Genomic DNA, 144,179 nt, shown 5'->3' on the forward strand with positions numbered 1-144,179 from the left:
TCATTCCTCTGAACAGTTGATGTTGAGATGTGTCTGTTACTTGAACTCTGTGAAGCATTTATTTGGGCTGCAGTTTCTGAGGCTGGTAACTCTAATGAACTTATCATCTGCAGCAGAGGTAACTCTGGGTCTTCCTTTCCTGTAGCGGTCCTCATGAGAGCCAGTTTCATCAAAACGCTGGATGTCTTTTGCGACTGGACTTGAAACTTTCAAAGTTCTTGACATTTTCTGAATTGACTGACCTTCGTGTCTTAAAGTAATGATGGACTGTTGTTTCTCTTTACCTATTTGAGCTGTTCTTGCCATAATATGGACTTGGTCTTTTACCAAATAGGGCTATATTCTGTATAGAAACCCTACCTTGTCTTAAAACAACTGTTTGGCTCAAACGCAATGAGAAAGAAAGAAATTCTCCAAATGAATTTTTAACAAGGCACCCCTGTTAATTGAAATGCATTACAGGTGACTATCTCATGAAGCTGGTTGAGAGAATGCCAAGAGTGTGCAGAGCTGTCATTAAAGCAAAGAGTGGCTACTTTTGAAGAATCTTAATTTTAAAACTCACCTTCTGGCTGTGTAAGGGCTTTTTGACCAAGAAGGAGAGTGATGGAGTGCTGTATCAGATGACCTGGCCTCCACAATCACCCAACCTCAACTCAATTGAGATGGTTTGGGGTGAGTTGGACTGCAGAGTGAAGGAAAAGCAGCCAACAAGTGCTCAGCAAATGTGTGAACTCCTTCAAGACTGATGGAAAAGCATTCCAGGTGAAGCTGGTTGAGAGAATGCCAATAGTCTGCAATGCTGTCAAGGCAAAGGGTGGCTAATTTAAACAATCTAAAATATATTTTGATTTGTTTAACACTTTTCTTTTGGTTACTACATGATTCCATATGTGTTATTTCATAGTTTTAATTTTTTGAAAAAAGTTAAAATAAAGAAAAACCCTGTGATGAGTAGGTGTGTCCAAACTTCTGACTGGTACTGTATATAAAACATACTGTATATTATTTATACTGTAATAGTCAATTGCTTAAAGGTGAGGGTGCTTTCAAAGTCCAATGTATTTCATAAAAGAAGAACTGGACACAGAAATGGATATAGACGAGAGAGAGAGAGAGAGAGAGAAGCAACGCATATTTTATGCTGTGATTCTGACGAACACTCCTAGCAAGTACATTGAACTAATGGCGAGACGGCTGTGGGCGACTGAACTTGATAAACAGGTGAACAAACAAACATAAAGCACAGGAATGGCTCTAACTCTTTCCCCTGTGAAACCTCATGCTTTCTGTTCATTGTTTTTATTATAGTTATTATATTCATGTGTAAAGCACATTGTATTATTATTACAGAGTGAGCATTGTCACATATTTGTACATGCAATGGATTCATCATTTGATTTATCAGACAACAGGTTGTGGGATCCTCTATTTAACCTTCAGTCCATCTACTGTTGTACTTCATAGTGTAATGTCCACAGCTTCGTGTTGGACTTAGCATTGTGGTGGAGGGTATTGTCGGGTTCTGAGTCTTGATGGTTATGAAGACACAGAGAACAAACGACAAACACTTGAATCCAATTCTAGGTTTTATTTACTACCGGTCGGTAAGAGTAGTACACACGTAGCATACCAACTTTGTCATACAGGGGAGTCTCCTTTGTTTTAAACCCATGGAATGCATACAATAGTAATCATAATAGCACATTACAAAATAAACTAAATGCATAATGATATCCCTTGGCCGAGATGTTCTAATAACATGAAGTCATGAACCAGACAATGACCTGCCCTCTAGTCAATAAGAAAACAAAGAGGGTAGCATGTTTCATGATTGCCACCCATGTTACAGAGAGGCACAGATGGTGAAACATATATATCTGCCCGGCTATAGTTGTTAATATCCATCAGTATTTACAGTACCACCATACTTTGACCATTCCCATCATGTGGAGGTGGTATACTCTTTTCAATCAATAGGTGTCAGCAGTGAGTCACCCACACAGGGGCAGCAGAGAGGCTGATCAATCACATTTGTTTGTGGGTGGCTGAGCTGAACTGAATAGCACAGCAGCCACCTGCTCAGACTGCAGCCCTGGCTCCTTAGGAAGTGGCTGCAGTGTGCAGTGTGTTGCCCCCTGCAAGATGAGATCACCTGAGTTCCACAGGTCCCAGCACTGCAGAGCGGCCTGGCCCACACAGAGGCAGCGACGCTAGGGTCAAGGGCAGGGCCCTGCCACTGCACTCCCCAAACTACTTCCTGAATGTGGATCCCCCTTCCACCACCCCCCACACTACCTCTGCGCAGCCACAGTTCCTCTTGTTTTCATCCTCTGGATGAAGCCAACACATGATGTCGAAGTCCTGTTCAGAATATTTATAGGAAAGAGCTATAAAGAGTAATTGAGATATTACATGGCAAGCAACACTACTGACACCTGAACGAAGAAACATCAAGTTCTATTAAAGAAATACCAGGAAAACTCATATTTGTAATAAAGGGATTAAGCGTTGAAGATGAAAATATGACAAGTACCTTGATAGCCTACTTTTATCCTGCACAGTATAATCTGGTACTGAACTGAAGGCTGCAGTGTTTGAACAGGAATACTACTCAGACTGCAGCAGACACCTGGAGCCACGCCAGAAAGAGGGAGAGGGCGGGGGGGGGGGGGGGGGGGGAAAGTGAGAACGAGAGATCAAGAGATTGAAAGAGCTGAGCGCCAAGATCAACAGCAGGAATTCCGTTTGACAGTTTCTAAGTGGTGTTGTCCTTCTGATCACCTCAAATAAAAAGGCCAGCAGATGACTTGAGCTACAAAGACACTCACAGATCGAGAAAGGTCCAGAGTAGACCGAATTAGAAGGATTCAAAGGATTCAACACTGAGCTGCATGGACTGCATGTTCATATCCATTTCATCAGAGCATGATTGAAATAGCTTGGGAATACCAGCAATAGTGAATCCTCTTATCAGATTTGAAGGCATTAATCATATTTGGCGCATGCTTATGTAATTGTGAATACAACAAGTCATTGCTCTGTAACATGTAGCTATTTAGGCCTGTGTTGGTTGGTTGGTTTCTGCCATAAGCCTGTTGTGTTGAACAGCATGGATAATGCTGTTATCACACATCCATAAAACCATAAAGAGCTGCATCTCTGAAGTAACCATTCATAGTCACTGGGAGTATACTTCTCCTCCACATCACCTTTGACCAGTGGAGACCTTCTGGCAGGATCACCAATTGCAATTAGGAACTCTCCAATGAGACGTCTCTCTTAAACACAGCCAAATTGCCTTCAGTCATAAAAAAAGACGTGCATTTTACATTCATACAACAAACAAACACACACAAAAAATGCACATGCACACTCACACACACACACACACAAATTATAATACCTATTCACTTCCATACTATGCACACTACAACTATTCCCCATCATGAAAGGTGACCCTCCTGGCATGGAGCCAACAGGTGCATTACAAAGCCCTCATACATGAATGATGACAGCGTCTTCTAGTTACACAGGTAAACATCCTCTCATATGTGTCACCTGCTTTGACCTCTGGAACTCCTCACATGCCACTTGTGCCAGTGAAACTGTGTAGCTTGTACAGAAGAACAATACCAACTCGTATCTAGGCGTGACGTCACAGCGACGCTAATGAAGATGGAGTGGAGGACACAGTACCAGAGTCCCTGACTACGGCCCTGCCTCCGCTACACATGACCCTTGGCCTTATGGTGTGAGACCAAGAGCAGCTATCTGAAGGAGTGTGTTCTGGGATGGGTTGCCTGTTGCAGATAAGGTCTGACTCTCGTACCACACACTCATACCATGCAGAGGAGAGGTGACATGACATAAATGTGGAGATTACTGGGCTAGCGCATAGGGATACATGTGCACGTGTGCACACAAAATGAGTAAACTAGTCCATGTAAATGTAATGAAACCAAAACATAAACCGATACATATTCTGTATTCTGTGTACACACATCCCCCCCACAAACCCCTCGCAATTTACATTACAGAGATTGCTTTCACGTTTTATAGACCATGAACTAATTTCTCCAGGGTTATTTATTTGTCCCTAACCAAGTCCCCAGGGACACAGGGAGAATGAGAGGGCATGTCATCAACCATCCAGCTGATTCTGCAAATGTATGGAAAGCACCATAATAGATAGATATGTAATGGTGTGCCCATATTGTGGCCGTTTATGACATATCAAACATATTTGGTTTACAATAACATAATTGCAGGATTATAAACGAAACAATGCATTATCAGATTCAGAAAATCCTTTCAGTCACACCAAATGTATTTAAATACAGAGACACAAACATTTACAATGCGAAGTTGGTTCTTACATAAACATTGTATAACACGGGGCACGCCTCATATATGGTGCATTTTGTCACGGAAACACACACACACAGATCCCAGTTTATCTGGCCCCTGTGACAGATTTAGGCATTTGTGCCATCTCCTTCAGACTAACATTTTCCTGTTGCAGAAAAACAGATTTCACTGAATAGACTCCAGTGTGTTCCATATTAGGTAGAGAAAAACCTGGGAGGTGACATTGGATCTGCTTACAAGATCACAATTAATCTCTGAACAGAACAGAATGTAGTGAACATAGTGAAACCATAGTTTCTGATGCTTCTGCTTTCATTTACAGTATGTCACCAACACAAAGTGTCTAACAGAACAATATTAGAAACAACAGGCAGCATTCCATTTATGTTCACGAGGAAATGATCTCATGTTCTCTCCAGGAAGAGGAAATTTCACTAGACCTTTGACCGTCAGTCAAAGAGAGAGCGAGGTGACTTGGGGTAGAGAGATAGAGATGCTGTTACATCTTCACTGGTTCTTCAAATCCTCCTCAGCCTAAGTTTCCATCCTCCCCTTGCCCTGTGGCTCAAGTGGGACAGAGACAGAGACAGGTGGCATGTGGGAGAAAGAAGAGCAGCCAAACATAAGAAATCAGGCTATCAGATACTACCATCCTCACTACCAACGCAATTAGACCTGAGAATCTAGTAAGCTGCATAAGTGACATAAGCGGTCGCTTAGGGACCCGGATCGCTAGGGGGCCTCAATTTACTAGTCAGGATCTCAACTTACTGTTGAGAGTTAGAATAGTAGAATACACAATGTGCAAGTTCGAAATTTGGTTGTGCATCAGTCATTTTTCTCTTGTTATGTCAATCACTGACAGTCACTTAATAATCCATGTCAGCGAACAATAATCATGGCCGAATACCGACTAGGCACGCAGGGCACGTGCTCAGGTGTCCTGACCACTACGGGTCTCCCATTGATTTTGTTAGTCACTCTCACTCAGATACTGTATCATGGCATAAGTCATGGCAAAATGTGTCGAGGGCCAACCAAATCTCACTTAGGGCCCACTAAATGCTAGAGCTAGCCCTGCTCATGACATTAACCCCCCCCCAACTCCGTGATCATCATTGTAGCTTGTCATAAAATAACATCCACAATATATATATATATTTTTTTAAGTAATAGAGCTTGGTGTGGCATAACGTGAAGATTGAAGAGAGCATAGAAATATAAGACAATGTGTTGAAGTTGGCACTCCCTTTTTACTAAACTGTCCCCACCAGGAAAAGTAGATCATGGAGTCTGTGCTATGTATACTTTCAGCTCTCTGAAACGGAATGCATGTCATTTCCATCTGCTATGTATGATTTTCCATCTACGAAATGATTCCTACACTACAGAGAAGTACAATTATGTGCTTATTGCAAATGCGATGTATGTGTGGACTACAATGCAGCGGCAATGCAAGACCAAGGGAGTGACGCATTGCAGGTACAAACACACCAATCAGAGATCGCTATTTCATCCATCTACGTCTTGTGCCGCGCAAGGCATATCACTGACTAGCAGAAAGTATACATGCGCAGCTGGCCAGTCCATCTTCTAAAGCAACTTTTATGTTTAAATATGGCATATAAATTCATGTCGGTGAAATATTAACAGAGTTTAGGTAATTTTACAATTCATTTTACAATTAATCTCAATAAATGTGTGTTTGTGCTAATTTAGTAAATTACGAGAAAGGAAGTTGGCGGAGGGATCGCAAATGGGGGTGGAGTTAAAGTACAACGGTTAAAGGCGCGTCAAACTGTCTGCTAGTGCATTCCGTGAGATTGCAACATTAAGGTGCGTCTATATCTCCTTGCTAAGCGTCGTAATAAACCTGCTGCTACTATATCGCAATGGTAAGTGAACCGAATTCATTTTTTCCCCCTCGCTATATGGTTCAGCAGTTGTGGTCCTTCCGTTTTTTTCTCTCGACAAAAGTAGTTAGTTGCTTGACGTTACTGGGGCTTGACAGCCATGCTGTCTGACTAGGCGAACCTGCGTTCTGGCGCAGAAATTTTGCTGGCCGTCGTCGTGAGTTGGATACTTTAGCATTAGTTCATGTCTTGTAGGAAGTTTAGTATAATAACTTAGTTAACTAGTGACTGTAAAATGTTGGTAACTTGTTACATTAGTTAACGTTATATAGAAAGCAGCTGACGCTGACTAACGTTAATAAGCGAGACGTTACTGTACGTAGCCGGGTAGCTAAGATTACCGCCAATTTGCGGTTGGCTAGGAACATTCAATAGCTGGCTTGCTAACTACTTGATGTTAGAGTAGGTCACGTTAGCCAGCTAGCTACATGGCTTAACGTTACTGTTCTGTCTTGGCTAGTGTCTAGCCAACAAATTGGTAATCTCTAGTTTAAAGAGCATTCTCGAGTTTCCTGAAATTTGCTTCCGGTAGTTGCCGTGTGTGTAATGTTAGCTGACGTTAAGTATTTGTGTTGGCTAATTTGACTCGCTAACGTTAAAGCTAAAACTGCTAGGGTAGGTTCACTAGCTACTGTAGTTAACGTTGGCTAACTCTACTGTAGATGGTCAGTTGATGATGGATTCAGAGTTAATGTTTAAGTTAATGCAAGCCAGTTGCCACCATTAGTCGGTTAGATACTTGACATATGTTAAGTGGTGGCTCATCTGTTATAATTATTATAACCTCTATCCCCCCCAGGCTGATCAGCTGACAGAGGAGCAGATTGCCGGTAAGACCGCATTGCACTCGTCTGTCCCCTACCCTGGAACGTGGCCCACTGTGGATCCCCCCCACCTACTCGGCATTGGATTTATGTTTTTGCCTTTTAAGGCTTGCATCGGGACAAGCTGGTCATAAAACGATAATGAATGGGCAGGCATTCTAGCCTCGGGTCTAAAGGACTCCCTCATGGGAAGCAACACAACATGCATTTTTATGATTTCCATGTCATAAATGATCAAATCTTAACGTGATCATCTGGTCCCACCTCTTGCTCAACTGCTGTTTGCAGCCTTTGGCCTGGGTGTGTCCTCTCCTTGTTGGATGGAATTCTGCTAGCTAGTTCATGGCAGGAAGGCTGGCAAGCAAAGTGAGACTATGTTCAATTGGAATCTTGCGTCTGTAACATGACCCAGTGTATGCAAAACCTTTTCTACAGTAAAAAACAACTAACTCATGGAGAAGTTGGCAAGTTCACATGGTTTTCCCCCTCCAGGACTGGTCAGTTAACACAAGTTGACTTGACATCTTTTTGTATTTTCTTTCATTAGTCTGCTGTTAGTCCCAACATATTTTGCATGTCAGCAGTCAAGTTTTCAAGATGTAAGATTTTCAAAAAGCAGCGTCACTTGCCACCATGTGTTTTGCATCATGATGTAGGAAATGACACTTTGTTTCTGGAGAACTTGGCTAATGCCACTCCCAGCATGTTTTGTATATCAACAGGGGACTGGGCTACATATCTTTTAGATTTATATTTACCTTTTCACTGCTGACTGTTGCGCTCTTTCAGTGGTGTAAGCTTTCCATGTGTAAAGTCTACTTCTGACGGGTTGCTGACAACATGCATCGAACCTAGTGTGTGTAGTTTGAATATTGTAATTGTAGGACAGTATCCCCTGAGTGTTGTACAGAGGATTTCAAACTTTGCGCTAAAACAGAGCTAGACTATGGCCTAGATGGCTGACCCATGTTTTCAACGTAGTCTACTGCATATGCCATTTCGTGTTTGGCATTTTTCTAGATTTGGTTTTACTGGGTCGCCTGCGCACTGGACAGACCGCAATATCTTGTGAACATGCTCCGGAGAATCTTGGGTGGGGGACTGCCTCAGGGACGTTTTATTTAATGAAATGGGATTTTTGTGCATGAAGGTGACTAGTGTCTTATTAGGCATTTAAATGCGACTTCTCTATGGGAATTGTCTTTCTGGGCTGGACTTTAGTTAAACTGCAATACTGACGCTGTCCTCTGGGAATTTGAATGTGTTTTTCCAGACTGGAGACCTTTCCCCTTTTTTTCAAAGGGCGTCTTCACTAGTTGTAGGTTTGTATTTTTTTTGGTGCCCATCTGTTAGGGCTTTGGTAAAGTGGAGGCAATTGATGCGTTGTCATGGTTATTTTTGTTTGTCCCCTGTGAGGGTTTCCTGGCACTGGCAGGTCTATTTATTACAGTACTCCTGCAACAAAGGAAGTTCCTCTTTATACCGAAGGATCCTCAACTGCAGGCCTAATTGTAGTTTTCACTATGCTGACAAGCTGTTGCAAGCCATGACTAATTGCAGACTTTGCACAGCAAGACCCCTGGCTATCACGATGGACTGCTTGTTATTCATTCTGTTCTAAGTCGGAAACTCTTTCTAGAGCTCCCACTTGTTCCCAGATGTCTTGAAATCAGTTTTATAGCAGGCTAGAGTTTAGGGTGGGGTATATTGTTAGAGAATTTCACAGGCAATAGTTATTTCATTGTATGACACCTTTTTTTGAACTAGCCTTTCTGGGTTTCCTGTATCTGAGGAGTCACTTCCTCTGTTGGCAGTTCAAAAGGAAGGCCTCAGTTTCTGTTTATCTCTCTGCAGAGTTCAAAGAGGCTTTCTCGCTCTTTGACAAGGATGGCGATGGCACCATCACCACCAAAGAGCTGGGCACTGTTATGCGCTCTCTGGGCCAAAACCCCACAGAGGCTGAGCTGCAGGACATGATCAACGAGGTGGACGCTGATGGTGAGAAGCCAGCTCTTTCACAACTTCCTGTTAAGACTAGACATGTGCAGTCACTGAAGAGATGTCCTTAACATGTTTCTTCTCCCTCCCAGGTAATGGAACGATAGACTTCCCAGAGTTCCTGACCATGATGGCGAGGAAGATGAAGGACACAGACAGTGAGGAGGAGATCAGAGAAGCATTCCGTGTCTTTGACAAGGTAACACGCATCTGCATTCATCATGACAAGGTGTTTGGGTGTGGGGAAGTGCTCTCTAACGAACGTGTGCTCTGCTCTAGGATGGGAACGGTTACATCAGTGCTGCTGAGCTGCGCCACGTGATGACAAACCTTGGGGAGAAGCTGACTGATGAAGAAGTTGATGAGATGATTAGAGAAGCAGACATTGATGGTGATGGCCAGGTCAACTACGAAGGTTGGTACAAAATATTATTTAACTTTTCCTTAATTTAGATTTTCTTTATGTATTTGGATGGTGTCAAACTAACATTGGCTTTTTATCATTTGCAGAGTTCGTACAAATGATGACGGCGAAGTGAAGGCCTTGTACAGATATTTCTTATATAAATAACTTGCCTTTTTTTCTTTGTAATTTATCTGTAAAATCTTAATAGCCCTCCCTGCTGTCCAAAGGAACTGCATGTAAACTGCATAGGCTCTGAGTCCCCATGTCCCTTTCTTTTGCTGTCATCGTGTTTTGGAGTGACAGCACGGTTGTAATAAGGAATGCCCGTCGCAGCCCCAGGGATTGGCCAGAGCTTAGAACGTCACGTCTGCTCAGCTCCAGATGCGTGGTGACGGTGGAGACCTGTCAGCTGGTTGTCACTTGGCAACACTGAATGGAAACCGTGTAGAGGAGTCAACACTGCATGGACTACGGACAAAGTATAGGAAATCTCTCAGCATTGCACTACTGCAAAAAATGACTGGTGTATCTTCTAGATACTCGTACAAACTCTTTTTGTATCTGCTGTTCTATACCAGAAAACAACTTTGTTTTAATCTTACTATGCTTTTTAATGTTTTACTCACTTTTCTTTTATGGCCTTTGGTCGTGCTTCAACTAATTCATTCCAAGTTGTATATTTTTGTTTTCCAATAAAATTTACAATTTACCCAGATTTGAAAATGGTCTTTTCTCAGCTGTAATAGTTAAGTTAAATTTGTCTACGAAAAATTCTCATTTTGCAAAGAAACAGACATGAAAGCTGTTTACTAATGTGCCCATGTAAGGTCCCTGAGCAGTGAAAATGAGCATCAGCCAATGCCTTAACATTCAGCTCTAATTCCTATTGTCCTTAAAATAAAAGGACTGAATGGGATCAAAAGCTTCTATTTTTAATTGTACTCCATTAGGTTAACACTAATGTCTAGCCCCTTTGCTAAATAGATGCATCGTGTGATGTTGGCTCAGTGCCAGGCAGAAGCTGACTGCCTCATCTTATTTGGCACGAGCTTTGCCTGGATAATGCTTCATGTCGAAACGCCAAGGCAATAAAATGAACTGCAAGTTCATTTTAGGTTAAACGATGAGTTTGTTTGCAGATACACTAAGTGTTTTAAAGATGAAATAAAGCTCATTGTGTAACTCACCCATGCTTCCTGAGCCTCTACCCCTGCCACTGCATAGTGACATGCTAGCTACTAGTCAATCAAAGTACTGTTCAGGGCATGGTAAAGCAGCATGGTAATAGGATTGCAATAACATGTACACCTTGAGGCTATGCTGCGCAGCACAAGCTTTGGCATCACAGCTATTTCCTCTCTGTCAAGTAACTACCATTATGCACAGTTAGAATTTGTGTGTTGGGGGGGATTAGGGGCTGAGGTACGAATATGATTAAACTTTTGTCTCTTGTTACAGGTTTGATTCTGGGATTTGAGATTAATCATTGGATTGCGTGGGTCCCTTTTTTAGCATGTTGCTTAGGCTGCGTGTACACCGCCCAATTCTGATATTTTGCCCAGTTATTGAAAAAAAAGCTGATCCTGATTAGTCAAAATACCAATTAGTGGAAAAAGATCAGAATTGGGCTGCCTGTGTAAACACAGCCTCAGTGTCACATGACATGAGACTCCCTTGACAAGTAGTTTAAACATGAATTCCTGGCTCCTTTGAATCGTATGTTCCATGTAGCCTAACACTGAGGCAGAAGTAGAATATTCTGCTCCCACAGAAATCTTAGCAGGCTGTCTAGATGATCTTTAGCTCTTAGATCTTTAGCTCTGGTTTATACTTACTCACTCAGCTGTATACTCAACTTTATACTCACTCAGCTGTATGTGATCTGAGAAGGGAGTTTGGGACTAGGCCACTAGAGACAGGTGCTTATAATAAAGGGGTCTTACACAAGTTATTCAACAGGGCCATAACCCTCTGAGAAGACGTGTCTAATAACTATTAACTTTAGGGTTTTCATACATGTGTCTATGTGACCGCCCAAATTTGTTGGGAAGAAGTGTGTTATGCATCTATATAATAGCTATTCTCATTCTCAAGGATACCCATTCACACTTATTTAAAGATCCCGATGAGTCTACAACTAACCTACCAAACAGTAGCATATAAAGATGACTGTCGCACTATAATGCCACTAGAAAACCAGTTATGACACATTTGGGACACATTATTAACTGTTCGTGCAGTAGGCCTGTGTGACGTCACAAAGGATTCAATGTCATAGTGACTATGGCAATTTTGATTTGTGTCATAGTCAACATCCTAAACTTCAACCTGGGTCACACAGCGTCAGCTTGTCTGATAGAGGGAGAAGCTGTAACGGGATCTCTGTTGGACAAACAGCAGACGGTGAAGTGCGTACACACAGCAGTGGGAAAACACAAAGTTGGTGACATATCCCGCAATGATGCATCACGCAGGGCAGATGAGAGGGTAAGCGTAAGACTATTCAGTGTTATTTCCATCTTTGTATAGATACTGTATTGGGTGATAAAAAAAATGGTTTGTTGAGAGCAGAAATATGCTGTGAAATGAGATCATCTTTGCCCGCAGGAGGAGTTGGTAGTCATAGGATATTATGGCTGTTGATACACTGAAGTTAGATTCAGTCTCTTGGCAAAGAAATACATGAGCTAAAATGCAGTCATTAAAATGCAGAAATGAATGAAGTCTGTATTATTTGGTCACATAGACTTCAAAATACAGTCCGTGAACAAGCCGTTCTTCTGTTTGGCCTTTTCTTCCATCTACAGGGCAATGAGAAAGGAGAGGTGTGACAGATGCGGCTGGTGGATGGGTACCTTGAAAGTAGGTGTTTTTAGTGAGGGAAAAACAACTAGCAGTTGGTTTCAGTAACACATATTCACACCGTCATTTCAGAAAATGTCCTTAATACTGTATATCTACAGTAATAGTGGAATGATAGTGTTTCACAATATATTTTCCCTCAAAAAATTATTGGGTCCCACACAAAATTGCATTTAAATGGTGCAGCCTTCTAATTGGTCAACAAGACGGACCAGCTCTTGTTGTCAAATTGACTGGGGCCAGCAAATCTCTTGTTGTCAAATTGACTGGGGCCAGCAAATCTCTTGTTGTCAAATTGACTGGGGCCAGCAAATCTCTTGTCAAATTGACTGGGGCCAGCAAATCTCTTGTTGTCATATTGACTGGGGCCAGCAAATCTCTTGTTGTCAAATTGACTGGGGCCAGCAAATCTCTTGTTGTCAAATTGACTGGGGCCAGCAAATCTCTTGTCAAATTGACTGGGGCCAGCAAATCTCTTGTCAAATTGACTGGGGCCAGCAAATCTCTTGTTGTCAAATTGACTGGGGCCAGCAAATCTCTTGTCAAATTGACTGGGGCCAGCAAATCTCTTGTCAAATTGACTGGGGCCAGCAAATCTCTTGTTGTCAAATTGACTGGGGCCAGCAAATCTCTTGTCAAATTGACTGGGGCCAGCAAATCTCTTGTTGTCATATTGACTGGGGCCAGCAAATCTCTTGTTGTCAAATTGACTGGGGCCAGCAAATCTCTTGTTGTCAAATTGACTGGGGCCAGCAAATCTCTTGTTGTCAAATTGACTGGGGCCAGCAAATCTCTTGTCAAATTGACTGGGGCCAGCAAATCTCTTGTTGTCAAATTGACTGGGGCCAGCAAATCTCTTGTCAAATTGACTGGGGCCAGCAAATCTCTTGTTGTCATATTGACTGGGGCCAGCAAATCTCTTGTTGTCAAATTGACTGGGGCCAGCAAATCTCTTGTTGTCAAATTGACTGGGGCCAGCAAATCTCTTGTCAAATTGACTGGGGCCAGCAAATCTCTTGTTGTCATATTGACTGGGGCCAGCAAATCTCTTGTTGTCATATTGACTGGGGCCAGCAAATCTCTTGTTGTCATATTGACTGGGGCCAGCAAATCTCTTGTTGTCATATTGACTGGGGCCAGCAAATATCTTGTTTTCAAATTGACTGGGGCCAGCAAATCTCTTGTTGTCAATTCAACAACGGACAAAACAAGATATTTGCTGGCCCCAGTCAATTTGACAACAAGAGACGGTTTGTTGTTGAATTGTTACAAGTAGTACCTTTACTACAATTCTACAATTTTATAACATTTGTATATCTCCTTTTCCTTTCATCGCCATTCCCCCAGGAAACACCCATCCCTGGGAGTGACCACATCCGGGACTTCATTGAGGAGGCTGGCATGAACCCGGTCCGTAGGACATATGGCTTTAAGAGTACGAGGAGAGTCGCCCAGATGTAGATGCATAAGGGGGACCTGCTGCTACTGGGAGCCTAAAGCTTCACTGAATCCACCCAGGAGGCCCTCCAACGTCAGGGCTCCTACTCCTTTAAGAACTGCCCCCGGCCAAACAACTACACCCTGGGCAATCCGCAACAAGGTGGGGAGAGAATGTCAAGAGGAGGGAGACAAAAGGGAGGGGCGTGGGGGGAGAGGAGAAGGGGTTGTTATCAGCAGTAATTTATCTTCTAATAACACAGTTTTATTTGAAATTATAACCTGAGAGTTTGTCCAGGAAATTGACCTTTCACCATGCCACTACAATGTAACCGAGAAACCAGTGCCCAAGATACCCTGCAAGTAAACACTTGCATAATCTATCATTCAAATGTCGACACTGTCAAATCTGAGTCACTGCAAGCAGACTGCCTCTGATTCATCTCCTTGATATTTGAATCATCCCTAGATATCTTTTTCCTGTGATCTTTCATTTCTTCAAAAGATGTACAAACAACAACCTGACCTCTCCATTCCAGTACCACACAACAGGTCTGGCCCACTGAGGTATAATAAGAACTAGAGACTGCCTCCAAGATGGCCGACCTTTGTTTTCAACGTAATCTACTCACGTTTGCATGCGCCATTTTGTGGTTGCTGCCGTTTTTTCTTACTGGGAATACTACGTCTGCGCACTAGTGCCCAGTGTGCACTGGACAGACAAAAGTATTGCGTGAACATGATCCGGGAACTCTGGCAGAGCACCTGGACAGCTAAACAAGCTAACCATCACTTCCCCTGGCTAGCTGGGGTCATGACCTCAGAGCATGAATATAAAATGTCAATATCTTCGACTGTCAGTGATGGAAGATTTTTTTCATTTGAATAATTCAATGGATGTTTTGTGCACAAAGGTGAATAAATAAAGTATTTTATTAGGAATGTTCAAATTTCAGTTATCTATGGGGCCATCAATGGGAATTGTCTTTCTCAGCCGGGGTTTAGTAAAACTGCAGTACCGAAGCAATACTACATGTGCAGTCAAAAGCGTGCTTCCAGACCGGAACCCTAGCCCCTTGGTCTCTATCTATGCCAGTGGAGGCTGGTAGGAGGAGCTATAGGAGGACGGGCTCATTGTAATGGTTTGAATGGAATACGTGGAACAGTCAAACGTGTGGTTTCCATGTGTGATGTGCTTGATAGCATTCCATTTATTCCATTCGAGCCATTACAATGAACCCTTCCCCCTATAGCTTCTCCCACCAGCCTCCACTGATCTATGCCCTCTTCTCTACAGCGCCTCATCTCCTCTCTCACCACTCCTCTCCTTGCAGACACGTGATGTTTCGTTCGGCAGTGCAGAGTGCCAACTATCTGCCTGTGAATATCTAGTCTCCACTGGCTAAGACCAAGGCCCTTACATCGCCAACAAAGACTGCAGGCTCACGTGTTTCAGTCACTTTGGTTATGACACCCATCACAGAGTCTGTTCTCCGACCGCATTTGATTCATACTACGGCACTGTGTCGATTGATGATTCAAGTTCGGTTGCGCTGTGTGTGCTGCAGCAAGTGCATCCGTACTTGATAGATATTTCAGCAGTGTTGGCAGCTGTCTCGTGTTGACAGAGAAGGAAATGTGTATAGAAATCTCAAGGGTGTCATGACTATGTAGTAGGGAGCTTTTTTCACTGTTAGTGGCGTGTCAGGGCTAGTCCAAGTTTACTGTCAAAGGTTAAAGAGCTCAACAAATCCTGTGGCGATTGTATTTGTGGCCACAGCCATTCAGACAGCTGCCTAGTTGATGAATTGAAGCAGGTACGCCATATACCAGTGGGTCAAGGGTCACAGAGTCATAATGTTTTACACTGAGAATAGTCAGCCAGAGAGTCCCTATCAAACTCGTTCAAATAGGCAACAGAGGATTTCTCTTGGATCCCTCTTGGATTCCTCTACAGGCTAAGAATGTGAAATAGATTTTCACATATCCCCAGAGAAATATCCCCAGGGCTTAAAGTGTTGCAAACCCAACAAAGAGGGCGATTGTTTTTAAAATTCTGATTTGACTTAGTTTCTCCGTACTCTGACCAAAATGTGCCCCAGATTTGCACTCAGAACAAACCATTTTTGGAGCCTTTATTTCCACGGCATTAACTCAATAGCCCAGCTGGGATTATCCAAATCAAATCATTATTGCTTGGCCGTGGCCTCTGAAGTTTTGTGGTTGAGGATAATAGCTTGGAGGATCTGCACTACGTACACGCGGTACATCCATGGAAATAGAGGTGGTCGAGGACCTTCGCTGCAGCACACCCGTGATTAACAAAAGGTCAAAGGTTCAGCAGACATTTGCGGCATGGGCCAGTTATCTGTGCCAACGCCGGGAGAATGTGGCACTCGCTCTAGCAGCAGCGAAAAGTAGGCCAGGCGCCTTACACAGAGGCAGATCATCAGGGCAGATCATCAGGACAGCTCGTCGCGGGAAGGCGAGAGTGCTTCGGTCCCCCGCGTCCTTTCTAAAATCTCCTGTGAAATACACCTGCATTAACACCTCCGCCGCGGATCAGCTCCCCTGCGAGCTGATGGGCAGGTGGTGGATATCAAGTGTATTTGCCCAGCGTGAATCAAATGGCACGTAATGATAGCTATAGCTAGCTAGTCTGAGCCTCCCAGCTCAGGGACAGAGAAAGGCTCCTCCTAGAAGCTCATTTTCTTTTCTTCTCTCGTTCCTTGTGCTATGAATCACCCTATCAGGAGGGCTAGGGATGGATGGATTACCGGCTCAGCTTGGTCAGCGACATACAAATGTCCAGTAGCGGGAAGGGTAGGAGAGGCTGTGTGCTATTTTCTGCTTATGGTCAACAGTATGTGTGGGCAGCGGGGGAAAAGGATAGCTGGAAGCCATTGAAATAAATGTTTTGAACCTCATGTAATTAATATACTGTATATGCAGTGGTTCAAGTGTAAATACTCATACAATTGGAACTGCCTCAATGATCCAACTTCACCGTGTTTTGGCATTGAATGCTTATATAAACCTGATTTCGTGCCAGTAAATAATCTTCAAGACAACCATTCAACTTTGGTCTCTCTGAGCAGTTTTATTTGCCTTTGTGTGCGAGTTAGCCTACTATAAGTAATGAATCAAATGGTTCCTGTTTGTGTTCAGAGAGGGGGCCCTTGGTCCTGGACACACAAACACGCACACACACACTCCTAAACATCATGTCATTTCGGATGGTTAATTGAGCCCCTTATAAAAATCTAAACAGAAACCGTAATTTTTGCAGCTGGTATGTTGTGAGCTATTCTCTCTCCCACAGTCATGATCAGTGAAGATCTAGCTAGCTGTGTTCTAGTGAGTGTGTGTCTTGTTCGACAGAGGACATCAGGACCACGGACCTATGAGCCTTCCTGGCAGATGGGTCACCACATACCATTATCAAATACTTTTGTTTTGTCTAGACACTTTAGAGACACTAACCAGGGAAACCAAAGGATATTAATCTGCATTGCAATGCTGGTTAACTAAGGGCTGGATTCATGGCCAACCCAAGAACGAATCAGTTGGATGGGCGTTTGATTTCCATGTTTTTTTCACAGGACCGCCTACATTTTTTTACTGGGTTTTATAGTAAAGACAGTCATTTAATTGTAAAATGTAATTGTAAAAATGTATTACCTTTTAATGTGGCATGAATACAACCAGTCATGGTGTTTTCATCTGATTGTCAAACAAATCACTTAAAAAAGTAGGCTACCTTCAAACGTTTGTCCAAAATAATTCCAGCATCCTAACAGTGCACTGTGCACCCACCAACTTTCATTCACTAAAGCTTAACGTGTGCGAAGTTCGGTAGCCGATGTCTACACCCCTTCTTTGGGGATTGGTCTACAGTAGTACTCCTAGGAGGAGTGGGAACATTAAGCGTTTGTTGTCATTCGACGAGAGACGACTAGTTTCATGCACATTTTTTTCACTTGAGAAATACTGCACCAAACATGTTAGTTAGATTAGCACGACTAAGACCTCGGCAAAAACGTGAAAATGAATGACAGATTTTGAGGAAGTGTTTCTGGCTTTTGATGTTGCTACGGTGGCTCTAGAGGGACAAAACAGTAGTATTGCCACTTTTTTTCTCATGTTTCAAGTAAAGGTCTTTAGAGAGTATGCAAGCACAGACACTCGCTTTGCCTAGCCGAGTTCTGCTAGGAGCAAATCAAACCTATGTATGTGGACGCCTTTAGCAAGTGGCCGAGACTATCTTCTGAGCATGCGAAACAGCGACCCTCTGTCATAGTATATGAAATCTATCTGATGCCGTCTTGCCAAAAAAAGAGTATGATATGCCATACTATTTTTGGCCAGACAGCATGAGATACATGAGCTACACATATGGAGACAGAGGGGCGCTGTTTCGCTCGCTCAGATGCTTTATCTGAGATGTATGCGTCTTTCTGTCTGCACGCGTCTCGGTCAAATAAATGATCAATATTTAAATATTTTATTTGGACGGGCAAGGAGGTACGGTAGGGAGGGCCAGGCCCCTTAAGGCCCGCCCCAGCTGGATTCAATCCGTAGCGCCGAAGATCAGCGTTACAGCCTGATTGCGTTCGCAGAGACTGCAGTCACGGTAAACGCCGAGTACGTCGGCTCAATCGAAAATCACCTTCAAATTTCAACTGCGCTACAACGTTGATCTTCAGCGCTACGGATTGAATCCAGCCCTAAGTCCTTCTGCATACCCCACTCGCTCTCTCACTCTCTCTCTGCTGGCAGCCTGTCCTGCAGGCTGCTTTGCTTCCACAGTATCTGCTCTGCTATGCACTCGTGAGTGGGGGGGGGGGGGGGGGGTGCAGTTCAGTCATCCATCACCTGCACATACAGTAGCTTAGTGCGGCTTGCTGCACATTCAACATTAGAAGAGCAGCCAGTGTCACACACTAAAAAGGGCTATTCTTACTGTCCATGAGCAAAACAAACACACGGGATAATGTGGACACAGGTTACACTGGCATAGACCTTGATAGGAATCAGACCTGTGGAGAGTAGGCCAAGTAATTGTTGGGGTTTATACAACAGATCGTTTTTCGGTCCTGGATGCTGATTGGCTGAAACCACATTTTCATTATACTCTTGATTGTGGGAATGGGCGGAGAGAAAATCCTCTTCTCTCTGTGCAGCTATGAGAGAAAAAAACAGCAAGGGCATCTTTTGAGACATCACTCTGTAGAGACATCACTCACTAGTTCCATTTCCTTGTATTGATATCAGTTCACAATGTCTGTATTCTCACAATCACCGCAAATATATCCCTAATGTCACTATCTCAGCACATCAGTTTAAACCTCCCGACACCTCACTTACTTGTCTTCAACTAGTGACACATACAAGTGGCTCAAGTGGTTCAAGAGCAGGGCACTTATTTCCGTTGTCATTATTTAGGGGGCAAAGGAGCACACTTTGAGGCTGACAGAAAGACATGCCTATTAACATGGGCCACAAGCCTGGTACCGTAAGTACTATGTGGTATCTGAGTATTTGCGGTGGGTGCATCATTGCTCTAGGCTGTGGTCAGGGGACACTATAGCCACTTGTAACCTAGTGGTTAGAGAAGCGGGCAAGCAACCCGGAGGGAGAAAATGGAGAAAATCTGGTGCAGAGTGAGCTGGCAACGGGAGGGTTCCTGCCGTTATCCCAGATACATTCGCCTGGTGTTGTGCCCTTAAGCAAGACACCTAACCCCCTACAATTCCTCCAGGGGCACTGCACCGTTGCTGACCAATTGCTTCCAGTCCCTTGGGGTGTGGGGTGTGAGCACAAAGACACATTCTCATCTCTGTCAATAAAGTAGGCTAGATCTTATCTTATAATCCTTCATGGTCAGTGGTCACCATAACAACACTCTGATCTGTAACCTATGGCCCCATAGTGACAATTTAGCACAGCCCTTCTCTCACGTCCTGCATCAATGAAAGACGTGGGTTAGGCTGACACTCTCTCCCTCTCGCTCCTTGTCTCTTTCTATCTAGCCCCCAATTATACAACTCCCAGTTGGGGAGTTTCAGCGATGAGACAAGATCGTAATATCACGAAATGAAACAACTTCCTACGACAACGCGGAGGAGTCCGTTTTGGGGGCTGGGCTGCCCTACAATGGCGTTAAAATGTGTCTCCTATCTGTCCACTGTGTCTGCATTGTGACCAGAATTCCTAGTCTATCCCTGTATGCACATTTATTTGACAGATATTCTTTTAAAATAGTATTTAATTATTTATTTTCTAAAAACAACATTGATGCCACAAGTCAATGGTGTCACACGTTAATGATTTTAGAAGGCAAATTATTTCACTGTCCAGATAAAATCAAAATCAAATCAAACTTTATTTGTCACATGCGCACAAGTGTAGACCTTACCGTGAAATACTTACTTACGAGCCCGTAACCATCAGTGCAGTTCAAGAAGAGTTTTAAAAATATATACCAAATAAACTAAAGTAAAAAATTATAAAAACTAACAACAATAACATAACAATAACGAGGCTATATACAGGGGGTACCGGTACCGAGTCGGTGTGCGGGGGTATAGGTTTGATGTAATTTGTACATGTAGGTGGAGGTGATGTGACTATGCATAGATGATAAACAGTAAGTAGCAGCAGTGTACAAAACAAATGTCTACACTTGTAAGACACCCAGACACAATGGGTTCCTGACTACCTCTTGAAGTGATCAGGAAGATCTGATCACAGTCAGATCACAATGTGTCTTTTGATTGTCTACACCTGTCTAAAAATGTGGGCACAATCAGAATGTGGACAAGATCAGGACAAAATATGTATGCTAGAACCAGATATAAATGGGGCTAGTGAGAAAAGGATAACATCTGATTGACCCAGGTTATACCTTCTCTCCAAAAAAGCAAAATAAATTAAATCTTAGAAAAGGCAGTGGGCTACATTTTATTACAAGAAAATGTGGTTCTATTGTCTATTAATTACTTTACATTTTATGATATTGAAAAGCAAAGGGAAAGAGATAAGCTTGTTTAATTGATCACCTTCTAAACTCCATGTAAAATCCTCTTCAGGGTGGTGACAGATGGGTCAGCTGCAGCCCAGGTTTATTGTGGGATGAAATCACTCACTTTCATTAGAAATTATCTGGTGTCAACAAGGCCATCTAGGCAGAACAGGCAACTCAAACACTACCTATTGCATTTCTGGGACCTTTTGATTTCCGGAATAGCTCAAATAATTCAGGAGAATATTGGGAAGGACCAAGCCATGATAGTGGATATTTTGAAAGCCCTCTTATCCTTATAATTGGCAGCTTTGAACAGGAAGTGGTCCGGCATCAAACCGAGTGGGTCAAATGTTTTTGACTATTTGTGTTTTCCAATATTTGCTGTCAGGACATTTGTCCTGAATTGGCTTATACCAGATCTGGAGAGACAACAACAAGTATCATTAGTCACTCCAATCCACCTCACTCTCAAGGTTGATGACCCCATAGCACCAAACGAGCACACACAAACTTTGTTTATTGACAATGCATTGAACCAAGATGGCCGCCCGACCTAAACTTGCTTTTTTAGGGTGAAAGAGGTTGAGGAGTCAAGGGTCAGGGCTGTACAGCAGATCTCCTATGTGGAGGAAATGTTGCTGCAAATGTTTTACGTCAATCAAGTGATCTGGATACACTCATTGTGAAGAAGGTGGATTTTGTAGCATTTATAGCCACAGTTATTAATTGTACTGCACAAGTGTCCAAGAAGCTGGACATCATTGTGTCTGCAGACTAAAAGTTTTGGGGGCTCTAAGACGGTAGAAGCACTGCAAGGACTACTGTCACCAGAAAATGTCCCGCCCTCATAGGATCCTTCTGCGCCTGTGTAGGGACCTGATTAGAATTTTAGATTTTAACAGAAAAACAAGTTGATTTTGCTTAGTTTAACTTTACTGTAACTTTGGAGTGCTGTTCACTTATGTCCTCTCCGGCAGGGTCATATCCACTCCCATCGCCCCGACACCACTGTGTTGACAGATGGCTAAAGAATTCAGAAGGCAGCATGACACCAAGGCGGGCGACCAGGTATCTTTTTACCATGTCATTAACAGCTGTGATAGGCCGACATTACAGCTCTATTAAATGACCTATAAAAGTTTAATACGTTTGAATAGGCTGTTTTAGTGAAACAAGGGGTCATTGTTTATCCTGTAATGGTGATGGCATGATGTTTGACACATGGATGAGGACTGCGGCTGTTTAAGGGCGATCAGGTGAGTCGGACTGGTGAAATGCCAACTGGGGGCAAGGTTGGTGATTGCTCTGCTGCTGTAACTCATTTACACTAACTGGCTAACCTCAAACATTATCAAGAAGAATGAGTTACAATTGGAAATCTGCCTCTTCAATGGCTGCCGCCTTTTATGTGTCAACATCGTTATAGAATGCATTGTTAGGTCGACCGGGTCCTTTGCTGATCATTAAAGGGATATAACTACGTAGGTTTATATGAAAAACCACACCAATGACCTGCCATAATTGCCCTCCTGGCCTAAAGTTATCACATTGTACTGAAATTCAGGTTGCCACACAGAACCTATTGTTAGCGTCCACTCTATTAACTTCCCTCTGCCCTACAATAACCCTCTGGAGTTTGGCAGTCTCATATGGTTGCTCCCTTTTTGACCGGAATACCACCTCACATACAGTACTGTACAGGGCTAATCATAGAAATAGAATGACTAGAACTGGCAATTTGTTCCATGAACGGTGGAACCGCAGCCACATTGAGTGTACCCTTGAGGGTACAGTCAAATTGCAGTTCAGGGGATCTTTACCTGTTCTAGTAATTCCATTTCTATGGGGCCAAAACTCGTTGCAAGCTTTATATGAAACGATATGAAACGATAGTACAGTTTTCTAAAATGTTGGTATCACAAGCATTATAACGTTTTGTTACCGTGGTAGCGCTATACCGTGCAACAGTACTTTGGGCACTATTATGTTTTCCCCTGCAGTCAGTCCAGTTGTTTCCCACTCAGCGACAACAACCAGATCCATCACACTGTGTGTCAGTGTGTATGTGGGGGGGTGCAGGCAGGCTGTCATAGGGGTGTAACTTGGCCCGGTCACCTGACCCCCCCCCCCCCAGCCCCACAGTGTTCAGGTTGAGTGACCTGGGACCTGGCAGCCCAGCCACCTCGGAGGGTAACGACAGAACCCTTCCCCGGCCACCTGACATCACCATGATACTGCTACACAGCAGACACGGTCACTGGGACCCACCTATACATAGGGGAGAATAAAGAGCTAGGGACAATCAGAGCTATTAAGAGACAATTAAGTCTCTCCTGGGAATTATAGGGCACAAGTCTACAACACACATGGGTACGTCACACAGAAAACACACGTGGAATCAGATCTAAGGCTGGTATTATACTCCAAACGGTCCCCATAGCAAAACGTTACTGGAGCGTGCATAAAGTTACAACCTACAGCATACACAGCATCTCTGAACAGAGCCCTCCTTGTGGTGAAATCACAAAGCGGTTATGGAGTACTTCTAGTTGAGTATAAATTGAGCCTTAGCCACCTCTGAAGCACCAATGCAAATGCCTGATCATATTGGACTGGAGAACGCAGAATAGCTTACTATACAGGGATATACTGGCCGTGTGTACAGTGCCTTCAGAAAGTATTCATACACCTCGACTTATTCCACATTTTTATGTTCTTCAGCCTGAATTAAAAATTGATTAAATATATGTTTTTCTCACCCATCTACACACAATACCCCATAATGACAATGTGAAAATATATTTTTTGAAATGTTAGCAAATTTATTGAAAATTAAATACAGAAATATATGATTTACAAAGTGATTCACACTCCTGAGTCAATACTTTGTAGAAGCACCTGGTGGAAAGCAGACTGAACAGGTTTTCCTCTAGGATTTTGACTGGGCTTAGCTCCATTTTGTTTATTTTTTACCCTGAAAAACTCACCAGTCCTTAAAGATTACAAGCATACCCATAACATGATGCAGCCACCACTATGCTTGAAAATATGGAGAGTGGTACTCGGTAATGTGTTAGATCTATTAGATTTGCCCTGAACATAACACTTTCTATTCAAGACAAAAAGTTAATTGATTTGTATTACTTTAGTGCCTTGTTGCAAACAGGATGCATGTTTTGGAATATTTTTATTCTGTACAGTATTGTGGAGTAACTATAATGTTGTTGATCCATCCTCAGTTTTCTCCTATCACAGCCATTTAACTCTGTAATTGTTTTAAAGTCACCATTGGCCTCATGGTGAAATCCCTGAGCGGTTTCCTTCCTCTCCGGCAACTGAGTTAGGAAGGTCGCCTGTAGACTTCCGCATTCAACAACCCGGTCGCATTCCGCTTCGCTCCACAGGTAGTATCACATTTCACTTCATTTCATTACAGTACAACGGTTTAATTTGTTTGATCTTAGCTAGCTACATAGCCGTCTTTGTATCAAAGATAATTGTGTAGTTTAGAGCGATTTTCTAGGTTAGCTAGCCAGCTATTTTCGTCCTTTTAACGTAACGTAACGTAATCAACACTGCTAGCTAGCCAGCTAGCCACCGAATAGCAGCACTGTAGAATCTATTACATTCAACGGAACAACGGAGCGACTTGATTAGTGTAGTGTTAGCTAGCTACATAATTGTCTTTGCTGTCCTTGTATCTAAGATAACTGTGGAGTCTAGAGTAATTTTCGGTTAGCTAGCCAGCTATTTTCATCCACCGCGCTGCCGTTCTCCTACCTAGTCAATACTGCTAGTCAACACTGCTAACACTGCTAGCTAGCCAACTTCTACCGAATAGCAGCACTGTAGAAACTATTACATTACAACGGAACGATTTGATTAGTGTAGTGTTAGCTAGCTAGTGTTAGCTAGCTACATAGTTGTCTTTGCTGTCCTTGTATCTAAGACAATTGTGTAGTTTAGAGTAATTATCTGGCCAGTTACCGAGGTTACCTAGCCAGCTATCGAGGTTACCTAGCCAGCTACACTTTCAAACAAAGTCAACAACACAGCCACTGCTAGCCAGCCTACTAGGATAGGATAAAGTAATCCTTCTGACCCCCCCTTCTGACCCCCCCCCTAAAAGATTTAGATGCACTGTTGTAAAGTGGCTGTTCCACTGGATGTCATAAGGTGAATGCACCAATTTGTAAGTCGCTCTGGATAAGAGCGTCTGCTAAATGACTTAAATGTAAATGTACTTCAGCAGTACTGTATCATTTTAATCATTTTAGTCAATAAGATTTTTGCAACGTAAGCTTAACTTTCTGAACATTCGAGACGTGTAGTCCACTTGTCATTCCAATCTCCTTTGCATTAGCGTAGCCTCTTCTGTAGCCTGTCAACTATGTGTCTGTCTATCCCTGTTCTCTCCTCTCTGCACAGACCATACAAACGCTTCACACCGCGTGGCCGCGGCCACCCTAACCTGGTGGTCCCAGCGCGCACGACCCACGTGGAGTTCCAGGTCTCCGGTAGCCTCTGGAACTGCCGATCTGCGGTCAACAAGGCAGAGTTCATCTCAGCCTATGCTTCCCTCCAGTCCCTCGACTTCTTGGCACTGACGGAAACATGGATCACCACAGATAACACTGCTACTCCTACTGCTCTCTCTTCGTCTGCCCACGTGTTCTCGCACACCCCGAGAGCTTCTGGTCAGCGGGGTGGTGGCACCGGGATCCTCATCTCTCCCAAGTGGTCATTCTCTCTTTCTCCCCTTACCCATCTGTCTATCGCCTCCTTTGAATTCCATGCTGTCACAGTTACCAGCCCTTTCAAGCTTAACATCCTTATCATTTATCGCCCTCCAGGTTCCCTCGGAGAGTTCATCAATGAGCTTGATGCCTTGATAAGCTCCTTTCCTGAGGACGGCTCACCTCTCACAGTTCTGGGTGACTTTAACCTCCCCATGTCTACCTTTGACTCACTCCTCTCTGCCTCCTTCTTTCCACTCCTCTCCTCTTTTGACCTCACCCTCTCACCTTCCCCCCCTACTCACAAGGCAGGCAATACGCTTGACCTCATCTTTACTAGACGCTGTTCTTCCACTAACCTCATTGCAACTCCCCTCCAAGTCTCCGACTACTACCTTGTATCCTTTTCCCTCTTGCTCTCATCCAACACTTCCCACACTGCCCCTACTCGGATGGTATCGCGCCGTCCCAACCTTCGCTCTCTCTCCCCCGCTACTCTCTCCTCTTCCATCCTATCATCTCTTCCCTCTGCTCAAACCTTCTCCAACCTATCTCCTGATTCTTCCTCCTCAACCCTCCTCTCCTCCCTTTCTGCATCCTTTGACTCTCTATGTCCCCTATCCTCCAGGCCGGCTCGGTCCTCCCCTCCCGCTCCGTGGCTCGACGACTCATTGCGAGCTCACAGAACAGGGCTCCGGGCAGCCGAGCGGAAATGGAGGAAAACTCGCCTCCCTGCGGACCTGGCATCCTTTCACTCCCTCCTCTCTACATTTTCCTCTTCTGTCTCTGCTGCTAAAGCCACTTTCTACCACTCTAAATTCCAAGCATCTGCCTCTAACCCTAGGAAGCTCTTTGCCACCTTCTCCTCCCTCCTGAATCCTCCTCCCCCTCCCCTCCCTCTCTGCAGATGACTTCGTCAACCATTTTGAAAAGAAGGTCGACGACATCCGATCCTCGTTTGCTAAGTCAAACGACACCTCTGTTTCTGCTCACACTGCCCTACCCTGTGCTCTGACCTCTTTCTCCCCTCTCTCTCCAGATGAAATCTCGCGTCTTGTGACGGCCGGCCGCCCAACAACCTGCCCGCTTGACCCTATCCCCTCCTCTCTTCTCCAGACCATTTCCGGAGACCTTCTCCCTTACCTCACCTCGCTCATCAACTCATCCTTGACCGCTGGCTACGTCCCTTCCGTCTTCAAGAGAGCGAGAGTTGCACCCCTTCTGAAAAAACCTACACTCGATCCCTCCGATGTCAACAACTACAGACCAGTATCCCTTCTTTCTTTTCTCTCCAAAACTCTTGAACGTGCCGTCCTTGGCCAGCTCTCCTGCTATCTCTCTCAGAATGACCTTTTTGATCCAAATCAGTCAGGTTTCAAGACTAGTCATTCAACTGAGACTGCTCTTCTCTGTATCACGGAGGCGCTCCGCACTGCTAAAGCTAACTCTCTCTCCTCTGCTCTCATCCTTCTAGACCTATCGGCTGCCTTCGATACTGTGAACCATCAGATCCTCCTCTCCACCCTCTCTGAGTTGGGCATCTCCGGCGCGGCCCACGCTTGGATTGCGTCCTACCTGACAGGTCGCTCCTACCAGGTGGCGTGGCGAGAATCTGTCTCCTCACCACGTGCTCTCACCACTGGTGTCCCCCAGGGCTCTGTTCTAGGCCCTCTCCTATTCTCACTATACACCAAGTCACTTGGCTCTGTCATAACCTCACATGGTCTCTCCTATCATTGCTATTTAGACGACACACAATTAATCTTCTCCTTTCCCCCTTCTGATGACCAGGTGGCGAATCGCATCTCTGCATGTCTGGCAGACATATCAGTGTGGATGACGGATCACCACCTCAAGCTGAACTTCGGCAAGACGGAGCTGCTCTTCCTCCCGGGGAAGGACTGCCCGTTCCATGATCTCGCCATCACGGTTGACAACTCCATTGTGTCCTCCTCCCAGAGCGCTAAGAACCTTGGCGTGATCCTGGACAACACCCTGTCATTCTCAACTAACATCAAGGCGGTGGCCCGTTCCTGTAGGTTCATGCTCTACAACATCCGCAGAGTACGACCCTGCCTCACACAGGAAGCGGCGCAGGTCCTAATCCAGGCACTTGGCATCTCCCGTCTGGATTACTGCAACTCGCTGTTGGCTGGGCTCCCTGCCTGTGCCATTAAACCCCTACAACTCATCCAGAACGCCGCAGCCCGTCTGGTGTTCAACCTTCCCAAGTTCTCTCACGTCACCCCGCTCCTCCGCTCTCTCCACTGGCTTCCAGTTGAAGCTCGCATCCGCTACAAGACCATGGTGCTTGCCTACGGAGCTGTGAGGGGAACGGCACCTCAGTACCTTCAGGCTCTGATCAGGCCCTACACCCAAACAAGGGCACTGCGTTCATCCACCTCTGGCCTGCTCGCCTCCCTACCACTGAGGAAGTACAGTTCCCGCTCAGCCCAGTCAAAACTGTTCGCTGCTCTGGCACCCCAATGGTGGAACAAACTCCCTCACGACACCAGGACAGCGGAGTCAATCACCACCTTCCGGAGACACCTGAAACCCCACCTCTTTAAGGAATACCTAGGATAGGATAAAGCAATCCTTCTGACCCCCCCCCCCCTTTAAAAGATTTAGATGCACTATTGTAAAGTGGCTGTTCCACTGGATGTCATAAGGTGAATGCACCAATTTGTAAGTCGCTCTGGATAAGAGCGTCTGCTAAATGACTTAAATGTAAATGTATCTTTGTGGTGACTGGGTGTATTGATACACCATCTAAAGTGTAATTAATAACTTCACCATGCTCAAAGGGATATCCAATGTCTACTTTTTAATTATTACCCATCTACCAATAGGTGCCCTTCTTTGCAAGGCTTTTGAAAACCTCCCTGGTCTTTGTGGTTGAGTCTGTCTATGAAATTCACTGCTCGACTGAGGGACCTTACAAATAATTGTATGTGTGGCGTTCAGATAAGCAGTATTCGTTCAAAAATCATGTTAAACACTATTCTTGCATACAGAGTGAGTCCATGCAACTTATTATGTGATTTGTTATGCACATTTTTACTCCTGAACATACAGTGCCTTCGGAAAGTATTCAGACCTTTTGACTTTTTCCACATGTTGATATGTTACAGCCCTAATCTAAAATCCATTAAATAAATACAAATCCTCAGCAATCTACACACAATGCCCCCTAACGACAAAGCGAAAACAGGTTTTTAGAATTATTTTTTAAAATTCAAAATATAAAACAGAAATACCTGATTTACCTGAAGTACCTGAAGTATTCAGACCCTTTGCTATGAGACTCGAAATTGAGCTCAGGTGCATCCTGCTCCCATTGGTCATCCTTGAGATGTTTCTACAACTTTATTGGAGTCCAACTGTGGTAAATTAAATTGATTGGAAATAATTTGGAAAGGCACACACCTGTTTATATAAGGTCCCACAGTTGACAGCGCATGTCAGAGCAACAATCTAGCCATGAGGTGGAAGAAATTGTCCGTCGAGCTCCGAGACAGGATTGTGTCGAGGAACAGATCTGGGGAAGGGTACCAAAACATTTCTGCAGCATTGAAGGTCCCCAAGAACACAGTGGCCTCCATTATTCTTAAATGGAAGAAGTTTGGAACCACACCAAGACTCCTAGAACTGGCCGCCCGGCCAAACTGAGCAATCGGGGGAGAAGGGCGTTGGTCAGGGAGGTGACCAAGAACACGATGGTTACTCTGACAGAGCTCTAGAGTTCCTCTGTGGAGATGGGAGAACCTTCCAGAAGGACAACTGTCTCTGCAGCACTCTACCAATCTGGCCTTTATGGTAGAGTGGCCTGACGGAAGCCACTCCTCAGTAAAAGGCGCATGACAGCACACTTGGAGTTTGCCAAAAGGCACCAAAAGAATCTCAGACCATGAGAAACAAGATTCTCTGGTCTGATGAAACCAAGATCAAACTCTTTGGCCTGAATTCCAAGTGTCACGTCTGGAGGAAACCTGATACCACAAACCTGGTACCAGCCTCAGACAGGGAAGAAGGTTCACCTTCCAACAGGACAACAACCCTAAGCACACAGCCAAGACAAGGCAGGAGTCTCTGAATGTCCTTAAGTGGCCTAGCAAATAGCCCGGACTTGAACCTGATCAAACATCTCTGGAGAGATCTGAAAATAGCTGTGCAGCAACGCTCCGCATCCAACCTGTCAGCGCTTGAGAGGATCTGCAGAGAATATTTTTTTTTTAAACTCCCCAAATACAGGCGTGCCAAGCTTGTAGCGTCATACCCAAGAAGACTCGAGGCTGTAATCGCTGCCAAAGGTGCTTCAACAAAGTGCTGAGTCAAGGGTCTGAATACCTAAGTAAATGTGATATCTGTTTTTTTGTTTTAATACATTTGCAAAAACTTCTAAAAACCTGATTTTCTTTGTCATTATGGGGTATTGTGTGTAGATTGATGAGGGGATTTGTATTTTTTTAAATAGATTTTAGAATAAGGCTGTAACCTAACAAAACGTGGAAAAGTAAAGGGGTCTGAATACTTTCTGAAGGCACTGTATTTAGGCTTGCCATAACAAAGGGGTTGAATACTGATTGACTCTAGTCATTTCAGCTTTTCATTTTTTATTACATTTGTAACATTTTCGAAAAACATAATTACACTTTCACATTATGGGGTATTGTGTCTAGGTCAGTGACAATTTAATCCATCCAGGCTGTAACACAACAAAATGTGGGAAAAGTGAATACTTTCTGAAGGCACTGTAAAATGTTTTAGATGTCACGTAGGCTAATTATTCAGTCTGGACTGGCTGGGTGATGAGCAGAACTGCCCTGAGCCCTTCATCAGCTGATGTCATCCTGAGAGGCTTTGCGGCAGGCTGGCCCATTCATTAATCTATCTTCTTTTACCAGCCTTGTCCTGACCGAGCTACATTATAGATCACTTCACATCCGCACGGATTAGGCCAGTGCTTTTTATACCTCTCCATGGGGTCCGCCAGCCATTCCATGCATTTGATCTATTCAAGCTAGCACACATGATTCAACTTGTCAACTAAGTATCAAGCCCTTGACTGGTGAATCAGGTGAACTAGTTCAAGGCTACAACAACATAGTGGGATGTCTGGTGGTCCCCGAGGAGAGATTTGATTTGATTCATCATTCATCTCCCATACACCAGCCCGGCGCAGGTGTCACACACGGGCTAATGAGGGGAAGGACAGGGGGAGTGAGTGGTGGAGGGTAATGGAAGTAGTAGAGACAGGGATTGGAAGAAAATAGTGACAGTGGGTGATCTATCATCAACATAAAATACGGACATGCATGTGGCTTTTGATCATGAGCGAGCGAAGTAGGCCTATATGAAACAGAACGACTTTGATACGTTTTAGTCATAACTCTATCGTGGGGGTTGAAAGGGTTAATAAATTGTGCTTGCAGAGAGGGGACTGGGACGCTTCTTCTCGAAACAGAAATCAACATAGAACACAGAGCCACTGATTACAGCAGCCTATGTTGCCAAACAGACTAGATACCTCTCCGCTTCCCCCGTTACTCAAACACGGGATGGCTGCTAGGCAACCAGGCCACATCACATCAGGTGGAGAAAGAGGAGAGAGAGGGAGGGATAGGGAGTGAGAGATAGAGAGAGACACAGCAATGGCGAGCGAGAGCAGAGAGAAAGGAGAGAGGATACAGAGAGAAAGAGAGAATAGAGGAGAGAGGGGGTAGTGAGAGAGCAGAGAAAGAGAGGGGGTTGTGATTTTCATGGCAGAAACTGCACTGGCAGTATTACATAAGATAGCAGCTCGAGTACCACTGTCCATATTAATGTGGTTCGGCACTGGGAAGTGATGAAGATTAGTCACAAGTGACAAGACAGATGAAGATGCACAATCCCACAGTGATTTAAGTCATTGTTTATGAGGACAAAGAAGGACAAATGATTTTAAAACAACACACACAATGAATCATAATATTAATAATACAGAAATGTACAATGCAAACAAACAGTGATTTGAACATAATGGATTATGTCAGTTACATACACAGGCTGAAGGGTCTCAGTCAATGAGAAGAAAATGTAATGATACTATAGGAATGATCCCTGAGAGTGGATGTATACGGTCTGTATAACAATGTAGTGGGTGTATACAGTCTGTATAACAATGCAGTGGATGTTTACGGTCTGTATAACAGTGTAGTGGGTGTATACGGTCTGTATAACAATGCAGTGGATGTTTACGGTCTGTATAACAGTGTAGTGGGTGTATACAGTCTGTATAACAATGCAGTGGATGTTTACGGTCTGTATAACAGTGTAGTGGGTGTATACGGTCTGTATAACAATGTAGTGGATGTATACGGTCTGTATAACAGTGTAGTGGGTGTATACGGTCTGTATAACAATGTAGTGGGTGTATACGGTCTGTATAACAGTGTAGTGGGTGTATACGGTCTGTATAACAGTGTAGTGGATGTATACGGTCTGTATAACAGTGTAGTGGGTGTATACGGTCTGTATAACAGTGTAGTGGGTGTTTACGGTCTGTATAACAGTGTAGTGGGTGTATACAGTCTGTATAACAGTGTAGTGGGTGTATACGGTCTGTATAACAGTGTAGTGGGTGTATACGGTCTGTATAACAGTGTAGTGGGTGTATACGGTCTGTATAACAGTGTAGTGGGTGTATACGGTCTGTATAACAGTGTCACGAAACACTTGACTTGTCCATGAATGCATGTGAGCGATTATTATGAGTGCATAGACATAGATAAAGAGAGTAGATAAAATGGAGAGGGGGAAGGGAGGAGAGCGAGAGAGAGAGCAAAAAGAGTGAAAAGGGCAAGAGAAGATATATTGCACCAATTTGTACGTGTAAATGATCATACGCATGTGTGTGTGTCTGTGTGTGTATATGTATGTGAGTGTGCAATACAGTAGTACCCTCTGTCTGCTCCTCACAGCTCGCGGGGTATGATGGTGAAGGGCCTGATGGGGCAGGAGGACTCCAGCTCCAGGGCTGTGAGGAAGCAGTCTGGAGCCTGGCTGCTGCCCTGTGACTGCAGGGCCTCCCCCAGGCCGCTCCACGCCTCGTGGGACGTGCTCTGGGCCTGCACCGCATCCCGCAGCACCTTCTCCCCCAGACCCACACGCCCGCACCGCACCAACAACTGGCCCTGAGGAGGGGAAGGCAGGAAACAGGAGGAGGTGAAGTGATGAAAGGTGAGTTTGAATGGGGGATAAGTAATTGAGAGATTACAGAGACAGAGATTTACAGATGTAAGATCTTAATTTGATCACTCTTTTGTTTCATGAAATGCAAACTTGTGGTGTAGTCAAGATTTAAAAAGGTTTCTAAAATGTGTAATTTCCACATAAAAAAATGTCAGACTTGATTTGATCTTATGAATAATGTATCAACCCCTACTAAAAATTTCCATTAATTATAATCCACATAATAATAATTCACATTTCCTGTTGCTGCAGGATTATTTTCCTGCAGTATCAAACTGGTTGAAATTAAGATCCTACATATGTAACTTTGGATCTAGCTTTGGCCATATCTAAACCATAGCTGTGTTCGAATACCATACTAACATACTGTATACTACATACTATTAGTTCATTTTAGTACTGTAAATGGTACAGTATCCTTTCAGTTGAGCGTACTAGCACTTCACCGGTCTACCGGAAGTTGATGCTGTTGCTATGTAACCTCTTGCTAGCTAGTTGGCGTAACAAATTACTAGTTAGACATTTTAGGACTTCGGGTGTGTTCTTAAATTCAATCTGGAGTGCCAGAGTGCGCTGGTAAATTCAGAGTGTTGTCAGATTTTCAGTTTGTAAATTCAAAGCGTTTCGCTCTCAGAGCGCTCTGGCCTAGGAGTAGGGTTGATTTAAGCGTTCTGACCTTATGTAACAGTATAACTTTACGTCGTCCCCTCGCCCCGACACGGGCGCGAACCTGGGACCTTCTGCACACATCAACAACTGACACCCACGAAGCGTCGTTACCCATCGCTCCACAAAAGCCGCGGCCCTTGCAAGGGGCAACACTACTAATAGCTTTCAGAGCAAGTGACGTAACTGATTGAAACGCTACTAGCGCGTACCCGCTAACTAGCTAGCCATTTCACATCCGTTACACTTACAACGGCAGTCAAGCACTCAAGCTAATGTTGGCTAGCTTGCTAGCTACTTCCAGACACAAATGAGAGTGACCACTGACCATTTTACTCGCCCTAGCAGAGCTGGTTAGGTAGTTTCATCTTATCCACACAAACTGTTTTAATTACGCTTTGTTTGGCAACGTTAACTGACACCGGCCATATTCAACCTATGTTGAGCGCTCGTAAATTCATTATTCTGCGCTCTGCCTCTGGTACACTCAGACGAGAGTGCTCTGAAATCGGAGTAGATAGCCAGAGCAAATTTACGAAAGCACCCGAATGTCATTGAGAACGCACAACGACTATACCATTTAGCTAAGCTAAGAATGACGGGAATAATCAAGTCAATAAACGTTGGGTAGTTAGTTAGATAGCCGATAGTTAATATACTGGCAAGTTTGATGTATAAGTAGCCAACTAACGTTAGGTAGCTAGCTAACATACCGGTACATACTGCTGTAATGATATGCTATGTGGTTCGTAAGGACATTGTAACTAACAAATTGTCAGCCAACATAACGTGCAAGGTAACTTATTTGAAAAGTAATTACTTTATTACATTGATCAAACTGTTGTTAACATTTGTCATAATTAGTTAAAGCAATGAATTTGTATCCCCTATCGTTGGCCTTCGGCTGCATATTTTCCACCATTTTCTTCAAATTTGAAAACGATGTGAAGCCACGCCCATTTCCCGAAGAATTTCATTATGGGCCCTAAAGTACGGCAATAGTGTCCTCTGCGTGTATACTTCATATTTTGGCGAATTTAGTACGACATCCGGGAACTTTTGGCATACTAACTATATCCATACTATGACCAATAAGCATACTATATACTCAATTCACGTCACAAACAGTACGGTTAGTGTGGGTAGTACGAGTATTCGAACACGGCTCATGAGAACCCTCTGACACTAGACATAGCATGTCAGAGGGGCACTAAGGGCACATTTGGGTCTTAATGGAACACACACACAAAAACAGGGGAGAGGAAGCCATGTCCAGCTGCCTAAGAGGATGAGATGTTGCCAGTTAAAGCTCCTGTTTGTCCCAACTCTTCATTTGCACTGGCGTGTCAGGTGATTGCAGCCAGAGGCATTTCCAGAAAGGATGGGATGTTCGTGTGATGAGGATGAGGATGACTACTCCCTATGTGTGTCTTTGTGTCGGTGTGTGTGTTTGTGGTTGTGTGAGAGGGCAGTAGTGGTCAGCCCAGCGTGACATGTCTCTTTAAAACTTCTCTCTGTGTGTCTCCAGAGTCCAGCAGCATAACAGGGTATCACGCAACCGACCAACGGCATGAACACACACACACACAGCCTCCAGTGCAGGGCTTGCCTGAGGTCAAACAGCCGAGTCTTGTTATGCAGGCTCTGCTCACAAGCCCCAGATTAATTGGGCTGAAACTCAGAGAGCTGTCTAGGGGCTTTGACGCAACCTCCAATGAGGATGCTCTGCTCCCTCTGTCTCCAAGTTCCTCTCTGCTGTAACTCCATAGTCTCTCACTCCTTTTCCTGCAGTTGTTACTGTATTCTCTCGATGCTACTGACCAGAACTGAAGAAAAGACGGAAGGAGATCTTAGGTGGGGTGCAGAGACATAGTGGAAGATGCAGTATAATCACACGGTGGGTGTATTGCCATTGTTAAGGCACTGGCGTCCTCATCATCTCACACTGCCAGCGGGTCTTTGATCTATTCGTTGCCATTCCACTGCCCTACTGTCACCAGGACTTACACTCTGGGACTTATGGGAAATAACCACCCAAGAGTCGGTTCTGAAGTTTCAATTCTTCCTTTCTTTGAAGTTTCTGGCGCACGCACGCGCACACAGTGAGGCAGTGAGGGTTCACCACTGTATTTCCTCTCCTCGGGGTTTACATGATGCTGCCAAGTCTAATGCTCTTAGGTCAATGGTTCAAGGAAATAAACACCCTATACTGCGCCGTAAACAAGGCAGAGGAAAACAAACCCTGTGTTTAGAGAGAGGAGGGGAGAGAGCAGTAGAGAGAGAGGGAAACAGAGAAAGATTGAGAAAGAGGAGAGAGGAAGAGAGCGAGAGACAGCAGTAGAGAAACTGAGGGACAACCAGACAGAGCGAGAGAGTAAAAGACAGGCAGAGAGGGCCCTGTGCCAGTAGTATGTATCTGAGGCTCATCCCCTTGGTGCCCTGGTGGCCCGGGCCGTGACCCAGCGTGGCGCCTCACACCTGAACCCACTAATCCTATCAGAGATTTGGCGGTGATGTAATCCCTGCCTGCCTGGTTGAGCTGGCGGAGCTGGGCTGAGAGTGAGCTACGATTACTTGGGCCCCGGCCTTGCAATGCCCTATTCCCAAAAAGCCCTATTGCTGGGAGCCTTCGTTATCCCTAGTAGCCCTCTGGTAGCCCTGTCTCTATCACCTCGCTTTATCTCCCCCTCCCTGTCTCTCCGCCTGCCCGCTTGACCCTAGTCTTGCCAGATTCAGGGTGCTCCGGAAAAGGACTAACCTGCTCGTGACCTGACCTGACTCATACACCCAGGGGAGCCAACCGATATGAGACACCTTATGTCAACACTAGACAAGCTGAACCAGCTAATCCAATCACTAAAGTACACGCCCATTCAGCTAACGAGAGAAAGCGGGAGAGAGATGGGGGAGGGGAGGGAGAAAGCGAAATGAAAGAGAAAAAACGTAACAAAGAAAGAGAACGAGAGGGAGGGAGAACGCAGAGAGAGAGAGAGGGAAAAAGACAGACGAAGAAAAAGAGGTGAACACATGCACATAGGCGAACAGGCACAAGCCAGCTCCCCTCCTCCTATCTTTCTCTCTAGCTGGTTATCAGAGGTATTGCTCAATAGAATATATTTCCCTGGTTGCTAGGCAATCCCATAAAGCGCCCGAGAAGGAGCGAAGTGTTATAAATAATGTATTTGCATTATCAAATGAGCTGCCAGCCACCCCCATCCAGAGAGAAGAGAGACCGAGAGAAAGAGAGAGTGGGGGGGGGGCATTGGATCACTGAAACGCAATTCATTCTATGAGATGAAGTGATTGCCCTTGACCGTATATCTGTATGCGTCTCTGTGTGTGTCTGCATCCGTCTGTGAATTATATACGTGTGTCTGTGTGAGTAGAAGAAAGGAGAAAGGGACAGAGAGGAAGAGAGCAGCTGGTTCAGTGAGAAGAGAGGCCTATGTGTAGCTAACTGACACACAGCTAAGCAGCAAGCAGAACAGAGGAGAGAGGAGCAGAGGTGCTGGGATGTGGAGGACGTTGAGAGTTGTGGTGAGAATCATTTAAACAGCAGAGTCAGGAAGAAGGCAGGGCAGGGAAGATCAGCTCCACTGGCTTCCCAACTCAGGCATCACTACCAATCCTAAAATACACCCAACCAACTGGCCCTGGGGATGAGTCACACTACCTACACTGGCTTTCATAATGTATCACACACACAGTTGAAGTCGGAAGTTTACATACACTTAGGTTGGAGTCATTAAAACTCGTTTTTCAACCACTCCACAAATTTCTTGTTAACAAACTATAGTTTTGGCAAGTCGGTTTGGACATCTATTTTGTGCATGACACAAGTAATTTTCCCAACAATTGTTTACAGACAGATTATTTCACTTATAATTCACTGTATCACAATTCCAGTGGGTCAGAAGTTAACATACACTAAGTTGACTGTGATTTGAAACAGCTTGGAAAATTATGTCATGGCTTTAGAAGCTTCTGATAGGCTAATTGGCATTGTTTAAGTCAATTGGAGGTGTACCTGTGGATGCATTTCAAGGCCTACCTTCAAACTCACTGCCTCTTTGCTTGACATCATGGGAAAATCAAAAGAAATCAGCCAAGACCTCAGAATTTTTTGTTGTAGACCTCCACAAGTCTGGTTTATCATTGGGAGCAATTTCCAAATGCCTGAAGGTACCACGTTCATCTGTACAAACAATAGTACGCAAGTATAAACACCATGGGACCACGCAGCCGTCATACCGCTCAGGAAGGAAACGCGTTCTGTCTCCTAGAGATGAACGTACTTTGGTGCGAAAAGTGCAAATAAATCCCATAACAACAGCAAAGGACCTTGTGAAGATGCTAGAGGAAACAGGTACAAAAGTATCTATATCCACAGTAAAACGAGTCCTATATCGACATAACCTGAAAGGCCGCTCAGCAAGGAAGAAGCCACTGCTCCAAAACCACCATAAAAAAGCCAGACTACGGTTTGCAACTGCACATGGGGGCAAAGATCGTACTTTTTGGAGAAATGTCCTCTGGTCTGAGGAAACAAAAATAGAACTGTTTGGCCATAATGACCATCGTTATGTTTGGAGGAAAAAGGGGGATGCTTGCAAGCCGAAGAACACCATACCAACCATGAAACACGGGGGTGGAAGCATCATGTTGTGGGGGTGCTTTGCTGCAGGAGGGACTGGTGCACTCCACAAAATAGATGGCATGATGAGGAAGGAAAATTATGTGGATATATTGAAGTAACATCTCAAGACATCAGTCAGGAAGTTAGAGCTTGGTCGCAAACGGGTCTTCCAAATGGACAATGACCCCAAGCATACTTCCAAAGTTGTGGCAAAATGGCTTAAGGACAACAAAGTCATTGTATAGGAGTGGCCATCACAAAGCTCTGACCTCAATCCTATAAAAACTTGTGGGCAGAACTGAAAAAGCGTATGCGAGCAAGGAGGCCTATAAACCTGACTCGGTTACACCAGCTCTGTCAGGAGAAATGGGCCAAAATTCACACAACTTATTGTGGGAAGCTTGTGGAAGGCTACCCGAAACGTTTGACCCAAATAAACAATTTAAAGGAAATGCTACCAAATACTATTTGAGTGTATGCAAACTTCTGACCAACTGGGAATGTGATGAAAGAAATAAAAGCTGAAATAAATCATTCTCTCTAATATTATTCTGACATTTCATATTCTTAAAATAAAGTGGTGATCCTAAGTGAACCTAAGACAAGGAATTTTTACTTGGATTAAATGTCAGGAATTGTGAAAAACTGGGTTTAAATGTATTTGGCTAAGGTGTATGTAAACTTCTGACTTCAACTGTACATACTTTACACGTCAGTCACACCCACACACACAGACTTTACACATCAGTCACACACCCACATCAACACACACACACCTCATGTTCCTGTGGCTGGTGGTGTGAGAACAGAGTATAGGACTGACAAACAGTATAAAGACCTAGTGAATCTAATAATACTGTATAGGCCCAGTGAATCTAATAATACTGTATAGGCCGAGTGAATCTAATACTACTGTATAGGCCGAGTGAATCTAATAATACTGTATAGGCCGAGTGAATCTAATAATACTGTATAGGCCGAGTGAATCTAATAATACTGTATAGGCCGAGTGAATCTAATAATACTGTATAGGCCGAGTGAATCTAATAATACTGTATAGGCCGAGTGAATCTAATACTACTGTATAGGCCGAGTGAATCTAATACTACTGTATAGGCCGAGTGAATCTAATAATACTGTATAGGCCGAGTGAATCTAATAATAGTGTATAGGCCGAGTGAATCTAAAAATAGCATTGTCTGGATAAGCCTCTCCCTTGGTGTAACCGCTGGTTATGTTGAATATAGGCTACATCATCACGATATAACACTGTTTTATTGGGGATTTGGGGGAGGATATTTTGGGGTAACGCCCAGAAAGATGGAGGGAATGAGCTGTTGCTAGGCAGCGAGCGGAAGAGCGAGCAAGTCTGTAGAACATCCGCTAACGTTGTTGAGCTAGCTGCATTTCTAATTACCGTCGCTCGTTAAACCAAGTTATTATTAGCTTGCTTGTAAACAAAGCTCATAAAACGAGAACAAGACCATGTCAAAATGGCCGCCACGGTTAAGGGATAGGAGGTTAGGATGAACACCAAAACCCTTTTAACAGCAAACTAGTACAGGCAGAGAGACAGCGAATTGAATGGGAATTGTGGGGAACCTACCGCACACACACACATTTAAAAAGGTCCCATCCTAACTGGAGATACTGTCTCTCAGAGGGGAAACTGCAGTATTGGTTCTGAATTGTAATACTTGGATTGGAGCAAGCAGAATTGGCCATACTCCACATAACATGCTGTTCTGCTTACACATACGCACAGAAAAACACATGCAGGCGCACACTCGGACACACACAGCGACACACACAGTGATACAGACACACATCTGTCATAGGAGACAGTGGGCCAGTGCCAGCTGGCTGTGTTTCAGCTCCTCACCCCAGGGATTGGTACTCCCACTTGCCAAATATGGAAGCCAAGAGCACCCCCCCCCCCACACACACACACACACGAGCGAGAGAAAAGTACTGGCCTTATGTGGTCACACTGCGGCCACTGTTTAAGCCAGAGAAGCATTTACGGCTACACAACCAATGTATGGTCACTATGGAGACAGCATGTAGGGTAATGGGAGAGTTGGATCCAGGAGATGAGGGGGGAGAGGGAGATCTGGGACTTTATGATTGGAGCATTTCTTACAGAGTGCTGTGGCTCACAGGACATATTTTCAAGATGGTTATCTGTTATTACTGAGGATAATAGGCCTGTTGATGGGCCCCAGGTCTTTGTGTGTGTGACTCTTACCAGGATAGTGTGTGTGCATGTGTGTGTCTCACCAAAACTGTGGTACCCGTATGTGTGTGTCTCTCTCTCTCTCACCAGGTGCAGCAGTATGCGGTGTCCATTGGGGTGGATGGCCAGGGCTTCATCGTACAAACCCTTGGCCTCGTCCTGGTTCCCTTTGAGCTCGGCCAGCCGGCCCCTTAGCAGCAGCACGGAGTGGGAGTTGGGGAAGAGCACAGCTGCCTCCTGCACACAGAACTGGGCCTCCTTCACACGCCCCTCTGCCATGAACAACTCTCCTATGGGAGAGAGATGGCGGGAGGCGAGAGAGCGACGGAGAGAGAGAGAGAGAGAGAGAGCATCGGTTGAGACAGCTGACAACAGTATGTGCTGATAGTGCCAGGCTAACACGTCACATCACCAACTGCACGGCCACCGTCGTTCGACATGAATGATTCTTGTTTCATTTCTCTTTGTTTTACCAGGTATGTTGATTCAGGACTCATTCTCATTCACAAGGTTGACTTGGGGAATATGTCGAGGAGGAAACGACACATACTGTACCAACATGACATTGGACACATACCCACATAATGGACTGAAAGAAGATTCAGTCATAGGCACAGAGATACAGATGCATATTTACCCTGACAGCCACACAAACAAGACCAGAATGCAGTGCCTGGGAAGTAATGAGGCTCATGCCTAAATAAGGGCATTGCATGCTGTTGCTGTGGCTCAAGACAAACCCCAGGCTGCCCTCAGCACAGACAAGCCCGCAAGCACCACACTGGCCAATTACAGGCTGGATAATGGGCCGGATAGTGGGCCATCCACAGGCCCCTCCCTCAGGCCACCACTGACCAATGGAGGGCAGGACATTGGGATAGAGCTGTCTCTGGGGGAGAGTGGACACCAGAGGGACTGACAGCGTAACCATTAGAAACTCTTGAGGGGAGGCTTGCCTAAAACACTTTCACTTTAGCCTCTGTGTGTGTGTGTGTGTGTGTGTGTGTGTGTGTGTGTGTGTGTGTGTGTGTGTGTGTGTGTGTGTGTGTGTGTGTGTGTGTGTGTGTGTGTGTGTGTGTGTGTCTGTGTGTCTGTGTGTCTGTGTGTCTGTGTGTGTGTGTGTGTGTGTGTGTGTGTGTGTGTGTGTTTGCCAACACCGTATATGCCTTTATGCGGTAGCCAAGTAAAGTGTGTGTGTGAATGTTTGTTTATCTGTTTTTCAAAGTGGGCACAGATGGGAGCTATTTGTGCACGCTATTATGCCCTCAAATAACGCTACTCAGAAAATATAAAACCACTATTCCGGATCCCATTTTCTATAAACAATTGTTCATATTCCTCACCTGGGCTTGACACCATAATGGAGAACACGAATAATATTAACGAATCTCTGTGCCTACATGTGAGATCATGCATAGTGGTTGTGTGTGGCTGTGGCTGTGTGTGTGCGTGTGTGTGTGTCTGTGGAGCCAGGTCATGCTGGGTGGTTGTGTCCTGCCCTGAGGTGAGGAGAAGTACTGTGTGTGTTTGTGCTGCCTGCCTATTGGGCCAATCAAGATGTGAGATTTGAGGCAGGAAATGATGACCCACATGACAGAGGAATGTGACTGGAGAGGGAGGGGAGAGACAAGGGCATGACTGCCCAGCCACACATCCCTGCCTGGGCCTGCTTGTCTGGGAGAGGGGAACACACCCTGGGTCACACACAGGTACATTCACTACACTGGCTCGGTCTGTGCTGGGAGGGAGATATAACAGAAGACTAAAGACTAACTGAGGTACAGTATATGTGTATCTACTGTACATGTGATGTAAAGTTCAGTGGGTTTTGCAGTGAAATTACCCTCAAGGGTCAAATAGAAGACAAATGTCAGATGACGAAAACAACCTTTGCTTAAAATCCAACACAGGGAACTCGACCCCAACTCATCCATCGGTACAGTGATGGCCTTTCTCTCTGCTCAGTTCACAATTATAGGGTAGGATGCACACCCCTGCCCTCTGGCTCCAGTGGAGTGCACTCTCCCTCCCTTCCTATAGCTGGCAGCAGTAGTGTCCACTCCGGTGGTAGAGTCTACACTCCCTCCTGTAGCTAATTTCAGTGGGTAAGAAGCTTGTCCTAGCTGAGTCCAGTGTACACTAGATAGTTATGTACACTCCCTCCCTCCTGTACCTGCTTGCAGCCAGATGCGCTCCAGGGTGGTCCAGATGTAGGTGGGGCCCTGTTTGTGGGCGGAGCTGGCGGCTGACACCTCTGACATGGCCTGCTCCAGGCGAGATAGAGCAATGGACGGACCACTCTGAGAACCTGACCCAGGGACAGTTCATAGTTAGCACACATACAGTATTATACACTATCACACACACAGAGCTTGATCTAGGAACAGTTGATACTTAGTCAGTACACATACACACAGAGCCCAGGCCCCTATCCACAAAGCATCTCAGTCTACACTTGACACTTACATGCGACTTCTGCAGTCAGAATATGAAGATCGCATTTGAAAAGACGCTTTGTGTTCTGATTGTGTTCAGATCTGGCTGACAACTTCACGAGGTGGTCTGGGATGCATTGAGTGCGGATTTCTCCTCAGTCTGGACGCAATCAGGCTACTGAAAGCGCATACAGTGGTCAACGTCATCAGCACGCCTCCCACAAGTCTCCAGAAAACGTGTCTTGGGACCGAGGAACCTTTTCATTATAACATTGGAGGAACTACGTTCCTAGCGTGTGAGGAACGTGTTTGCCGGCCTCATAAACGCTAGCTAGCTAGCTGATATTTAGAAAGGAAGAAAAAAGCAGAGGAAGACACAAAATAAAAAGTTGAGTCAGAGTCTGAAGAGTGAGGACAAAGGGAAGATGGCGGAAGTGGATGCTATGTTTGAATCAAGCAGTGCGTCTAGCAAAGTTGGTGAAGACGAATGTTTTGACTGGACAGTAGTAGTGAAAACTGGAACAAAAAGGGAATTGTCTAAAATTGGAGTGGAGGATACGTGTATGAACGATAATGAATCGCTTGTTGTTGGGATGCGTTTGTTTTTTAGTAAGGATGCAAAAGTGGGAAACCCGTTTGAGGTGTCGAAAATGGTGAAGTATGCACCGGGAAAAGTAGAGTCTGTCAGAGTGACCAGGAGTCTCAAAAGAATCCGAACAAAAGAAGTCTTGTGTTTTGAACTTCGGAGTAGAGCACCCGTCAAAGGAGTCATCTCAGGGGTGACGACAGACGTTCAGGTTGAATACATGAAGGGAATTCCTGGTGTGGATGGGGCCTGGCGTCTGACCCTCTGGGTGAATGGAGAAAAATAAGAAAGTCTGTCTGCCCTGTTGTTTTTTTATAAAGAGCAAAAACCTACGCATGTGAAGCTTTGTTTTGTAAGATACGCTGTGAGAGCTTTCGTCCGCAAGCCATTGCAGTGTAAGAATTGTAAAGGATTTGGCTACGTTTCAAGTGTGTGTAGACAGACAGAGTATAATTGAAGAACAGTGTGTAGAAGGACGACGGTGTTGCAATTGTGCATTGTCATGTCAATTGTCATGATCCCAACTTCCTGGAGTGCCCTTTAAGGGTGAAGGAGATTGAAGTGGCAAAAGTTAGAGCGGTCAATCGAATATCATAATATTATTTTGCCTATTCCACCGTATGTAGAATGCATACCGGCATTTGAATATAGGACGGGAAAAGGGAATCCGGACACACTGTGGACACGGTAGACACATTTAAATGTAGGACGGAATTCCATCAACAGAACTCTATGATCAGAATACTGAAGCTGCGTGAACTGTCAAGTAAAAGGCACACCTCAAAAAATATATATTAGGAATCCTGTTAAAACCTGTTTTTAAGACAAAAACAACTCCCGCTCAGAGTAGATTTGAGGATGATGTTAAGACACTGCCTCTACACAAACTATGAGCCAGGAGTAAAATCAACTCATAAAACTTTATCTCAGCTGGTTATCATGACAGTTTGAGGTACTGCAAAGGAAATATAGTAATTACCCTTGTTGCAAATGATGGGGAATAACCAATCGCGATGAGACATTGCCAGCTGTGAATTCAATTGCATGTTTCAAAAAACCACCTTGAATGTGACTGTACATCAAATATTTCAATGGTAAATCATTTTTGCCTGAAACTATTACTTTGCCACTCATAAGTAATATGTTGGCATCCATATATATATATATATATATATATATATATATATATAGATATATATATATATAGATGGATGGATAGATTTTGCTAATTCTGATGGCTGTTAAAAGCGTAATTTTGACGATATTACTGTTATTTCAACACACTCGTCACTCCCGTTTAACAATTCTGTATCACTTTGGCACAGTAGGCGTCAATGCCTATACGTTGGGCAATTGCAGGCATCTGGGGCTTATGTTAACTTTGATTGTGTTCGAGGAAAATGATTGAAAGATTTAACGTTGTATGCAACGTTGTCAACATTATCGGCAAGTCACTTATCTTATTATTGACGCTTGGCTTTTGCGCTAAAGCGATTTAGAGTTTTTAAACGGGAGTGACGAGAGTGTTGATATAACGGTAATATTGTCAAAATTACGCTTTTAACAACCATCAGAATTGGTAAAAAAAATAAAAAATAAATGCATGCCAACATATTAGGCAATAATTAAGAGTTGGTAAAGTGATCGTGTCAGGCGAAAATTATATCAAATATTTTACCACTGCAACATTTTATGTACAGTCACTGTGGTTGTCTGAAGCGTGACATAGAGTTAGTTCACATCTGGAGATGCCTCGTCGCGATTGGTTATTCCCCATAATTTGCAACAATGTCAACGTTAATGTGTGCCATCGCTATGTTTCCTTAAAACCACGACAGTCTGAGGTACCGCAAAGGAAAGATGGTGATGACGCTCATTGCCTTTGTTGTATTGATGGGGAATAACCTATCGCCAGCTGTCACTTCGATAGTACGCTTCATACAACCACAGTGACTGTAGCCTACATCAAATGTTGCAATGATAAAACGTTTTGATATAATTTTCGCATGACGCGGTCACTTTGCCTACTCTTAATTATTGCCTAATATCAAAGACACTACAAAACTCTGTGCTAATATGTTGGCATGCATAACCGTTTTTTTTTTAACCAATTCTGATAGTCTTTGAAAGCGGAATTTTGACAACATTGCCGTTATATCAAAACACTCGTCACACCCCCGTTCAACATTTCGAAATCGCATTGGCACAGTAGTCATCAATCAAGTCACTTGACAATGATGTTGCATACAGAGTTGTATACAATGTTTGAAAGGCCTATCATTTTCATCGAACACAATCAAAGTTAACATAAACCCAAGATGCTTTCACTTGCCCAATTTATTGTCATGCCCAATGCAGGCATCTTTTTTCTTAACAACGCTCCAGAGGGATACATTGGAATCATGTTGGTAATTACATAATCGATAGAAAAACGTGTTTATTTATTATCCTAGTGGTTATAAGTATTTAGGCATGTCATGTGAAATAGCCCTCGTGAAATAACTGTCAATAGTGCAAGATATAAGGCTTATGGTTGAATATGGGTGTAGATTATTTATGGTTTGATCATATCAAAATGCACAGGAACCACATACTCTATTATCAAGAAATACCTGCTGGTAACTCTTAACTGGTTAGGACATTGCGTGTGGTGTCCAAAAAATCTGTCGACTATAGTGGACTTTTATGACTAAAGAGGCTTCATGCATAGCTTTTATTTTTACCCATAAGAGTAGGAGTAAAATGTCTCTATTCTCAGCACTTACAATTTTCTACTCGGAGACGCTTTGTGGATATGGCCCCAGGTTTTAACAAAATTCTTAGGTTCTTTTTCTGAGATGCTTTGTGGATACGGACCCTGGTCCTGGAACAGTTCATTCTGAATCAATAAACATACACGAAGACCCCTCATTTACAAACAGCAGATCATATTTTGTAAAGATACACTATCCAAATACTGGTCTCTCTTGCTAAATAGATTTGTGTATTATCTCAATGAGACAAACCCGTCTAAACAAAGGTTACATGGACATCAATACACCCAAGAGGCAGTACAAACCAGTCTCACTGTCCTGGAAGTCTGGCAGGGTGAGGTGGAGGCCGCTGGGTTTGCGGTTGAGTGGAAGTGGCTCTGGTAGGTGGATACTGCTGCTGTCATCCCCCTCACTGCAACGCCACATGGCAGTTAATCAATACACAGCAGAATCCTTCCCAGCTCCCACTCAGCAACAGCCATTATAGCCACGCACCCAGTGCAGTAGACAAACACACTCACAAGCACACACATGCATGCACACACCCACACATGAAACACAAACACATTATAGACACAGAGACAGACACCCACATGTAACACACTCATTAACCACATAAACAGAGAGACAGGCAGGCAGGCGGACATATAGACATATACACACACCCATACACACACCTGGTACGTGTGAAGTCATAGCGGCTCTGCCATAGCTGCAGCATGTCTTGGCAGGTCTGGAGTGCAACGCCCGGCCCATACAGAGCCTCCTCCAGCTTCACCTTAGTGAACAGCAGACTGGGTGACAAGGAGCACAAACAGCAACACATCAACACAGCATGCATCAATTAGTACACCATTAGCACTTTACACATCGATACACACATTGGTGTGCTGTACCATTTCCTTGACACATCAGGAAAAAACACCCCCCCCCCACACACACACACACATTGGCTCAATATTGACACAACATTGCTGTGGTTGCTAGGTTAGCACATACTGTTGGCACATCAACTAGGACCTGATGCTACCATCATATAGGATAAGCATGTTTATCACTGTATGTTCATAGAGCTTTGGTGGGAACTGTGTGAGTCTGGAGGGTTACAATATGCTTCAGTGGGAGGCTGAGCTGGGAAAGGAAGAGAGAGGTACAGTATGTGAAGGGACAATACAGAAAGAGGGAGAGAGAAAGAGTCAGGGCCCTTACTCATCTGTGAGAGAGAGAGAGAGAGAGAGAGAGAGAGAGAGAAAGAGGGACTTAAAGCCCCAAAGCGGATGCCTGTCTGTCTGCCTGCTGTCTGTCTCTTCCTGTCTCCCTGCTCCCCCAACTGGAGCCTCTTCAAATGATTCCTCTCTCTGCTCACCTCTTACTGACAGAGAGCTTGGGTTGGGCACTATCCAGATTTTCATACCGTCATACCGTTTCTGTACCATACCAGGGTATACGGTATTACCGGAAGTGCACACAGGGGGCGCTATTGTTTGACTCGCAAAACAAGTTAGGCAACAGGGATCTTGAATCAGGAAGGGATTGAATGTCTCTGCTGTAACCAAGAAGCTTGATCTTGACATCTAGCCACTTAGCTAGCAAGGTAGAAAACCAAATGCATAGCTGGAGTCCTGAGTTGGATATCATTTATTTGACACAGCTTAGATTTCTTATAGTTATACTTAACTCATAGTTAGTTATAAGCAATGGCGTAGCACGCACCCCCGCAGCACCCGCGAGACGGGGTTGCCCCCAACCCAGAATTATACCGTCAGTTTTTGAAAATACTCCGGTATACATCGCCCAAGCCTAAAGATAGCACTGGTGATCAATAGCACAGCCAGACGGCCGGCAGCAGGGGAAAAACACCCGGTGAAATGTGGCTCGTTACCGGTTAACGGGTGGGTGGAAGGGCTGGGGTGATGGAGGGAGGGATGGGGGATGGAGGGGCGAGAGGAGGGGAGAGAGATATGCACAAAGTGTCATCTGACATGAGGATGAAAACTGTTGCTGACAGACGTGGTGTTACGGATACACCTGTCAGCGGGGCCAGTGGGGGCTGAGGGTTTCCTATTAGCTACCGTGCAGAGCAGCGTTTAGTAGAGGAGTGGTGTGCCGTGTGTTAGTGGGCTTCCTACTGTGTGTGTGTGTGTGTGTGTGTGAGTGTGTGTGTATGCAAGCAGGCACACACACACATCTTGTGACATGCCGCAAGATGAATGCAGAATCAAAGCCTGGGATTAATCATTTTCTTTAGAACAAACTGCGAGAGAACACTCTCTCTCTGGCCTCCCTTCCCACAGCCCCCTCAGCTCTTCCGCTTTGTGCTAAAAACGCATTTCAAATTGGAAATGCACGGCTGTTTACTAGCTGATAACAATTTCAAACAGACAGAGATAAAAAAAAAGACGGGAAAAAGAGAGAGATAAAAAGACAGTGGCGTTTCCCAGTTGTCTACTTATAAAGCCACGCCGACCATTTAAGAATGCAACAGGCTATTACTGCATTTTAAGATAAAAGCTCAATAAAAACATCTCAAATATTAGGACAACGTCTACACATTTCAACTGTTTCATCCAATTGCTCTCTGCTATTAAGTATTTACTGTAGCATCATATGGCTCGAAGAGATGTTTGTCTTTGGGGGGGGGGGGGGGGTCTCCTACGCTACCTATGGAAGTGGCGTACGAGACGTGAGAAATGAATCGAGATTTGCGTCTTTACACTACAGGAACGTGTGTGTACGCGGGTATTTTTATCGTAGAGTAAATGCTTTCTATTTGGGGAACAAGAAAGACAGAAAGTGAGAGAGAAAACACGAGGATTCAGTGTGTGCTACAACAAATTGACAGTCTGTGCTGCTGTGGTGCAGAGATCCGATGACTAGCGTCACATGCACATACTGTACATGCATGTCATTGTGCACGTATGCTATTCAAACCAAATCCTCTTCAGCACAAATTCTTCACACATTCCCTCTTTCTCCATAACAACTGATGTTGACTGCTCCCTCCGCCGATATGACCTCTTGGTTGCCGGGGCGATGGGCATTCCTGGCGCAGGGAGGGCTGTGACGGGCTGAGCCTGGCAAAAAGCTCTTAAATGGATCAAAGCAGTCAAATGTCTCTATGGAGAAGGAATGTGTCTGCATATGCATATGAGGGAGAGAAATCACTAGAACATAAGCTTTAGATTATACATATATATACAGTGGGGAGAATAAGTATTTGATACACTGCCGATGTTGCAGGTTTTCCTACTTACAAAGCATGTAGAGGTCTGTCATTTTTATCATAGGTACACTTCAGCTGTGAGAGACGGAATCTAAAACAAAAATCTAGAAAATCACATTGTATGATTTTTAAGTAATTAATTTGCAATTTATTGCATGACATAAGTATTTGATACATCAGAAAAGCAGAACTTAATATTTGGTACAGAAACCTTTGTTTGCAATTACAGAGATCATACGTTTCCTGTAGTTCTTGACCAGGTTTGCACACACTGCAGCAGGGATTTTGGCTCACTCCTCCATACAGACCTTCTCCAGATCCTTCAGGTTTCGGGGCTGTCGCTGGGCAATACGGACTTTCAGCTCCCTCCAAAGATTTTCTATTGGGTTCAGGTCTGGAGACTGGCTAGGCCACTCCAGGACCTTGAGATGCTTCTTACGGAGCCACTCCTTAGTTGCCCTGGCTGTGTGTTTCGGGTCATTGTCATGCTGGAAGATCCAGCCACGACCCATCTTCAATGCTCTTACTGAGGGAAGGAGGTTGTTGGCCAAGATCTCGCGATACATGGCCCCATCCATCCTCCCCTCAATACGGTGCAGTCGTCCTGTTTTGCAGAAAAGCATCGCCAAAGAATGATGTTTCCACCTCCATGCTTCACGGTTGGGATGGTGTTCTTGGGGTTGTACTCATCCTTCTTCTTCCTCCAAACACAGCGAGTGGAGTTTACACCAAAAAGCTCTATTTTTGTCTCATCAGACCACATGACCTTCTCCCATTCCTCCTCTGGATCATCCAGATGGTCATTGGCAAACTTCAGACGGGCCTGGACATGCGCTGGCTTGAGCAGGGGGACCTTGCGTGCGCTGCAGGATTTTAATCCATGACGGCGTAGTGTGTTACTAATGGTTTTCTAAGAGACTGTGGTCCCAGCTCTCTTCAGGCCATTGAACAGGTCCTGCCGTGTAGTTCTGGGCTGATCCCTCACCTTCCTCATGATCATTGATGCCCCACGAGGTGAGATCTCTTCTTCCATTTTCTAATAATTGCACCAACAGTTGTTGCCTTCTCACCAAGCTGCTTGCTTATTGTCCTGTAGCCCATCCCAGCCTTGTGCAGATCTACAATTTTATCCCTGATGTCCTTACACAGCTCTCTGGTCTTGGCCATTGTGGAGAGGTTGGAGTCTGTTTGATTGAGTGTGTGGACAGGTGTCTTTTATACAGGTAACGAGTTCAAACAGGTGCAGTTAATACAGGTAATGAGTGGAGAACAGGAGGGCTTCTTAAAGAAAAACTAACAGGTCTGTGAGAGCCGGAATTCTTACTGGTTGGTAGGTGATCAAATACTTATGCCATGCAGTAAAATGCAAAATAATTACTTAAAAATCATACAATGTGATTTTCTGGATTTTTGTTTTAGATTCCGCCTCTCACAGTTGAAGTGTACCTATGATAAAAAATGACAGACCTCTACATGCTTTGTAAGTAGGAAAACCTGCAAAAAAAAGTTTGGACACACCTACTCATTCAAGGATTTTTCTTTATTTTTACTATTTTCTACATTGGAGAATAATTGTGAAGACATCTAAACTATGAAATAACACATAAGGAATTATGTTGTAACCAAAAAAGTGTTAAACAAATCAAAATATATTTATATTTTAGATTCTTCAAAGTAGCCACCCTGTGCCTTGATGATAGATTTGCACACTCTTGGCATTTTTTCAACCAGCTTCATGAGGAATGCTTTTCCAACAGTCTTGAAGGAGTTCCCACATATGCGGAGCACTTGTTGGCTGCTTTTCCTTCACTCTGCGGTCCAACTCATCCCAAACCATCTCAATTGGGTTGAGGTTCGTGTGATTGTGGAGGCCAGGTCATCTGATGTAGCACTCCATCACTCTCGTTCTTGGTCAAATAGCCCTTACACAGCCTGGAGTTGTGTTTTGCGTCATTGTTCTGCTGGAAAACAAATCACAGTTCCACTAAGCGCAAACCAGATGGGATGGCGTATCGCTAGTGTCACCAGTAAAGCACCCCGACACCATCACACCTCCTCCTCCATGCTTCATGGTGGGAACCACACATGCGGAGATCATCCGTTCACCTACTCTGCATCTCACAAAGACAAGGCTGTTGGAACCAAAAGTCACGAATTTGGACTCATCAGACCAAAGGACAGATTTCCACCGGTCTAATGTACATTGCTCGTGTTTCTTAGCCCAAGCAAGTATCTTCTTATTATTGGTGTCCTTTAGTAGGCCTTTTTCCTTCTGGTAGGCCGTCATTGTAAATAAGAATTTGTTCTTAACTGACTTGCCTAGTTAAATAAAGGTTTAATAAATAAATAAATAAATATTTGTGGTTTCTTTGCAGCAATTCGACCATGAAGGCCCGATTCACGCAGTCTCCTCTGAACAGTTGATGTTGAGATGTGTCTGATACTTGAACTCTGTGAAGCATTTATTTGGGCTGCAATTTCTGAGGCTGGTAACTCTAATGAACTTATCCTCTGCAGCAGAGGTAACTCAGGGTCTTCCTTTTCTGTTGACGGTCCTCACGAGAGCCAGTTTCATCATAGTGCTTGATGGTTTTTGCGACTGCACTTGAAGAAACTTCAAATTTCTTGACATTTTCCGGATTAACTGACCTTCATGTCTTAAAGTAATGATGGACTGTCATTTCTCTTTGCTTATTTGAGTTGTTCTTGCCATAATATGGACTTGGACTTTTACCAAATAGGGCCTTCTTCTGTATACCAACCCTATCTTGTCACAACATAACTGAATGGCTCAAACGCATTAACTGGGTTAATGGCTGGGGGGGAAGTATTGAGTAGCTTGGATGAATAAGGTGCCCAGAGTAAACTGCCTGCTACTCAGGCCCAGAAGCTAAGATATGCATAAATAGTAGATTTGGATAGAAAACACTCTGAAGTTTCTGAAACTGTTTGAATGATGTCTGTGAGTATAACAGAACTCATATGGCAGGCAAAAACCTGAGAAAAAAATCCAACCAGGAAGTGGGAAATCTGAGGTTTGTAGGTTTTTAAGTCTTTGCCTATCCAATATACAGTGTAAAATTTGGTTTGATTGCACTTCCTGAGGCTTCCACTAGATGTCAACAGTCTTTAGAACCTTGTTTCAGGCTTCTACTGTGAAGGGGGAGCGAATAAGAGCTGTTTGAGTCAGGTGTCTGGCAGAATCCCATGAGCTAAGTCAGGCGCGCGGCCGTGAGAGCGAGCTCTGTTCCTTTTCATTTCTAAAGACAAAGGAATTGTCCGGTTGGAATATTATTGAAGATTTATGATAAAAAACATCCTAAAGATTGATTCTATACATCGTTTGACATGTTTCTACGAACTGTAACGCCTTGTGAATTTGGATTTGTGAACTAAGTGTGTGAACAAAAAGGAGGTATTTGGACATAAATGATGGACTTTAATGAACAAAAAAAAATGTATTGTGGAACTGGGATTCCTGGGAGTGCATTCCGATGAAGATCAAAGATAAGTGAATATTTATAATGCTATTTCTGACTTCTGTTGACTCCACAACATGGCGGGTATCTGTATGGCTTGTTTTGGTCTCTGAGCGCTGTACTCAGATTATTCCATGGTGTGCTTTCGCTGTAAAGCTTTTTTGAAATCTGACACAGTGGTTGCATTAAGGAGAAGTATATCTTTAATTCCATGCATAACACTTGTTTTTTCATCAACTAATATGATGAGTATTTCTGTAAATTGATGTGGCTCTCTGCAAAATCACTGGATGTTTTAGAAGCAAAATATTACTGAACATAACACGCCAATGTAAACTGAGATTTTTGGATATAAATATGAACTTTATCGAACAAAACATGACATGAAGTCCTATGAGTGCCATCTGATGAAGATCATCAAAGGTTAGTGATTAATTTTATCTCTATTTCTGCTTTTTGTGACTCCTCTCTTTGGCTGGAAAAATGGCTGTGTTTTTCTGTGACTTGGCGCTGATCTAACATAATGGCATGGTATGCTTTCGTCGTAAAGCCTTTTTCAAATCGGACACTGTTGTGGGATTAACAACAAGTTTATCTTTAAAATGTTGTATAATACTTGTATGTTTGAGGAATTTTAATTATGAGATTTCTGTTGTTTGAATTTGGCACCCTGCACTTTCACTGGCTGTTGTCAAATCGATCCCATTAACGGGATTTCAGCTGTAAGAAGTTTTAAAGAAAGAAATTCCACAAATTAACTTTTAACAAGGCACACCTGTTAATTGAAATGCATTCCAGGTGACTACCTCATGAATCTGGTTGAGAGAATGCCAAGAGTGTGTAAAACTGTTATCAAGGCAAAGGGTGTCTACCTTGAAGAATCTCAAATATAAAATACACTTTTCTGGTTACTACATGACTTTATAGGTTTTATTAAATAGTTTTGATGTCTTCACTATTATTCTACAATGTAGAAAATAGTAAAAATAAATAAAAACCCTGGAATGAGTAGGTGTGTCCAAACTTTTGACTGGTACTGTATATATATATATATTTAGCTACAAATACGATATAAATGCAACAATGTTTGATTCGCTCTGTCCTTCTCTGACTCCATATTTCTTTATTTATCTGTCTCTATATCACATTCCTTTACCGCTATCTATTTTCATTGTACCCCTCTCTTCTTGACACCATAGAGACCAACACTGACCCCAAATGGTCGTGCTGTGAAGAACATGTGGCTTAGATCATTATTGCAGACTCTAGGGTGAGGTGGCACTGCGAAATAATCAAAATAGCACGTGGCTTTCAAATATGCATATTCTTCTTATAGCAAGGCAACACCGTGGCACGGGCCAATTGCATGGTTGACTAATAATGTGTGTCTGTGGTTTATCATTACTGCATAATGTTGTCTGCTTCTCAGAGAGAGAGAGGGAGTACTGCAACTCCAACCTACATGGAAGAGTTGGGGTCAGTGCGGCAGTGTGAAAAGGGTAAGGGTGTGTGAGGGTAGACTCCTCAGCGCAGTGCGGATGCCTGGTCTGGCACATCTAAATAAGGCCTTCAGTGAGTGTGTGTGGCTCTGGTGAGGAGCTCAGACACCCTATCCCCACACAGAGGTCTGGGCCTGAGCCTCCAGAGCACCCGGCTGGGTGACACACACCAGAGTTAGTCTCACACTTGCTCACTCTCTAACTCACACTCTCACTCTCACTCACACTCTAACTCACACACAGATCCATAATACAGGAGAGTGGCGACCTACTTGAAGTTCTCAGGGTGTTGGCTGAGCGCTAGTGTGAGGGTTTCGAGGGCGTGTTGGTGGTGTTTCTGGGCACTAAGCAGAAGGGTCAGTAGGTGGAGGGAGTGCAGGTCATCCCCTCGCAGAGACAGAGCCACCTGCAGGGGATCCATGGCAGCTGCCACCTGCTCACACACACACATACCCACAGTGAATAGGTAGAGGAGAAACCGAAGGACAAGAGACGCAGAAGATCCAAGATGAAGAACCACTATGAGGAGCCGTAATACAGTATATGTGTGTGTGCCAGTGCTGACTGACCTGGCGTACAAGAGCCAGCTGGAGAGACAAGTAGAGAGCAATCTTAGCATCATGGGGATCCATTGCATGGGCTCTTCAGAGGAGAGAGGTCACACTCAATGACAATGCAGAATAACACACAAACTGTAGTGTACGCTAACTATAAAAACAAACACACAGGTTAAGACCAACCTAGATTGACAGAATGGCCTTGTGGTTAGATTGTCCGCCCTGAGATTGGAAGGTTGGGAGTTTGATCCCCGGCTGAGTCATACAAAAGACTGTAAAAATGGGACCAGATGCGTCTCTGCTTGGCACTCAGCATTAAGGAGATAGATGGGGGGTAAGGCCCTGCAATAGACTAGCGTCCTGTCCAGGGGGTGTACTTGTACATCAAGCTGCCTCACGCTACAGAAACAAGAGCTAGGCTCCTGCTCCTATGAGCCGTTCTGAATTGCACAAGCCAAGCCTCGTGGCAAAGGCTATTTACTTAGACGGACAGAGAGAGGTTGGTACGTACTTATGCAGATTTTGCAGTGCTCGTCTGTTGAACCCATCCCGATCAGCTTTCAGAGTGGCTGGAGAGAGATTAGGTACAGATGAACAAATCCATCAGTGGAAAACAAGGCATTTTGGGCGACATTTTCATGGTGGATTATAATGAGGTTTACGGTATTTATCGCAGTTCTGAATTCTGAAAATTTTAGTCGCCCTTTGTGAGTACCAACTCATATTCATTCCTACACAATTCACCTCTGAATGAAATACTGCACAGGCGACGGGGAAGGCCAATTAAGAAAGTATGGATTATCAGGACAAGTGAGTTCAGTGGGTCCTCTCAGTGGCGGATTCCCGGTGAATCGGGACAAGGGCCACCGTTTGTTAGAGGAAAACAATCCTGCCTCGTAGAGCAGCTCATAGTGGTGTCTCTTACCGTCAGAGGCCTGCAGACTGCAGCACAGCCCCACAGTCAGGTACGCACGGGACAGGAACTCTGCAGCCTCCTCTCCCATGGACACCACACTCTGAGACAGGGCCTCAGCCTCCTCCAGCTATCACACACAGATACACGCAACGATAACAGTCCGATGTGCTATGGGTCCCTAGAAGTACAGTGTCTAGTCTGCTGAAGTACTTACTAACCTTGTGAGCTCAACTGTGAGCTCAAGTGTTTAAAGGCATGTTCAGTTGGTTTTCGGATTGTCTTGTTTAGTGAGCTTTTGTGTTTGTATAGTATAGAGCGTTTGTATAGTCTCAAGGGCTGTATCGTGGACATTGTGTGGTTAGTTTAAGGACACTGTAGATTCAGGTGAAGAACAGCGCACTCGAGTCCCCCGGCAAAGAGTGCCAGACTGCAGTCAGTGTGGCTGAGCTGGGACGAGGTAAAAGCGTGTCACTCAGTGTGAGGTATGGGGAGGGGTCGGTGAATTGCCTTTGACACGGTGCCAGCAGAACAGCAGGACATCTGCTTAGACTCTCCCTGACTATCCCCCCTCCCCTTTACTCTCTCTTTCTATCTCTCCCCTCCCTCATCATCCTCCTCCTCATTCTCTATCCCTCTCTTTCTCAGAATACAGACACTATCAACAAAGTTCCATACAATAGAAAGAAAGAGAGCCATTGTGTTATTATGGGATATATCCATTTGAATTGAGTTCCTTTTTGACAGTGTCCATTTTGATTTAAACAAAACATATTTGCCCATGGAAATGGCTAAACATTTAGGAGATAAAGGTGCTCCTTTATTCAAGAGCATGTTGTGTCTCTACCGATGGCGGGCACAACACAAATGACCCAACTCAGATGATGTCAAATTAGGATCTAAGCTACAGTTGACACGTTTTTAGATCATGTTTAATGACATAAATGTTGTTGCTTTTTTAAACTTTTTTTCTCCAAGACATTTTAAAATAGTTTGACAACCCTGCTTGTAAGCTTTTAAATTTTGTCAATCTCAACAGTTTTTTTTTATATTTTCCAGTGATTCATTTAAAAAATATATATTGTTTAATTCTAACATAAGATTATTCAAATATGCATTATTAAATGCTCCAGAGGTAATTTCCTTCGCATGTTTTTCTAGATTTAGAACATAAAACAACATTTAAAAAGCAAACATTATGCTTTAGGTCTAGTAAAGCAAATACTTCAAAAGTTTAAGCATACTGTACATTGTAGAACAGTAAAAAAATATATATCTGAATATTTACAACAACAAAAAAATCTTAAGGGGGTTAACCATCAGTGACGGAATTGACAAGCCACTGACAGAGTTGACAGAAGATACTCAAAACAGACATATTTTTGCCTCTAAAAATACAAGTTCAATACAAACATTTGTAAGATATGGAAAACGATTCATTTTCAAATCTCCAATAAAAACATAACTATTCTAATAGTTCATAACTTTTAGCAGGGAGTGTCTACCAGAGTTGTTGCCAGAGAACTTAATGTTCATTTCTCTACCATAAGCCGCCTTCAACATCGTTTTAGAGAATTTGGTAGTACGTCCAACTGGCCTCACAACAGCAGACCACGTGTAACCATGCCAGCACAGGACCTCCACATCTGGCTTCTTCACCTGCGGGACCATCTGAGACCAGCCACATGCACAGCTGATGAAACTGTGGGTTTGCACAACCGAGGAATTTCTGCACAAACTATCAGAAACCGTCTCAGGAAGCTCATCTGCGTGCTCGTCGTCATCAACAGGGTCTTGACCTGACTGCAGTTTGGCATCGTAACCGACTTCAGTGGGCAAAATGCTCGCTCACCTTCGATTGCCACTGACACACTGGAGAAATGTGCTCTTCATGGATACATCTCAGTTTCAACTGTACTGGGCAGACAGTGTGTATGGCGTCGTGTGGGCGAGTGGTTTTCTGATGTCAATGTTGTGAACGGAGTACCCCATGGTGGCAGTGGGGTTATGGTACAACGGACACAATTGCATTTTATCGATGGCAATTTGAATGCACAGAGATACCGTGACAAGATCCTAAGGCCCATTGTCGTGTCATTCATCCGCCGCCATCACCTCATGTTTCAACATGATAATGCACAGCCCCACGTTGCAAGGATCTGTACACAATTCCTGGAAGCTGAAAATGTCCCAGTTCTTCCATGGCCTGCATACTCTCCAGACTTGTCACCCATTGAGCATGTTTGGGATGCTCTGGATCGACGTGTACGACAGCTTGTTCCAGTTCCCGCCAATATCCAGCAACTTCGCACAGCTACTCTATTCCTAGTCATGTAATAGGGCCTAATTAGGGCCTAATGTATTTATTTACATTGATTGATTTCCTTATATGAACTGTAACTCAGTAAAATCTTAGAAATTGTTGCATGTTGCATTTATATTTTTGTTCAGCATAATAATATTGAAGAAAATTGGAAAATCCTGAAAACAAATATTTTCCCTTATTAAACTCCCTAAATGTAATTTTTACAATCAAATAATACAACAAAAATCATATATATTTCTTTCAACTATAAAAATAACGTTCCCCAGTCGGACACAAATCCATATTGGTCACTCCACTCCTACCAACTAGGGGTCAAAGACCCTCGAATGACTCTAGTCCCAAAGTCCCAGACAATACAGTGCAAATGTGTAGTTCCAAGGTCGGTGAAAGGGTCAAGATGTGTGTAATTTGTTGCTCTTTGGTCCCATAGTATCCTATTGTGATTATGGCTGTAAGCTCCTTAGTCTCCCTATCCACCTCTGATCTCTAGCCCCTCTGTTGCCATGCCACCATGCGTCTCCTAATCCTACACTACCCCCCTCCTGGATCAACAACAGGCCCGGCATTGCTAGGCTGGTTATCACAGTGGTTGGGCGGAGGTGGGCGTTTGTGTGGAGCGCTGTTATGTAATAATGGTTGCAGCGATTCTGAATGGTGACCGACTGCCTGTATGGATGGTATGCATAGCATGTAGTGTAAAGGTATCGTCAAATAGAGAGAGACTGTGTGTGTCATTCACCCAATGCAGTTGGCCGATGCAGACTTTGGCGGCCAACATGGGCAGTGAGGGGTCTTCGGGTCTCATCCTGGCACACTCCTTGAGCACAGACACGGCGCCCACACCCTGTAAAACACAGGCACACACACATGGTCACTGACACATCGAGAAAAGTCGTCACACACACACACTCTCTAATGCTTACGCACACTCTCCTACAGCAGTGACAGAGACAAACTAGTCTACTGACATAACAGGAGCATAGATCACACACATATTTACTTTCCGTATAGAATAACACAGAAAGGGAGTCATATAGGTCATTCATCAATGCACTACACACACACACACTCTCTCTCGCTCCCTCACACACACACTCTCTCGCTCCCTCACACACACAGCTGGCCCTAAATAGAAGCAGATCCGACGACACTGAGGCCCCCCCCCCCCCATCCTTATAGGGAGCAGCCTATTTCCAGAGTTCTGCATTGATCTGCGGTGTCACCTCATCCTGCAGGCAGCCAGGCTAGGGAGGAGATCAATTCTCCTGTTTCACTCGGGAGGGTTCCAGATCTTTCTATCTGTCACACTCCTCATCTTTCGTTATCACTCAGTCCTTCTGGTTCACGCATTCTACTGATTAACGCGCACACAACCTCACAGCAACATTTAGAGGATGAGTGATCACATATGCTTGCGAGCAGGTAGTAGTGCCAGATTTGAGTAGGATGGTGTGTGTGTGTGTGCGCGGGGGGGGGCGTGTGAAAAGATATGTCGATGAGCTCACCTTCCCACACGCCATGAGTGACAAGCCCAACTGGTGCCAGAGGTGGAACTCATTAAATGAGAACTTCATGGCCCGCTCCAGACACTGGAGGACACACACACACAAACACACACAGATGCATTTGAGATATCAACCCACATTGTTGAAGGAGAGTGAGGTTTAGATGAGGGTTAGATGTTCATTTGACTAGCGGCCCACACCATGACACCTATGAGAGGAACGACGTCAGTCAGGCAGACAGACATAACCAGTGGCTTGTTGTTAGCAAGACTAGTGGTACCCTGCGTGGCCCCAACACGTGAGAGGGTTCACCTGTCTGGCCTAGTGAGGCAGTGCTCTATCTCATTCACCTGGAGAGAAAAACACTGCCAATCTGAATGTAAAGAGAGAGAAGCCTGGGTAAGCTAGAGAGAGAGAGAGAGAGAGAGAAAGAAAAAGGAGAGAAATAGAGAAAGAGGGTGAGAGAGACAGAGATTCTCTTAGAGAAAGAACGAGAGAGTCCCTAAACCTGCTCGAAAGTGTACGACACAACAAGGGCACGAAACAGTTATCGGAGGCAAAGCTTTCCCTTCACACTGTGTAGCTAGTTAGGTTTTAGTACTTTGGCCTCCAGTGTTTTCGAGGCAGGCTTACCTCAGACAGCATGGCATACTGCCCCCTCCTGGCCATGCCGATGCTCAGCAGGTCGTAGACAGAGGTGGCGTCCTGCAAACTGGTCTCCCGCTCCTCCTTATGGTCGGGGGCTCGGCTGATGACTGCGTCTCCGCTGGCCTATAGGAGGCGGAGGGGGGGGGGGGGGGTCACATAGCTGTCTAGGATCCGATTCATACCAAGACTGTTGCGGTAGAAGGCCTATGAAGTGGCTTAATCTGCTGGTGTCCTTTCCTTCACCTGTATAGACAGGACTAGCGAAAGCAGACAGACAGACAGACAGACAGACAGACAGACAGACAGACAGACAGACAGACAGACAGACAGACAGACAGACAGAGAGAGAGAGAGACACAGAGAGAGAGAAAGAGAGAGAGATATATGTCTCACCGTAGACTCTGTGATGAGCAGCAGGAGCACAGCCTCCTCAACCACGTCCTGGGGACAGAAGACGCTGCAGGGAAACAAAGGAAACGTGAGCAGGAAGTGACACGTCACGCAACTGCCCCGCGCCATAGCTGGATCGCAGGGAGCGTCCTGTTTCTACTTCACCTGCTCTGGTGATATAACACAACCCTCCGACTAACCCGACAGTATCACAGTACGCCACTCTCTCAGGTGTCTCTCACGTGCACGTGTATAGTACACGTGTACACGTTTGTGCACGTGCTCGTCTTAACTGCCCTCTGGCTGAGCCCATGACGTACCAACTAAAGATACAATTGCAAGATACTACCAGGGCACTTCTAAACAAGTAACCCATGACAACGAATCTGCAATTGATTTCCCTGAGTGCATTCTCACTCGTGCATGTGGTCTGGGGTGTAGGGTTTGATATCGTCTTGAGGATAGCGCAGACCCATAAGATCATATGGCAGAGATGGCGGAACGGCCAAAGGTAAGTCCCTGACAAAGCCTTTGAAGTTCGACTATTTGCATGGGAGACGAATAGAAATGGTCTCAGTGCGACATCTTGGAGCCTTGGGGGGGGGGGGGGGGGGGGCAATGGAAGTGTGAACGCAACGTACAGTACGTGTGCTTCTATAGGAGAGGTGGCTGAAGTATACCATTGATCACCGAGCACTATAGTAGCATGGATAAATGCCTTAGCCGCAGAGCTCCTAGCCAATACGAGGTCAGAAAGTGGCGAGAACAAGTTATGTTCCATGTGTGGGTTTTGTATCACTGGAACAGTGGACGCCTGGGCCTCTAGGGAGGCCTGTCTTTGACTGTATTGATGCTCTGGGGCTATTTGAGCTCAACGGTTCAGTAGGAGTACACACAACCCCACTGTAGGGGAATGTGAGCTAATCTCTCAAGCCAGTGCTAATGTTGAATGGGGATTGAGTAATACCAGTGGATTAATGGGACTACACATGAATAGAAAAGAAAGAGAGGGGAGAGAAAGGGAGGGAGAGAGAGAGAGAGAGAGGGGTAGGAAGGAAGGAAATAGGTAGGAGGTATCGACCTGTCAGTACTGTAGCGTTGGGGTTGTTTGGGAGAGGGGTACATGGCATCCTTTGGGCCGGCGTTCCCTTCTCTCTGCAGCCAGGCGGAGGGTGGGAGAGACATGGGCGCCCAGTAGCTGTCCTCACTCACCGAGCTCAGCAACACCTCAGCCAGCTTCCGCGCTGCAGCCTACGAGACACGTTTAACGTAACGTAACGCCACAGAACACGACTAGGATTTAACTAGAGCCAGGACCGTTTTCCTGACTTTTTCCTGACGTAAACATAAAATACATATCCTCACCTTCCTGAAGCTCTGGGAGCCCCGAGACTCCACCACCCTGAGGACCCTGCGCAGCTGGTGGGCTCCCTGGGCCAGGTGCCTGACAGACAGACAGACAGACAGACAGACAGACAGACAGACAGACAGACAGAGACAGACAGACATGCGGACAGACATGCGGACAGACATGCGGACAGACATGCGGACAGACATGGTTCCACCTAAGTATAAATGAGTGGAGCGCAATCGTGCCACTACAAGCAATAACTCTGTCCTATCTGAGGTGCAATACTGACACCTACTGGTCAAAAACAAAAGTGCCACTCGCTGTTGCTGAAATCACAATGCACTGTTCCAGAGCGGAACAGTGTCTTCGACTGCTCTACTGGGCCATTGACTCACCCCCTATGCAGCAGGCACAGGTATGCACTCTGTAGAGCCGCCTGCTGGAAGAAGCCCAGGTCAATGTCCAGTGGTGGAGGGGCCAAGCTGGTCTTAGCTGCTTTAGAACTAGGGTTGACCACCATCTGCTAATACAACATTAAAAACTTCAGTTGGTAAACACATATACCAAGTAGTTTTGTGCTGCTTTTCATCATGAAATAACACGCATTATCTGCAATGGGGGGTAGAAACACCCAACAAAAACACACACACACACACACAGACACACACACCTTATCGAGTTCTTGCAGGTAAACGAGAGAGGTGTCACAGGCCCTCAGGTAGCAGGAAAGACATTCCTCCTCTCTCTCAGACAGACGGACACGGGAGGCAGCTGACACTGCCTGGTGGTCCAGGGACAGACCTGAGAGAGAGATAGAGAGAGAGAAAGAGAGTCAGAAAGAGAGTCCGAAAGAGAGTGAGAAAGAGAGTCAGAGAGAGAGACAGACAGAACGTTTTTTAGTTAGGTGATGCATTTGACACTGAAAACAAATAATACTGTTGCTGGTAGGAAGACGCCAGTTTGTTTAGTATGGATAATGTGACATTTCGAGACAGTCAGTAGATGGCTGGAGGGGGAATGCGGTTACTGGCATAAATAAATAGCGTGAGAGGAGACCTCCAGGACTGCAGGGCGGTAGGGAGGACAAGACCAGACGCCAGCCTTAATCAAATAAGGAGCAGCTGCCAATAGACAATATCTCATCTAACAAATATTCCTATTGCATAACATTCCCTAAACAATATCATGGAAATTTTGAAAAGATGTTGAGAAACTATGCAATGTCAAACCCTTTACATAGTTGAGTGATTCCCATCAGGCCTTCTCTCTCTTCAGCACTCTTTACTTTGAACATATGGGCTTGACTCTAGTATTGTTCTATTAACATTACTTATAGTCCATTATGGTTTATTAAATGATAGACCTCGACAAGGCTACTTCATGAATTCTTCCCTTCAATTTAAGCAGCAGACACTGTGATGACGTCAATGTGTCAATGGCCAGGAAGCAAAATGACTCCTTCAAACACAATTACCCAGACATGGACCAGCAGTGTGCTGTGACAATGGACAACGCCCTCTGTTTAACTGTGTGCAAGTGCAAACCATCCTCACCACAAATTCTGATGACAGACACTCACTACCCTAGGAACACAATCTGATTAGTTCCAGTCCAACTATATATAAAGGGTTCCCTAGAGCAGTGTTTCCCAACTCCGGTCCTCAAGTACCCACAAACATACACAATTATGTTGTATACACGGACAAACACACCTCAATCAACTCATCTTACAGTATTTCGCAAATTCGGTCCTCAGGACCCCAAGGGGTTCAAGTTTTGGTTTTTGCCCTAACACTACACAGCTGATTCTAATAATTAAAGATGAATGATTACTTGATTATTTTAATTAGCTGTGTAGTGCTAGGGGAAAAAACTAACACTTCACCCTTTAGAGTCGCGAAGACCAAGTTGCGGAAACTCTGCCAAGGGCTTGATGATTAGTTGACAAGTTGAATCCAGTGTGCTTGTCTGGGGCTACAAAAAAAAAAGTGTATACTGTTGGGGGTACCCGAGGACTGGAGATGGTAAACACTGCTCTAGAGACAGCTTTATTGAATTACTTAGACTAAATTCTGAATAGGCTCCCATTATATTTCTAACCACTGCTGAAACCAGGAACTGATTTGGGTTGTGGAACAAACAGACACAAAGACACACATATAACATTAACTATCCTGTTGCCTAGTCACTTTACCCCTAACTATATGTATTGTAAATATTTACCTCAATTCCTCGTATACCTCCACATCGACTCGGTACTGGTACCCCATGTATATAGCCAAGTTGTTACTCATTATGTATTTATTCCAAGGTATTCCAAGGTTCCAAGTACCCACTGTTCCCTGGGCGCCGAAGACGTGGATGTCGATTAAGGCAGCCCCCCGCACCTCTCTGATTCAGAGGGGTTGGGTTAAATGGGGATGTCACACCCTGGCCTTAGTTATCTTTGTTTTCTTTATTATTTTAGTTAGGTCAGGGTGTGACATGGGGGATGTATGTGTTTTGTATTGTCTAGGGTTTTTTGTATGTTTATGGGGCAGTGTTCAGTCTAGGTGTATGTATGTCTATGGTTGCCTAAATTGGTTCTCAATTAGAGACAGCTGTCTATCGTTGTCTCTGATTGGGAACCATATTTAGGCAGCCATATTCATTAGGTAGTTCGTGGGTGATAATCTATGTCTTTACGTTAGTTGCTTGTGTCTGCACTTTCGTTTTATAGCTTCACGGTCGTTTGTTGTTTGGTATAGTTTGTCAGTGTTCGTTTCGTTTTCATCTTCAATAAAAGAAGATGTATTGTTATCCCGCTGCGCCTTGGTCCTCCTCTCTTCCACAATGTTACGACGATCGTGACAGAATCACCCACCAAACCAGGACCAAGCAGCATGATACAAGGCAGCAGCGGCGATCGCAGGACTATTGGAATTGGGAGGAAATTCTGGACGGCGGAGGACCCTGGGCACAACCTGGAGAATATCGCCGCCCTCGTGAAGAGCTGGAGGCAGCTAAAGCCGAGAGGCGGTGGTATGAGGAGGCAGCACGGAAGTGCGGCTGGAAGCCAGAGGCAGCACCAAAAATGTATTGGGGGGGGGGGGGGGACTCTCGGAGAGTGTGGCAAAGTCAGGTAGGAAACCTGCGACAACTCCTCGTGCTTACCGTGGAGAGCGGGAGTACGGGCAGACACTGTGTTATGCCGAAGAGCGCAAGGTGTCTCCTGTACGTGTACATAGCCCGGTGAGGTACATCCCAGCTCCTCATATCGGCCGGGCTAGAGTGGGCATCGAGCCAGGTGCCATGGAGCCGGCTCAACGCATCTGGTCTCCAGTGCGTCTCCTCCGGCCAGCATACATGGCACCAGCCTTACGCATGGTGTCCCCGGTTCGCCAGCACAGCCCAGTGCGGGGTATTCCACCTCGCCGCACTGGCCTGGCTACGGGGAGCATTCAACCAGGTAAGGTTGGACAGGCTCGCTGCTCAAGAGCTCCAGTACGCCTTCACGGTCCGGTTTATCCGGTGCCACCTCCTCGCCCCAGCCCATTACCACCAGTGCCAACACCACACACCAAGCCTCATGTGCGTCTCCAGAATCCTGTACGTCCTGTTGCTCCCCGCACTAGCCTTGAGGTGCGTGTCCTTAGACCGGTACCACCAGTTCCGGCACCATGCACCAGGCTTACTGTGCGCCTCAGCAGGCTAGAATCTGCTGTCTGCCCAGCGCCGCCTGCGCTGCCCATCTGCCCAGCACCGCCTGCGCTGCCCGTCTGCCCAGCGCCGTCTGAGCTGCCCGTCTGCCCAGCGCCGTCTGAGCTGCCCGTCTGCCCAGCGCCGTCTGAGCTGCCCGTCTGTCCAGCGCCGTCTGAGCTGCCCGTCTGCCCAGCGCCATCTGAGCTGCCCGTCTGTCCTGAGCCTTCAAAGCCGCCCGTCTGTATTGAGCTTTCAGAGCCGTCCATCAGTCAGGAGCCGCTAGAGCCGTCCGTCAATCAGGAGCCGCTAGAGCCGTCCGTCAGTCAGGAGCTGCCTGAGCCGTCCGCCAGTCAGGAGCTCCCTGAGCTGCCCCTCAGTCAGGAGCTCCCTGAGCTGCCCCTCAGTCCGGAGCTGCCCCTCCGTCCAGAGGCGCCCCTCCGTCCAGTGGGGTTAATTTGGAGGGTTGCCATTTAGAGGAGGCCACGAAAGCAGGGATTGACTATGGTGGGTTGGGGTCCACGTCCCGCACCCGAGCCGCCGCCGTGAGAAGGCCCACCCGGACCCACCCTTTTGTGGTTGCGGCCGGAGTCCGCACCTTTGGGGGGGGGGGGGGGATGGGGGGGTACTGTCACACTCTGGCCTTAGTTATCTTTGTTTTCTTTATTATTTTAGTTAGGTCAGGGTGTGACATAGGCAGCCATATTCATTAGGTAGTTCGTGGGTGATTGTCTATGTCTTTACGTTAGCTGCTTGTGTCTGCACTTTCGTTTTATAGCTTCACGGTCGTTTGTTGTTTGGTATAGTTTGTCAGTGTTCGTTTCGTTTTCATCTTCAATAAAAGAAGATGTATTGTTATCACGCTGCGCCTTGGTCCTCCTCTCTTCCACAATGTTACGACGATCGTGACAGGGGAAGACACATTTCAGTTGAATGCATTCAGTTGTACAACTGACTAGGTGTCCCCCTTTCCTTTCCTTTCTTTCACAGCCTAAAGGAGAACATGTATGTATGTATGTATGTATGTATGTATGTATGTATGTATGTATGTATGTATGTATGTATGTATGTATGTATGTATGAATGTATGTATGGAGACACTGATCTTTACTCACATTGTCACGCCCTGACCTTAGAGATCCTTATTATGTCTCTATTTTTGTTTGGTCAGGGCGTGAGTTGGGGTGGGCATTCTATGTTCTATGTTTTCTGTTTCTTTGTGTTTGGCCGGGTTTGGTTCTCAGAGGCAGCTGTCTATCGTTGTCTCTGATTGAGAACAATACTTAGGTAGCCCTTTTTTCCACCTGTCTTTGTGGGAAGATAACTTTGTTTAGGGCACATAGCCTTTAGCTTCATGGTTTGTTTTTGTAGTGTTTATTGTTTTGTTCAACGTCATTTTTATTAAATAAAAGAAAATGTATGCTCACCACGCTGCACATTGGTCCTCTCCGTTCAACAGCCGTGACACAAATAAACATACCTGGGGTATGGAGATACTGATCTATATTCATATAAACATACCTGGGGTATGGATATACTGATCTATATTCATATAAACATACATGGGGTATGGAGATACTGATCTATATTCATATAAACATACCTGGGGTATGGAGACACTGATCTACATTCATATAAACATACCTGGGGTATGGAGACACTGATCTATATTCATATAAACATACCTGGGGTATGGAGACACTGATCTACATTCATATAAACATACCTGGGGTATGGAGACACTGATCTATATTCATATAAACATACCTGGGGTATGGAGATACTGATCTATATTCATAGAAACATACCTGGGGTATGGAGATACTGATCTATATTCATATAAACATACCTGGGGTATGGAGAAACTTTTCTAAATTCATATAAACATACCTGGGGTATGGAGATACTGATCTATATTCATATGAACATACCTGGGGTATGGAGACACTGATCTACATTCATATAAACATACCTGGGGTATGGAGACAAAGATCTACATTCATATAAACATACCTGGGGTATGGAGATACTGATCTATATTCATATGAACATACCTGGGGTATGAAGACACTGATCTATATTCATATAAACATACCTGGGGTATGGAGACACTGATCTATATTCATATAAACATACCTGGGGTATGGAGACACTGATCTACATTCATATAAACATACCTGGGGTATGGAGACACTGATCTACATTCATATAAACATACCTGGGGTATGGAGACAATGATCTATATTCATATAAACATACCTGGGGAATGGAAACACTGATCTATAGTCATATAAACATACCTGGGGAATGGATATACTGATCTATATTCATATACACATACCTGGGGTATGGAGATACTGATCTACATTCATATAAACATACCTGGGGTATGGAGACACTGATCTATATTCATATAAACATACCTGGGGTATGGAGACAATGATCTATATTCATATAAACATACCTGGGGAATGGATATACTGATCTACATTCATGTAAACATACCTGGGGTGTGGAAACACTGATCTATATTCATATAAACATACCTGGGGAATGGATATACTGATCTATATTCATATACACATACCTGGGGTATGGAGATACTGATCTACATTCATATAAACATACCTGGGGTATGGAGACACTGATCTATATTCATATAAACATACCTGGGGTATGGAGACACTGATCTACATTTATATAAACATACCTGGGGTATAGAGACACTGATCTATATTCATAGAAACATACCTGGGGTATGGAGACACTGATCTACATTCATATAAGCATACCTGGGGTATGGAGATACTGATCAATATTCATATATACATACCTGGGGTATGGAGATACTGATCTACATTCATATAAGCATACCTGGGGTATGGAGACACTGATCTTCATTCATATAAACATACCTGGGGTATGGAGACACTGATCTTTACTCACATTGTCACGCCCTGACCTTAGAGATCCTTATTATGTCTCTGTTTTTGTTTGGTCAGGGCGTGAGTTGGGGTGGGCATTCTATGTTCTATGTTTTCTATTTCTTTGTGTTTGGCCGGGTGTGGTTCTCAATCAGAGGCAGCTGTCTATCGTTGTCTCTGATTGAGAACCATACGTAGGTAGCCCTTTTTTCCACCTGTCTTTGTGGGAAGATAACTTTGTTTAGGGCACATAGCCTTTAGCTTCATGGTTTGTTTTTGTAGTGTTTATTGTTTTTTTCGGCGTCATTTTTATAAAATAAAAGAAAATGTACGCTCACCACGCTGCACCTTGGTCCTCTCCGTTCAACAGCCGTGACACACCTAAACATACCTGGGTTATGGAGATACTGATCTATATTCATATAAACATACATGGGGTATGGAGATACTGATCTATATTCATATAAACATACCTCGGGTATGAAAACACTGATCTACATTCATCTAAACATACCTGGGGCATGGAGACAGTGATCTACATTCATATAAACATACCTGGGGTATGGAGACACTGATCTATTTTCATATAAACATACCTGGGGTATGGAGATACTGATCTAAATTCATATAAACATACCTGGGGTATGGAGACACTGATCTACATTCATATAAACATACCTGGGGTATGGAGACACTGATCTATATTCATATAAACATACCTGGGGTATGGAGACACTGATGTACATTCATATAAACATACCTGGGGTATGGAGATACTGATCTATATTCATATAAACATACCTGGGGTATGGAGACACTGATCTATATTCATAAAAACATACCTGGGGTATGGAGACACTGATCTACATTCATATAAACATACCTGGGGTATGGAGATACTGATCTACATTCATATAAACATACCTGGGGTATGGAGATACTGATCTATATTCATAGAAACATACCTGGGGTATGGAGACACTGATCTATATTCATAGAAACATACCTGGGGTATGGAGACACTGATCTATATTCATATAAACATACCTGGGGAATGGATATACTGATTTACATTCATATAAACATACCTGGGGTATGGAGACACTGATCCACATTCATATAACACACCTGGGGTATGGAGACACTGATCTACATTCATATAAACATACCTGGGGCATGGAGACACTGATCTATATTCATATAAACATACCTGGGGTATGGAGACACTGATCGACATTCATATAAACATACCTAGGGTATGGAGACACTGATCTACATTCATAGAAACATACCTGGGGTATGGAGACACTGATCTATATTCATATAAACATACCTGGGGAATGGATATACTGATTTACATTCATATAAACATACCTGGGGTATGGAGACACTGATCCACATTCATATAAACATACCTGGGGTATGGAGACACTGATCTACATTCATATAAACATACCTGGGGTATGGAGACAATGATCTATATTCATATAAACATACCTGGGGAATGGATATACTGATCTACATTCATGTAAACATACCTGGGGTATGGAAACACTGATCTATAGTCATATAAACATACCTGGGGAATGGAGATACTGATCTACATTCATATAAACATACCTGGGGTATGGAGATACTGATCTATATTCATATAAACATACCTGGGGTATGGAGACACTGATCTATATTCATAGAAACATACCTGGGGTATGGAGATACTGATCTATATTCATATAAACATACATGGGGTATGGAGATACTGATCTATATTCATATAAATATACCTCGGGTATGGAGACACTGATCTACATTCATCTAAACATACCTGGGGCATGGAGACAGTGATCTACATTCATATAAACATACCTGGGGTATGGAGACACTGATCTATATTCATATAAACATACCTGGGGTATGGAGATACTGATCTAAATTCATAGAAACATACCTGGGGTATGGAGACACTGATCTACATTCATATAAACATACCTGGGGTATGGAGACACTGATCTATATTCATATAAACATACCTGGGGTATGGAGACACTGATCTACATTCATATAAACATACCTGGGGTATGGAGACACTGATCTCCATTCATATAAACATACCTGGGGTATGGAGATACTGATCTACATTCATATAAACATACCCGGGGTGTATGGAGATACTGATCTACATTCATATAAACATACCTGGGGAATGGATATACTGATCTACATTCATAAAAACATACCTGGGGTATGGAGACACTGATCTACATTCATATAAACATACCTGGGGTATGGAGACAATGATCTATATTCATATAAACATACCTGGGGAATGGATATACTGATCTACATTCATGTAAACATACCTGGGGTATGGAAACACTGATCTATAGTCATATAAACATACCTGGGGAATGGATATACTGATCTACATTCATATACACATACCTCGGGTATGGAGATACTGATCTACATTCATATAAACATACCTGGGGTATGGAAACACTGATCTATATTCATAGAAACATACCTGGGGTATGGAGACACTGATCTACATTCATCTAAACATACCTGGGGTATGGAGACACTGATCTATATTCATAAAAACATACCTGGGGTATGGAGACACTGATCTACATTCATATAAACATACCTGGGGTATGGAGATACTGATCTATATTCATATAAACATACCTGGGGTATGGAGATACTGATCTATATTCATAGAAACATACCTGGGGTATGGAGACACTGATCTATATTCATATAAACATACCTGGGGAATGGATATACTGATTTACATTCATATAAACATACCTGGGGTATGGAGACACTGATCCACATTCATATAACACACCTGGGGTATGGAGACACTGATCTACATTCATATAAACATACCTGGGGCATGGAGACACTGATCTATATTCATATAAACATACCTGGGGTATGGAGACACTGATCGACATTCATATAAACATACCTAGGGTATGGAGACACTGATCTACATTCATATAAACATACCTGGGGTATGGAGACAATGATCTATATTCATATAAACATACCTGGGGAATGGATATACTGATCTACATTCATGTAAACATACCTGGGGTATGGAAACACTGATCTATAGTCATATAAACATACCTGGGGAATGGAGATACTGATCTATATTCATAGAAACATACCTGGGGTATGGAGACACTGATCTATATTCATATAAACATACCTGGGGAATGGATATACTGATTTACATTCACATAAACATACCTGGGGTATGGAGACACTGATCCACATTAATATAACACACCTGTGGTATGGAGACACTGATCGACATTCATATAAACATACCTGGGGTATGGAGACACTGATCTACATTCATATAAACATACCTGGGGTATGGAGACAATGATCTATATTCATATAAACATACCTGGGGAATGGATATACTGATCTACATTCATGTAAACATACCTGGGGTATGGAAACACTGATCTATAGTCATATAAACATACCTGGGGAATGGAGATACTGATCTACATTCATATAAACATACCTGGGGTATGGAGATACTGATCTATATTCATATAAACATACATGGGGTATGGAGATACTGATCTATATTCATATAAACATACCTCGGGTATGGAGACACTGATCTACATTCATATAAACATACCTGGGGTATGGAGACAGTGATCTACATTCATATAAACATACCTGGGGTATGGAGACACTGATCTATATTCATATAAACATACCTGGGGTATGGAGATACTGATCTAAATTCATATAAACATACCTGGGGTATGGAGACACTGATCTACATTCATAGAAACATACCTGGGGTATGGAGACACTGATCTATATTCATATAAACATACCTGGGGTATGGAGATACTGATCTAAATTCATATAAACATACCTGGGGTATGGAGACACTGATCTATATTCATATAAACATATCTGGGGTATGGAGACACTGATCGACATTCATATAAACATACCTGGGGTATGGAGACACTGATCTACATTCATATAAACATACCTGGGGTATGGAGACAATGATCTATATTCATATAAACATACCTGGGGAATGGATATACTGATCTACATTCATGTAAACATACCTGGGGTATGGAAACACTGATCTACATTCATATAAACATACCTGGGGCATGGAGACAGTGATCTACATTCATATAAACATACCTGGGGTATGGAGACACTGATCTATATTCATATAAACATACCTGGGGTATGGAGATACTGATCTAAATTCATAGAAACATACCTGGGGTATGGAGACACTAATCTACATTCATATAAACATACCTGGGGTATGGAGACACTGATCTATATTCATATAAACATACCTGGGGTATGGAGACACTGATCTACATTCATATAAACATACCTGGGGTATGGAGACACTGATCTCCATTCATATAAACATACCTGGGGTATGGAGATACTGATCTACATTCATATAAACATACCCGGGGTGTATGGAGATACTGATCTACATTCATATAAACATACCTGGGGAATGGATATACTGATCTACATTCATAAAAACATACCTGGGGTATGGAGACACTGATCTACATTCATATAAACATACCTGGGGTATGGAGACAATGATCTATATTCATATAAACATACCTGGGGAATGGATATACTGATCTACATTCATGTAAACATACCTGGGGTATGGAAACACTGATCTATAGTCATATAAACATACCTGGGGAATGGATATACTGATCTACATTCATATACACATACCTCGGGTATGGAGATACTGATCTACATTCATATAAACATACCTGGGGTATGGAAACACTGATCTATATTCATAGAAACATACCTGGGGTATGGAGACACTGATCTACATTCATCTAAACATACCTGGGGTATGGAGACACTGATCTATATTCATAAAAACATACCTGGGGTATGGAGACACTGATCTACATTCATATAAACATACCTGGGGTATGGAGATACTGATCTATATTCATATAAACATACCTGGGGTATGGAGATACTGATCTATATTCATAGAAACATACCTGGGGTATGGAGACACTGATCTATATTCATATAAACATACCTGGGGAATGGATATACTGATTTACATTCATATAAACATACCTGGGGTATGGAGACACTGATCCACATTCATATAAACATACCTGGGGTATGGAGACACTGATCTACATTCATATAAACATACCTGGGGTATGGAGACAATGATCTATATTCATATAAACATACCTGGGGAATGGATATACTGATCTACATTCATGTAAACATACCTGGGGTATGGAAACACTGATCTATAGTCATATAAACATACCTGGGGAATGGAGATACTGATCTACATTCATATAAACATACCTGGGGTATGGAGATACTGATCTATATTCATATAAACATACCTGGGGTATGGAGACACTGATCTATATTCATATAAACATACCTGGGGTATGGAGATACTGATCTATATTCATATAAACATACATGGGGTATGGAGATACTGATCTATATTCATATAAATATACCTCGGGTATGGAGACACTGATCTACATTCATCTAAACATACCTGGGGCATGGAGACAGTGATCTACATTCATATAAACATACCTGGGGTATGGAGACACTGATCTATATTCATATAAACATACCTGGGGTATGGAGATACTGATCTAAATTCATAGAAACATACCTGGGGTATGGAGACACTGATCTACATTCATATAAACATACCTGGGGTATGGAGACACTGATCTATATTCATATAAACATACCTGGGGTATGGAGACACTGATCTACATTCATATAAACATACCTGGGGTATGGAGACACTGATCTCCATTCATATAAACATACCTGGGGTATGGAGATACTGATCTACATTCATATAAACATACCCGGGGTGTATGGAGATACTGATCTACATTCATATAAACATACCTGGGGAATGGATATACTGATCTACATTCATAAAAACATACCTGGGGTATGGAGACACTGATCTACATTCATATAAACATACCTGGGGTATGGAGACAATGATCTATATTCATATAAACATACCTGGGGAATGGATATACTGATCTACATTCATGTAAACATACCTGGGGTATGGAAACACTGATCTATAGTCATATAAACATACCTGGGGAATGGATATACTGATCTACATTCATATACACATACCTCGGGTATGGAGATACTGATCTACATTCATATAAACATACCTGGGGTATGGAAACACTGATCTATATTCATAGAAACATACCTGGGGTATGGAGACACTGATCTACATTCATCTAAACATACCTGGGGTATGGAGACACTGATCTATATTCATAAAAACATACCTGGGGTATGGAGACACTGATCTACATTCATATAAACATACCTGGGGTATGGAGATACTGATCTATATTCATATAAACATACCTGGGGTATGGAGATACTGATCTATATTCATAGAAACATACCTGGGGTATGGAGACACTGATCTATATTCATATAAACATACCTGGGGAATGGATATACTGATTTACATTCATATAAACATACCTGGGGTATGGAGACACTGATCCACATTCATATAACACACCTGGGGTATGGAGACACTGATCTACATTCATATAAACATACCTGGGGCATGGAGACACTGATCTATATTCATATAAACATACCTGGGGTATGGAGACACTGATCGACATTCATATAAACATACCTAGGGTATGGAGACACTGATCTACATTCATATAAACATACCTGGGGTATGGAGACAATGATCTATATTCATATAAACATACCTGGGGAATGGATATACTGATCTACATTCATGTAAACATACCTGGGGTATGGAAACACTGATCTATAGTCATATAAACATACCTGGGGAATGGAGATACTGATCTATATTCATAGAAACATACCTGGGGTATGGAGACACTGATCTATATTCATATAAACATACCTGGGGAATGGATATACTGATTTACATTCACATAAACATACCTGGGGTATGGAGACACTGATCCACATTCATATAACACACCTGTGGTATGGAGACACTGATCGACATTCATATAAACATACCTGGGGTATGGAGACACTGATCTACATTCATATAAACATACCTGGGGTATGGAGACAATGATCTATATTCATATAAACATACCTGGGGAATGGATATACTGATCTACATTCATGTAAACATACCTGGGGTATGGAAACACTGATCTATAGTCATATAAACATACCTGGGGAATGGAGATACTGATCTACATTCATATAAACATACCTGGGGTATGGAGATACTGATCTATATTCATATAAACATACATGGGGTATGGAGATACTGATCTATATTCATATAAACATACCTCGGGTATGGAGACACTGATCTACATTCATATAAACATACCTGGGGTATGGAGACAGTGATCTACATTCATATAAACATACCTGGGGTATGGAGACACTGATCTATATTCATATAAACATACCTGGGGTATGGAGATACTGATCTAAATTCATATAAACATACCTGGGGTATGGAGACACTGATCTACATTCATATAAACATACCTGGGGTATGGAGACACTGATCTATATTCATATAAACATACCTGGGGTATGGAGATACTGATCTAAATTCATATAAACATACCTGGGGTATGGAGACACTGATCTACATTCATATAAACATACCTGGGGTATGGAGATACTGATCTATATTCATATAAACATACCTGGGGTATGGAGATACTGATCTATATTCATATAAACATACCTGGGGTATGGAGATACTGATCTATATTCATATAAACATACATGGGGTATGGAGATACTGATCTATATTCATATAAATATACCTCGGGTATGGAGACACTGATCTACATTCATCTAAACATACCTGGGGCATGGAGACAGTGATCTACATTCATATAAACATACCTGGGGTATGGAGACACTGATCTATATTCATATAAACATACCTGGGGTATGGAGATACTGATCTATATTCATATAAACATACCTGGGGTATGGAGACACTGATCTACATTCATATAAACATACCTGGGGTATGGAGATCCTGATCTATATTCATATAAACATACCTGGGGTATGGAGATACTGATCTATATTCATAGAAACATACCTGGGGTATGGAGATACTGATCTATATTCATATGAACATACCTGGGGTATGGAGACACTGATCTACATTCATATAAACATACCTGGGGTATGGAGACACTGATCTATATTCATATAAACATATCTGGGGTATGGAGACACTGACCGACATTCATATAAACATACCTGGGGTATGGAGACACTGATCGACATTCATATAAACATACCTGGGGTATGGAGACAATGATCTATATTCATATAAACATACCTGGGGAATGGATATACTGATCTACATTCATGTAAACATACCTGGGGTATGGAAACACTGATCTATAGTCATATAAACATACCTGGGGAATGGATATACTGATCTACATTCATATACACATACCTCGGGTATGGAGATACTGATCTACATTCATATAAACATACCTGGGGTATGGAAACACTGATCTATATTCATAGAAACATACCTGGGGTATGGAGACACTGATCTACATTCATCTAAACATACCTGGGGTATGGAGACACTGATCTATATTCATAAAAACATACCTGGGGTATGGAGACACTGATCTACATTCATATAAACATACCTGGGGTATGGAGATACTGATCTATATTCATATAAACATACCTGGGGTATGGAGATACTGATCTATATTCATAGAAACATACCTGGGGTATGGAGACACTGATCTATATTCATATAAACATACCTGGGGAATGGATATACTGATTTACATTCATATAAACATACCTGGGGTATGGAGACACTGATCCACATTCATATAACACACCTGGGGTATGGAGACACTGATCTACATTCATATAAACATACCTGGGGCATGGAGACACTGATCTATATTCATATAAACATACCTGGGGTATGGAGACACTGATCGACATTCATATAAACATACCTAGGGTATGGAGACACTGATCTACATTCATATAAACATACCTGGGGTATGGAGACAATGATCTATATTCATATAAACATACCTGGGGAATGGATATACTGATCTACATTCATGTAAACATACCTGGGGTATGGAAACACTGATCTATAGTCATATAAACATACCTGGGGAATGGAGATACTGATCTATATTCATAGAAACATACCTGGGGTATGGAGACACTGATCTATATTCATATAAACATACCTGGGGAATGGATATACTGATTTACATTCACATAAACATACCTGGGGTATGGAGACACTGATCCACATTCATATAACACACCTGTGGTATGGAGACACTGATCGACATTCATATAAACATACCTGGGGTATGGAGACACTGATCTACATTCATATAAACATACCTGGGGTATGGAGACAATGATCTATATTCATATAAACATACCTGGGGAATGGATATACTGATCTACATTCATGTAAACATACCTGGGGTATGGAAACACTGATCTATAGTCATATAAACATACCTGGGGAATGGAGATACTGATCTACATTCATATAAACATACCTGGGGTATGGAGATACTGATCTATATTCATATAAACATACATGGGGTATGGAGATACTGATCTATATTCATATAAACATACCTCGGGTATGGAGACACTGATCTACATTCATATAAACATACCTGGGGTATGGAGACAGTGATCTACATTCATATAAACATACCTGGGGTATGGAGACACTGATCTATATTCATATAAACATACCTGGGGTATGGAGATACTGATCTAAATTCATATAAACATACCTGGGGTATGGAGACACTGATCTACATTCATAGAAACATACCTGGGGTATGGAGACACTGATCTATATTCATATAAACATACCTGGGGTATGGAGATACTGATCTAAATTCATATAAACATACCTGGGGTATGGAGACACTGATCTATATTCATATAAACATATCTGGGGTATGGAGACACTGATCGACATTCATATAAACATACCTGGGGTATGGAGACACTGATCTACATTCATATAAACATACCTGGGGTATGGAGACAATGATCTATATTCATATAAACATACCTGGGGAATGGATATACTGATCTACATTCATGTAAACATACCTGGGGTATGGAAACACTGATCTATAGTCATATAAACATACCTGGGGAATGGAGATACTGATCTACATTCATATAAACATACCTGGGGTATGGAGATACTGATCTATATTCATATAAACATACATGGGGTATGGAGATACTGATCTATATTCATATAAATATACCTCGGGTATGGAGACACTGATCTACATTCATCTAAACATACCTGGGGCATGGAGACAGTGATCTACATTCATATAAACATACCTGGGGTATGGAGACACTGATCTATATTCATATAAACATACCTGGGGTATGGAGATACTGATCTATATTCATATAAACATACCTGGGGTATGGAGACACTGATCTATATTCATATAAACATACCTGGGGTATGGAGATACTGATCTAAATTCATATGAACATACCTGGGGTATGGAGACACTGATCTACATTCATATAAACATACCTGGGGTATGGAGATACTGATCTATATTCATATAAACATACCTGGGGTATGGAGATACTGATCTATATTCATATAAACATACCTGGGGTATGGAGATACTGATCTATATTCATATAAACATACATGGGGTATGGAGATACTGATCTATATTCATATAAATATACCTCGGGTATGGAGACACTGATCTACATTCATCTAAACATACCTGGGGCATGGAGACAGTGATCTACATTCATATAAACATACCTGGGGTATGGAGACACTGATCTATATTCATATAAACATACCTGGGGTATGGAGATACTGATCTATATTCATATAAACATACCTGGGGTATGGAGACACTGATCTACATTCATATAAACATACCTGGGGTATGGAGATCCTGATCTATATTCATATAAACATACCTGGGGTATGGAGATACTGATCTATATTCATAGAAACATACCTGGGGTATGGAGATACTGATCTATATTCATATGAACATACCTGGGGTATGGAGACACTGATCTACATTCATATAAACATACCTGGGGTATGGAGACACTGATCTATATTCATATAAACATATCTGGGGTATGGAGACACTGACCGACATTCATATAAACATACCTGGGGTATGGAGACACTGATCGACATTCATATAAACATACCTGGGGTATGGAGACAATGATCTATATTCATATAAACATACCTGGGGAATGGATATACTGATCTACATTCATGTAAACATACCTGGGGTATGGAAACACTGATCTATAGTCATATAAACATACCTGGGGAATGGATATACTGATCTACATTCATATACACATACCTCGGGTATGGAGATACTGATCTACATTCATATAAACATACCTGGGGTATGGAAACACTGATCTATATTCATAGAAACATACCTGGGGTATGGAGACACTGATCTACATTCATCTAAACATACCTGGGGTATGGAGACACTGATCTATATTCATAAAAACATACCTGGGGTATGGAGACACTGATCTACATTCATATAAACATACCTGGGGTATGGAGATACTGATCTATATTCATATAAACATACCTGGGGTATGGAGATACTGATCTATATTCATAGAAACATACCTGGGGTATGGAGACACTGATCTATATTCATATAAACATACCTGGGGAATGGATATACTGATTTACATTCATATAAACATACCTGGGGTATGGAGACACTGATCCACATTCATATAACACACCTGGGGTATGGAGACACTGATCTACATTCATATAAACATACCTGGGGCATGGAGACACTGATCTATATTCATATAAACATACCTGGGGTATGGAGACACTGATCGACATTCATATTAACATACCTAGGGTATGGAGACACTGATCTACATTCATATAAACATACCTGGGGTATGGAGACAATGATCTATATTCATATAAACATACCTGGGGAATGGATATACTGATCTACATTCATGTAAACATACCTGGGGTATGGAAACACTGATCTATAGTCATATAAACATACCTGGGGAATGGAGATACTGATCTATATTCATAGAAACATACCTGGGGTATGGAGACACTGATCTATATTCATATAAACATACCTGGGGAATGGATATACTGATTTACATTCACATAAACATACCTGGGGTATGGAGACACTGATCCACATTCATATAACACACCTGTGGTATGGAGACACTGATCGACATTCATATAAACATACCTGGGGTATGGAGACACTGATCTACATTCATATAAACATACCTGGGGTATGGAGACAATGATCTATATTCATATAAACATACCTGGGGAATGGATATACTGATCTACATTCATGTAAACATACCTGGGGTATGGAAACACTGATCTATAGTCATATAAACATACCTGGGGAATGGAGATACTGATCTACATTCATATAAACATACCTGGGGTATGGAGATACTGATCTATATTCATATAAACATACATGGGGTATGGAGATACTGATCTATATTCATATAAACATACCTCGGGTATGGAGACACTGATCTACATTCATATAAACATACCTGGGGTATGGAGACAGTGATCTACATTCATATAAACATACCTGGGGTATGGAGACACTGATCTATATTCATATAAACATACCTGGGGTATGGAGATACTGATCTAAATTCATATAAACATACCTGGGGTATGGAGACACTGATCTACATTCATAGAAACATACCTGGGGTATGGAGACACTGATCTATATTCATATAAACATACCTGGGGTATGGAGATACTGATCTAAATTCATATAAACATACCTGGGGTATGGAGACACTGATCTATATTCATATAAACATATCTGGGGTATGGAGACACTGATCGACATTCATATAAACATACCTGGGGTATGGAGACACTGATCTACATTCATATAAACATACCTGGGGTATGGAGACAATGATCTATATTCATATAAACATACCTGGGGAATGGATATACTGATCTACATTCATGTAAACATACCTGGGGTATGGAAACACTGATCTATAGTCATATAAACATACCTGGGGAATGGAGATACTGATCTACATTCATCTAAACATACCTGGGGTATGGAGATACTGATCTATATTCATATAAACATACCTGGGGTATGGAGACACTGATCTATATTCATATAAACATACCTGGGGTATGGAGATACTGATCTATATTCATATAAACATACATGGGGTATGGAGATACTGATCTATATTCATATAAATATACCTCGGGTATGGAGACACTGATCTACATTCATCTAAACATACCTGGGGCATGGAGACAGTGATCTACATTCATATAAACATACCTGGGGTATGGAGACACTGATCTATATTCATATAAACATACCTGGGGTATGGAGATACTGATCTAAATTCATAGAAACATACCTGGGGTATGGAGACACTGATCTACATTCATATAAACATACCTGGGGTATGGAGACACTGATCTATATTCATATAAACATACCTGGGGTATGGAGACACTGATCTACATTCATATAAACATACCTGGGGTATGGAGACACTGATCTCCATTCATATAAACATACCTGGGGTATGGAGATACTGATCTACATTCATATAAACATACCCGGGGTGTATGGAGATACTGATCTACATTCATATAAACATACCTGGGGAATGGATATACTGATCTACATTCATAAAAACATACCTGGGGTATGGAGACACTGATCTACATTCATATAAACATACCTGGGGTATGGAGACAATGATCTATATTCATATAAACATACCTGGGGAATGGATATACTGATCTACATTCATGTAAACATACCTGGGGTATGGAAACACTGATCTATAGTCATATAAACATACCTGGGGAATGGATATACTGATCTACATTCATATACACATACCTCGGGTATGGAGATACTGATCTACATTCATATAAACATACCTGGGGTATGGAAACACTGATCTATATTCATAGAAACATACCTGGGGTATGGAGACACTGATCTACATTCATCTAAACATACCTGGGGTATGGAGACACTGATCTATATTCATAAAAACATACCTGGGGTATGGAGACACTGATCTACATTCATCTAAACATACCTGGGGTATGGAGATACTGATCTATATTCATATAAACATACCTGGGGTATGGAGATACTGATCTATATTCATAGAAACATACCTGGGGTATGGAGACACTGATCTATATTCATATAAACATACCTGGGGAATGGATATACTGATTTACATTCATATAAACATACCTGGGGTATGGAGACACTGATCCACATTCATATAAACATACCTGGGGTATGGAGACACTGATCTACATTCATATAAACATACCTGGGGTATGGAGACAATGATCTATATTCATATAAACATACCTGGGGAATGGATATACTGATCTACATTCATGTAAACATACCTGGGGTATGGAAACACTGATCTATAGTCATATAAACATACCTGGGGAATGGAGATACTGATCTACATTCATATAAACATACCTGGGGTATGGAGATACTGATCTATATTCATATAAACATACCTGGGGTATGGAGACACTGATCTATATTCATATAAACATACCTGGGGTATGGAGATACTGATCTATATTCATATAAACATACATGGGGTATGGAGATACTGATCTATATTCATATAAATATACCTCGGGTATGGAGACACTGATCTACATTCATCTAAACATACCTGGGGCATGGAGACAGTGATCTACATTCATATAAACATACCTGGGGTATGGAGACACTGATCTATATTCATATAAACATACCTGGGGTATGGAGATACTGATCTAAATTCATAGAAACATACCTGGGGTATGGAGACACTGATCTACATTCATATAAACATACCTGGGGTATGGAGACACTGATCTATATTCATATAAACATACCTGGGGTATGGAGACACTGATCGACATTCATATAAACATACCTAGGGTATGGAGACACTGATCTACATTCATATAAACATACCTGGGGTATGGAGACAATGATCTATATTCATATAAACATACCTGGGGAATGGATATACTGATCTACATTCATGTAAACATACCTGGGGTATGGAAACACTGATCTATAGTCATATAAACATACCTGGGGAATGGAGATACTGATCTATATTCATAGAAACATACCTGGGGTATGGAGACACTGATCTATATTCATATAAACATACCTGGGGAATGGATATACTGATTTACATTCACATAAACATACCTGGGGTATGGAGACACTGATCCACATTCATATAACACACCTGTGGTATGGAGACACTGATCGACATTCATATAAACATACCTGGGGTATGGAGACACTGATCTACATTCATATAAACATACCTGGGGTATGGAGACAATGATCTATATTCATATAAACATACCTGGGGAATGGATATACTGATCTACATTCATGTAAACATACCTGGGGTATGGAAACACTGATCTATAGTCATATAAACATACCTGGGGAATGGAGATACTGATCTACATTCATATAAACATACCTGGGGTATGGAGATACTGATCTATATTCATATAAACATACATGGGGTATGGAGATACTGATCTATATTCATATAAACATACCTCGGGTATGGAGACACTGATCTACATTCATATAAACATACCTGGGGTATGGAGACAGTGATCTACATTCATATAAACATACCTGGGGTATGGAGACAATGATCTATATTCATATAAACATACCTGGGGAATGGATATACTGATCTACATTCATGTAAACATACCTGGGGTATGGAAACACTGATCTATAGTCATATAAACATACCTGGGGAATGGATATACTGATCTACATTCATATACACATACCTCGGGTATGGAGATACTGATCTACATTCATATAAACATACCTGGGGTATGGAAACACTGATCTATATTCATAGAAACATACCTGGGGTATGGAGACACTGATCTACATTCATCTAAACATACCTGGGGTATGGAGACACTGATCTATATTCATAAAAACATACCTGGGGTATGGAGACACTGATCTACATTCATATAAACATACCTGGGGTATGGAGATACTGATCTATATTCATATAAACATACCTGGGGTATGGAGATACTGATCTATATTCATAGAAACATACCTGGGGTATGGAGACACTGATCTATATTCATATAAACATACCTGGGGAATGGATATACTGATTTACATTCATATAAACATACCTGGGGTATGGAGACACTGATCTATATTCATATAAACATACCTGGGGAATGGATATACTGATTTACATTCACATAAACATACCTGGGGTATGGAGACACTGATCCACATTCATATAACACACCTGTGGTATGGAGACACTGATCGACATTCATATAAACATACCTGGGGTATGGAGACACTGATCTACATTCATATAAACATACCTGGGGTATGGAGACAATGATCTATATTCATATAAACATACCTGGGGAATGGATATACTGATCTACATTCATGTAAACATACCTGGGGTATGGAAACACTGATCTATAGTCATATAAACATACCTGGGGAATGGAGATACTGATCTACATTCATATAAACATACCTGGGGTATGGAGATACTGATCTATATTCATATAAACATACATGGGGTATGGAGATACTGATCTATATTCATATAAACATACCTCGGGTATGGAGACACTGATCTACATTCATATAAACATACCTGGGGTATGGAGACAGTGATCTACATTCATATAAACATACCTGGGGTATGGAGACACTGATCTATATTCATATAAACATACCTGGGGTATGGAGATACTGATCTAAATTCATATAAACATACCTGGGGTATGGAGACACTGATCTACATTCATAGAAACATACCTGGGGTATGGAGACACTGATCTATATTCATATAAACATACCTGGGGTATGGAGATACTGATCTAAATTCATATAAACATACCTGGGGTATGGAGACACTGATCTATATTCATATAAACATATCTGGGGTATGGAGACACTGATCGACATTCATATAAACATACCTGGGGTATGGAGACACTGATCTACATTCATATAAACATACCTGGGGTATGGAGACAATGATCTATATTCATATAAACATACCTGGGGAATGGATATACTGATCTACATTCATGTAAACATACCTGGGGTATGGAAACACTGATCTATAGTCATATAAACATACCTGGGGAATGGAGATACTGATCTACATTCATATAAACATACCTGGGGTATGGAGATACTGATCTATATTCATATAAACATACCTGGGGTATGGAGACACTGATCTATATTCATATAAACATACCTGGGGTATGGAGATACTGATCTATATTCATATAAACATACATGGGGTATGGAGATACTGATCTATATTCATATAAATATACCTCGGGTATGGAGACACTGATCTACATTCATCTAAACATACCTGGGGCATGGAGACAGTGATCTACATTCATATAAACATACCTGGGGTATGGAGACACTGATCTATATTCATATAAACATACCTGGGGTATGGAGATACTGATCTAAATTCATAGAAACATACCTGGGGTATGGAGACACTGATCTACATTCATATAAACATACCTGTGGTATGGAGACACTGATCGACATTCATATAAACATACCTGGGGTATGGAGACACTGATCTACATTCATATAAACATACCTGGGGTATGGAGACAATGATCTATATTCATATAAACATACCTGGGGAATGGATATACTGATCTACATTCATGTAAACATACCTGGGGTATGGAAACACTGATCTATAGTCATATAAACATACCTGGGGAATGGAGATACTGATCTACATTCATATAAACATACCTGGGGTATGGAGATACTGATCTATATTCATATAAACATACATGGGGTATGGAGATACTGATCTATATTCATATAAACATACCTCGGGTATGGAGACACTGATCTACATTCATATAAACATACCTGGGGTATGGAGACAGTGATCTACATTCATATAAACATACCTGGGGTATGGAGACAATGATCTATATTCATATAAACATACCTGGGGAATGGATATACTGATCTACATTCATGTAAACATACCTGGGGTATGGAAACACTGATCTATAGTCATATAAACATACCTGGGGAATGGATATACTGATCTACATTCATATACACATACCTCGGGTATGGAGATACTGATCTACATTCATATAAACATACCTGGGGTATGGAAACACTGATCTATATTCATAGAAACATACCTGGGGTATGGAGACACTGATCTATATTCATATAAACATACCTGGGGTATGGAGATACTGATCTATATTCATATAAACATACATGGGGTATGGAGATACTGATCTATATTCATATAAATATACCTCGGGTATGGAGACACTGATCTACATTCATCTAAACATACCTGGGGCATGGAGACAGTGATCTACATTCATATAAACATACCTGGGGTATGGAGACACTGATCTATATTCATATAAACATACCTGGGGTATGGAGATACTGATCTAAATTCATAGAAACATACCTGGGGTATGGAGACACTGATCTACATTCATATAAACATACCTGGGGTATGGAGACACTGATCTATATTCATATAAACATACCTGGGGTATGGAGACACTGATCGACATTCATATAAACATACCTAGGGTATGGAGACACTGATCTACATTCATATAAACATACCTGGGGTATGGAGACAATGATCTATATTCATATAAACATACCTGGGGAATGGATATACTGATCTACATTCATGTAAACATACCTGGGGTATGGAAACACTGATCTATAGTCATATAAACATACCTGGGGAATGGAGATACTGATCTATATTCATAGAAACATACCTGGGGTATGGAGACACTGATCTATATTCATATAAACATACCTGGGGAATGGATATACTGATTTACATTCACATAAACATACCTGGGGTATGGAGACACTGATCCACATTCATATAACACACCTGTGGTATGGAGACACTGATCGACATTCATATAAACATACCTGGGGTATGGAGACACTGATCTACATTCATATAAACATACCTGGGGTATGGAGACAATGATCTATATTCATATAAACATACCTGGGGAATGGATATACTGATCTACATTCATGTAAACATACCTGGGGTATGGAAACACTGATCTATAGTCATATAAACATACCTGGGGAATGGAGATACTGATCTACATTCATATAAACATACCTGGGGTATGGAGATACTGATCTATATTCATATAAACATACATGGGGTATGGAGATACTGATCTATATTCATATAAACATACCTCGGGTATGGAGACACTGATCTACATTCATATAAACATACCTGGGGTATGGAGACAGTGATCTACATTCATATAAACATACCTGGGGTATGGAGACACTGATCTATATTCATATAAACATACCTGGGGTATGGAGATACTGATCTAAATTCATATAAACATACCTGGGGTATGGAGACACTGATCTACATTCATATAAACATACCTGGGGTATGGAGACACTGATCTATATTCATATAAACATACCTGGGGTATGGAGATACTGATCTAAATTCATATAAACATACCTGGGCTATGGAGACACTGATCTACATTCATATAAACATACCTGGGGTATGGAGATACTGATCTATATTCATATAAACATACCTGGGGTATGGAGATACTGATCTATATTCATATAAACATACCTGGGGTATGGAGATACTGATCTATATTCATATAAACATACATGGGGTATGGAGATACTGATCTATATTCATATAAATATACCTCGGGTATGGAGACACTGATCTACATTCATCTAAACATACCTGGGGCATGGAGACAGTGATCTACATTCATATAAACATACCTGGGGTATGGAGACACTGATCTATATTCATATAAACATACCTGGGGTATGGAGATACTGATCTATATTCATATAAACATACCTGGGGTATGGAGACACTGATCTACATTCATATAAACATACCTGGGGTATGGAGATCCTGATCTATATTCATATAAACATACCTGGGGTATGGAGATACTGATCTATATTCATAGAAACATACCTGGGGTATGGAGATACTGATCTATATTCATATGAACATACCTGGGGTATGGAGACACTGATCTACATTCATATAAACATACCTGGGGTATGGAGACACTGATCTATATTCATATAAACATATCTGGGGTATGGAGACACTGACCGACATTCATATAAACATACCTGGGGTATGGAGACACTGATCGACATTCATATAAACATACCTGGGGTATGGAGACAATGATCTATATTCATATAAACATACCTGGGGAATGGATATACTGATCTACATTCATGTAAACATACCTGGGGTATGGAAACACTGATCTACATTCATCTAAACATACCTGGGGTATGGAGACACTGATCTATATTCATAAAAACATACCTGGGGTATGGAGACACTGATCTACATTCATATAAACATACCTGGGGTATGGAGATACTGATCTATATTCATATAAACATACCTGGGGTATGGAGATACTGATCTATATTCATAGAAACATACCTGGGGTATGGAGACACTGATCTATATTCATATAAACATACCTGGGGAATGGATATACTGATTTACATTCATATAAACATACCTGGGGTATGGAGACACTGATCCACATTCATATAACACACCTGGGGTATGGAGACACTGATCTACATTCATATAAACATACCTGGGGCATGGAGACACTGATCTATATTCATATAAACATACCTGGGGTATGGAGACACTGATCGACATTCATATAAACATACCTGGGGTATGGAGACACTGATCTACATTCATATAAACATACCTGGGGTATGGAGACAATGATCTATATTCATATAAACATACCTGGGGAATGGATATACTGATCTACATTCATGTAAACATACCTGGGGTATGGAAACACTGATCTATAGTCATATAAACATACCTGGGGAATGGAGATACTGATCTATATTCATAGAAACATACCTGGGGTATGGAGACACTGATCTATATTCATATAAACATACCTGGGGAATGGATATACTGATTTACATTCACATAAACATACCTGGGGTATGGAGACACTGATCCACATTCATATAACACACCTGTGGTATGGAGACACTGATCGACATTCATATAAACATACCTGGGGTATGGAGACACTGATCTACATTCATATAAACATACCTGGGGTATGGAGACAATGATCTATATTCATATAAACATACCTGGGGAATGGATATACTGATCTACATTCATGTAAACATACCTGGGGTATGGAAACACTGATCTATAGTCATATAAACATACCTGGGGAATGGAGATACTGATCTACATTCATATAAACATACCTGGGGTATGGAGATACTGATCTATATTCATATAAACATACATGGGGTATGGAGATACTGATCTATATTCATATAAACATACCTCGGGTATGGAGACACTGATCTACATTCATATAAACATACCTGGGGTATGGAGACAGTGATCTACATTCATATAAACATACCTGGGGTATGGAGACACTGATCTATATTCATATAAACATACCTGGGGTATGGAGATACTGATCTAAATTCATATAAACATACCTGGGGTATGGAGACACTGATCTACATTCATATAAACATACCTGGGGTATGGAGACACTGATCTATATTCATATAAACATACCTGGGGTATGGAGATACTGATCTAAATTCATATAAACATACCTGGGGTATGGAGACACTGATCTACATTCATATAAACATACCTGGGGTATGGAGATACTGATCTATATTCATATAAACATACCTGGGGTATGGAGATACTGATCTATATTCATATAAACATACCTGGGGTATGGAGATACTGATCTATATTCATATAAACATACATGGGGTATGGAGATACTGATCTATATTCATATAAATATACCTTGGGTATGGAGACACTGATCTACATTCATCTAAACATACCTGGGGCATGGAGACAGTGATCTACATTCATATAAACATACCTGGGGTATGGAGACACTGATCTATATTCATATAAACATACCTGGGGTATGGAGATACTGATCTATATTCATATAAACATACCTGGGGTATGGAGACACTGATCTACATTCATATAAACATACCTGGGGTATGGAGATCCTGATCTATATTCATATAAACATACCTGGGGTGTGGAGATACTGATCTATATTCATAGAAACATACCTGGGGTATGGAGATACTGATCTATATTCATATGAACATACCTGGGGTATGGAGACACTGATCTACATTCATATAAACATACCTGGGGTTTGGAGACACTGATCTATATTCATATAAACATATCTGGGGTATGGAGACACTGATCGACATTCATATAAACATACCTGGGGTATGGAGACACTGATCGACATTCATATAAACATACCTGGGGTATGGAGACAATGATCTGTATTCATATAAACATACCTGGGGAATGGATATACTGATCTACATTCATGTAAACATACCTGGGGTATGGAAACACTGATCTATAGTCATATAAACATACCTGGGGAATGGATATACTGATCTACATTCATATACACATACCTGGGGTATGGAGATACTGATCTACATTCATATAAACATACCTGGGGTATGGAAACACTGATCTATATTCATAGAAACATACCTGGGGTATGGAGACACTGATCTACATTCATCTAAACATACCTGGGGTATGGAGACACTGATCTATATTCATATAAACATACCTGGGGTATGGAGACACTGATCTACATTCATATAAACATACCTGGGGTATGGAGATACTGATCTATATTCATATAAACATACCTGGGGTATGGAGATACTGATCTATATTCATATAAACATACCTGGGGTATGGAGATACTGATCTATATTCATAGAAACATACCTGGGGTATGGAGATACTGATCTATATTCATATAAACATACCTGGGGTATGGAGATACTGATCTATATTCATAGAAACATACCTGGGGTATGGAGATACTGATCTATATTCATATGAACATACCTGGGGTATGGAGACACTGATCTACATTCATATAAACATACCTGGGGTATGGAGACACTGATCTATATTCATATAAACATATCTGGGGTATGGAGACACTGATCGACATTCATATAAACATACCTGGGGTATGGAGATACTGATCTATATTCATATAAACATACCTGGGGTATGGAGACAATGAACTATATTCATATAAACATACCTGGGGAATGGATATACTGATCTACATTCATGTAAACATACCTGGGGTATGGAAACACTGATCTATAGTCATATAAACATACCTGGGGAATGGATATACTGATCTACATTCATATACACATACCTGGGGTATGGAGATACTGATCTACATTCATATAAACATACCTGGGGTATGGAAACACTGATCTATATTCATAGAAACATACCTGGGGTATGGAGACACTGATCTACATTCATCTAAACATACCTGGGGCATGGAGACACTGATCTAAATTCATATGAACATACCTGGGGTATGGAGACACTGATCTATATTCATATAAACATACCTGGGGTATGGAGATACTGATCTACATTCATATAAACATACCTGGGGTATGGAGACACATCTATATTCATATAGACATACCTGGGGTATGGAGACACTGATCTATATTCATATAAACATACCTGGGGTATGGAGATACTGATCTATATTCATAAAAACATACATGGGGTATGGAGACACTGATCTATATTCATATAAACATACCTGGGGTATGGAGATACTGATCTATATTCATATAAACATACCTGGGGTATGGAGACACTGATCTATATTCATATAAACATACCTGGGGTATGGAGACACTGATCTATATTCATATAAACATACCTGGGGTATGGAGACACTGATCTATATTCATATAAACATACCTGGGGTATGGAGATACTGATCTATATTCATATAAACATACCTGGGGTATGGAGACACTGATCTACATTCATATAAACATACCTGGGGTATGGAGATACTGATCTACATTCATATAAACATACCTGGGGTATGGAGAAACTGATCTACATTCATATAAACATACCTAGGGTATGTAAACACTGATCTATATTCATATTGTCACGCCCTGGCCTTAGTATTCTTTGTTCTCTTAATTATTTTAGTTAAGTCAGTGTGTGACATGGGGAATGTATGTGTTTTTTGTAGTGTCTAGGGTGGTTGTAAAGTTTAGGGGGTTTATTAGAGTAGTTGGGTTTATGTTTAGTATAGAAGTCTAGCTGTGTCTATGGTTGAGTGTAGGTATCTAGGAAAGTCTATGGTTGCCTGAATTGGGTCTCAATTAGAGACAGCTGGTTATTGTTGTCTCTGATTGGGAGCCATATTTAAGGCAACCATAGGCTTTAGCTGTTTGTGGGGAATTGTCTATGTTGAACGTAAGTAGCTTGTGTGTGCACTTTCGTTTGTAGCTTCACGGTTGTTTGTTGTTTTTGTATAGTTTGTATAAGTTTTCGTTTCGTGTTCATCTTCAAAATAAAGAGAAGATGTATTTTGCACACGCTGCGCCTTGGTCCACTCTCTCTAAAGAAGACGATCGTGACAGAATTCCCCACCAACCATGGATCAAGCAGCGTGAGCGGAACCAACAACAGCGGCAAAGTAACCAGGACTCATGGACATGGGAGGAAATATTGGATGGAAAGGGACCCTGGGCTCAACCAGGAGAATATCGCCGCCCTAAAGCTGAGCTGGAGGCAGCGAAAGAAGAGAGGCGGCGATATGAGGAGGCAGCACGGAAACAAGGTTGGAAGCCCGTAAGTCAAACCCAAAAATGTCTTGGGGGGGGGGGGGGGGGCTCTCGGGTAGTTTAGTTGGGTCAGTCGGGAGACGTGAGCCAACTCCTCCTGTTTACCGTAAGGAGCCGGTGAGGGCGGATTTGGAGGAGAGTGACGCAGAGACAGTAAAGGAGTTAATGGAGAAATTGGAGGAGAGAGTTATGAGGGATGTATTGGTTTGGTGCATGAGGCACGGCATCCGTCCGAATGAACGTGTTGGTGACTTAATGTCACCGGGAACAGCTCTCCATACTCGTCCTGAGGAGCGTGCTAGCCGCCTGGTTAAGACAGTGCCTACAGCACGCACAAAGCCTCCTGTGCGTCTCCAGAGTCCTGTACGTTCTGTTACTGCTCCTCGCACTAGCCCTGTGGTGTGTGTTCCCAGCCCAGTACCACCAGTGCTGACACCACGCACCAGGCTTCCAGTGCGTCTCCAGAGCCCTGTTCCTCCTTCACGCACTCTCCCTGTGGTGCGTGTCTCCAGCCCAGTGCCTCCAGTCCCGGCACCACGCACCAAGCCTCCTGTCCGTCTCCAGAGCCCTGTACGCACTTATCCTTCTCCCCGCACTCGTCCTGAGGTGCCTGCCCTCAGCCCGGTACCACCAGTTCCGGTACCACGCACCAGTCCTATAGTGCGCCTTGAGAACTCAGTGTGCCCTGTTCCTGCTCCCCGCACTAGCCTTGAGGTGCGTGTCTCCAGTCCGGTACCACCAGTTCCGGTACCACGCACCAAGCCTCATGTGTGTCTCCAGAGCCCTGTATGCACTGTTCCTTCTCCCCGTACTCGCCCTGTTGTGCGTGCCCTCAGCCCGGTACCACCAGTGCCGGTATCACACATCAGGCCTATAGTACGCCTTGAGAGTCCAGTGTGCCCTGTTGTTGTTCCCCGCACTAGCCTGAAGGTGCGTGTCCTTAGCCCGGTACCTCCAGTTCCGGCACCACGCACCAGGCCTACAGTGCGTCTCAGCCGGCCAGAGTCTGCCGTCTGCCCAACGGCGCCTGAACTGCCCGTCTGCCAAGCGGCGCCTGAACTGCCCGTCTGCCAAGCGGCGCCTGAACTGCCCGTCTGTATTGAGCCTTCAAAGCCGCCCGTCTGCCATGAGCCTGCAAAGCCCCCCGTCTGCCATTAGCCTACAGAGCCGTCCACCAGACAGGAGCCGCTAGAGCCTTCCGCAAGACAGGAGCCGCTAGAGCCTTCCGCCAGACAGGAGCCGCTAGAGCCTTCCGCCAGACCGGATCAGCCAGAGCCTTCCGCCAGACCGGATCAGCCAGAGCCTTCCGCCAGACCGGATCAGCCAGAGCCTTCCGCCAGACCGGATCAGCCAGAGCCTTCCGCCAGACCGGATCAGCCAGAGCCTTCCGCCAGACCGGATCAGCCAGAGCCTTCCGCCAGACCGGATCAGCCAGAGCCTTCCGCCAGACCGGATCAGCCAGAGCCTTCCGCCAGACCGGATCAGCCAGAGCCTTCCGCCAGACCGGATCAGCCAGAGCCTTCCGCCAGACCGGATCAGCCAGAGCCTTCCGCCAGCCCGGATCAGCCAGAGCCTTCCGCCAGCCCGGATCAGCCAGAGCCTTCCGCCAGACCGGATCAGCCAGAGCCTTCCGCCAGACCGGATCAGCCAGAGCCTTCCGCCAGACCGGATCAGCCAGAGCCGTCAGCGAGCCATGACCAGCCAGAGCCGTCAGCGAGCCATGACCAGCCAGAGCCGTCAGCGAGCCATGACCAGCCAGAGCCGTCAGCGAGCCATGACCAGCCAGAGCCGTCAGCGAGCCATGACCAGCCAGAGCCGTCAGCGAGCCATGACCAGCCAGAGCCGTCAGCGAGCCAGGACCAGCCAGAGCCGTCAGCGAGCCAGGACCAGCCAGAGCCGTCAGCGAGCCAGGACCAGCCAGAGCCGTCAGCGAGCCAGGACCAGCCAGAGCCGTCAGCGAGCCATGACCAGCCAGAGCCGTCAGCGAGCCATGACCAGCCAGAGCCGTCAGCGAGCCATGACCAGCCAGAGCCGTCAGCGAGCCATGACCAGCCAGAGCCGTCAGCGAGCCATGACCAGCCAGAGCCGTCAGCGAGCCATGACCAGCCAGAGCCGTCAGCGAGCCATGACCAGCCAGAGCCGTCAGCGAGCCATGACCAGCCAGAGCCGTCAGCGAGCCATGACCAGCCAGAGCCGTCAGCGAGCCATGACCAGCCAGAGCCGTCAGCGAGCCATGACCAGCCAGAGCCGTCAGCGAGCCATGACCAGCCAGAGCCGTCAGCGAGCCAGGACCAGCCAGAGCCGTCAGCGAGCCAGGACCAGCCAGAGCCGTCAGCGAGCCAGGACCAGCCAGAGCCGTCAGCGAGCCAGGACCAGCCAGAGCCGTCAGCGAGCCAGGACCAGCCAGAGCCGTCAGCGAGCCAGGACCAGCCAGAGCCGTCAGCGAGCCAGGACCAGCCAGAGCCGTCAGCGAGCCAGGACCAGCCAGAGCCGTCAGCGAGCCATGACCAGCCAGAGCCGTCAGCGAGCCATGACCAGCCAGAGCCGTCAGCGAGCCATGACCAGCCAGAGCCGTCAGCGAGCCATGACCAGCCAGAGCCGTCAGCGAGCCATGACCAGCCAGAGCCGTCAGCGAGCCATGACCAGCCAGAGCCGTCAGCGAGCCATGACCAGCCAGAGCCGTCAGCGAGCCATGACCAGCCAGAGCCGTCAGCGAGCCATGACCAGCCAGAGCCGTCAGCGAGCCATGACCAGCCAGAGCCGTCAGCGAGCCATGACCAGCCAGAGCCGTCAGCGAGCCAGGATCCGCCAGAGCCAGCCAGCCAGGATCCGCCAGAGCCAGCCAGCCAGGATCCGCCAGAGCCAGCCAGCCAGGATCCGCCAGCCAGCCAGGATCCGCCAGCCAGCCAGGATCCGCCAGCCAGCCAGGATCCGCCAGCCAGCCAGGATCCGCCAGCCAGCCAGGATCCGCCAGCCAGCCCGGTGTTGTCCCTCAGTCCGGAGCTGCCGTCCCTCAGTCCGGAGCTGCCCCTTAATCCAGTGGGGTTAATTTGGAGGGTGGTCATTTGGAGGAGGATACGAAAGCGGGTAGTGACTATGGTGGGGTGGGGACCACGACCAGTGCCGGAGCCGCCGCCGTGGACGGACGCCCACCCAGACCCTCCCCTAGACTGTGTGCTGGTGCGCCCGGAGTTCGCACCTTAAGGGGGGGTTTATGTCACGCCCTGGCCTTAGTATTCTTTGTTTTCTTAATTATTTTAGTTAGGTCAGGGTGTGACATGGGGAATGTATGTGTTTTTTGTAGTGTCTAGGGTGGTTGTAAAGTTTAGGGGGTTTATTAGAGTAGTTGGGTTTATGTTTAGTATAGAAGTCTAGCTGTGTCTATGGTTGAGTGTAGGTATCTAGGAAAGTCTATGGTTGCCTGAATTGGGTCTCAATTAGAGACAGCTGGTTATTGTTGTCTCTGATTGGGAGCCATATTTAAGGCAACCATAGGCTTTAGCTGTTTGTGGGGAATTGTCTATGTTGAACGTAAGTAGCTTGTGTGTGCACTTTCGTTTGTAGCTTCACGGTTGTTTGTTGTTTTTGTATAAGTTTTCGTTTCGTGTTCATCTTCAAAATAAAGAGAAGATGTATTTTACACACGCTGCGCCTTGGTCCACTCTCTCTAAAGAAGACGATCGTGACACATATAAACATACCTGGGGTATGGAGATACTGATCTATATTCATATAAACATACCTGGGGTATGGAGACACTGATCTACATTCATATAAACATACCTGGGGTATGGAGACACTGATCTATATTCATATAAACATATCTGGGGTAGGGAGACACTGATCGACATTCATATAAACATACCTGGGGTATGGAGATACTGATCTATATTCATAGAAACATACCTGGGGTATGGAGATACTGATCTATATTCATATGAACATACCTGGGGTATGGAGACACTGATCTACATTCATATAAACATACCTGGGGTATGGAGACACTGATCTATATTCATATAAACATATCTGGGGTAGGGAGACACTGATCGACATTCATATAAACATACCTGGGGTATGGAGATACTGATCTATATTCATATAAACATACCTGGGGTATGGAGACAATGAACTATATTCATATAAACATACCTGGGGAATGGATATACTGATCTACATTCATGTAAACATACCTGGGGTATGGAAACACTGATCTATAGTCATATAAACATACCTGGGGAATGGATATACTGATCTACATTCATATACACATACCTGGGGTATGGAGATACTGATCTACATTTATATAAACATACCTGGGGTATGGAAACACTGATCTATATTCATAGAAACATACCTGGGGTATGGAGACACTGATCTACATTCATCTAAACATACCTGGGGCATGGAGACACTGATCTACATTCATATGAACATACCTGGGGTATGGAGACACTGATCTATATTCATATAAACATACCTGGGGTATGGAGATACTGATCTAAATTCATATAAACATACCTGGGGTATGGAGACACATCTATATTCATATAGACATACCTGGGGTATGGAGACACTGATCTATATTCATATAAACATACCTGGGGTATGGAGATACTGATCTATATTCATAAAAACATACATGGGGTATGGAGACACTGATCTATATTCATATAAACATACCTGGGGTATGGAGATACTGATCTATATTCATATAAACATACCTGGGGTATGGAGACACTGATCTATATTCATATAAACATACCTGGGGTATGGAGACACTGATCTATATTCATATAAACATACCTGGGGTATGGAGACACTGATCTATATTCATATAAACATACCTGGGGTATGGAGATACTGATCTATATTCATATAAACATACCTGGGGTATGGAGACACTGATCTACATTCATATAAACATACCTGGGGTATGGAGATACTGATCTACATTCATATAAACATACCTGGGGTATGGAGAAACTGATCTACATTCATATAAACATACCTAGGGTATGTAAACACTGATCTATATTCATATTGTCACGCCCTGGCCTTAGTATTCTTTGTTCTCTTAATTATTTTAGTTAAGTCAGTGTGTGACATGGGGAATGTATGTGTTTTTTGTAGTGTCTAGGGTGGTTGTAAAGTTTAGGGGGTTTATTAGAGTAGTTGGGTTTATGTTTAGTATAGAAGTCTAGCTGTGTCTATGGTTGAGTGTAGGTATCTAGGAAAGTCTATGGTTGCCTGAATTGGGTCTCAATTAGAGACAGCTGGTTATTGTTGTCTCTGATTGGGAGCCATATTTAAGGCAACCATAGGCTTTAGCTGTTTGTGGGGAATTGTCTATGTTGAACGTAAGTAGCTTGTGTGTGCACTTTCGTTTGTAGCTTCACGGTTGTTTGTTGTTTTTGTATAAGTTTTCGTTTCGTGTTCATCTTCAAAATAAAGAGAAGATGTATTTTACAAACGCTGCGCCTTGGTCCACTCTCTCTAAAGAAGACGATCGTGACACATATAAACATACCTGGGGTATGGAGATACTGATCTATATTCATATAAACATACCTGGGGTATGGAGATACTGATCTATATTCATATAAACATACCTGGGGTATGGAGATACTGATCTATATTCACATAAACATAAGTGGGGAATGGATATACTGATCTACATTCATATAAACATACCTGGGGTATGGAGATACTGATCTACATTCATATAAACATACCTGGGGTATGGAGACACTGATCTACATTCATATAAACATACCTGGGGTATGGAGACAATTATCTATATTCATATAAACATACCTGGGGTATGGATACACTGATCTACATTCATATAAACACACCTGTGGTATGGAGACACTGATTTAAAGTCATATAAACATACCTGGGGCATGGAGACACTGATCTATATTCATATAAACATACCTGGGGTATGGAGACACTGATCTATATTCATATAAATACACCTGAGGTATGGAGATACTGATCTATATTCATATAAATACACCTGGGGTATGGAGACACTGATCTATATTCATAAAAACATACCTGGGGTATGGAGAAACTGATCTATATTCATAAAAACATACATGGGGTATGGAGACACTGATCTATATTCATAAAAACATACCTGGGGTATGGAGACACTGATCTATATTCACATAAACATACCTGGGGTATGGAGATACTGATCTATATTCATATAAACATACCTGGGGTATGGAGATACTGATCTATATTCATATAAACATACCTGGGGTATGGAGACACTGATCTATATTCATATAAACATACCTGGGGTATGGAGATACTGATCTACATTCATATAATCATACCTGGGGTATGGAGACACTGATCTACATTCATATAAACATACCTGGGGTATGGAGACAATGATCTATATTCATATAAACATACATCGGGTATGGAGACACTGATCTATATTCATATAAACATACCTGGGGTATGGAGAAACTGATCTATATTCATATAAACATACCTGGGGAATGGATATACTGATCTACATTCATATAAACATACCTGGGGTATGGAAACACGGATCTATATTCATATAAACATACCTGGGGAATGGATATACTGATTTACATTCATATAAACATACCTGGGGTATGGAGACACTGATCCACATTCATATAAGGTCTCCGGTAGCCTCTGGAACTGCCGATCTGCGGCCAACAAGGCAGAGCTCATCTCAGCCTATGCGTCCCTCCAGTCCCTCGACTTCTTGGCACTGACGGAAACATGGCTCACCACAGATAACACTGCTACTCCTACTGCTCTCTCTTCGTCTGCCCACGTGTTCTCGCACACCCCGAGAGCTTCTGGTCAGCGGGGTGGTGGCACCGGGATCCTCATCTCTCCCAAGTGGTCATTCTCTCTTTCTCCCCTTACCCATCTGTCTATCGCCTCCTTTGAATTCCATGCTGTCACAGTTACCAGCCCTTTCAAGCTTAACATCCTTATCATTTATCGCCCTCCAGGTTCCCTCGGAGAGTTCATCAATGAGCTTGATGCCTTGATAAGCTCCTTTCCTGAGGACGGCTCACCTCTCACAGTTCTGGGTGACTTTAACCTCCCCACGTCTACCTTTGACTCATTCCTCTCTGCCTCCTTCTTTCCACTCCTCTCCTCTTTTGACCTCACCCTCTCACCTTCCCCCCCTACTCACAAGGCAGGCAATACGCTTGACCTCATCTTTACTAGATGCTGTTCTTCCACTAACCTCATTGCAACTCCCCTCCAAGTCTCCGACCACTACCTTGTATCCTTTTCCCTCTCGCTCTCATCCAACACTTCCCACACTGCCCCTACTCGGATGGTATCGCGCCGTCCCAACCTTCGCTCTCTCTCCCCCGCTACTCTCTCCTCTTCCATCCTATCATCTCTTCCCTCTGCCCAAACCTTCTCCAACCTATCTCCTGATTCTGCCTCCTCAACCCTCCTCTCCTCCCTTTCTGCATCCTTTGACTCTCTATGTCCCCTATCCTCCAGGCCTGCTCGGTCCTCCCCTCCCGCTCCGTGGCTCGACGACTCATTGCGAGCTCACAGAACAGGGCTCCGGGCAGCCGAGCGGAAATGGAGGAAAACTCGCCTCCCTGCGGACCTGGCATCCTTTCACTCCCTCCTCTCTACATTTTCCTCTTCCGTCTCTGCTGCTAAAGCCACTTTCTACCACTCTAAATTCCAAGCATCTGCCTCTAACCCTAGGAAGCTCTTTGCCACCTTCTCCTCCCTCCTGAATCCCCCCCCCCCCCCCTCCTCCCTCTCTGCAGACGACTTCGTCAACCATTTCGAAAAGAAGGTCGACGACATCCGATCCTCGTTTGCTAAGTCAAACGACACCGCTGGTTCTGCTCACACTGCCCTACCCTGTGCTCTGACTTCTTTCTCCCCTCTCTCTCCAGATGAAATCTCGCGTCTTGTGACGGCCGGCCGCCCAACAACCTGCCCGCTTGACCCTATCCCCTCCTCTCTTCTCCAGACCATTTCCGGAGACCTTCTCCCTTACCTCACCTCGCTCATCAACTCATCCTTGACCGCTGGCTACGTCCCTTCCGTCTTCAAGAGAGCGAGAGTTGCACCCCTTCTGAAAAAACCTACACTCGATCCCTCCGATGTCAACAACTACAGACCAGTATCCCTTCTTTCTTTTCTCTCCAAAACTCTTGAACGTGCCGTCCTTGGCCAGCTCTCCTGCTATCTCTCTCAGAATGACCTTCTTGATCCAAATCAGTCAGGTTTCAAGACTAGTCACTCAACTGAGACTGCTCTTCTCTGTATCACGGAGGCGCTCCGCACTGCTAAAGCTAACTCTCTCTCCTCTGCTCTCATCATTCTAGACCTATCGGCTGCCTTCGATACTGAAAACCATCAGATCCTCCTCTCCACCCTCTCCGAGTTGGGCATCTCCGGCGCGGCCCACGCTTGGATTGCGTCCTACCTGACAGGTCGCTCCTACCAGGTGGCGTGGCGAGAATCTGTCTCCTCACCACGCGCTCTCACCACTGGTGTCCCCCAGGGCTCTGTTCTAGGCCCTCTCCTATTCTCGCTATACACCAAGTCACTTGGCTCTGTCATAACCTCACATGGTCTCTCCTATCATTGCTATGCAGACGACACACAATTAATCTTCTCCTTTCCCCCTTCTGATGACCAGGTGGCGAATCGCATCTCTGCATGTCTGGCAGACATATCAGTGTGGATGATGGATCACCACCTCAAGCTGAACCTCGGCAAGACGGAGCTGCTCTTCCTCCCGGGGAAGGACTGCCCGTTCCATGATCTCGCCATCACAGTTGACAACTCCATTGTGTCCTCCTCCCAGAGCGCTAAGAACCTTGGCGTGATCCTGGACAACACCCTGTCGTTCTCAACTAACATCAAGGCGGTGGCCCGTTCCTGTAGGTTCATGCTCTACAACATCCGCAGAGTACGACCCTGCCTCACACAGGAAGCGGCGCAGGTCCTAATCCAGGCACTTGTCATCTCCCGTCTGGATTACTGCAACTCGCTGTTGGCTGGGCTCCCTGCCTGTGCCATTAAACCCCTACAACTCATCCAGAACGCCGCAGCCCGTCTGGTGTTCAACCTTCCCAAGTTCTCTCACGTCACCCCGCTCCTCCGCTCTCTCCACTGGCTTCCAGTTGAAGCTCGCATCCGCTACAAGACCATGGTGCTTGCCTACGGAGCTGTGAGGGGAACGGCACCTCAGTACCTTCAGGCTCTGATCAGGCCCTACACCCAAACAAGAGCACTGCGTTCATCCACCTCTGGCCTGCTCGCCTCCCTACCACTGAGGAAGTACAGTTCCCGCTCAGCCCAGTCAAAACTATTCGCTGCTCTGGCACCCCAATGGTGGAACAAACTCCCTCACGACGCCAGGACAGCGGAGTCAATCACCACCTTCCGGAGACACCTGAAACCCCACCTCTTCAAGGAATACCTAGGATAGGATAAAGCAATCCTTCTGAACCCCCCCCCCCCCAACCCTTAAAAGATTTAGATGCACTATTGTAAAGTGGCTGTTCCACTGGATGTCATAAGGTGAATGCACCAATTTGTAAGTCGCTCTGGATAAGAGCGTCTGCTAAATGACTTAAATGTAAATGTAAATATAACACACCTGGGGTATGGAGACACTGATCTACATTCATATAAACATACCTGGGGCATGGAGACACTGATCTATATTCATATAAACATACCTGCGGTATGGAGACACTGATCTACATTCATATAAACACACCTGAGGTATGGAGAAACTGACCTATATTCATAAAAACATACATGGGGTATGGAGACACTGATCTACATTCATATAAGCATACCTGGGGTATGGAGATACTGATCTATATTCATATAAACATACCTGGGGTATGGAGATACTGATCTATATCCATATAAACATACCTGGGGTATGCAGATACTGATCTATATTCACATAAACATCCCTGGGGTATGGAGACACTGATCTACATTCATATAAACATACCTGGGGTATAGAGACACTGATCTACATTCATATAAACATACCTGGGGTATGGAGATACTGATCTACATTCATATAAACATACCTGGGGTATGGAGATACTGATCTATATTCATATAAACATACCTGGGGTATGGAGATACTGATCTACATTCATATAAACATACCTGGGGTATGGAGATACTGATCTATATTCATATAAACATACCTGGGGAATGGATATACTGATCTACATTCATATAAACATACCTGGGGTATGGAGATACTGATCTACATTCATATAAACATACCTGGGGTATGGAGATACTGATCTATATTCATATAAACACACCTAAGGTATGGAGACACTGATCTACATTCATATAAACATACCTGGGGTATGGAGACACTGATCTATATTCATATAAACATACCTGGGGCATGGAGACACTGATCTATATTCATATAAACATATCTGGGGCATGGAGACAATGATCTATATTCATATAAACATACCTGGGGCATGGAGACACTGATCTATATTCATATAAACATACCTGGGGTATGGAGATACTGATCTACATTCATATAAACATACCTGGGGTATGGAGATACTTGTCTACATTCATAAAAACATACCTGGGGTATGGAGATACTGATCTACATTCAGATAAACATACCTGGGGTATGGAGATAGTGATCTATATTCATATAAACATACCTGGGGTATGGAGATACTGATCTACATTCATATAAACATACCTGGGGTATGGAGACACTGATCTACATTCATATAAACATACCTGGGGTATGGAGATACTGATCTATATTCATATAAACATACCTGGGGTATGGAGATACTGATCTACATTCATATAAACATACCTGGGGTATGGAGATAGTGATCTATATTCATATAAACATACCTGGGGTATGGAGATACTGATCTACATTCATATAAACATACCTGGGGTATGGAGACACTGATCTACATTCATATAAACATACCTGGGGTATGGAGATACTGATCTACATTCATATAAACATACCTGGGGTATGGAGATACTGATCTACATTCATATAAACATACCTGGGGTATGGCGATACTGATCTATATTCATATAAACATACCTGGGGTATGGAGAAACTGATCTATATTCATATAAACATACCTGGGGTATGGAGATACTGATCTACATTCATATAAACATACCTGGAGTATGGAAACACTGATCTATATTCATATAAACATACCTGGGGAATGGATATACTGATTTACATTCATATAAACATACCTGGGGTATGGAGACACTGATCCACATTCATATAACACACCTGGGGTATGGAGACACTGATCTACATTCATATAAACATACCTGGGGCATGGAGACACTGATCTATATTCATATAAACATACCTGCGGTATGGAGACACTGATCTACATTCATATAAAACACACCTGGGGTATGGAGAAACTGACCTATATTCATAAAAACATACATGGGGTATGGAGACACTGATCTACATTCATATAAGCATACCTGGGGTATGGAGATACTGATCTACATTCATATAAACATACCTGGGGTATGGAGACACTGATCTACATTCATATAAACATACCTGGGGTATGGAGATACTGATCTACATTCATATAAACATACCTGGGGTATGGAGATAGTGATCTATATTCATATAAACATACCTGGGGTATGGAGATACTGATCTACATTCATATAAACATACCTGGGGTATGGAGACACTGATCTACATTCATATAAACATACCTGGGGTATGGAGATACTGATCTATATTCATATAAACATACCTGGGGTATGGAGACACTCATCTACATTCATATAAACATACCTGGGGTATGGCGATACTGATCTATATTCATATAAACATACCTGGGGTATGGAGATACTGATCTATATTCATATAAACATACCTGGGGTATGGAGATACTGATCTACATTCATATAAACATACCTGGGGTATGGAGATACTGATCTATATTCATATAAACATACCTGGGGTATGGAGATACTGATCTACATTCATATAAACATACCTGGGGTATGGAGATACTGATCTACATTCATATAAACATACCTGGGGTATGGAGATACTGATCTACATTCATATAAACATACCTGGGGTATGGAGATACTGATCTATATTCATATAAACATACCTGGGGCATGGAGACACTGATCTATATTCATAAAAACATACCTGGGGTATGGAGATACTGATCTACATTCATATAAACATACCTGGGGTATGGAGATACTGATCTACATTCATATAAACATACCTGGGGTATGGAGATACTGATCTACATTCATATAAACATACCTGGGGAATGGAGACACTGATCTATATTCATATAAACATACCTGGGGTATGGAGATACTGATCTCTCCAATCAAACAGACGTTTCCCAGTCGCATTTCATTCTAATGATTGTATTCATACAGCCTAGAACGGGCCACTTCTAAACCCATACAAGGTTATAGTCATCACAGGCCTATAATAACTCCTGCCATGGGAGATTAGGAACTAGACCATTAGGTACATTTATGCACAGTGCTGTTCAACTTGAGTGTTTTTCAGGGAAACGTGCCAGTCTACAGGCTTTGGCTGTCTCTTTGTCTAGTTCATCGGAAAGGCAGTAATGCCAGTATGCAAATCATATCTGAGCTCCATGTAATCATAACACTGTACAGATGGAGACTAAAACCAGAGGATACCTGATTGAAATCATCATTTGTAGCTCTGGGCTCGTATTCAAATAGCGTCTCAGAGTAGGAGTGTTGATCTAGGATCAGTTTCGATGTTTGGATTATAATGAATAGATGCTTGATGAAAACGGGCCCTGGTCATTTGTTTACTTTGTGCATTGAATATCCATTTAGCATAGGTCATAATCAAGTAAAAAATCTCAGGTCACACAGAATGTTTCGTCTGTCTACTAAACAAATACCAGACAGGTCAAACATCATGTGTTTTCCATATTCCATATCACCCAGTATCTGCCTATGAAATGATTGGTACCTTTGATGACAAAGGCCTCTGCGAGCAGACGCAGGTGGTAGAGGGGCTGCTCATCCCCCGTCAGCTCGTCTATACCCACCCTTGCACACATGCCCTGTGCGTCATGGTAACAGCCCTGGACATAGTGTATTTTGGCCATAAGGAGAAGAGCCTCGTTCAGGTGCCTGGGCTGTGTGGGGACAGACAGACAGACAGACAGACAGACAGACAGACAGACAGACAGACACGACAGACACGACAGACACGACATGACACAAGGGCTGTGAGTTTTTGACACAATGACAAACAGGTAAGTAAAAAAGGGAAGACAGCCAATACCATCATTTTATTGTTAAGACTGTTACGAGAGACTAAGTGAAGAGTGACAGAGAAAACAGGTAAATGTGAAAATAATAGACTAATTGGAAACTTGCTGAGATAAGTTAACGAGATAGAATCGGAGGAAGTGAGGTGTAGAAGGAAGTGACACAGAGGGGTAAATGCTCAGACTGACCACCAGCCGTCCCCTGCTCAGGATGGAGTTGAGGTAGCCCTTGGACCGGGACAGTTTGGGCTGGTTGATGTCCGTCAAAGGAGTGGCATTGCGTAAAAGACTCAGGTTGTCATGTAGACACTCCTCCAGAAGGGCCTCGGCCAATAACAGCGTCCCGTAGTCATCTGGAGAAGGGCAGAGGGAATTGGGACAGAATTCAGAGTAGTGGAAGGTTAAGTTGACTGAGTGCAGAGTGGAAGTTCAAGGTCAGGGGTCTGAAACTTTGGAAGCCAAAATAAACCCAGCCCAGTCCATCATAGCATAATTTCCCACAAGCCCCAGAGAGAAGGGGGAAAAAACACCAGTGGTGTCTAAAACTATAGTCACTGGATGGCAATAAAAGTCACTTGTAAACACATTCTGGATTAGGGCTTCCTGTTTGGTCCAGCTCTCACTTCTCTCACTCCTCTCCCGTCTCTGGTGGTGTGTTCTGACGCCAAGTCTGTGACTAGTGTTTATGTTCTGGCATCTCTGACATACTGTAGCCCATCATGTTTATGAGACTGTCCCAGTCAAGGTTAATCACTGAAATGGAGGATCGGGGCTGCAGAATGTATAATGAGACATCTAGTATGGTGTCTAAACACATAAAACAAATCATTCTGCTTTATAAAACATTAACTACAGTATAACAGCAATGTGTTACAAATCAGTTTCACAGGGTGTGTTAATGTGGTGCATAACTTCTATGAATTATTCAGGAGAGGAACAAATCCTCCACATAGCATGTGGATAAAGTGACATTATTTTCAACACACTGTTGTAATCTCAAAACTTCCTGGTCAGAGACTGCTTGTGATTTTACCATTGTCTTGAATTGCAACAACTAGGGACAGTGTCAAGACAGAGGGCAAACTGTCACTGTCAAGACAGACTTTAACAGCAGACCAACTAGGGATGACTTGAATTCTACACACTTTAGTCTAGAATAACACATTAAGAGTTCTGTACACTTGCAAGCATGTTGAAAACAGTTTCAGGTGGGGAGTGGGCATTCCATCCAGCCAATAATATATTTGGTTATTGACACAATAACAGTGGCACGCAGCAAGGTCATGAGCCATGTCACCTTACCCCATGTTTATTTTAGCCAGGTGAGGTAAGTAGCTACATTAGCTTACCTACTGAGTGTTTGAGTGGTGTGTTTGAATATACAGGCTTACATACATTGAAAATAATAAAAAAGGACAAAGAATTACAGTGATAGTGACAATCAGTTAATACATGTTCATTACAATATGTTCTGTGTTTTGAACATTGTCCATTGAGAAGTGTATGGTATTGATGTAGACAACGAACAGCTTTAGATATGCCAGTAAAGTTGTTCATTGTTTGCAGAGTAGGGGAATGACATTGAGCTTACTTGCAGAGTACCAAGTCCAACGCATGCGGAACTATTGCCATCCCTGTCCTGACATGTGACAAAAACTTACTGAGAAAAAACAAACCTATACAAAAATCCAACAGGTAGTCAGTCGCCAGCACTCACCGTCTTCGTGAAATCGTGCGGCCACTAGTTGCTCTACGATAGGGGGTATCTTGTCCCACTGGCACTCTGCTCTGTAGCGGTCGATCTCCGCTTCCAGACGGTATTGCGAGAAGGAGACCCTGCTGGTTGCCATGCCCGCTCTAGATCCCGATCTGTCTCGGTGACCGTACTCCCCTGATACCCGGGGAGTAACTGCGGACTGATAAACAGAACATGAAAAAAGTGTAATGTAATCTATGAGCATGTGCTGCTGCCCTACCTTCCCTTATACACATTATTGGTGAACATGTCAAAATAATATTTAACCACAGTGTATTCTTAAATAGCACACACAAAGAAAATGACTTTTAAACAAACTCAAGATAATATTGTACAGGTGCTTTCAGTTTGAGGATGAGATAGGAAGATGTGTGTATACCCATTGTGTGATTTTTTATTTTTACTTTCGTAGACTCAGATTTGTATATATTTCATAATAACTATCTATTCAATGAATTAGCTTATTATATAGCCAGTCGATATATTATAACTCCTTGTAGTCGACTCTACCCTATTATGCTTGTATTTATTTAGCATAAAATAGGCCAACACAGCGCAAAGATTTTAGGAAACAATAATGCTTGTCGAAGTATTCAGTTTTTTTCCCTTCTTATTTTCTTTAGCTTATTTACGCTACAAACCATTTGCTATCATATATGCCACTGTAAAGCGTTTGTATTGAAGTGCATTTTGTCCTAGATAACCCGTCCTAGATTTTCCTTCGAAAGCTTTCCCTAACTAGATCAATTAGCCTACTGGGATTAACGCTAATAGCCTACCAGAGTTCAGAGTGTATAGATAAAACAGTAACATTCAAACTGTGGATCTGTGGCAAATTATTATTCATGATTTTACCGCAGTGTATGTCCAATACCTCAATAAATCCCAAGTAGGCTACTGTATTTAAAATGTCAGTTATCAACTATTTTAATTGACCGACTTCAGGATTTGGGACTATAGGTAGCTAAATTGACATCTGCCATATGGTCTGCTCAGACAATTCAACACTGCACCGTAACGCGTGACTGACTAAATACGCCTCGATCACACCGACTATTTTTTTGCGTTTTGGTACCAGAAGTCCATTCATTTCCAATGGAACGCTACGTTTGCTTTGAAGCATTGCGTTGCAGAGCCAGTTGCAGTGCGTTCTGAGTGGTACAAACATTGGATTTATCGAATATATGCATCAAATTGTATCCGTAGACGGCTTGACAGAAATTATAGCAGAAGGTGAATTTTTGTTGCACACATATCCAAATGATGCTGCGTGCCATTTTGCCCAGTAACACTGTAGGTGTGATCGAGGCGTACACCTGTTGCAAATCCATTGGCAAGAATGTAACACTTTACATGTTTCACAAACTGGATACAAAAATGTATACATTTAATTGACGCATGCCTTATTTGTGAGTAAGGGGCGGGACGAACAGATTCAGCAGTCCAATGGTGGTCGTACAGTAAAGTCCATTGAATGTTACAACATAGACTATTTGAGAGTTTTAAAAAATATTACAAAAAAATATATGTATACACTATATGGGAATTAATATTTTAACGACCATTTGTTAAGAATAGAAAACATTATTTCATATACCTTGACATGGTGGCAGAACACATTTTAGCAACCATAGTTTCACAGGACGGCTGCTAAATCGTCTTTCACAAAAGCATTACAAAACGACAGTTGGAGGCACTTGACTAGCTAACACAGCAAACTAGTGTTTAGGTCAAGTGCATTACCTACGACTACAAGCTATCACAGGACAGTTTTCTATATCTAATCCAACCTCAAATCTTCGGAAAATAAATTTGGCGGCTTCATTTTCCCTATGAAAGGTTGACATTTGCTTGTCAGATGTGTTTACTTCTCAAATTCAACGAAACAACTACATTCATGTTCGTGTTTTGGACACTGACAGGTGTCTGGTTAGACTATTGCACGCCTTCAAATCTCTGACGCAATATGCCGATATCCAATCAGAATTTAGCTGTCGTGTCCATGGGTTGAAAGGTGACTACGGCTCACAGCAATGCCCAAAAAGGGTGAAGATAGTTAAAATACAAATAGCTGAAGCGACCGGCTCCAAGTCTGTTTTTCAGCTGGTGAGTATGCATTTTGATAATTAATATAGCTGAAGATCCAGTTCATTATGGAGGGCTTGTTATCACCGTATTGATTATCTTGCTAAACTAACGGATGTTCTTGAAAACCTGATAGATTTGTTTGAAGGTGCACTCTGCTAGTATAACTAACGGTAGACAGCAATGTGTCTGTGTCTACAACATCACTAGTTAGTTTGCATCCCGAACTATACATGTAATAACATATCACTGAAAACAATTAGGCCTATTGCCTGCAAAGAATGCAATTCCATTTTATTAATCTTCTCATTCTTCTGCTATTTATGTGTTTCCAAAAATGTACATATGGGTTCATAGATTGAGCTCTCTTTCTCTCTCAGCTAGCTGCTCTTTCTGGCTGTCTGTGTAGTTACTGTACAGCCCAGAATGGTGTTAAGAGTAAGTGGCAGGAGGAGCGTTGTGTGGGGCTGGCTACTCCTGGTCTCCTGCTTTCTGCTGTCTGTCTGTTCGCATGAGCAGGCAGCCCAAGAACACCCACCGGAGGTTCACCATCCAAACATGCACCTGGACAAGAACATGGTCCATGACAGAGAGTGAGTACTGGGTCGTGTTCATTAGGGTACACCAGTCCAAAATGCTTTGCAACAGAACAAAAGCAAACATTTCTTATTGGACAGACAGTACCTTCCTTTTTCTCTCTGTTTCTGAGCATTTTCTTCCATTCTGTGTCTAAAGAACAGGCCACATAATTGTGAATGGGTAGAAAAATGTGCAATACTATTGCCTGCCAAAAGAAAGTTAGGAGCCAAATTCTGTTTACAAAACAGTAGGAACACCTGCTCTTTCCATGACATAGCTTTCACCTGGTCAGTCTATGATTGCTCACGTATCAATGTCACTTGTTAAATCCACTTCAATCAGTGTAGATGAAGGGGAGGAGACAGGTTAACACTCAACAGTTTACAGTGTGTGTCAAGAATGGTCCACCACCCAAAGGACATCCAGCGGCAGGTAGCCTGGTGGGTAGGAGCGTTGGGCCAGTAACCGAAAGGTTGCTGGATCGAATCCCCGAGCTGACGAGGTAAAAACTGTTGTTCTGCCCTTAAGCAAGGCAGTTAACCGGGCACCGACAATGTCAATTAAGGTAGCCCCCTGCACCTCTCTGACTCAGAGGGGTTGGGTTAAGTGTGGAAGACACATTTCAGTTGAATGCATTCAGTTGTACAACTGACTGTAGCCCCTTTCCCAACTTGACACAACTAAGCATCCAGTGTCCCTGTGGAACACTTTCAACACTTTATACTCCATGCCCTGACGAATTGAGGCTATTCTGAGAGCAAAAGGGTGTGCAACTCTATATTAGGAAGGTGTTCCTAATGTTTTGTTCACTCTGTGTGTATGTGTGTGTATATATATATATATTACACTGAACAAAAATATAACCCCACCGCCACAATGGTGCACTCTGTTCACAATGTTGACTTCATCAAACCGTTCGCCCACACGACGCCATACACGTGGTCTGCGGTTGTGAGGCCGGTTGGAGTTACTGCCAAAATCTCTAAAACACCTTTGGAGGCGGCTTATGCTAGAGAAATTAACATGAAATTATCTGGCAAAAGCTCTAGTGGACATTCCTGCAGTCACGAAGCCAATTACATGCTCCCTCAAAACATGAGACATCTGTGCATTGGGTTGTGTGACAAAACTGCACATTTTTAGAGTGGCTTTTTATTGTCCCCAGCACAAGTTGCATCTGTGTAATGATCATGCCGTTTAATCAGCTTCCACTGGTCAGGTGGATGGATTATCTTGGCAAAGGAGAAATAGTCACTAACAGGGATCTACACAAATTTGTGCACAACATTTTTGAGAAATATGTTTTTTGTGTGCGTATGGAACATTTCTGGGATCTTTTATTTCAGCTCATGAAACATGGGACCAACACTTTACAAGTTGTGTTTATTATATATGTATATATATCCAAACATTTTGGATACCCCTTCAAATTTGTGGTTTCGGCTTTTTCAGTCACACCCGTTCCTGACAGGCGTATAAAATTGGCAGTAGACTGGTCCATACTGAAGAGCTCAGTGACTTTCAACGTGGCACCGTCATAGGATGGCACCTTTCCAACAAGTCAGTTCGTCAAATTTCTGCCCTGCTAGAGCTGCCCCAGTCAACTGTAAGTGCTTTTATTCTGAAGTAGAAAGGTCTAGGAGCAACAGCAGTGAAGTGGTAGGTCACACGAGCTCACAGAACGGGATCAAGGAGTGCTGAAGCGCGTAGCACGTAAAAATCATCTGTTCTCGGTTGCAAAACTCGACCAAGTTCCAAACTGCCTCTGGAAGCAACGTCTGCACAATAACTGTTCATTGGGAGCTTCATGAAATGGGTTTCCATGGCCGAGCAGCTGCACACAAGCCTAAGATCACAATGCCAAGCATACAATGACATTCTAGACGATTCTGTGCTTCCAACTTTGTGGCAACAGTTTGCTGTTTCCTGTTTCAGCACGACAATGCCCCTGTGCACAAAGCGAGGTCGATACAGAAACGGTTTGTCGAGATCAGTGTGGAAGAACTTGACTGGCCCCCACAGAGCCCTGACCTCAACCCCATCGAACACTTTTGGGATGAATTGGAACGCAGACTGCGAGCCAGGCCTAATTGCCCAACATCCAGTGTCCAACTGAATGGAAGCAAATCCCCGCAGCAAGGTTCCAACATCTAGTGTAAAGCCTTTCCAGAAAAGTGGAGGCTGTTACAGCAGCAAAGGGTGGACCAACTTCATATTAATGCCCATGATTTTGGAATGCGATGTTTGATGAGCAGGTGTCCACATACTTGGTGTATATTGTCCAAACATCTCACTACGGCACCGAACCCAAACAGTCTCTCAGCCTAAGTCTCCCAGATGCTTGAATTAAAGCTTTACCTTGGCTGACAGTATATACTTGGTTAATGCACTGACCAGTGTTTCTTCTATGTCCTGTCTGTATAGACACATCATGGAGCATCTGGAAGGTGTGATTGACAAGCCTGAGTCGGATATGTTGCCGCAGGAGCTGCAGTTGCACTACTTTAAGATGCATGACTATGATGGCAACAACTTACTGGATGGGCTGGAGTTGGCCACAGCCATCACTCATGTACACAAAGAGGTTTGTGTAATTGCAAATGATATCAACAGCCAATGATGCCACATACTGTAATGCATTTTATTCACCTATGTACACACACTCATGTACAGTATATGCGTTTTCCACCTTTCTGCAGGAAAGAGGAGAGGAAAGCCAGCCTATGAAAGAGGAAGACCTCATAAGCCTTATAGATGATGTTCTAAGGGACGATGACAAAAACAACGATGGGTACATAGACTACGCCGAGTTTGCCAAGTCCCTGGAGTAGAGGAGAGACGCTGCCTCACTGCTGGGATCTCTCTCAGTGCACTGCACATAACCACGTCACTTTCCATCTCAAAGCAAAATCTCTTGTTTATTTACCTGTGCCAGTGTACATGTCTCACGCTCTCTGTGGTGCTATCACTATCCTTTATCCATCCAGACAGCATATCAGGAGTGGACAAACTTTTTGGCTCGAGGGCCACATCGGGAGTTTGAAATTCAACAGAGGGCTGCACAGATTTCTTTTTGACCGATTGATTTGTCAAAGTCTATTTTCAGGCCAGCAAAAGGGCAGTAATTTGAAAATATATAGGACCATTATATTTTCTATCTAATTTTAACCCAAAATACCCCCCCTTGAGATCACCCCTGAGATAGATACAGTTGAAGTCGGAGGTTTACATACACCTTAGCCAAATACATTTAAACTCAGTTTTTCACAATTCCTGACATTTAATCCAAGTAGAAATTCTCTGTTTTAGGTCAGTTACGATCACCACTTTATTTTAAGAATGTGAAATGTCAGAATAATAGTAGAGAGAATGATTTATTTCAGCTTTTATTTCTTTCATCATATTCCCAGTAGGTCAGAAGTTTACATGCACTCAATTAGTATTTGGTAGCATTGCCTTTAAATTGTTTAACTTGCGACAAACGAGTCGGGTAGCCTTCCACAAGCTTCCCACAATAAGTTGGGTGAATTTTGGCCCATTCCTCCTGACAGAGCTGGTGTAACTCGCACACGCTTTTTCAGTTCTGCTCACAAATTTTCTATGGGATTGAGGTCAGGGCTTTGTGATGGCCACTCCAATACCTTGACTTTGTTGTCCTTAAGCCATTTTGCCACAACTTCGGAAGTATGCTTGGGGTCATTGTCTATTTGGAAGACCCATTTGCGACCAAGCTTTAACTTCCTGACTGATGTCTTGAGATGTTCAATATATCCACATACTTTTCCTGCCTCATGATGCCATCTATTTTGTGAAGAGCACCAGTCCTTCCTGCATCAAAGCACCCCCACAACATGATGCTGCCACCCCCGTGCTTCACGGTTGGGATGGTGGTCTTCGACTTGCAAGCCTCCCCCTTTTCCTCCAAACATAAGGAGGGTTATTATGGCCAAACAATTCTATTTTTGTTTCATCAGACCAGAGGACATTTCTCCAAAAGTACGATCTTTGTCCCCATGTGCAGTTGCAAACCGTAGTCTGGCTTTTCTATGGCGGTTTTGGAGCAATAGGTTCTTCCTTGCTGAGCGGCCTTTCAGGTTATGTCGATATAGGACTTGTTTTACTGTGGACATAGATACTTGTGTACCTCTTTCCTCCATGATCTTCACAAGGTCTTTTGCTGTTGTTCTGGGATTGATTTGCACTTTTCACACCAAAGTACGTTCATCTCTAGGAGACAGAACGCATCTCCTTCCTGAGCGGTATGGTGGCTGCGTGGTCCCATGGTGTTTATACTTGCGTACTATTGTTTGTACAGATGAACGTGGTACGAGGATGAACAAGGTCTTGGCTGATTTCTTTTGATTTTCGAATGATGTCAAGCAAAGAGGCAGTGAGATTGATGGTAGGCCTTGAAATGCATCCACAGGTACACCTCCAATTGACTCAAATGATGTCAATTAGCCTATCAGAAGCTTCTAAAGCCTTGACATAATTTTCTGGAATTTTCCAAGCTGTTTAAAGGCACTGTCAACTCAGTGTATGTAAACTTCTGACCCATTGGAATTATGATAGTGAAATAATCTGTCTGTAAACAATTGTTGGACAAATTACTTGTGTCATGCACAAAGTAGATGTCCTAACCGACTTGCCAAAACTATAGTTTGTTAACAAGAAATTTGTGGAGTTGTCGAAAAACAAGTTTTAATGACTCCAACCTAAGTGTATGTAAACTTCCAACTTCAACTGTATATATATATTATTATTACAGAAACTGCCAAATTTGTCTGCTGTATGCTAACAACTAAATGAGTTCAGTCATGTTGGAATTTAATATTTACCTAAGTGATGTTTTTCTGTAAGATTATGGACCAAAATATCTAAATTAGGCCATTAACGACAACTGCCTGTGGTCCTTAACTTTAAGTGTGGCCTTTTACTATTACTCATAGTGGGAATTATACGGCTCAGAAGCAGCATAATGTACCACAGAATAAATATGAGAGTGTGGTAATGGCAAAGCAGGTTTGGAGGATTTGTCTGATCACAGAAACACGCTATGAACAGTGTTGCTTACAGTTGGAACAAAACGGAAGACAGTGTTTCGAAACAGGAAGTAATACGGCTAGTGCTATAAGTATGCTCATTCTTGTTTTCAAAACACTTTCTCCCATTTGTTCGTACAGAACGCGACCCAGGTAACATAAAAGCCACGCACAATACAGGCCTGGTTCTGGTCAAACACAGGCAATAACAAATTAGTACTTTTTCTGCTGATCACTACATGCATCCCTAAAGTGGTCTGTTACCCGCCTACCTGAACGCTCAACTCCACTTACAGTTTACAGCAGGGCTGATACTTGAGATTAGCAGAATCTGAATGTAATACCGGAGCTGTGTTGTACTGCGCATTGTGATTTCTTCGTCACTGGATTCACTTGACTTGCAGCACTGTGAGATCTCTGGGCGATGCCATTACTCAAGGGATAACTTAATTTGACAGATGTGCTTTAAGTAGAATGCATGGTTGTGTTGCTCTAAATGTTAGCTGCCTATTGAAGTGACAATGTTATGCGTAGGTACACCACACGTGATTTTTTTTTTCTCCTCATGAGATGCATTGCTTTTCAAACAGTTACAGATCATTAGAAGGTTATCAGGTCTTGTGTTCTAAGGCCCAGATCTATATTGAACCCATGTATAACATTTCCAATACTGAAAAAGTATTTGTTACAAAAGAGTTCTATTTTCGTCATTCGGTGTTGGTTGTTCAGTGAATTCAGTTTATTTGAATAGAAATGTGTAATTGAAGACTATAAAATGTTAAAAGATTAGTAGACAGATGCAACTGTGTTGTCTGTGTAATATGCTTTTAATAAACACGTATGGAAGTATTCTCTGATGTAGTTTTATGTTGAGTATGTTTCAAAGTGGCATTCACACTGGCCTTTTGGAGTATGTTAGTGCAGTTCACTCTGAGGTATAGGTTATGTTTGAATGGGATCTTAAGCACTTATAAATTTGTTAGATATTGTACTAATTTGAATTTAATAACATATCAAACAAATTGCAGAAAAACAAATGTTATATTTTTTTCTTTCAGGAAGTAACATCATACACAGGTGTTGCTGGGTGGGGCTCCAATGTTCGTAGCGGGCTGTACCACTCCTCATGCTGGCGGGGGGGGTTGTGGCTGTAGTGGGACTGTAGGACAGTGACACTGGCTGGTTGTGCCTGTGTGGTGGGAGTGGGAGTAACCACCTGGGGCAGCATAGATGGGAACCAGGGGATATGGTGAGCCAGGGAGTGAGGGTAGTACTGACAGGTCATCCCTGTGGACTGAACACACATGCTGCCCAACAGTGCACCGTGCCCTGTCATTATGCCCATTGGCAAGACCTTTTGAGACGCACGCTCCTGCCTGCGGTATTTGGCACGCCAATTTTGGAACCATACCTGTCAAATACAATAAGAAATAAGTCTTAAGTATGTTGCATTTGAGATTTGACCATTTTAAAGGATAATTGATAATAAGTATGTCTTTTGTCAATTTAAAACCTTTTGTAAATTAACTGTTTGAGTTAGTAATTGCAAGTATTATCAACCCCCCCCCCCCCAGGATAAAAAACTTATACGTGTGGACTGATAAATAGGCCTAGGCCCAATGACCTGTATGCGTGCTTCATTGAGTTTGGTGAGCCACGGCAGTAGATGTCGGGGTAGTGGTTCTGTCCAAACACCATCTCCAGCTGGTCCAGCTGCTTGTGACTGAAGGTGGTGCGATAGCGCCTGCGCGCTGGGGATGGGTAGGCTCTCCCACGCCTGCTGAGGCCTAGGGCCATACTGTCAAATGGGACTTATCTGACTGGGCTGCCCACATCTGTAGTCGGGATGAGGATGGGTTGAACGTGTGAGGACTTTGAATGGATGCTGCAAAGGGATTCCGTCTGACGTGAATTAAACTGTAAATTCTGGCTGAGTTTCTTTATTATACTCTCTAGTTCAGGTTTCATGATGTAGGCTGGCCAGGCCTATAGGCCTACTTGTGTTTCACTTTCACTTATAGGAAGTCGTCAAAATGTGTAAGGACACATTTCACTGAGGACTGTTCTTCAAAAAAGAGGGATTACATGACCTTATCTTTCCCATCAACCTCGGGCAACCTAATAGCCACAAGGCTTTGCTGACCAAATTCAATCTTGTGAGAAAGAGATACCAGAGATGTGGGGATTTGACCAAGATTAAGTTAACAAAAGTTAACAGTGACTAATTAGTCAAATTGGTTGACATAGTTGACTGGCTGTTCACGTTACACTGGATGGTGAACAGACAGAATTAACAGGGAACTGGCCAAAATAGTGTTTTATTTGTAACATTTTTGTTGGTATTCTTTCTCAATCTTTTTCATGAAAGTTCAGAAATATAATGGAATTTAATATAAAGTATCTACATTTTTATTAACTAATACTACAGCATCAATTCATACTATTAAAATGTAATTCAGGCAGATATTAATGAAAGGCCTACGACAATGTATAGTGTGTTATTAATATTATAATATCATCATACAACTTTGACTGATATAATACAATTTTGACAGCAAATTTCTTTGAGACTGACCTGTGCTAGAGCTGACAGCGGTAATATCAGAATACACCTCTGCACACTCCTGCTTACTCCAGACACCATCCGCGGGTGACTTTCCCAGGGCCATCTTCACCGGTGTGGTCTGTGATGCTACAGTCAGGAGCGCTTGCCATACATTGAGCTAGCTACCCATCTTTCCGGTTACGTACGGTAACAGAAGGGCTACAGAATTTACTCAACACAGATAGAAAGTGGCTAAATGCTCACTGAATCACAAGAATTCAAGCATCAAGCTCATCTATGGAATTGAAGCCATTGAAAACTGATCATGGAAAATGTCTATCCTGTATCTTCATTTATCATTTATCATTGCAATTGTGCCTATGCCCACTAAGAGGTGACAGCCTACAGCATCTGTCCGTGAGAGTGTGCAGGGGAGACTGTGCTCCTTACAGAGTAGTCCCTCCCCAGCACACTCATGTCCTCTTTCGTCTTGATTTACAGTTTGTTTTAATCACTATACTATTTTCACAAGTATGTGGTGAATTTTCAAAACTCTTAGTACAAAACTACAAACTCTTAACACTTGTAACACTCTTACATTTAAAACCATTCATTGTGCATTCATTTTGTTTGTAGACATCTTTCGTCACACGACCGTTGATCCAAAATATACTGTGAAATATCATGAGTACATTGATTTAATCACCAAAATTCAACATAATGATATCTTTTCAATTTAGTCATTTTAACAACCAGTTAATCTATTAGCAAAAAATGTAAGATACATGTTTCAATATTGCGCTTTGAATGTAGTATGCTACAGTACTGTATATTACAGTACATTACACTGTTTTCAGATCAGGCAATACACTTGCATTACCCATTAAAATTGACTGAACAACACATTTCCATAATTTGTATCCCATGTGTGATCGTTGAAGACATCTTTCACAATGTAATCAAATAAAATAAATGAAAGAAACAATGTATAGTAGGCTCTAGATTGCATAATGCCTGTCTTGAGCATTTGGCCATAGGTTCTCATCGAAATCATAGTATACAGTGGGGCAAAAAAGTATTTAGTCAGCCACCAATTGTGCAAGTTCCCCCACTTAAAAAGATGAGAGAGGCCTGTAATTTTCATCATAGGTACACTTCAACTATGACAGACAAAATTTGAAAAGAAAAAATCCAGAAAATCACATTGTAGGATTTTTTATGAATTTATTTGCAAATTATGGTGGAAAATAAGTATTTGGTCAATAACAAAAGTTTATCTCAATACTTTGTTATATACCCTTTGTTGGCAATGACAGAGGTCAAACGTTTTCTGTACGTCTTCACAAGGTTTTCACACACTGTTGCTGGTATTTTGGCCCATTCCTCCATGCAGATCTCCTCTAGAGCAGTGATGTTTTGGGGCTGTTGCTGGGCAACACGGACTTTCAACTCCCTCCAAAGATTTTCTATGGGGTTGAGATCTGGAGACTGGCTAGGCCACTCCAGGACCTTGAAATGGTCATTGGCAAACTTCAGACGGGCCTGGACATGTACTGGCTTAAGCAGGGGGACACGTCTAGCACTGCAGGATTTAAGAGGCTCCTCTGTCCTCCACTCGTTACCTGTATTAATGGCACCTGTTTGAACTTGTTATCAGTATAAAAGACACCTGTCCACAACCTCAAACAGTCACACTCCAAACTCCACTATGGCCAAGACCAAAGAGCTGTCAAAGGACACCAGAAACAAAATTGTAGACCTGCACCAGGCTGGGGAGACTGAATCTGCAATAGGTAAGCAGCTTGGTTTGAAAAAATCAACTGTGGGAGCAATTATTAGGAAATGGAAGACATACAAGACCACTGATAATCTCCCTCGATCTGGGGCTCCATGCAAGATCTCACCCCGTGGGGTTAAAATGATCACAAGAACGGTGAGCAAAAATCCCAGAACCACACGGGGGGACCTAGTGAATGACCTGCAGAGAGCTGGGAACAAAGTAACAAAGCCTACCATCAGTAACACACTACGCCGCCAGGGACTCAAATTCTGCAGTGCTAGACGTGTCCCCCTGCTCAAGCCAGCGCATGTCCAGGCCCGTCTGAAGTTTGCCAATGACCATCTGGATGATCCAGAGGAGGGATGGGAGAAGGTCATGTGGTCTGATGAGACAAAAATAGAGCTTTTTGGTCTAAACTCCACTCGCCGTGTTTGGAGGAAGAAGAAGGATGAGTACAACCCAAGAACACCATCCCAACCGTGAAGCATGGAGGTGGAAACATAATTCTTTGGGGATGCTTTTCTGCAAAGGGGACAGGACGACTGCACCGTATTGAGGGGAGGATGGATGGGGCCATGTATCGCGAGATCTTGGCCAACAACCTCCTTCCCTCAGTAAGAGCATTGAAGATGGGTCATGGCTGGGTCTTCCAGCATGACAACGACCCAAAACACACAGCCAGGGAAACTAAGGAGTGGCCTAGCCAGTCTCCAGACCTGAACCCAATAGAAAATCTTTGGAGGGAGCTGAAAGTCCGTATTGCCCAGCGACAGCCCCGAAACCTGAAGGATCTGGAGAAGGTCTGTATGGAGGGGTGGGCCAAAATCCCTGCTGCAGTGTGTGCAAACCTGGTCAAGAACTACAGGAAACGTATGATCTCTGTAATTGCAAACAAAGGTTTCTGTACCAAATATTAAGTTCTGCTTTTCTGATGTATCAAATACTTATGTCATGCAATAAAATGCAAATGAATTACTTAAAAATCATACAATGTGATTTTCTGGATTTTTGTTTTAGATTCCGTCTCTCACAGTTGAAGTGTACCTATGATAAAAATTACAGACCTCTACATGCTTTGTAAGTAGGAAAACCTGCAAAATCGGCAGTGTATCCAATACGTGTTCTCCCCACTGTATAGCGATCTGTCATAAACAAAAGCCTTTGCCAGTATCCATAAATTTAATTGTGTAATGAAGCATATGTGTAACTGTATAAAGCGAAGGTCTTGAGCCATGGTTTTACAAGAAGGGTTGAGGATTGTACAACCCAGAATGAAGGTTTGAAATTATAAAGTGTCTGGTTTTATGTGTTGATGTCTCTTATGTTAATAGAAGTATAACCTTAATTTAAGATCAAATCTAAGTGTCCCTGTGTAGGATTTCCATGACACTACCAAGAAATGTATTGGTGAGTTATATTAATTATGCATTGAACTGCATCCATATATTCTGCCAACAATGCCTTAGTCAGTGTATGTCATAGAACGTTGAGTCAAGTGGAACCTATTTTTAAAACCTCTTATAAAGTTGGTTTTTGGGATGTTATATTTTTGACTGATTTATGATTGTCTGTTTGTTTCATATCTGCAAAGTAGTTAAAATGCTGTCAATTCCACTTTAAACTTTAGGTCACCAGTTGCTTTGTGTGCTAAACCTGAAAGGAGTTTTGCAATGGGAAGTCATTTCTGTACATTTTGATTGGGAAATGCTTCATGGTTGTGTTTGTATTCTTATGATTGGGATCTACTGGCTTATTTTGTTTATGGACTGTTAATCCTTGAACATCATGCTGTGTGTGACTGATGTCTTTCCATCGGCCCTCTGCAGTGTAGTGTTGCCTGGAGAAGTGGGTATACTCTAATTCTGCCAAAAAGTTCCCAAACGGACTGCCCAGTGAAGGAAAGGCACCGTGTGTGAAAAATCCTATGCTTTCCTGTTTCTTTGAGTTTTCCTATAGATTTTTCAGATTTTCACTCTCAAAATCACTTTTTTTTTTTTAAATACAAAAATGTGATCGCTTAAGTCCACAACAATTCTTAAACCACATCAATCTGATTGGGTCAGAGCCTGGCTCCCCAGTGGGTGGGCTAATGTCCACCCAGGCCCATCCATGTCTACGCCCCTGATGCAAACAGCACATGATGACAATTGGGCATCACAAATAGCCTACTAACCAACACTTGGAACTAAACTTTTTCAACACCGGGTTTGCATACCCATTGTTGCCTTAGTTAGCATTTACTGGTAGATATCATAAATTGAAACGTCTTTCCTACCATACCGATGTCATTCTTCTGTGAGCTGCTCCATGCCAAAACCAGTTGAGAGCTGCACACTCTTGCTGCCTGCAGATTATATTCTGCAGAAACTAGCCCCTGTGTGTGGCGCGCATGTGAATATATGTCACGTGCTTTGTGATTGTGTAGGCTACTTTGTGCATGATTTCTCTATTATACTAAATAATTGATAAATCGTATACCTCCACTACACTACTTTAATACGAATCAGAAGGGAGTAAGAAGTGAGTATACGCAATGCCCACTGAAAAATAATCAAATCAAATTTCAAATCAAATGTATTTATATAGCCCTTCTTACATCAGCTGATATCTCAAAGTGCTGTACAGAAACCCAGCCTAAAACCGAAAACAGCAAGCAATGCAGGTGTAGAAGCACGGTGGCTAGGAAGAACTCCCTAGAAAGGCCAAAACCTAGGAAGAAACCTAGAGAGGAACCAGGCTATGAGCTGTGCCGGGTGGAGATTATAACAGAACAAGGCCAAGATGTTCAAATGTTCATAAATGACCCGCATGGTCAAATAATAATAATCACAGTAGTTGTCGAGGGTGCAGCAAGTCAGCACCTCAGGAGTAAATGTCAGTTGGCTTTTCATAGCCAATCATTAAGAGTATCTCTACCGCTCCTGCGGTCTCTAGAGAGTTGAAAACAGCAGGTCTGGGACAGGTAGCACGTCCGGTGAACAGGTCAGGGTTCCATAACCGCAGGCAGAACAGTTGAAACTGGAGCAGCAGCACGGCCAGGTGGACTGGGGACAACAAGGAGTCATCATGCCAGGTAGTCCTGGGGCATGGTCCTAGGGCTCAGGTCCACTGAGATAGAGAAAGAAAGAGAGAAAGAGAGAATTAGAGAGAGCATACTTAAATTCACACAGGACACCGGATAAGACAGAAGTACTCCAGATATAACAAACTGACCCTAGCCCCCCGACACATAAACTACTGCAGCATAAATACTGGAGGCTGAGACAGGAGGGGTCAGGAGACACTGTGGCCCCATCCGATGATACCCCCGGACAGGGCCAAACAGGAAGGATATAACCCCACCCACTTTGCCAAAGCACAGCCCCCACACCACTAGAGGGATATCTTCAACCACCAACTTACCATCTTGAGACAAGGCTGAGTATAGCCCACAAAGATCTCCGCCACGGCACAACCCAAGGGGGGGCGCCAACCCAGACAGGCAGATTACGTCAGTGACTCAACCCACTCAAGTGACGCACCCCTCCTAGGGACGGCATGAAAGAGCACCAGTAAGCCAGTGACTAGGTTAGAGGCAGAGAGTCCCAGTGGAGAGAGGGGAACCTGCCAGGCAGAGACAGCAAGGGCGGTTCGTTGCTCCAGAGCCTTTCCGTTCACCTTCACACTCCTGGGCCAGACTACACTCAATCATATGACCCACTGAAGAGATGAGTCTTCAGTAAAGACTTAAAAGTTGAGACCGAGTCTGCGTCTCTCACATGGATAGGCAAACCATTCCAAAAAATGGAGATCTATAGGAGAAAGCCATGCCTCCAGCTGTTTGCTTAGAAATTCTAGGGACAATCAGGAGGCCTGCGTCTTGTGACCGTAGCGTACGTGTAGGTATGTACGGCAGGACCAAATCGGAAAGATAGGTAGGAGCAAGCCCATGTAATGCTTTGTAGGTTAGCAGTAAAACCTTGAAATCAGCCTTAACAGGAAGCCAGTGTAGGGAGGCTAGCACTGGAGTAATATGATCATTTTTTTGTTGTTCTAGTCAGGATTCTAGCAGCCGTATTTAGCACTAACTGAAGTTTATTTAGTGCTTTATCCGGGTAGCCGGAAAGTAGAGCATTGCAGTAGTCTAACCTAGAAGTAACAAAAGCATGGATTAATTTTTCTGCATCATTTTTGGACAGAAAGTTTCTGATTTTTGCAATGTTACGTAGATGGAAAAAAGCTGTCCTTGAAACAGTCTTGATATGTTCGTCAAAAGAGAGATCAGGGTCCAGAGTAACGCCGAGGTCCTTCACAGTTTTATTTGAGACGACTTTACAACCATCAAGATTAATTGTCAGATTCAATAGAAGATCTCTTTGTTTCTTGGGACCTAGAACAAGCATCTCTGTTTTAAAAGTAGAATGTTTGCAGCCATCCACTTCCTTATGTCTGAAACACAGGCTTCTAGCGAGGGCAATTTTGGGGCTTCACCATGTTTCATTGAAATGTAACAGCTGTGTGTCATCCGCATAGCAGTGAAAGTTAACATTATGTTTTCGAATGACATCCCCAAGAGGTAAAATATATAGTGAAAACAATAGTGGTCCTAAAACGTGGGTATAAGTGGGTATATGGTTTATACCTGCGTATACCCTCCACTGACCTTTTGTGTTTTACAAAAAGTGCACTCTCCTACATGAGTGCACTGGTATTACGGTTGCTGTCCTTTCAGAAACATGAGCCTGTCACACATTGAAGGTTCACCCCTGCGGAAACATGTCTATAATAGATTAGCCTGTTAAGATATTCATGTTTCAAGAAAGAAATGTATATATTTGCCCTGGCGAAGCGGTTTTATGCGCTGACTGAATGGAAGCTGATAATTATGAGTTTTTTTACTCAGCTGGTCTCCTGAAGAAATGACAGGTCCTCATTGTACGAGATCGAGTACAAATATATCCCACACCCAGTCAAGACACTCAGTATGTGGTCTCGAGACAGTACTCGAGACCGGTCGTCTCGAGTACTACAACATTGGCTACCAGACAATGAAAGAAAGTTGAAAACCAACAGAACATGAGAGAAATAGGCTACTGGTTTCAATGGCATTTGGAAGTCTTTATAAAAAAAATGCCTTTTTGCCAAGGCTACTTTGAAGCAAGGTAAAACATGCTCTCATAATATGTAGTAAAACTATCAGGTTTCAAACAATTAAGTAGCTACACTGAACAAAAATATACAGGCAACATGTAAAGTGTTAGTCCCATGTTTCATGAGCTGAAATAAAATATTCCAGAAATGTTCCATAAAGCTTTTTCTCTCAAATTGTGTGCACATTTGTTTTACATCCCTGTTAGTGAGCATTTCTCCTTTGCCAAGATAATCCATCCATCATGATTAAACAGCATTATCATTACACAGGTGCACCTTGTGCTGGGGAAAATAAAAGGCCACTCTAAAATGTGTAGTTTCGTCACACAGTGGCACAGATGTCTCAAGTTGAGGGATTGTGCAATTGGCATGCTGACTGCAGGAATGCCTGGTCACACCAGATACTGACTGGTTTTCTGATCCTTTTTCTAAACGGTATCTGTGACACATACAGATACATATCTGTATTCCCAGTCATGTGAAATCCATAGATTAGGGCCTAACTAATTGATTTCAATTTAACTAAAATCTTTAAAATTGTTGCATGTTGCGTTTATATTTTTGTTCAGTGTATGTTTCCAAATGCATAATGCCTCCAGCTCATTGCAAAGTGTTGTGTGACGGGCTGATGAAGCCTGCCTTTCGTTGCCTATACATTTGAATAGCGAATGGGAAGTGTGCTTAAATTACCAGTTAATAAATACATCTAGTAGCTCTTTTTCATCTTTAATCAAAAACGATTTTTAACAGACGATTGTATTTAGAATTGTTACACAATGATTGGGCTTATAAAAACACTGTCTGACAGATTTTCCTGCTCAAAGGCTGTATATGTATGATGTTCAGTTGTGATTAATAAGATACATAACGAATATACACACCTATGCAAATGAACCCATAGACGGATTAGCATGACCGGTCAAATGTATTTACATCAACTGGTATTTCCATCAATGAATAGGGTAAAAAGCATTTTTACGCAATGGGATTTTTCTTCTCCCGGACATTTGGCCAATGTCAATTTTATTTATGGGCTTTTCTATTTTTTTTTATGGCTAAAAGGCTATCCGAACGCTTTCCCGCCTGCTGTCAGTCCATCCATTCATCTTTCTATATACCATTAAGAATAGTACAGCGGCAGTGGATGGAAAGTTTCTCTGTATTGGCATGATGACTGGGAGTCCTTCACCTAACCAGCGCCAAAGCGCTGCTGGATCTATCTGGACTCCTACAGCTAGAGAAGGACTCCGTGGATAAACTAAACACACTGTTGGGAAAAGGAGCAAAACCATTAGTGAATAGAAAAGTAGGTGTGTGGTGTCTTTCTGTCTGAAACAGATATCGTCAAAACAACTTTTATGGGTTAGTACTAGTATTATTTTAACTCTGTTTTCTGTCTTTGCGATGCCTATTTAACGTTTGTGAGATGATTGTGCCAAATAGTCACAACATTGGTTGTGACTGGGTGCACAGGACAGCTGATGTCATGTGATTACTCGTGGTGCCTCTCCGGGTCTGGGCAGTTCACCCACAGCGCAAAGTGCCAATACTCCAAGGCACTCTGGGAATTTCCAATAAATTGTGGAAACCTGAGATGGACCCAGATACCACTGGGACGAAGAGATGAAGCTCTGGACCAAACCCACAAGACCTATACCTGCTGGAGTAAAACACACGTACAAAAAAACGGCATACAAAATGTAGCTCGACATTAAATTACTTCACCAGTGGATAGAGCAGTGGGCCAGCAATGTACATGCATTGGACAGACAAGTGTAGTGTAGGGTGCGACATGGTACTGAAATTTTGCGGGTGAGGAGAACGCTGGGCATGAGGCGCTAGGCATGTATGACATGCGTTATCTGAATTAGTCCCACAGAATTCTACCTACGGAAGAGCGGCTTCTATGAAGGAACTTTTGAATGTCTTTGAACTTCAGAGAGTTGGTTTAACTAACGTTGGACCGGAGTTATCCCTTTATCATGACTCTGTTCCATTACATTACACAAATTTGCCACCTACAGTTTGAGAGCTAGACCAGAGCTAGCTAACAAGCTTGTGTGTGCAGAGCAGCACCAGATTTAAAAATAAATCACGTTTTACCTTTTTGTAGTTAATATATCCAGTGTGAAACGTGATAACTATAGTATCCTTAACTAACATTGAAAAAGTTAATCCACTGCTTTCTATTGAAAAGTCTCTCCCTAATTCTGAATTACGCCTGTTACATCAGTAACTACAGTAAACTGCACGTTTAGAGGGAGAGGGGCAGGTAGCCTACACACATGCTGGCAGGCAGGCACTGGAATACGTTTCTGAGTGACAGTGAGGGCTTTGCATAGGCGCTTTGTTGCGTTTTTTTGTGGGACTGGAAGAAAATGCCCAGCACGTAAAATAACGTTATTAAGCGGTTCCCATGCTTTTAATTAAAATAATGATTATGTTCCTGATCAGTACAGATCATTTTCATTCTCGGTTCTGATTCTGTTCCTCAAAAAATAAAAATATTCCAGTTTTTAGTTCTGTTCCCTAAACCTGTTTCAACCACTGTTCAATCTAGAAGAAAAAGAAACGCACACCCATTAAGGCGAGGTGCTGGCCAACAGAGTAGAAAACTTGAAAATAAGGGAGAGCCGCACACTCCAGGAGCTCATGTAACAGTTTAACTTTAAACCGTCCCCTCGCCCCGACACGGGCGCGAACCAGGGACCCTCTGCACACATCAACAACTGACACCCACGAAGCGTCGTTACCCATCGCTCCACAAAAGCCACGGCCCTTGCAGAGCAAGGGGCAACACTACTTGTAGGTTTCAGAGCAAGTGACGTAACTGATTGAAACGCTAGTAGCGCGTACCCGCTAACTAGCTAGCCATTTCACATCCGTTACACTCACCCCCCTTTCAACCTCCTCCTTTTCCGCAGCAACCAATGATCCGGGTCAACAGCATCAATGTAACAGTATGACTTTAAACCGTCCCCTCGCCCCGACACGGGCGCGAACCAGGGACCTTCTGCACACATCAACAACGGTCGCCCACGAACCATCGTTACCCATCGCTCCACAAAGGCCACGGCCCTTGCAGAGCAAGGGGCAACACTACTTGTAGGTTTCAGAGCAAGTGACGTAACTGATTGAAACGCTAGTAGCGCGTACCCGCTAACTAGCTAGCCATTTCACATCCGTTACACTCAGATGCAAAAATGTAATTACCAATGTTTCGACAGCCAAGCTGTCTTCATCAGGGTATAGTCACGAACACTGCGGGATGACTCGTTTATATAGTGTCAAAAGACACACAGGTGTCCGTAATCATGGCCAAGTGTGGCCTAATATCATTGGTTAATTCTCAAATATTAAAATGGCATACAACAGCATACAAAAAACAAATGGATAGCATACAATCATAGATTCATTTTAGACTACACAAGCTTACAAACAATTACAATGGCAAAGTCACAATAATCACAAGAATAGCTTAAGATCAAAGTCTATGTTGAGACCGAAGGGAGCAAGGGTCTTTAAATTAAAGATCCAGGCAGCCTCTCGTTTTAACAATAAATTATCAAGGTCAACCCCTCTCCTAGGGAGGGTGACATGTTCGATGCCAATATAACGCAGAGACGAAATCGAGTGGTTTGCTTCCAAAAAGTGGGCCACAACTGGGTAAGTCGAGTTTTTGCACCTAATTGTGCTACGATGCTCTGAGATACGTACTTTTAATTCGCGCTTTGTTTTACCCACATAATTCTTACCACAAGGACAAGTTATAAAATAAATAACTGCCTTAGTGGAGCACGTAATAACACCTTTGATAGGGATCGATTTCCCTGTTTGTGGGTGTTTGAAGGATCTACATATATAAGTACCATTGCATTGAGCACAGCCATTACACTTGTAATTTCCATCCAGTAGGGGCGCAAATAGACGTTGTTCGGGAATATCTTGGGGTTGTAAATCAGAGTGTACCAATTGGTCTCTGAGATTTCTGCCCCGCGAGAATACGACCAAGGGAAGGTCCGAAAACACATTACCGAGACTATCATCGGATTTTAGAATGTGCCAATGTTTGTGAAAGAATCCCTTAATTTGTTCAGAGCACTTTGAATATCGGGTAGTTAGAACGCAAGAATGCGTCTTTTTGCGAGATTGACCTTGAAAAAGGTCATGTCTCGTTTTGTTTTGAGTTTTCTCAATGGCAATATTAATCTGATCATTTTTGTACTCCATCTCCTTGAATTTTCTTTGCGTCTCAGCCATATTTCTGTCGAAATCTGATTGTTTTTTGCAAATTCTTTTGATTCGACAGAATTGGCTGTAGGGCAAACCATTTTTCAAGGGAAGTGGGTCCAACCCCTGTTCAACCAGTTTGTGCCCAGTGGGTTGGTTCTGCTATTAGATGAAGCACAGTGATACCACAATCTGTTGTATAAATAAACAAAATATCTGACGTTGTATTCCCATTTGAACTTTGCTGTGCTTTAAATGGTTGAAAGCTCAGCGATAGACATTTGGGTGACAACTAAACCAAAAATCAGACATTGTTTTTCCATTGGAATTTGGTTGTGCTTTTAGATGGTTGAAAGCATAGTAATCATAACACATTGGAAATTCAACGGTAACTCTATATTTGACACCTAGTGTCATAACACTGTAATGGGAATTTTAATGTTTGGGCTCCCGAGTGGCGCAGCGGTCTAAGGCACTGCATCTCAGTGCAATAGGCATCACTACAGTCCCTGGTTTGAATCCAGGCTGAATCACATCTGGCCGTGATTGGGAGTCCCATAGGGTGGTGCACAATTGGCCCAGCATTGTCCGACTTGCCTAGTTAAATAAAATAAATCTGTTTTTGCTTTTCTTATAACTAATTTCTGTGTTCTATTCATGTTCTGTTCTAATAACCAATTTCTGTGTTCATGCAAGTGACTGATTTAACGAATCCTCACTTATTAGTTGCTGCAATTTGGCAGTACGCCCAGACCTTGTTTTGAGAACAAAATATATCTGTTTCAAGGTCTCAGCTTAGAGAGAAGAAGCCTCTTGAGGTATTGGTATGTCACATGTTATGAACTAGTATTGGTAGGTCACATGAATGAAACGAAACAGTAATGATTCATTAATTATGCTAAATCATGCAAATATAACTTGTCTGTGTATAGTCATATATAAGACAACTGCTGGGTCTGCCCAAGGAGAGCTCCTGATTGACATGTTTACTTCGGTGCATTGAGTTGGTTGGAACCTCTCCAGCACGCTGACAATAAACAATGATTCATATTAAGATGGACTTCTAGTGTCTCGTGTGTAAGAATTTCCACAACAACACGTTATGACATGGTCATAACCATATCATAATATGTCATAATGTTACACCCCTGAAAAAGGGTAGAAAGAATCACGAGAGCGTGATACGGAATGTTTACTCATTGAACGTTTAGTGCAATCATTTTACATAAGTAACACATTTTACAGAATAACAGATCTACAGGAAATAGATAGTTTTGTAGGGTACAAGGCTTATTCAAGTCACAACAGTATACACTGTACATCACTGAAACAAATACTATTTCCAATATATAATATAATAATATAAGCTTTAACTCAGTAAACCATAACTAAATTTATCAACAGGCAATAAAGTGTTTGAAAAACCATTACACAAATAACGCCGCAAAATATCTTATTAACGCACATTCACAATTGACATAAAATGGCAGCTACGTAGCAGTACCTAGCAGTACGAAGCTAGCTGCAACCGAGCAATGCTCATTTTACTCTCTGCAAACTTAACTAACTTCCTCAATATGTTACTAAAACAAACCTTAAAACACTCTTGACATGTTAGCAAGTTATTACATTTAAATTACTCTTTTTAATCATCAATAACGTACCTGAAAAAGGGTAGAAAGAATCACGACAGCGTGATACGGAATGTTTACTCATTGAACGTTTAGTGCAATGAGAAAAAGACCGCGAATTCTCCGTGAACTTGAGTGGAGACCAGAGCAATCGATCTCAGGCTCATAGATTAAGAGCATTTAGTAGATCACAGATTAACACTTTTACCCACGACAACATAAAGTAATCAAAATAACGTTTACACATTTCTCTCACAATTCATACCCTTTGTATGCTTGACGGATTTTAACACAACATTTATATAATTATCAATCTATCAACTAATACTGAATGCATGATCTTCTTAACATTAGATGTTTTAAGATCCTCACATACTATGAATTTACTAATACTGTTTAATGTATAACAGGCTATTAATATTTCCTTTAACCTGTCACAATAACAGCTGACATAACTTGCCTGGCGGGTAGGAGTGCTGGGCCAGTAGCTGGAAGGTTGCTGGATCGTATCCCTGAACCTACAAGGTACAAATCTGTCGTTTTGCCCTTGAGCGAGGCAGTTAACACCCAATAATAACTGTTCCCCGGGTGTCGATGATGTGGATGTTGATTAAGGCAGCCCCGCGCACATCTTTGATTCAGAGGGGTTGGGTTAAATCCACTCAGTTGCGGCAACTGGTTAGGTATCCCCTTTCATAACTGGTCATAACACTGCCATGACACATATTTTAAGACCTATTGTGACATAAATTGCATTATTTTATGGCTAGTTATGACACCTGCATAAGAGTGTCAAACTCCACAAAACCTACCAGACTAGGATGACTGCAGGAGCAGATTTCAGGAGCAAGACAAGACGCCCTCTTTGTGACTGATGAGTGATGACTGACATAAGGGCATAATAAACGTAATAGGCCTATCTGGCTTATATGATTATGATGGTCATAATGCTTCTCATGATGGTCATAATGTATTTTCTTAGTCCAAGTAAAGCGACAGGATGGTCATGGTGCTTCATGAATGTCAAAGTGTATTTTTTCAAATGTATACAAAATACGATGAAAAAAACATGACTGTTAAGAATGAATTACAACAACAAAGGATTTAACTTTAAATTGTATTATTTATTCAAATGTTTTTTTCCCCTGGCAATAACTTTCCTTTAGTTTGAAAGTTTGTTTCTGCAGTCTCCCTCAATATCATCACCTCCACGCTTGGATGCAGCAGTCAGCAGATGCTTTACTTTCTCGGTGTCACGACTTCCGCCGAAGTCGGCTCCTCTCCTTGTTCGGGCGGCATTCGGCGATCGACGTCACCGGCTTTCTAGCCATCGCTGCTCCATTTTTCATATATCCATTTGTTTTGACTTGTCCCATACACACCTGGTTTTCATTCCCTAATCATTCTACATGTATTTAGCCTTCTGTTTCCCATCATGTCTTTGTTATTGTGGATTGTTGTCGGGCACTTTACCTTTGTCATGTTCCGTGTTTTTGTAACGTTATTGTTTTTATGTGCTGTATATTTTGGAACGGAATTAAAGTGCGCCTGTTCGCTACACTCTGCTCTCCTGCACCTGACTTCGCCTCCCGTACACACCATTGACACTCAAAAAAATATAAGACAAGAACAGAAATCAGTATAGAGTATGCTACAATGCAGTGACACCGCTAAAGAAAGCTGAAAACAAAAATTTCATACAAAATATATTATGGCAATAGAAAAACACTATCACACATTCCCAAATACAATCATTTTCGCAATGTTTTCATAACGTAGCTAAAGCTAGCTATCAACTATTCATGTTGCTAGCTACCATATAGTTAGGGTAGCTAACTGTAGCTACTCAAACACTATCACTGAATATGGTGATATGCAAAACAACTAAATACCAGGATGGCCAACTTTTGAAGAAAGCATGGAGTGAGATTTTGCCTAGCTGTGAGTCTGGAGAAATTGTACTGTTTTAAAGATAATTTCCTGTATTTTTACGTGGCTTAGGCCTAGTACCAGGGTGGGGGGGGGACAGGTCAGGTATATTCAGAATGCTTTGAACATTAAATGAAGACTCAAAATTTGACGACTTTGTTACTTTGAGATTTTGGGGGGATGAAAATTAAAGTATGCAACGACAAAAAATGTAACTTATACTTGAGGTGTTTTGACACTTTATTCAGACAGTACTGAAATTAAAAGGGGAGTTAGGCAAATATGAGAAAGTGGCAAGGTCAGTGTGAATGCTCTGCACAGGAAATACTAATATTAATGGTTGATGGCAGTGGGTAACCAAACCATAGATTGCAGTCTCCTAGACTGATTTCAAGGCAAGGACACAAACATTTTGTAATTTTGATGAACACTCTCTTTAAAAAAGGTCTGGAAGAATATCCTGCTGGCTCTCCAGGAAGGTTGGTCACCCCTGATCTGTTTCCCAAGTGCTGGTTGTTTGAAAATCCCATTGTTAAGAATGAGAATTGTTCAACTGATCAGACTAAATAAAGGAAATTGATAATAACATCTCCTGAAGATAAGATGAAATAAATCTGCCCCTACACCCTGACCAAATAATTGTTACATTTATTGTGCCCCTTCTAGAATCAAACTTACACTTTTGGGTTCACAATCTGTCTGACAAAATTATTTTTAGTTACAAATCAGGTCACCCTACCAACCTTCCCTGCTAAAACAAACATGGGTCTGTCTGCTGCCTTTTTGTTGTCACAGCCTAAATGCCAATTACCAAAGGAGGGGACTAAATAGATTTTAGTACATGCTGTCACAAGGCTGCTTTCTGCGATAGGGACGGGAATAACAGCAACCTCATTTTGTTGACAACATTGTACTGTGCTGTGCTGCTCTTTTTACAGTTTTATAAACTCAGCGGAGAACGTTCTCTCTCTCCATTCAGCTCCACTCTAATCTTGAGGTGCATTTCTTTAAAACGTGCATCCGAATCCATTAATCCCTTGCATACATGTAACTACACCAATCAAATGATTCAATGTGCCGCGGTTCACAGTGTTGTGGCCAGACAGGCCAACGATAAAAGTTCCACGTGTGATGTTAAATTGCAGTCGCAGATGTTACGATTTCAAACGATTTGGATCACAGTTGAAAAGTTAACGCACTATACAATGGACTTAAAAAAATAAAAGTTGTATTTTTCAATGCATGCTATATAAGAGGTAAGGCGTGTGCGCGTGCGCGCGAGAAGAGGGTCAAATGCGTGTCTCACGACCAATGCGTGAGAGTTGGCAGCTCTGAAACACACCCATGCATTGTAGAAGCAACAGCAGTGCATTTCATTCACTATATTGTATACAGGGGTAATTGTACAAACAAATTATAGAAGAGGCCTGTGTATTAAATGTAACAAAAACCCAGGGACAGCTAATAACAACTAGCTAGCTATGGTAGGCTAGCGAGCGCTGAGTTAGCTAACGTTATTGGTTAGCATGCTACCGTTGGATACACATATAAAAAGCTACCTTCTAAAATACACATCATTAACATGGTTCATATGTACTCATTGATTGTAAAAAAAAAAAAAAAAAAAAACATTTAAGATCCAAAACGTTTAATGAAAATACATTTAATCCTAGATGCCATCTTGTCTCATTGATTTAGCTAGCATTCGTAAGTTTGGCTACACTCATATGAAGGGGAAAACTTGTCTCACTTGTTTTTTTCACTCGGTCAAAACACTTAAATTATACATCAAAATGACGAGAACTCATCACAGTTTAGATAAACATGTTATCTCTAGATTTCAAACGACGAAACCATTATTATAAATTATTATGAAAACAGGATGAAGAAGGAGACATGGACAATTTACATTTTTCCTCTGGGCTTCCTTCCTGCTTCTCTTCTTCTAACATATGAGGCGTGCGCCTGCAGCTAACCGTTTGAATGTCTCCCTGTAGTGGTAGCGTTGGACTAGTAACCGAAAGGTTGCAAGGTCGAATCCCCGAGCTGACATGGTGAAAATCTGTCGTTCTGCCCCCGAACAAGGCAGTTAACCCACTGTTCCAAGGCCGTCATTGAAAATAAGAATTTGTTCTAACTTGCCTAGTTAAATAAAGGTAAAATAAAATACAAAATATTAAAGCAAAACCATGAAGGACTACAATAAGAATGTTGTGACAACAAACTTTGATTCCAAAATATGGACATTTAAAGAAATTTATCACAGGACATTTTTGTTGTTGTTGTAATAATATAACCCAGATAGGCCTACCACGTACATGACCATATGTCAGTCATAAAAGAGGGTGTGTTGTCCTGCTCCTGCATTCGTCCCAGTCATCAAAGACAGAGCATTGGGCTAGGCATGTTTGACATCAATGTGTGTACAATTACAATGGTAATTACAATGGTAATTGTACAGCCTCCAGTATTTATGCTGCAATAGTTTATGTGTCGTGGAACTAGGGGGCTGTTATATCTGGAGTATTTCTCATGTCTTATCTGGTGTCCGCGTGAATTTAAGTATACTCCCTCTAATTCTCTCTCTGCTGTCCCCAGTCCACCTGGTCATGCTGCTGCTCCAGTTTCAACTGTTCTGCCTGCGGCTATGGAACCCTGACCTGTTCACCGGACGTGCTACCTTGTCCTGGACTCTCTCTCTACCGCACCTGCTATCTCTAACTCTGAATGATCGGCTATGAAAAGCCAACTGACATTTACTCCTGAGGTGCTGACCTGTTGCACCCTCTACAACCACTGTGATTATTATTATCTGACCCTGCTGGTGATCTATGAACGTTTGAACATCTTGGCCATGTTCTGTTATAATCTCCACCCGGCACAGCCACAAGAGGTCTGGCCACCCTTCAGAGACTGGTTCCTCTCTAGGTTTCTTTGTAGGTTTTGGCCTTTCTAGGGAGTTTTTCCTAGCCACTGTGCTTCTACATCTGCATTGCTTGCTGTTTGGGGTTTTAGGCTGGGTTTCTGTACAGCACTTTGCAACATCGGCTGATTATAAAACAGGCTATATAAATAAATTTGATTGATTGATAATAAAATTGCCAATTTTAGGAAATGTTATATACTACACTATTTACAAGTATAATGGAATAGTTTGCCTTGGTCGGATTTATGGGCTTTGACCCTCTTATGTAGGTGTCATAACCAGCCATAAAATATTGCAATATGTCACAACACGTCTAAATATGTCATGACAATGTTATGACAGGTTATGCCAGCTGTAAAGACATTTATGACATGCTAATGACCGTGTCATATCCTGTTATGACGCTAGGTGTCAGTGTTACCAATTCAACTAACAGGGCTGTCTGAGTGGGTGAATATAGGTTGTAATCTCATTGATCAACGTCTCAACCAAATATTACTCAATTATCAATTTTGCAAAGACTAATGTGCCCAGTGGGATAGGCCTACACATGCTGGTGCACATGCTGAAACAAATATACACTGGTACAGTTGTTCAAACAACAGACAAACACACATACATGCACATGTATACACAACCAGGCTGTTCTGTGGTTGCAGTTCTGTTCAGTATGGACTCACAGAGGAAATTCTTCCCTCCCAGTTTCCCTGGATTGAACTGGGAGTGACCTGGCAGGCAGAATTGCAGCCCGATGGAAGGAATGTGACCCAACTCCCCCCTATCCTGCCTGTATGTGTCTGTGTATTTGTGTGTGTGTGTTTGTGAGGAAGAAGAGCTAGGAAGTAAGGAAGAGAGAGAACACTCCACTACAGTGTTATGCAAAATCAAGTTTTAACAGTCCCTCATTTGCTGTTTTGAACATTCATTAAATAGTTTATAAAGCCCTCTTTCTCTTTTCTCTCCCATGGTGTCAATGGGGACTCAAAGTCTGCTGGGGCTCTCTGGTGGGTCACAGGTCACATAGTCACTTTGTTGAGGGGACATTCTTAACCCAGATCCCCAGGGGTGGTTTACTTTACACAAACTAGGCCTAACCAGCAGACACCATGGTTATGAACTCCAACAAATAGTGCTCTTTCTGTCAAGTTTGCATGAACATTTGATATACTGTTTGGCAGTGTGATACGCATTGCCCAGTGAAAATGACCCCCCCTGTGCAGAACATATTGCTATTAATGGGCTGTCTGGTGTACTGGTGTATTACTCCCACATAACTTTCATTTGGGGGCAGTCGGGGGCCATGTGGACAGACAGGTAGACATGCAGGCAGGCAGACATGCAGACCTATACTATGGCATGGTCCAGAAAGATCCCATATCCCCTACCGTCTAGGCACTTCAATTATTGGTATATGCAATATGGAAACAATTCCAACTAGCCTATCAAAAGCCAGGTAAGGTGAACCTACAACCACATTGCTTTTCATATCCAATCCTTTCAGATCTGCGCAAGTGCTTAAGGGTGTAGGGACTAAGGGTTGTTTCTGGCTGGGGCCGGTGTCTCCCTCAGTGAGGGGTATCAGAGTGCTTTCAGTGAGTGACTTGGAGGAACGCGGTGGCCCTGGGAGCCAATAAACTGGGCTGCAGGAAAGAGGACACCACCAGGGGAGTCTGGACATGAGAGACATCCAGACAACAGCCCTGTAACCCTGTCCTGCTAACAGCTGAGCCTCAAAACCCCAGCACCGGCAAGCTGCCACACGCCACTCTCGCCTTTCATTTTCGTCCCTTTTTTTAATTTGCCCTCTTTTTCTAATTTTACCCCATTTTTCACGATTACTATCCATCTCGTTCTCATTGTGTGAAAATATGACATTTCGGGGAAGAGAAAATAACATAGAAATAGTTTCTAAGTATTCTGAACAAAACTATAAACGCAACAACTTCAAAGATTTTACTGAGTTATATAAGGAAATCAGTCAATTGAAATAAATTCCTTAGGCCCTAATCTATGGATTTCAACTGTGCCGGGCAGATGGCAGACAGCGTGTATGGCGTCGTGTGGAGGAGCGGTTTGCTGATGTCAACGTTGTGAACAGAGTGCCCCATGGTGGCAGTGGGGTTATGGTATGGGCAGGCAGAAGCTACGGACAACAAACACAATTCCATTTTATCGATGGCAATTTGAATTTACAGAGATACCATGACGAGATCCTGAGGACCATATTTGTTTCATTCATACACTGTCATCAGATCACACTTTTTTTCTCACCTAGTCGGCTTGGTGATTCGAACCAACAATCTTTCGGTTACTGGCCCAATGCTCCAGCCCCATCACCTCGTGTTTCAGCATGATAATGCACGGCCCATGTTGCAAGGATCTGTACACAATTCCTGGAAGCTGAAAATGTCCCAGTTCTTCCATGGCCTGCATACTCATCAGACATGTCACCCATTGAGCATGTTTGGGATGCTCTGGATCGACGTGTACAACAGCATGTTCCAGTTGCCACCAAAATCCAGCAACTTTGCACAGCCATTGAAGAGGAGTGGGACAGCATTCCACAGGCCACAATCAACAGCCTGATCAACTCTATGCGAAGGAGATGTGTTATGCTGCATGAGGCAAATGGTGTTCACACCAAATACTGACTGGTTTTCTGATCCATGCCCCTACTTTTTTTTAAAGTATCTGTGACGAACAGATGCATATCTGTATTCCCAGTCATGTGAAATCCATAGATTATGGCCTAATTAATGTATTTCAATTGACTGATTTCCTTATGAGCTGTAACTCAGTAAAATCTTTGAATTTGTTGCATGTTGTGTTTATATTTTTGTTCAGTGTATATGAGAGAGGGAGTGATTGTCACCTTCTGACCTTAGTTCCTTTTTTATGTCTTTATTTTAGTTTGGTCAGGGCGTGAGTTGGTTTGGGCATTCTATGTTGTTTTTATATGTTTTGGTCTGTACGTTATATTTCTATGGGTTTGGCCTAGTATGGTTCTCAATCAGAGGCAGGTGTCGATCGTTGTCTCTGATTGAGAATCATACTTAGGTAGCCTGTTTTCCCACTATGGGTTGTGGGTAGTTATTTTCCGTTTCAGTGTTTGCACCATACGGGACTGTGTCGGTTTTCATTTATTCTCTTGTTCTTTTTTGTATTTTGTATTCATTCTCGATTAAACATTTATTATGGATACGTACCACGTTGCATTTTGGTCCTCCTCTCCTTCCACCAACGAATGCCGTTACAGAACTACCCACGAACAAAGGACCAAGCAGCGTGGGAACACGGACTCCTGGACATGGGAGGAAATTTTGGACGGCAAAGGACCCTGGGCACAGCCGGGGGAGTATCGCCATCCGAAAGAGGAGATGGAAGCAGCTAGAGCGGAGCAGCGCCACTACGAGGAATTGGCGCGAGGTAACAGGCACGAGAGGCAGCCCCAGAATTTTTTTTTTGGGGGGGGGGGGGGACACGGGTAAATTGGCAGACTCAGGTAGGAGACCTGAGTCAACTCCCCGTGCTTACCGTGGCGAGAGAGTGACTGGGCAGGCACCGTGTTATGCGGTGAAGCGCACGGTGTCCCCAGTGCGCACGCATAGCCCGGTGCGCTACATTGCAGCTCCTCGAATCGGCCGGGCTAGAGTGGGCATCGAGCCAGGAGGGATGATGCCGGCTCAACGCATCTGGTCTCCAGTGCGTCTCCTATGCCCGGGGTATACTGCACCAGCCCTACGCACGGTGTCCCCAGTTCGCCAGCACAGCCCAGTGTGGCCTGTTCCAACTCCCCGCACTTGCCGGGCTACAGGGGGGATCCAGCCAGGACGAGTGGTGCTAGCTTTGCGCTCGAAACCGCCAGTACGCCTCCACGGTCCAGTGCATCCGGTGCCTCGGCCAAGGACAAGGCCTCCTGCATGTCTCCCCAGCCTGGTGAGTTCTGTGCCTGTGCCAAGCACTAACCCTCCTGCATGTCTCCCCAGCCTGGTGAGTCCTGTGCCTTCTCCCAGAGCCAGGCCTCCAGTGATAATCCATGGCACGAAGCCTCCAGTGATAATCCATGGCAAGAAGCCTCCAGTGATATACCATGGCATGAAGCCTCCAGTGATAATCCATGGCAAGAAGCCTCTAGTGATAATCCATGGCACGAAGCCTCCAGTGATGATCCAGGGCAAGAAGCCTCCAGTGATAATCCATGACACGAAGCCTCCAGTGATGATCCATGGCACGAAGCCTCCAGTGATGATCCATGGCAAGAAGCCTCCAGTGATAATCCATGGCACAAAGCCTCCAGTGATGATCCATGGCACGAAGTCTCCAGTGATAATCCATGGCAAGAAGCCTCCAGTGATAATCCATGGCACGAAGCCTCCAGTGATGATCCATGGCACGAAGCCTCCAGTGATGATCCATGGCATGAAGCCTCCAGTGATGATCCATGGTACGAAGCCTCCAGCGACGCCCTCTAGTCCGGAGCCTCCAGCGTCGCCCTCTAGTCCGGAGCCTCCAGCGTCGCCCTCTAGTTCGGAGCCTCCAGCGACGCCCTCTGGTCCGGAGCCTCCAGTGTCGCCCTCCAGTCCGGAGCAGCCAGAGTCTCCCTCCTGTTCGGAGCAGCGGGAGCTGCCCGTCTGTACTGAGCTGCCAGAGCCGCCCGTCTGTCCTGAGCTGCCAGAGCCGCCCGTCAGTCAGGAGCTGCCAGAGCCGCCCGTCAGTCAAGAGCTGCCAGAGCTGCCCGTCAGTCAGGAGCCGCCAGAGCCGCCCGTCAGTCTGGAGCCGCCAGAGCCGTCCGTCAGTCAGGAGCCGCCAGAGTCGCCCTTCACTCCGGAGCCGCCAGAGTCGCCCTTCACTCCGGAGCCGCCAGAGTCGCCCTTCACTCCGGAGCCGCCAGAGTCGCCCTTCACTCCGGAGACACCAGAGTCGCCCTTCACTCCGGAGCCGCCAGAGTCGCCCTTCACTCCGGAGCCGCCAGAGTCGCCCTTCACTCCGGAGCCACCAGAGTCGCCCTTCACTCCGGAGCCGCCAGAGTCGCCCTTCACTCCGGCGCTGCCAAAGTCTCCTGTCTATTCGGGGCCCGCTGCTAGGGTCTCCAATCCGTGGTCGGTGGCGAGGGTCGCCGCTCCTAAGGTGCCACATAAGTGGGCCGAGACTATGGTGGAGTGGGGTCCATGTCCCGTACCAGCGGTAAATGCCCACCCAGACCCTCCCCTATAGGTTCAGAGGGGGGGGTCGGGTACTGTCACGTTCTGACCTTCCTTTTTTATGTCTTTATTTTAGTTTGGTCAGGGCGTGAGTTGGGGTGGGCATTCTATGTTGTTTTTCTATGTTTTGGTCTGTACGTTATATTTCTATGTGTTTGGCCTAGTATGGTTCTCAATCAGAGGCAGGTGTCGATCGTTGTCTCTGATTGAGAATCATACTTAGGTAGCCTGTTTTCCCACTATACGGGACTGTGTCGGTTTTCATTTATTCTCTTGTTCTTTTTTGTATTTTGTATTCATTCTCGATTAAACGATATTATGGATACGTACCACGCTGCATTTTGGTCCTCCTCTCCTTCCACCAACGAAAGCCGGTACAGTGATTCAGGAAATAGATTTTGGTTTGGGAAACTCAGCAAGAGAGAGAGCTTTACCATATGCTAAATGAAAACAGGATTAGAAAAAAAACACAGAGAAAAGGTTCTTGTGAGGACTAGATTTTTTTTTAAAGAGCAGTGGCAGGGTAACCATTGGTCAACGGGGAGAGTATCACTCTATTTCCTTCCTTTTTTTAAATTTAAATTCTCCCTTCTCCCTTCATAAACCACCCTTCATCTCCTTCTCTCCCTCTCCTATGAGAGCAGTTGGCTGGCATGCTCACAGCTCTTTCCTCACTTTTTAATGGGAACTTCCCAATCAAGTTTTTATTGCAGGAAATTTTAGCACACCACATTGCGTGAGCCGGAGGAACGCGCCATTCTTAGCTCCGTGCTGTCAAGTGCCAGGGTGCCTTCGCTTGCCAGGAGAGAAGGGGGTGGAGGAGGAGGAGAGGATGCAGTGGTGTCAGATTGGTGCCAACATTACAGTTCTGGAGGATTTTTCTTTCTTTCTCAACAATACTGAAGTCAGAGAGAACGCTTGCTGAACCATTGAGCTTAACAAAACAAACATTGCCAGTCACAATAACACAGATGGAAGACGGATAGCATTTTCTTTGTTAGATTCTTGGTAATCTCTCGTGGACAGACACATGTAACATAACTGGTATCAAAGACTGGGATGCCGTGACTAACAAGGAACTTGTTCCTGTGTGCAAATTGTTCGTCACTGATCATTTGGACCAATCATATTTTTTAACACGTCTCCTACCCAGACCCTAATCGAGCATCTGACGCAATTACATGAGATTTTAGTTCTGGGTTAGCTGACAACGTCACAAAATCTATTTGCACGCTTCAATGGGGCAGAAGTCCCTGTGTTGTTGTGATTCTGGATGGCCAGATAGCTAGCAACAATGACAAGAAGCTACCTCGTATCTTGTTATCTCTGCTCTTTTCCTTTTCACCAACCTTCCAGACAGGCTTATCTCTGAAATAAGGTCTGTGGTTTAATTGCAATAATTTGCTGTACTCGCAGCCTCCCCAGTACTGTTCCAGCGGTAACCCTAATGAAGCCGACTTAAGATGAAAGTCAGAGAGTGAAGTTGGGGGAGGTGCATCTGCAACAGCCGAAAGTCAGACACTGTTTCAGGGGTCCCCAATTACATTCAGCCGTGGACCGATTTTTCCCTGAACGGATGGTCAGGGATGTCCAGAACACAGTTATAAATAATTTGTACACTGCAAATTGACCTCATGAATCCCAAACAGATATTGTATTTGACAAAAATAATAATTTCAAACCTTGATTGCATTGGGATATGATCACATGTGCCTCGCTCTTTATGAATTGGAATACTTGGAACAGATATATGGCAACGAAAACTACATAAAAAAATATATATAAATATTTTTTTGCTCAGAAAACTATTTCCAATAGCAAGGCTCAGATCAACATGGCTGCTATTGTTTATAAATGTCTTTCTTTAAAAATGTCAAAATAAAGTTTTCTATACCCGCATATTACGCACTCACAAACTGAAAATAATTGGTTAGAGAGAGTTCTCAAATATCACTTTCATTTATATCCCCCGTAGCTATAAAATCAGGGCAAAGTTGGTTCCTGTTTCAGTCACGTCTTTGGCCACAGTCGCATGGGTAAAAAAACACACAATGCAGGTGATGGCTGCTTGGTGCAGTTGGTGAGAAGCTTGAAGGCGACCTTCAAAAACTGCATGACCTTTGATCACATGATTTTTGTCAAATTCATGTAGTCGCAAGTCGGATGACTTTTATAACCATAATGCAACATACTGAAAGGCGGTGACCATCAACTTCACAAAAGTGAACCGCTTGAACGCGCCCCTATTCTCCCTTAACAACAAGCATTATTTTTAGCT

At 43.1% G+C, this 144,179-nt stretch overlaps 3 protein-coding genes and 1 pseudogene across 7 annotated transcripts; 3 read left to right on the top strand and 1 right to left on the bottom strand.

The window, feature by feature from the left end:
* The first annotated feature begins 6,157 nt into the window (after positions 1 to 6,157).
* On the top strand, positions 6,158 to 10,227 carry LOC129852901 (calmodulin-1). Its single transcript, XM_055918509.1, has 6 exons — positions 6,158 to 6,266; positions 7,084 to 7,114; positions 8,963 to 9,106; positions 9,199 to 9,305; positions 9,386 to 9,521; positions 9,617 to 10,227. Exons 1-6 carry the CDS (start codon positions 6,264 to 6,266, stop codon positions 9,643 to 9,645), a joined length of 450 nt encoding a protein of 149 aa, XP_055774484.1. The 5' UTR covers positions 6,158 to 6,263; the 3' UTR covers positions 9,646 to 10,227.
* Positions 10,228 to 10,320: 93 nt separating this feature from the next.
* Positions 10,321 to 15,030, top strand: LOC129852892 (protein STPG4-like; annotated as a pseudogene).
* A 16,443-nt stretch (positions 15,031 to 31,473) lies between these two features.
* LOC129852911 (tetratricopeptide repeat protein 7A-like) lies at positions 31,474 to 110,761 on the bottom strand. 3 transcript variants are annotated; one of them, XM_055918524.1, is made up of 21 exons: positions 110,614 to 110,761; positions 108,785 to 108,983; positions 107,257 to 107,420; positions 106,764 to 106,932; positions 62,681 to 62,811; positions 62,406 to 62,530; positions 62,025 to 62,103; positions 61,741 to 61,910; positions 60,663 to 60,726; positions 60,255 to 60,392; positions 59,622 to 59,705; positions 58,856 to 58,960; positions 55,803 to 55,920; positions 55,389 to 55,446; positions 54,890 to 54,962; positions 54,593 to 54,753; positions 46,797 to 46,913; positions 46,425 to 46,531; positions 42,519 to 42,653; positions 40,433 to 40,635; positions 31,474 to 32,749 (listed from the first exon to the last, which is right to left on the bottom strand). In XM_055918524.1, the coding sequence occupies exons 1-21, from the start codon at positions 110,668 to 110,670 to the stop codon at positions 32,531 to 32,533; spliced, it is 2,676 nt and encodes an 891-aa protein (XP_055774499.1). In that variant the 5' UTR covers positions 110,671 to 110,761; the 3' UTR covers positions 31,474 to 32,530. The 3 variants fall into 3 exon arrangements, with proteins under 3 accessions (XP_055774499.1, XP_055774496.1, XP_055774490.1); XM_055918521.1 differs by having other exon boundaries at positions 110,421 to 110,761; XM_055918515.1 differs by having other exon boundaries at positions 62,406 to 62,533; positions 110,421 to 110,761.
* Positions 110,762 to 110,820: 59 nt separating this feature from the next.
* LOC129852933 (multiple coagulation factor deficiency protein 2 homolog) lies at positions 110,821 to 117,378 on the top strand. Of its 3 annotated transcripts, none has more exons than XM_055918534.1 (4): positions 110,821 to 110,929; positions 111,289 to 111,501; positions 113,912 to 114,071; positions 114,187 to 117,378. In XM_055918534.1, exons 2-4 carry the CDS (start codon positions 111,335 to 111,337, stop codon positions 114,316 to 114,318), a joined length of 459 nt encoding a protein of 152 aa, XP_055774509.1. In that variant the 5' UTR covers positions 110,821 to 110,929; positions 111,289 to 111,334; the 3' UTR covers positions 114,319 to 117,378. The 3 variants fall into 3 exon arrangements, with proteins under 3 accessions (XP_055774509.1, XP_055774517.1, XP_055774524.1); XM_055918542.1 differs by having other exon boundaries at positions 110,830 to 110,929; positions 111,293 to 111,501; XM_055918549.1 differs by lacking the exon at positions 111,289 to 111,501 and having other exon boundaries at positions 110,838 to 110,929.
* The last annotated feature ends 26,801 nt before the right edge of the window (positions 117,379 to 144,179 follow it).

This window comes from Salvelinus fontinalis, chromosome 1 (assembly GCF_029448725.1).
Source record: "Salvelinus fontinalis isolate EN_2023a chromosome 1, ASM2944872v1, whole genome shotgun sequence".
Lineage (NCBI taxonomy): Eukaryota > Metazoa > Chordata > Actinopteri > Salmoniformes > Salmonidae > Salvelinus > Salvelinus fontinalis.

Excerpts from the sequence above, each read along its gene's own strand:
- LOC129852901 (XM_055918509.1), top strand. Across the intron at positions 9,306-9,385 it reads CATTCCGTGTCTTTGACAAG|GATGGGAACGGTTACATCAG; the intron begins GTAACACGCATC and ends GCTCTGCTCTAG. Across the intron at positions 9,522-9,616 it reads TGGCCAGGTCAACTACGAAG|AGTTCGTACAAATGATGACG; the intron begins GTTGGTACAAAA and ends TATCATTTGCAG.
- LOC129852911 (XM_055918524.1), bottom strand. The coding sequence starts at position 110,670 with ATGTCAACCTTTCATAGGGAAAATGAAGCCGCCAAATTTATTTTCCGA. Across the intron at positions 54,754-54,889 it reads AGCTGGCTCTTGTACGCCAG|GTGGCAGCTGCCATGGATCC; the intron begins GTCAGTCAGCAC and ends GTGTGTGAGCAG. Across the intron at positions 40,636-42,518 it reads GCGCATCTGGCTGCAAGCAG|GAGAGTTGTTCATGGCAGAG; the intron begins GTACAGGAGGGA and ends TCTCTCCCATAG.
- LOC129852933 (XM_055918534.1), top strand. The coding sequence starts at position 111,335 with ATGGTGTTAAGAGTAAGTGGCAGGAGGAGCGTTGTGTGGGGCTGGCTA. Across the intron at positions 111,502-113,911 it reads AACATGGTCCATGACAGAGA|ACACATCATGGAGCATCTGG; the intron begins GTGAGTACTGGG and ends CTGTCTGTATAG. Across the intron at positions 114,072-114,186 it reads TCACTCATGTACACAAAGAG|GAAAGAGGAGAGGAAAGCCA; the intron begins GTTTGTGTAATT and ends ACCTTTCTGCAG.